Genomic DNA, 144179 nt, shown 5'->3' on the forward strand with positions numbered 1-144179 from the left:
AGCATCTTCAATATCCTCGACCCGCACCGATCGTCCTGTGCAAATTCTGCCCACGACTCTTTCACCACTGACTTGGACTCCAAAGTCACATTTGGCACAAACGTCTGCTGAGGAAACTGCATGGAGACTGACGAACCCAATGCTCGGATACGTGCTGGAGCTGAAGGAAAACCAGTCAGAAGGCAGTTTCTGCTAACATATATAAATACACCTGTAATACTGCTCTTATGGTTGTAATCACCAGAGGAAAGATGAGGGTTCAACAGTCAAAGGATAGTGTCTTCAACTTACTTGGGTCTGATTTAACTTCAGTTTATTCAGAACCACATTGCGTTCTCTAAATATTAAAAAAATACTTAACAGGCAATATTTTTTTATTTGTGCCAATTTATGTGGAACAACTTTAGTTTGCATTCCCTTTATTATTATTTCCTCAGGTCCTATACACCAGGAAGGTATAAAAATAGGTCTAATACACAATAAATGTTTAGCTTTTATTAATTACTCCTCAAATAAACTTGAGTATTTTTCGTAGGATTCAAAATGGTTAAATAATTATTGTATCCAAATCATTTGATAATCAGTATAAATATATAAAATCATACTGAACTGAAGATAATTAATATGTAATATGTATTTTAATGAATCAGAGGTGCACCATGTACATATACATATACTCTAGTCATCATAGAATCAGGTGAATGGAAAACAAATTTCTACTAGTAGATCATTGCAACTAAATTTCCTTGGAAAGCTTACTACATATTTTTAGCCTTTAAATTAACTTAAGTAATATATGAATTAAGAATTCTCAAAAACAACAAAACACCAGCAAGAAATTTGAATTCATGGCCATTCTACTGATAGTCCAATATCCTATCAGCTTAAACAGTTTGCTTTCTACATTTTAATAACAGTCTCATACCATGTTGAAACAGTCTGTCAGCAAATATAAAGTAATTAAATGTTGAAGCCAAAATGAAATGCAGGAAGAAATGTTTTTCTTTGTTTTTTTTGGGGGGGGGGGGTTAAATTTACTCTGAGAAGAGAGAAGAGACATTCCATAAAGCTTCTCTCCTAAGTAATTGTAAAATGAACAGCCAATAGAAAATGTGCTTACAGAGTAAATAAGTTTTAAACAAAAGTTAACAAAAATGAGATGCTTTTTTTTAAAGACAAGAACATTTATTTGAATACTGAATACATGAAAATTTGAAAGAGGAATTAAATTATTTCTTCACTTTTTTTGGGGGTACACTGGCTTGTTTAACTTTTGTGACTTTTGGAGTATTTGAAGTTTGCTTGGGTGCTGCTTGCTTCAGTGCTGCTTGTTTAAGTGCTGTTTGCTTGGATGCTGTTTGCTTGGATGCTGTTTGCTTGGATGCTGTTTGTTTGGGTGTTTCTTTGTGTGGAGGTTGAACAGCTTTCACTTTTTTTGATTTGTTGGACTTCTTTTGAACGTTAAAAGGCTTTTTAGCCTGTTCCATCATTTGACGGGCTCTGGCAATATTTGACAACCGTTTTGCATTTGCAAGTATGTTCTTAACATTGTTTTGTAAAGCATTCTGAGCAATTTTCTTGGTAAGAAATTTCAAAAGCATTATTTGGTTGTTATTCGGTGACTGATTTATCATAAGAGATGATGAAATTCTATTGCTTAATTTGTTGAGTCCCAATCTTCGCACATTTAAAGTTTGTATTGCAGACATAGATACATTGCCAGCAAGTTTATTATTCGTTGGTAACCAAGATTTGGGAACATCTTTTCCAACAGATCTGATGTTGCCAATACTTCTGGCAGTTTCTCTGAGATTCAATTCTCTTTCATATGCATTATTTCCAATGTTTCTTTTGACATTGCCATATGTATTTCCAAACCCATGTGCTAAATCCATTCTGTTTACATTAACATTTTTATTGTCAATTTGGTTAAAAGACATATCGAGTGAGTTTTGGCGAATTGGTTTATTTTGAAAACTAGGTGTTTCATTGAATTCTCTTCCAGACATTGGATGAAAATCTCTATCAAACATTTCTTCTCTTCTTTCCATTTGAAAATTTTTTTCATTTCCTGATGCATACATATATGGCTTGTTATATTGGTCAGGTAAACGGGAGAATTCCCTGTCATAATTTGGAACTGGGTTTCCCGCACAATATTCTTGATTAAAACCAGTATGCTCTTTTGGTGCAGCAGTGATATCACGAGAATTATACATTGATGAAGGATTAAAACCAGCTCTGTTTTGAACATTATCGTATTCATAAACAGTTCTTGAATGATAATTATCATTAGACTCAGTTAAATCAAAACCTCTATTATTACGACTATAAGTAAAATCATCCATTTTCTCACCTGTCGCTGGGTCAAAATTTTTTCTGAAATACCTTGAGTCATAAGTGTTTGTATCTGTTGAAAGCATGCGATCCCTTGCAGGGTTACAATCCAAATCATAAGATCTCTGACTATAACCAGGCTTTGACTGATGAAAACTGCTATCTTGGTCATCCATAGAATTATATCTACCATCATCATTCATTGAAGATCTTTGATTGTGAGAATACAATCCTCTTTCATTATGATTAACATCAGAATTAATCCGATTACAAACATTTATTTCTCTTTCATAATCATCTGGAACATAGCTCCTATCATAATAGCTGGAATTTGAATTTATGTGCTTAGCACCCATGTTTGAAATCTGTTTAGATTCCACCAAACTTACACTTGACTTGGAAAAATTAGGAGGATTGGAAAAATGACGATCATAGTCTCTTTTGTTGTCAGAATGTTTACCATAATTGTAGCCTTTATAATCATAAGGATCTTGGCTCATATTTGTGCAGGAATCACTAAGATTTTTACGAACATTCTCACTATGTGATAATTGGTCATCTCTCCTTACAAAATTGCCATCATTATAATTTCTATAATAATCTGACATTTCATTCATATTTCCTGTCATTTGGTTAGAACTCTTAACTCCTTTCTGATAATATTGCCATTTTGCAGATTTTAATTCAGGTATATCTGATTTTGGAACAATGCGATATTTACCACCACGTCCACCATTCTTTAGAAGATATTTTACAATATCAGAATAGTCTTCACCAGTATGTAAAGAGAAGTAATGTCCATCTTTGTATCTTTTTTTCCGCATGAGTAAATTTCTCTTCTCACCAATTTTTTTAATCAATACAACTTGGTCACCAAAAAACCCAGGGCCAAATAAGAGTTCATTATTCAATACACTCCATGAATAGCTGTCAATCAGGTTTTCTATTACTGTAGCAAAGGGACCATCATCTGCATATTCATCACCGGAATAAGAATTCCCTCTTCTTTTAACTTCACCAACAAGATACATTACATTTGAATAGGGAATACAGATTTCACTTTCAACTTCTGAAGCAACCTGATGTATAAAAAATATAATATACACACATATAAGTAGCATAGAAAAATGGACATTAAAATAATAATAATAATGACGATGATGATGAGGATATGAATATTTGAAAGGTAACCTCTTTTGTCCTAATGATCGTAGAAAATTTTCTGTATTCCTATTTAGTTTAATATCTTAGGGAAAAATTACATGCTGCAAAAATGCTTTATATGGTGAAATCTATATAAGACAACACAATTTTCTGTAACATTATTATAGGCATTTAAACTCATCATTAAAAACCAGCTGCCATCCAACATATGGCCAGGGAAAACTGGGAAGCAGTTCTTGTGTATACATAAGGCCTCATAATTTATAGACTTAAAATCTAGAAAAGTGTTCATTATACATTACACACATATAAAAACTGTATACATCAAGTATAGGAACACTGCATAGAGTTGAAAGAGAGCATCACTACATGCAGAAGAATGTTGCAAATTGTAGACAAATCAAATGACACTGTAGATGGAGTGGTTATTTCAAAGGTTCCTAAAGATGAAAGGACAAGTTTTCAAGGAACTGCATAATCTCCCCAACAGATTTGACAAAACAATTGTCTTTTGGTTTGTTCTTAAGCTCATGTATACATTAACCCTGCAGCTAAGATAACAAAAAGCACTCCTCAATCAAAAGACATACCAGTGTCAAGAAATCATAAAGAGTTTGATGAGGCATTCTTGATACACTTCATTAAGAAATTAAAGTAAACTTTTTAACTGTAGAAGAGAGCTGAAATTATATAGACATATATTTGCTTTCATTTCTCAAACCAATAAAGATGTATCATTAAATTAAAGAATATCCTGAAAGCATCCATTGCTTTGCATTCCAATAATAAAATGTTTTTGCATAATAGTAAAGCTTTATTGACTATTTGCATTCTTTAAAACTGCAACCACTTCAGTTTATTTATCTCCAATTATGTCATGAGATACACCAACAATTCTATTCAAACATATCAAGAAATGAAATAGTTATCTGACAATGAATTCTGAGGGAGGAAATTAATGTACTTTATATAAATCTTATGTTAGAAGTCCCAAATTGTACAGAAATCAAATATAGAAAAAATTAAGCTTTCTATCATATCAATAATGTATAGTAACATCTACACCACTCAACATTTAAAACATCATTTGAAAATGTACACAATGTATGTATATACAATGACTGATTTGATGTTTAACTAAGTCATTGACATAAAAAAATTTATCCTTATAAAGAGTATAAATATGTTTAAAAGGAAAATACACATTAAAATATAAATTACTTGTCAGTGTAAATGAATAACACATGCTAGAACATAGACTAAGCAAACTGGAGAGCTACAAACCAGACAGAATGCAATGAAAGAGTGTTAAGTGTAAGTAACAGTAAGAGATATGCAACAAACTTGGAAAGGATTGCAAAAATGGAATGAGCAAATGTGTACCCTTTTAATTCCAGCCGATTGGTGATACAGAAATTTAAATATCTAAAGAAAACAAAGTTCCAAGTCATATTGATGAGAGAGTATAAAGTATTATAAATTATGAGCTATTAGAGAGAAGTTTGAAAATTATACAGATGGAATAGTTTTCAGTGGCAATGATAATTACAGAATGGAATAGAGAGAGTCTAACACAGTGTAATTAACAGGTGCTAGCTGTAAAAATCAATCAAGAGTTAAGCAAAGCAATTAAGGATATGAAAACAAAGAAAGCTTTAACCCTTCATGAGTGGTCAGTGAGATACCAAAGAGAATAAATTGACATATATCACATCTATCACTCCAAGATTGAATGCATCAAGTTATGAAGGTATAAGAAATGTAGCAAAATTAACACAAGATAATTAATGGGGTTGGATTAGATGAAATAAAACTCAGTTAAGAGCAAACAGTTTTGCATTTAGTGCTCTAAAGTTGAGTGTAGTAGAATGATTTTTAAAGTCATTTAGTCTATTTTAATGATTATACTGAAAGCCAAATTAAGGAACACTTAGACACTCAGTAATAATAAAGGATTTGAACAGATCTAAACTAAATATCAAGTTCTTATTGCATAACTATCGTCATTTTTATGCTTGTCTTTTCCATGCTGACACAGGTTGGACAAAGCTTCAAGAGATATTCTATGGCCAAATGCCATTCCTGACATTCGCCACTAGTGGACAAACATGCATATATGAGCTTTTGTACAGTTTCTCCACTACCTAATTTCACTTACAAAGCATGGCCAACATGATGATAGAAGATACTTGCCCAAGGGACCTTACAATGGGATTGCCCCTAAAACCACATGGCTTTGAAGTGTTAACTACATGGCCATGCTTGCTCCTTTAATAAATTTACAAAAATGTTTAAAGCTTGGAAGAGCAAAAAGTGTTCTTCAATCTAACTAAGCAGGAACGAAGAAATCAGTGTAAACAACAGGTATAATAAAGAGACAATGGAAAACTGACAGGGTACTATAAAATTATGAGCAGATATGCATTCAATTAGCAGAAGAATCAACTCCAGACTTTTCAGAAGACTAGTTGCCAAAGAAAATAGACTGACACTCAAGTGAAATAAAAGTATGCTGGTGATGGATGTAAGTACAATAGCTCGAAAAAAAATAGAGCTCTGAACTTCTTCACAAAAGTGATCTTGTACTGCAAACTTACATGCTAGCACAGGGAGATGTTAAATTATGAAATTACTACAAAGCACAAAAATGCAACAGCTCATTATAGATATCCATTGGCACATATAATGAGCAGCATTAATTTGAGTATTTGATGAAAAGAGATGATGATTTGGTAGGTTGAACTGAAATAGTATCTATTTCAAGTGAATTTCTCTGATTAGAAAAATGAATATTATAAACTAGTAATAACAGAATTTATTACCTGAAGGATGACATTATTTTTGTAAAAATACTTGAAGAGTGCATCACAAGCAGCATGTTTCTTAGCTTCAGGTTTTGTAGTACCACGTCCAGTTCCCACAAGTTTATCCTGTACATATACACTCATCCTAAAAATGAAATAAATAATACATGTAGAAATAAATATAATATGGAGTATGTGATATAATCAATAAATTATTTTTATAGTAACACACCAAAACTATTAAAGAAAATATTTTTCAAGAAGAGTATGCAATAGTTGGGTAAAATTTAGGCAGACATAGATGCTATGAAAACTTTAGACACTAGACAGACTATGTTACTGGATGAATAAATATTACCATAGCTATGAAGAATTAGTGAAAAGCAGAGTTAAATAAGTAATAACCTATGACATGGAGGGTTATATATAAGGCTTGCAAACTGCATTAAAATTTATAGGCCTTGTCTTGAAATGTGGGTTGAGTGAACTCAGAGACAATAAGTAAAGGAAGTTTATTAATTAAAGTTAAAAATAGGACAACGGGTATAGAGTAGCTTGTATAAAAGCAGCTTTCTTTTCACAAATATCCATTCTATATGCATATAGAACTAGATCCTGATGGCGACTATTGTGGAGTTAGACAAGGTGAACTCAGTCACTTTATGATATTCCTGATTCTTTGAAATTCATTAGAAGTAATTAGGTATATAGTACATAACTTTGGCATTGCATAACAAATAGTATTACATCACTATCATCATTAATTTCAATTTTCCTTTCCAAGCTTGCATGGGCTGGACCGGTCATCATGATCCATGTCTATTCATTTGGAGTTAATCCTCTCCTAGACAGATTGAGGACCACCTCACACTTGGACATTCCATTTTTGGCATAGCTCGTACACTGGATGTCCTTCCTAAATTCAACCACTTTACAGACTATACTGGATGCACAGCAATAGAGATTTATCTTGTCTTTGGCAAGACTAAGTCATCTCTACCCTATGTTGCTTCTGTTCATTCAAAGTAACAATTTAGAGGATGAATAGAAGAGTGTTAAAGGAGAGAGCCATGGCAAGAGAGTAAAGAAAATCAGAGTAATAGGAATAAGGTGATAAAAAAAAGGGAATAATGGAGGAGATAATGATACAATATCTCTATACATCAGTTTTTGGTACAGAGACTGAATAGAAAAACAGTATTTGTAGCTAAACAGGGAGAAAGAGAGAATGATAGGAAGAATACACGATGGTGACAGAAGTAATAGAAGTGAGAATAATGTATTGCTATATAATGTGTAGTACAGTGTTAGAATGTCAGCACACTGTACATATTCTCTGTTATATAGCCTGATGAAGTTTTATTATGCTTGATATCATAAGAATAATCAAGACTTTGATTTAAAACAAAAGCGAGGAGTGTGTGTGTGTGTGTGTGTGGTTAAGAAGCTTACTCCCCAACCATGTGGTCATGGGTTCAGTCCTACTGCTCAGCACTTTGGGCAAGTGCCTTCTACTATAACCCAAAGCTTTGTTAAAGGATTAATTCATGGAAACTGAAAGAAGCCCATCATGTATGTATGTGTGTATTTTATATATATATATATCATCATCATCATCATCATCGTTTAACGTCCGCTTTCCATGCTAGCATGGGTTGGACGATTTGACTGAGGACTGGTGAAACCGGATGGCAACACCAGGCTCCAGTCTGATTTGGCAGAGTTTCTACAGCTGGATGCCCTTCCTAACGCCAACCACTCAGAGAGTGTAGTGGGTGCTTTTACGTGTCACCTGCACGAAAACGGCCACGCTCGAAATGGTGTCTTTTATGTGCCACCCGCACAAGCCAGTCCAGGGGCACTGGCAACGATCTCGCTCGAAAATCCTACAGGAGCCAGTCAGGCGGTACTGGCAACGGCCACGCTCAAAATGGTCCATCTCATGTGCCACCCGCACAAGAACCAGTCCAGGGGCACTGGCAACGATCTTACTTGGCTTGCCGGGTCTTCTCACGCACAGCCCATTTCCAAAGGTCTCGGTCCGTAGTCATCGCCTCGGTGAGGCCCAATGTACGAAGGTCTTGCCTCACCACCTCAGCCCAGGTCTTCCTGGGCCTACCTCTTCCACGGGTTCCCTCAACTGTTAGGGTGTGGCACTTTTTCACGCAGCTATCCTCCTCCATTCTCACCACATGTCCATACCAGCGCAATCGTCTCTCTTGCACGCCACAACTGATGCTTCTAATGTTCAGCTTTTCTCTCAAGATACTTACACTCTGACGGGTATTCACATTGACATTACACATCCAACGGAGCATACTGGCTTCATTCCTTGCGAGCTTACGTATGTCCTCAGCAGTTACAGCCCATGTTTCACTGCCATGTAGCATGGTTGTTCGTACGCATGCGTCATACAGTCTGCCTTTTACTCTGAGTGAGAGTCCCTTTGTCGCCAGCAGGGGTAAGAGCTCTCTAAACTTTGCCCAGGCTATTCTTATTCTAGCAGCTACACTTTCAGCGCACCCACCCCCACTACTAACTTGGTCGCCCAGATAGCGGAAGCTATCGACTACCTCTAGTTTTTCACCCTGGAATGAGATAGAAGTTGTTTCCTGTTTGTTTGCAGTCTTTATTGCACCTGAACATCTGCCACAAACAAAAACTAACTTGCTAGTTAACCTGCCTTTGATGTTGCTGCACCTCTTATGTGTCCATAGCTTGCACCGGGTACATCTTATAGAGTTACTACCTACTCCTTTTCTACATACTGAGCAGGGCCATCTACCTGAAGGGGTTTGTGTTTTATCTACCTTCCTACTTATTAGGATTTTGGTTTTAGCTAGGTTGACTCTAAGGCCCTTCAATTCTAGACCTTGCTTCCACACCTGAAACTTCTCCTCTAGTTCTGATAGTGACTCCGCAATTAGGGCAAGGTCATCAGCATAGAGGAGCTCCCAGGGGCAACCTGTCTTGAACTCCTCTGTGATTGCCTGGAGGACTATGGTAAATAATAGGGGGCTGAGGACGGAACCTTGGTGGACCCCTACCTCTACCCGGAATTCATTGCTGTACTCATTTCCAACCCTCACCTTACTGGCCGCATCTCTGTACATGGCTCGCACAGCTCTCACTAGCCATTCTTCTATCCCAAGTTTCCTCATTGACCACCAGATAAGGGATCGGGGGACCCTGTCAAAGGCTTTCTCCATGTCAACGAAAGCCAGGTACAGAGGTTTATCCTTGGCTAGGTATTTCTCTTGCAACTGTCTCACTAGAAATAAGGCATCAGTAGTGCTTTTACCTGGCACGAACCCAAACTGCATCTCATCTAAATTGATTCGCTCCCTAATTAGTTGGGCTATGACCCTCTCTGTAACTTTCATAACCTGATCTAACAGCTTGATGCCTCTGTAATTATTTGTATCTAAAGCGTCCCCTTTACCTTTGTAGCAGTTGACTATGATGCTGCTACACCAGTCATAGGGTATATATATATATATATACATATATATATATATATATATATATATATATATATACATGTTCATATGTATGTACCCTTGCCTAGGCATCATGTGATGTTGTATATGATTATCATACAAGCAAGATGGTTCATTTCCATTTTCTCAAGAAAAACATATCTAACTATGGGAAAATATTACTTTGCTTGAAAGCATGTGAGGGTAGGTGACAAGAAAGGCATCTGAACATAGAAAACTGGTCTCAATAAATTACGTCTGCCAAATGCAAGCATGGAAAAGTGAACATTAGGTGACAATGATGATCATAATATATACATATATCAAAATTAATTGACCAATGCCACAGGATGTAATGTACAAGTCAAAATGTTTTCTTTCCATGAACAAAGGATCTTTAAAGCTACATTCTGTCAATATTTGAGTTTTATTTTTTACCCCTTCAGCATTCACATTATTCTGTCAAAAAGTAATGCTTTTTCATTCACATTGTTTTAAATTAATTACACATTATCTTGTAGCCTTTGAGATTTTGATGAGGTAACTTAATTTTTAGAATGATATTGTAGGGGTGGTATGGGAAACCAGATCTGGCCAGTTTGAACATAAAACAGGTAGAATATTTCAGCCAGATATGGCTGGTTTAAATGCTAAAGGGTTAAGATTATAATTTTATTTGTACATTTTTACTGTTTGATGCAAAAAAAAAAAAAACATGAAAATTGAATAAAACAGAAAATCATAAAAGCATGCTCTTTCACAACCTCTCTCATTCAAATTTGACGCACGCAAACAACACACTGTAATCAAGTGGCAACATGCTATGTCAAAGAAGACCTGTCCAACACATGGGAGTATGGAATAACTGATGTAGAAATAATGGGCGATGGAAGTTGGAATGTACATTTATTTGATCTACCATCACCTTTTATCATATCACACCACTAATGTAATGAGGGAAAACACTGGGTTTGACTATATTCAATCTCCCCAACCATAACTCTTTTTTATATCGACAGTCATCACTCACTCTCTCTTTATCACCACCCATCTTTACTACTATAAACCTGGGATTTTATTTTTTTTTTTTTACTTGCTGGATGTGGAGGAAGGAACAGTACTCAAAACTTTTACAAACACTCCTAGACTAGTAACACTGATACTACTAATGCTCCTCTTGAACTTTTTGAAAGTGAACAACTACAGGAAAAATTTGATTAAGGAAGGAGTTGCTAGAGGGCTAACATTTTGAGATGGAAGGACTGGAGATAGTGATTTGTGCAGGATCTATCCCATGACAATTATTTTGGATGTATATCATCATCATCATCATCATCGCTTAACGTCCGCTTTCCATGCTAGCATGGGTTGGACAATTTGACTGAGGACTGGTGAAACCGGATGGCGACACCAGGCTCCAATCTAAATTTGGCAGAGTTTCTACAGCTGGATGCCCTTCCTAACGCCAACCACTCAGAGAGTGTAGTGGGTGCTTTTACGTGTCACCCGCACGAAAACGGCCACGCTCGAAATGGTGTCTTTTATGTGCCACCCGCACAAGAGCCAGTCCAGGGGCACTGGCAACGATCTCGCTCGAAAATCCTACGAAGGCCAGTCAGGCGGTACTGGCAACGGCCACGCTCAAAATGGTGCATCTTATGTGCCACCCGCACAAGAGCCAGTCCAGGGGCACTAGCAACGATCTCGCTCGAAAATCCTACGAAGGCCAGTCAGGCGGTACTGGCAACGGCCACGCTCAAAATGGTGCATCTTATGTGCCACCCGCACAAGAACCAGTCCAGGGGCACTGGCAACGATCTTACTTGGCTTGCCGGGTCTTCTCAAGCACAGCACATTTCCAAAGGTCTTGGTCGGTAGTCATCGCCTCGGTGAGGCCCAATGTACGAAGGTCTTGCCTCACCACCTCAGCCCAGGTCTTCCTGGGCCTACCTCTTCCACGGGTTCCCTCAACTGTTAGAGTGTGGTACTTTTTCACGCAGCTTTCCTCATCCATTCTCACATGTCCATACCAGCGCATTCGTCTCTCTTGCACACCACAACTGATGCTTCTAATGTTCAGTTTTTCTCTCAAGATAATTACACTCTGACGGGTATTCACATTGACATTATACATCCAACGTAGCATACTGGCTTCATTCCTTGCGAGCTTACGCATGTCCTCAGCAGTTACAGCCCATGTTTCACTGCCATGTAGCATGGCTGTTCGTACACATGCGTCATACAGTCTGCCTTTTACTCTGAGTGAGAGTCCCTTTGTTGCCAGCAGAGGTAAGAGCTCTCTAAACTTTGCCCAGGCTATTCTTATTCTAGCAGCTACACTTTCAGCGCACCCACCCCCACTACTAACTTGGTCGCCCAGATAGCGGAAGCTATCGACTACCTCTAGTTTTTTTACCCTGGAATGAGATAGAAGTTGTTTCCTGTTTGTTTGCAGTCTTTATTGCACCTGAACATCTGCCACATACAAAAACTAACTTCCTAGTTAACCTGCCTTTGATGCTGCTGCACCTCTTATGTGTCCATAGCTTGCACCGGGTACATCTTATAGAGTTACTAACTACTCCTTTTCTACATACTGAGCAGGGCCATCTACCTGAAGGGGTTTGTGTTTTATCTACCTTCCTACTTATTAGGATTTTGGTTTTAGCTATGTTGACTCTAAGGCCCTTCAATTCTAGACCTTGCTTCCACACCTGAACTTCTCCTCTAGTTCTGATAGTGACTCCGCAATTAGGGCAAGGTCATCAGCATAGAGGAGCTCCCAGGGGCAACCTGTCTTGAACTCCTCTGTGATCGCCTGGAGGACTATGATAAATAAGAGGGGGCTGAGGACGGAACCTTAGTGGACCCCTACCTCTACCCGGAATTCATTACTGTATTCATTCCCAACCCTCACCTTACTGGCAGCATCTCTGTACATGGCTCGCACAGCTCTCACTAACCATTCTTCTATCCCAAGTTTCCTCATTGACCACCAGATAAGGGATCGGGGGACCCTGTCAAAGGCTTTCTCCATGTCAACGAAAGCCAGGTACAGAGGTTTATCCTTGGCTAGGTATTTCTCCTGCAGCTGTCTTACTAGAAATATGGCATCAGTAGTGCTTTTACCTGGCACGAACCCAAACTGCATCTCATCTAAATTGATTCGCTCCCTAATTAGTTGGGCTATGACCCTCTCTGTAACTTTCATAACCTGATCTAACAGCTTGATGCCTCTGTAATTATTTGTATCTAAAGCGTCACCTTTACCTTTGGAGCAGTTGACTATGGTGCTGCTACACCAGTCATTGGGTATGACTCCTTCGTGTAACACCTGGTTCGTAATACGGGTGACTAGGCTGTAGCCAACACTGCCAGATATTTTGAGCATCTCTGCAGTGATTCCTGATGGGCCGGGGGCTTTCCCGGTCTTCATACTCTTAATTGCTTTATCTACCCTGGTACTATCAACTCGGATAGCTGGTCCCTCTATTGGGTCGACATATGGCAGGCTCTCTTCCTCTCATTCATTCTCTTTATTAAGCAATCTATCGTAGTGGCATCTCCAGACCTCTTTCTTTGCAGCCTCATTTAGTGCAAGCGTACCATCATCTATGTGAACACATTTCTCTCCTACGACATCACTATTCTCTCTCCTACACTGTCTTGCAACACGAAATACCTCGAGTCTTTGGTCCTCACGGCACAGAACATTGGCAAATCTTTTCTTATCTGCTTCCCCTCTGGCTAAATAAACCTGTCGCCTAGCCTCCCTTCTGGCACATTGGTACAATTCCCTGCTACCACCGTTCTTCCAGTCCTTCCAAGCCTGTTTCTTTTGTCTAATAGCCCTGTCTACCTCCTTGTTCCACCACCACGTTACTCTGGGTCAAGAGGGGACCTTACACCAGCCACAGATCTGGTCGGTGGCTTTCAACAGGTTGTCCCGCAGAAATCTCCAATTGTCTTTCACCCTGGAACTTCTATCTCATTCCAGGGTGAAAAACTAGAGGTATTCGATAGCTTCCGCTATCTGGGCGACCAAGTTAGTAGTGGGGGTGGGTGCGCTGAAAGTGTAGCTGCTAGAATAAGAATAGCCTGGGCAAAGTTTAGAGAGCTCTTACCCCTGCTGGCGACAAAGGGACTCTCACTCAGAGTAAAAGGCAGACTGCATGACGCATGCGTACGAACAGCCATGCTACATGGCAGTGAAACATGGGCTGTAACTGCTGAGGACATACGTAAGCTCGCAAGGAATGAAGCCAGTATGCTCCGTTGGATGTGTAATGTCAATGTGAATACCCGTCAGAGTGTAAGTATCTTGAGAGAAAAGCTGAACATTAGGAGCATCAGTTGTGGTGTGCAAGAGAGACGATTGCGCTGGTATGGACATGTGGTGAGAATGGATGAGGATAGCTGCGTGAAAAAGTGCCACACCCTAACAGTTGAGGGAACCCGTGGAAGAGGTAGACCCAGGAAGACCTGGGCTGAGGTGGTGAGGCAAGACCTTCGGACATTGGGCCTCACCGAGGCGATGACTACTGACCGAGATCTTTGGAAATGTGCTGTGCGTGAGAAGACCCGGCAAGCCAAGTAAGATCGTTGCCAGTGCCCCTGGACTGGTTCTTGTGCGGGTGGCACATGAGATGCACCATTTTGAGCGTGGCCGTTGCCAGTACCGCCTGACTGGCTCCCGTAGGATTTTCAAGCGAGATCGTTGCCAGTGCCCCTGGACTGGCTTGTGCGGGTGGCACATAAAAGACACCATTTCGAGCGTGGCCGTTTTTGTGCGGGTGACACGTAAAAGCACCCACTACACTCTCTGAGTGGTTGGCGTTAGGAAGGGCATCCAGCTGTAGAAACTCTGCCAAATTAGACTGGAGCCTGGTGTTGCCATCCGGTTTCACCAGTCCTCAGTCAAATCGTCCAACCCATGCTAGCATGGAAAGCGGACATTAAACGATGATGATGATGATGATGTTGTATGATGCTATATCCCTTTCTATTTCGTCAAATGCTTCAAGTAACTTGTCTCTAAGTCTCTGTCCATTTGCAGGGTCTTTAAGCTTCCACACCCTTCTCCTCCAAGCCGGTCTAATTCTGGGCACCCATTTTGCCTTGATCCCAAAGTCGCTAACTACTAATCTATGTTGTGGGGTACATTCTTCGCCAGGGTAGGTTTTGGCATTTATAAGCCGCCCTTTTTCCCTATTTCTGGCGAGGATGTAGTCGATTTGGCTAGAGTGTCTGCCGGAGCGGTAGGTGACTAGGTGACTGGCAGGTTTCCTGAAGTTGGTATTGCAGACCATAAGATCGGTTGCATCACAGAACTCCAGCAGTCTGGTTCCCTCCTCATTGCAGGAACCGAAGCCATAGCCTCCATGTATGCCATGGAAGCCTCCAGCACGACGTCCGACATGACCATTGAAGTCTCCAGCCACAAAGAGAAGGTCCCTGTCACTCGTCGACGAGGTAGTTTGCAAGAGGGTGTCATAGAATTGGTCTTTCAGACCATCTGGTAGCCCCGGTTGAGGTGCATAGGCTGAGATGACAGTAGCTAATCTATGATGAAGCGCTAGTCTAATCTTTAGTACTCTGTCACTTACTCTAGCTACCTCGATTACCTTATCCACCCATTTCTCTGCTAGAAGTATTCCTATGCCCCCAACCCCGTCAGTGTTCCCTGCCCAGAAAATCTTGTACCTGTGTTCTTTGCCTGTGAGGAACCTCGCAGAACCTCCTCTCCATCTTACTTCCTGGATGCAGCACATATCTACGCGTCTCCGTTCAAGCATTTCAACAATTTCACCAGATCTACCTTTCAGCGTGCCGACGTTGAGAGTGCCAATCCTAACAGTATGGGTGTTGGGGGTGTGGGCCTGTAGCCTGGGAAGGGGAAAAGCAGTGTCGTGTACCTGAAAAGAAAGCTTGCAATTGGAAGAATTCATAAGCAAAACAGTACCTACAACCTGCAAACATTACTCAAACTTTATGCGCTACCCAAAGGTAGGGGAGGGGATGGCCAAGGCTTCTAGATGGGTTCCGGAAGACAGCCGAGGATGACAGGATGACAGAGGAATGAACTTCCGGTGGAGGGGATGACAGAGGGATGAACTTCCGGTGGAGGGGGTGTACCACCAGCCAGGAGATAGGCCTCTTAATCGTAGATTCTAAATATTTGAGAGACAACAATGCATAAATCGTAATTTTTAAAAGAGCAATGAAACCTAGGTAAATAGAATAGATAAGTAGCATGAATTTAGGAAGCCTTTGTACAAGGAAAGATGGCTAAGCTTAGAAAATGAATAAGTATGAATTTAAGACAAAAAACTGAATTCAATTGAATTTCATGGAGAGAAACAAGATAAATAATAGAGGACAGACTAAAGCGCAAAAAGGTATGAGAAAAATGTTGAGGCCGTAAATAAATAAAAATCTCTATCTTATCTGCAGCATAATCTTGGAGACTTCGTCGTAGTATGTCAGCGGAGAAGAGATTGAGATAATTTAGAAGGGATTTCTTATTTATATACCCGGAACCTGAAACCTTAAGGAAACTATGATAGAGAGAGAGAGAGAGGGACTGATTTAGAGAGAGAGAAATAGACGGAGGCATGGCGAGAGAAAGATATATATATATAAAGAGAGAGAGGGGGGGGACCAGTCAAGCAGCAAGAAAAGAGTACATAAGTCATTCTCTGGAAAAGTGAAAGTATGATTGTCCAGTTGTTGACTATGTGCTTGCATTAGCTTAGATTTTAACATAAAGCAATCTTCAAAGAGGGAAAGAGAGAGATCATGTTCAGTTTAAACTGAATGATGTGATAGTCCAGTGGCTGACCACATTCTCTTTCTAACTTGAGCTTTTAACACAAAGCGATACTATATATATATACAGGGTGCATAAGGTATTGAGAACATACCTTTTTCAGGTCATTGCTGCATTCTTTGCTAACTCTGTATAATCTTTGTCTCAGAAAATAATAATGGCAGACCCTCAGCTTACTCAAGAAATGAAGTGGCATGCTGTTATTGTGGTTATAAAGGCTGAGGTTAGTGATTTAGAAATATCTCAATTTTTAAAAGTTGCCAGCTCTTTCATCTACAAAGTTTGTAAGGTGCTAGATACTGAAGATGGAAATGTATCACCAGTATCAAAGCATAAACACTCTGAAACCATCAAAACACCTGAATTTATCCAGCAAGTTCAACAGACCAGAAAGTCCATGAGGTCAATTGCAAAAAATTTCCATGTGTCAGAAGGAACAATCAGAAATGTTGTCCACGTAGACAATCAGTTCTATATGACGAGGAAAGGTCAATTAGTCAGAAAAAGCAAAAGAAAATCGCTACATCAGATCTAAAAGGCTCTTAAACAAACTGAAAAATCCAGTAGAACTTTGACTAAGATCAAAAAGTTAATAGAAGAAATGACAGATGGCTATGTGCAGACTCTTCTGAAGTTCCAAGGGTTATGCATACCAAATTTCCATGCTAGCATGGGTTGGACGATTTGACTGAGGACTGGTGAAACCGGATGGCAACACCAGCCTCCAATCTGATCTGGCAGAGTTTCTACAGCTGGATGCCCTTCCTAACGCCAACCACTCAGAGAGTGTAGTGGGTGCTTTTACGTGTCACCCGCATGAAAGCCAGTCAGGCGGTACTGGCAACATATATATATATATATATATATATATATATATATATATATATATATATATATTTACAAATACCAAATCCCATTTCGTCAACATAATGTAATGTTTATCATTATTTATGGCTTTGAATTATAGTAAATGTTTCTCCAAACTGACATTTCTCTATTTCTATCATCTGCAATTTAATTCCATTTTTACTAATTGGAAACCTTAATTCCACCACTTCCTTTATTAGCTTTGTTGTTGTTATTTCTCAAAAATGTATTAAAAATAATGTACATTTCTCTGTTGTACAAACAAAATATGTCATTTTAGCATCTTTTCAATGCTGGCATGGACTGAACTGGTTTTCACTACCCATTATGATTCTAAATAATCTCATCCACGAGTCAGGTCATTAATCACAGATCTGGCATCATTACTTCCTTCTACATCTACTGAATATGCCTTACCCTGTCAACATGTAACATATTTTCACTCAACACTCATTATACATTTACAACACATGTGCACACCAGCATAGTAATTTCTCTCTTACATACATGAGTTATAATAGAAAGTGCCTTACTTGTGTGTACCCAGTTCAACAGCATGATCCCATTTTATTTTCATTTTGTTAGCTACCACACTGTTGTGAAGAATAGAAACTGAGAATTTGAAACGATCTGATGCAAACAAATCTGATTCTATAATAACAAGTTCAGAAATAGATTTGTTTTTAGTTAACAATATGACTGGTTTATTTGGTTCTTGATAATATTTTGTTTCATTGCGATCACTTAAATTTAAGATTTCTTCAATTCTTTTATACTTTAAGGATCTCAAAGCATCAATATATGCCATCTTCTGAGTTTCTTCTTCAGAAACAGATTTTCCAAAACCAATGGCTAAACTTCCAAGTTTAAGTATTCCTTCTTTTTCAATGTAGCCCTTCCTAACATTATAATCCAAAAAGAAAGGGCAATGTGTAGCATGAAGAGCTCGATCAAGACACATAATGGCTGAATTGTATGTAAATTCTTTGTCACTTAAGTAATGTTGTAACTTTCTGAGAGAGACTCTCAAAGATGCCATTTCTAGATTGGAGTTGACTTCAGAAGAGTCCCTCTTCATTGGAGGATATTCAATAGGGTAACTATACTTGTCATTCAAGTGATCGCTTGGATATAATGAGTCACGCTGCTCAATTTTTAAATATTTATTTTCAGGTGGCAGATTATAAGAAGATCGTACAATTCTGGTATCAAGTGGTCTTTTCATCCCATCATCTCTAGACTGGAGATAACTGGACCGCATATCTACAAATAAATAAATAAATAAATAAAAATAAGAGGATGAATTTTATCTTATCACAAATAATACAGCAAAAATTAGAATAAGTTATTTGTTTATTCTTAGCATGAACAAAATATTTTCTAACATGGACAATTGCAATTGGCTGACTTACCAAGGTACTTCAAAAAAGTGCCTGGCTAAGGACAAATAATACAGTAAATTAATTGGAATAGTGATACCGCATCTTAATATTCTTATTTGATGATGTTGCTGGAATTGCATAAATGTGAATTTAGGGTTTACATTCCAGCATTTACATTACTTGTCATTTTTACATTCTAACTTTTAAGAGCATCTTGTCAAATACTGTTGTTGGTTGATATAACTGACACTCAACCAAGCTGTAAATAAATGTAGGGCTCCCAAATGTATGGGCATAGTTCATAATCAATAAATGTGCTAATTTGCAGAGTTAGCATAACTTCTAGGAACTGCGCAAAGTAAGAGAAGGCTATCAGTTGATCCCAGATCTGTACCCTTAATTGTTTTAGTCATCTGACCACCGGATCTGGGATACCCTATTGGTACTTTCAATACCAACACAACCAAAACCACCCAAAAATTATTTTGGCTTCTTTTACCAACCTGTCCCAAAATGCTCAAAATAACTTATGCAAACTCAAATGAGAATTTCAATACAAATCTAATTACTATGTTCATGAAAATCCAATGTTTCATTAGATAAACAATTGATAGAGGATTTTCTGAAGCAGTACAAAAATTAGCAAAATATGCAACAAGCATAACTACGTGTGTGATAGGGATTTGGATTTTTTAATATCCAACAGTGGAAGCAGTGACTCCAACAACAGATCTGATAATGATAATGAAAGCAATTACAAGCAGGCTATTCAGCAAAAATAAACAGCCTTTGAGAGAGAGAGAGAGAGCTAAAAGCTTGCCAACAGGATAATCCTTCAGCTAACCTCTATAAATAGGTTAAAAAAAAAAAAAAGAAAAAAGAATGGATGCCAACATCAAAAGGAAAGTTCCCAGTGGGTGGTCAGCTGGAATGCCTTCCCAATGAGCATTTTACAAGAGTTGCTCTATAAAAAGAGGCATGCTTTACAAGTTTCCAGGCAGGAGCACTGACTAATTTTTGTGCGTGTTGAGAGAGAGAGAGAGAGAGAGAGAGAGAGAGAATTTAATTTTTATAAAATACTTTTTTCAAATTTACCTCATTATATATATTTTATTCACCAGTAATTTTAATTTATTAGTAAGGTGAGTGACAAAGTTTTCTTCAGACAAATTCCAGTAGCTTGTTTTATTCTACCTTTATGACAGACTTGTTTTATGTGCATTTAAACTCAATAGTCTGCATTATTGTTTCCTTTTAGTCGTCTACCACTCAGCTGAACTTTAGCTAATAACTTATTTTCGATAGTGATTTTAAAACAAAATTTAATAAGGTCAAGTGTGAGAGAAAAATTATGCAATAGATTTATTTAAGAACTATTTTCGTGTTCCAACACCCATATTTATATAAAAGAAGTTATAGTTGTTTTCTGAAACTAGTCTAAGTTATTTTAGAACACAGAGTGTTTAGTTAGAAATATAATAATGGTTTCAAATTTTGGCACAAGGTCAGCAATTCTGGGAGAGAGGGTAAGTCGATTACATTGACCCCAGTGCTCAACTGGTACTTATTTTATCAACCCCAAAAAGATGAAAGGCAAAGTCAACCCCAGGGGCAATTAAACTGAGAACATAATAAAGTCAGAAGAAATGCCACTAAGCATTTTGTCCAATATGGTAACAATTCTGCCAGGACACCACCTTAATTAGAAATAATAATAAATAGGTTAAATAACTATGAAAAGTTTAAGACTGGAAAGATTTAGCATATATTTGTGGGTTAAATTCCCATGCAGATATTGCTTCAACCAACTGTTCCCTCTATAATTTAAGGCTTTGGACTGTGATGGAAATCAACATTAATCACAATCTTCTCCTGTGAATAGAGCAATCAGCAACAAAATCTTGTAGTTCAGTACTATTTTATTTTAGTTTAATATGCTATTAAAAAAAAACAAAAAAAAAACAAGAAACACTTAACTGTGTTCATCAATAATAATGTTCAAATTCTGTCTGTGTGAATAGATCAATAAGATACTTGATTTAAAACAAGAGTCAACATATGCTTATGTAGAGACGCACATGCACTAACAAAAACATGCTTCTAATAAATGTGTGTGCTTATATATATACATACATATATATATATACACACACACATATATACACACACACACACACACGTTTGTGTGAATGTTTACATTCTCTACAAATAGTGAATTCTGTTGACAATTCCTTTTTAACAAATTAGTACACTAGCTCTGCCTTTTTGAAAAAGTATTAAAAAAATTCTTTGCTTGAAAAACTAGTCACAAGAAGGGTTTCCAACTGCAATTTAAGGCTTTGAACTGTGATGGAAATTAACATTAATCACACAATCTTCTCCTGTAAATAGAGCGATCAGCAACAAAATCTTATAGTTCAGTACTATTTTGTTTTAGTTTAATATGCTATTAAAAAAAAAAAAAAAAAAAATCAGAAACACTTAACTGTGTTCATCAATATAATGTTCAAATTCTGTGCCTGTGTGTATTTTTCTACCCATGCTGCACAGAAAAACATGCAAAATTAATGACTGTATGCATGTATGTATAGATGTCTGAGGACATTATCCTCATGACCCTCCCATGACTAGTGAGTAAAGATGGGTGAATGGGTATTTATGTATATATAATAATGAAAAAGATGGCACAGAAGGACAAAGAAATTTACAAGAAAACAGAACTGCATAAACAAATGCAAACATGCTCCAGCCCTGTCAGTTATTGACCAAATATCATAATTTCAACTCTTTCCAACAAAATTCTGCAATTTGAGTGTACCAGCTGGGGGTATTAAACAAGTGGACATGAAGAAAAAAAGGACAGCAACAGAAGATACAGTATTTTGACCAAATGATAAATTAAGAGGAGTTCTGATAATTTTAGCATCCACTTTCCTGCTGGCATGGGTTAGACGGTCTGGCCATAACTGGTAAGCCAGAGAGCTGTACCAAGTACCAGTCTGATCTGGCTTGGTTTCTAACGCCAACCACTCCAATAGTGTAAGGGGTGCGTTTATGTGTCACTGGCATTGGCTATGACAGCAATGAGTCTTCTCAAGCACAGCAAATTGCCAAAGGTCTTGATCATTTATCGCCTCTGTGAGACCCAACATTTGAGGATCATGTTTCAACCATCATGTCCCTTGTCTTACTGGGTCTGCTTCTTCCACAGGCTCCCTTCACAGTCAGAGGCAGGTAAAAAATACAAAATATGTACACGTGTATCAATAAAACATATATGCAAACATGTAAATACACATGTATGTATGTGTGTGTGTGTGTATATATATATATATATATATATATATATATATATATATATACACATACACACATATATAATATACTAGCAGAGCCACCCGGCATTGCCCGGGAATGAAATTGTTGCTTATTGGTACTTGGAAACTTTTACGATAATTAAAATGGGGATTAAATGAAAAAAATTCACACAGCAAATATACCACGTTATTGTTTCACTGTTACAGACACAGATATACATTGACGCATGTCAGTCGAAAAGTGAAAGTGTAATAGTAATACTTACTTTAACACTTAATGGTTTTACACTTTTGTATATGACATGTACATACTATTCATGTAAGTGCTTCTTCATATACTATATGTTTTCTGTCTTGCCATGTTTATCACTGAGAATGTAGAGGTTCTTTTCATCTCCAACTCTAGAACATCCAACATACAGCTGACCATGTGAGAAGCAAGGTTGATGAAGGTTAAGTTCCACTACCTTTAGAGATTGACCTTGTGCTTTGTTGATAGACATTGCAAAGCTAAGTTTGACCGGAAACTGCAGTCTCTTGAACTGAAAGGGGAGATCATTTGAAATGAGAGGTATCCTTGGAATGAAGACATTCTCACCCATCATGTTGCCTGTAATTATTGTTGCTTCCAACACATGGAGCATGGCTGTTTTAACAACCAACCTTGTTTCATTGCAGAGTCTGGGTGCATCAAGGTTTCTTAATAGCATTATGGGAGCACCTATTTTCACGATCAGAATGTGTGGTGGAAATCCTGGTGGCTGAAGTGAATTGAGGAACTCCACTGGGTAATGTGTTGCCTGTTGTTGATCAGGGACAGAGTTAATTGATCTGTATGAACATTCAGGTCCTGGAAGCTGAGTTAACAAATTTAAATTCAGCTTGTCTACAGAATCATTCCTTGGTGCCAGAATTGTTTTTTCACATAGCCACTTGTGACTTTTGTAGTTTGTGGCAATGTTTGGAAACACCTTGCTCTTTAGTTCTTCAAGGGAGGCAGTCATATTGCCACATGGGAGATGATGCAGATTATCTTCTGGATCTTGTGGAAGTTTTCCATTTCCAATGTCAAGTAACTTGTTGGAGAACTGTGCGGCTAACGGGTCACCATGAATGTGAACCCTCATGTTGGTTGTCAGAGTAAGCTGCTTGACATGTTGCCAGATATATGAGGACTTGATGCAAGCTCTCAGCTCATCCACCCTGGTTCCTCTGGGAACGACAGGCAGTGTTTGCCTGAAGTCACCAGCCATGAGGAGGGTGACACCACCCATGATCTTCTTATTGTTTCTGAAGTCTTGTAGTGTTCTATCAAGCGCTTCAAAGGCTGCCTTATGGGACATTGTTGCCTCATCCCAGACAATGAGTTTGGCATCTGTAAGGAGTTTTGCTAACGCTGTATTCTTTGTTATGTTGCATAAAGGAGATTCATTTTGGATGAGGTTCAGAGGCAGCTTGAATGTTGAATGGGCTGTTCTTCCACCTGTTAGGAGTGTGGCTGCAATTCCAGAGGATGCAACAGCCAGAGCAATCTTCTTCTTCTGTCTCACCTTGGCAAGGAGCAGGTTGATCAATAATGTCTTTCCTGTGCCTCCAGGAGCATCTAAGAAGAAAACCCCACCAGTGTTATTGTCCACAGATGTAAGAACTTGCCAGTATACCTCCTTTTGATCCTGTACCAGAATTGGTTCCTTTTCATTGACAACTGCTTGCAAACTTTCCATGTTGTATGATGTTTCCCTGATTAGCTCTTGTGCTAATCTGTGTTGAACATCTCTGACAGGAGGAGCTGGAAGACCATAGATTTCAAGTTTGTTTCCACCCAGTGATTGAACCTTGTCGTCTATTAATCTTAATGTCTCATTGAAGATGTCTTCAGAAAGCAGTATCGAAGGTACCAGAAAAAAAAAAAAACCTCAGCAACAGGGAAACACAAAACCGTACTTCTGTTAGTAAATGATGAAATTACTTACATCAGTAAATGTGAACTTGTTAGCGAATGAAAACGTAAACTTTTATTGAGAACAGTAACGATTGAAGTTGAAGTGAGGTTGAAGCGAAATTTGTCACTCAGTGAACCAAAGAGCCAGTATCGAAGGTACCCGAAAAAAAAAAAAAAACCTCAGCAACAGGAAAACACAAAACCGTACGTCTGTTAGTAAATGATGAAATTACTTACATCAGTAAATGTGAACTTGTTAGCGAATGAAAACGTAAACTTTTATTGAGAACAGTAACGATTGAAGTTAAAGTGATGTTGAATCGAAATTTGTCACTCAGTGGACGAAACAGCAACACAAAACCGTACTTCTGTTAGTAAATGATGAAATTACTTACATCAGTAAATGTGAGTAAACTTTTAGTGCGAACAGTAACGATTGAAGTTAAAGTGAAGAAAAAACTATGGCTACCGGAAGTTGACATTGAGGAACCTTTTTAAAGAAGTGAATCTTCAATATAAAGCAATATTATTTATTTTTAATTAAAAAAATCAAATGAAGAGCCTAAGATTTATCCGAGGTCAAATTATTCACACATCACAAGTATGGAAGCATTTGGTGAAGTCGATTTCACGTGAAAAGCGATTACACACACATCTCTGTTTTATATATAGTATAGATATACGGAGCCGCAAATGCAAAATATAAGTTAGTCCTAGAGCGTACAATGTTCCTGAAGGTCGGCAATGGTCTTCCTCAGTCACGAGTGGACGGCCATCATATATATCATCATCATCATCATCGTTTAACGTCCGCTTTCCATGCTAGCATGGGTTGGACGATTTGACTGAGGACTGGTGAAACCGGATGGCAACACCAGCCTCCAATCTGATTTGGCAGAGTTTCTACAGCTGGATGCCCTTCCTAACGCCAACCACTCAGAGAGTATATATATATACATATATATATACATATATATATATATACATATATATATATATATACATATATATATATACATATATATATATACATATATATATATATATATATATATATATAATTGTAAAAGTTTGTTATAGGTATAAAAATACTATAAACAATTATAAAAATGGAGAAAAGATGTTAAAAAATCAAAATTAAATTTAATAAGTACATATGTGCACACAGGTGTGTGTGTGTGTGTATATATCTACATACATATAAACCCACACATATGCATGCATGTGGGATGTGCAATGTGTGTATCATCATTTTTACATTTATTTTCCTTTCCTTGCTGACATTAGTTGAAAGACATTGCCTGTGTCACTATTCTACGGAGATGCCCTTTCTAATAAAGTCCGTTACTCTGTACTTTGCACATTGAAGCATCACAAGACAAAAGCATGTCATTACAAAAGCAAATGAAAAACAGGTGATCAACGCAGGCACATATGCACACATACCACACATTTATATATACACACACACACACACACACACACACATATAAAATACAAAAATGGGACAAGAACGCAAAACATCCAGACAGTTAGGTGATACAAAAAGGATCAACAAAAATCCAGATAGACGATACAAAGAAAACAAGGACGGGTCATTCGGAGTTTTCTTTCCTCAGTCGAGTTCCACATTATCTTTGCAATTTCGGCTGTCCAGTTAAGGTGAAGTGTTTTAGACTACTTGGCCATTCTGACATCTTCATAAAAACCACCCTGTACACTCTGTGGAGTGGCTGGCATTAGGACAGGCATCCAGCTGTAGAAACCATGCTATAACAGACAATGGCGCCTGATGCAACCCCTTACCAGTTCTGATCAAACCATCTAATGCATGCCAGCATGGAAAACCAGATGGATGATGATGATGAATCAGGGGAACAATATATGGCCCTCTAAATATATGAACTCATATATAAATGAACTTATGTCTATATGTATTAAGTCTCAAAGAAATTAGGCTTATGAGCACCTTTTCAGTAGTCAGATATAACGATTGAACCAACTAATTTCAACGTAATTTAATATATTATGATTTGCTCACATCCCCTTCTCACAGAACTGACTATAGAAGGTGAAAGATACTTATCAATATGTAAACAAGTATGTTCCTTGCAACTAACTCATTTATATAATGATACCAAGTTGAATGCTAGTCAATTATTAAGTCAGCAATCATCATCGTTTAATGTCCGCTTTCCATGCTGGCATGGGTTGGACGGTTTGACTGAGGACTGGCAAGCCAGATAGTTGCACCAGGCTCCAATCTGATCTGGCAGAGTTTCCATAGCTGGATGCCCTTCCTAACGCCAACCACTCTGAGAGTGTAGTGAGTGCTTTTATGTGCCACCGGCACGAGGGCCAGTCAGGCAGTACTGGCAACAGCCACACTCAAATGGTGTTTTTACGTGCCACCTGCACAGGAGCCAGTCCAGCGGCACTGGCAACGACCTCACTCGAATGTTGTTTTTCACGTGCCAGTAAGGCGACGCTGATAACAATCAGGCTCAAATGGTGTGTTTTGTATATTTTCCAATTATATGATGCATTATTTTGGGCTTACTTTTTTTCATTACAGCTCTTATCTAGAAACAGTCTAATGCGATAATTTTGTCAATGAAGACAACTAGCAATTTAGTTTTGATATCAAATAAGTGACAGCTTTCATTGATCTCCAAATGTTCCAAGTGTTCAAAACTCAACACTAAATATTAAATTTCTCTATTGTCACCATTTAAAATGACGAGATTTTCCTGCTCTGCAACATCCATTAACAGCTAGGCGACTTAAGTAAATAGACAAAATACTTTACAAATCAGTCTTGTTAACTGGTTGACCAGTACTCTAACAAGCCATCTATTCAAATTTTGAACTATCCCTTTCTCATACATACATGCACACATATGCATGCATGCAGGCGCACAAAATTACCATGTATAATCTTGTGAAATATATTTGATAGTTGGCTGACTTCCAGGTTAAAAAGAAAAAGATAAATTTATATACTTGGTATACTGCCAACTCAGCAAAATAAATACTGAGTTCTAAAATATTTAACAAAATTTCAATAAAATATCTTTTTTAAACTTTTTCATTCCAATGAAATAAATCTAAATACCTTTAGCTTCTTTAATAATATCCATTAATAAATCATCTGACTTTTTTTTAAACTTCTTATTGCTTTTTAAATTGGTAATATGCATTCTCAAATTGCTATTTGTATTCGGGTAATTCTGATGTTGTCCAAGAGACATCTTTGGCGTTTGAAATCCTCTTTGAAACATTTTCGCCTTATACATTCTTACACAATTGTAAGTTTGCCTGAAAAAACAATCAGTAAATTTTTATTTCCCCCTTTATTAGTACCCTCATAGATCAAAGTCCGTCATACTATTCACAAAAGCATGGTAAAGCTATATAAACTGCCCCCGCTCAAGTTCGTAAAAAGTAGCCTTTACATACTACCAAATTAATTCCTTTCTGTTATATTTCTGTTAAATACACAGCCTTTGTTTAAATTAATTTTGAAAATAATGAAGTATTTTGTAAAATAAGTGTGTCATCATTAAGCGGGTGGTTTGAAAATAGATATGAAAGTCGTTTTCTAACGGTTTGGTATCAAGAATATTCATTAAAGAAAAGTGTATGGATAATGGATATATCCCTTAAAACACACATGATTTTATTTAAATAATAGTGTTACATCTCATAGCCGGACTGGCTCCTGTGCAGGTGGCATGTAAAATACACCATTTTGAGCATGGCCGTTGCCAGTACCGCCTGACTGGCCTTCGTGCTGGTGGCATGCAAAAGCACCCACTACACTCTCAGAGTGGTTGGCGTTGCATCCAGCTGTAGAAACTCTGCCAAATCAGATTGGAGCCTGGTGTAGTCATCTGGTTCACCAGTCCTCAGTCAAATCGTCCAACCCATGCTAGCATGGAAAGCAGACGTTGAACGATGAATCAAAACCACTTAAAATATTTTCTTGCGATTTCTAATTCAAGTTGCTTTTGTTGTTAAAATATTGCTACATTTTACAATTTGGCTTTTACTCCCCAAGGAAAAAAAAAACAAGTCTGTTGAAATTCTTAAATAATTCAACAACATATACTGCAATGAAACATTTATTTCTATATTGCTAGTGCTAAGAAATTGACTTCCTTTGTCATCAAAACAACCTCTGGTAAAATTATCAATGTTGCACAAAGATTCCTTTGCTTTGTGGAGAAAAGCATTAAAAAGAAATACCATATATACTCGAGTAATAGTCAATCTCATGTAAAAGTCGACTTCCTATTTTTGGCCAAAAATGTGGGAATTTTCCATAGACCCCATATAAAAGTTGGCCCTAATATTTCACAAACAACAGGATAACATTTGTGGGTCAAGGTACTCTATCCTGCATGTAGAAATAACACTGTTACAAAATTGTGTGGCTACCTTACTAGCCTGCTCTATAGGTGGAATGCTTATATAACACCATTTAATAACAAGTACTACACATCTGTTGATGGGTGCTACATCACCATTACTAAAATGTATGCACAGGATATGCTGCAAGCCTGCATACATCTACAAGTACAATAAACACATGCATTATACACGCATTGTTTATATGGTGAGAAACATGCTTCACAGACAGCATTATTGGCAAACACCACTGTCTGAATTCACGCAAAGGTATGACTTTGCTAAGTCAAAAAACATTCAATTAATCGCTAGATCAGTGGTTCCCATGCAACCTTTATATTTTATTAGGATGTGTGTTTTGAATTGGTAATATTACTAATTCGTTGTGTTTATGTTTTTATTTGTTTAGAGAACGGTTAGGCTTCTGCTGCTGATATGGTAGATTCTAGCTTGGATTTTAGCCCCTCAAAAATAGTATCCATGTAATAGTCAATCCCATAAATTTGACCTTAAAAATGGTCTAAAAAAAAAAAAAATTTGACTTTTACACAAGTATATTCGGTAACAGACTCAAGAAATACAAGCATCCAGATTATACTTTCTTTTACATACATATAATCACATTTGTACAAACATTTTTGAAAATGTTTGCATATTTATAAACATACAATTTTATGATCCCCCCCCCCAAATTTTATCTTATCACCACTGCTCTCTCTAAAATAAAGACGAAAAGATAGATACATATAACTGCACATACATCAGCAATCATATTACTAACCCACTTCAAAAGCTGAAGCAACACAACCAAGTTAAAGACACCAATCTTGAGACAAAATGGGCCTATAACTCAAAAAATAAAATTCTCATAGTTCAGCATCATCATTTAATGTCCACTCTCCATGCTAGCATGGGGAGGACAATTTGACAGGGAACCAGTGAGCTGCAGGGCTGCATCAAGCTCCAATGTCATCTTTGTCTCAAGTTTCTATGGCAGGATGCCCTTCCTAATGCCAACCACATTACAGAGTGTATTGGGTGCTTCTTCCATGACACTGGCACTAGTAAGGTTGCCATATAACTTGCAAGACAGAAAAGAACAGAGAAAAAGCTCCCACTTCTAAGAGGAAGTATTTGGGAGGGGAAGGTAGAGGTGAGTGGCAGTATGCTAGGAGTTGAAAGGCTAAAATATGATAGAGAGAAAAACACAGGTGTCTTACTATAGAGGAGATACAAGGCTGAAGGAAATAAGAAGGAAGTGACCAGATGCTAGAGCAAACTCTCAAAGAACAAGAAGGTGAGCATAAGAGAGGACACATATGGTAGGTCATCGGAGGGGATGAGAGAATGAATCCTTTCGTAAGAGTTGTGAGGGGGACAAAACAAGTGGAGAGATAATATATTCACTAAACATCAGAAACAAACCAAAATTTAGCTTGGAGACACAAGCCTTGAACAAAAACTTACAGCTGAAAGGCTAAATACATATCAATGAACGATAAATGAAGAAAAAAAAAAAACCTAAATTTGTATGTGGTACCTTCAACATAACAATTCTTATTAAAACCAGTCATTAGGTAAAGAAGTAAATAAGTTGGAAGCTACTAAAAATCTATAAGAAGAATAAAAGATATGTTATCTTTCAATATCTGTACAGAAAAGGCATTAACAAACTCTACTCTTCTCATTAAAAAAAAGGGCCAAACCAGTCAAACTGAAAACCAGTATAGTCACAACTGTTTAACACCTAATTAAAACATTATATCCCACTAAAAAATGAAAACAAACTACTAAAATTTGCAGCAAACTATTAAAAAAGGCATCCTACATGTCAGTATTGTTTTGACTCCTCTTTTAAACCCATTACATACTTATGCATAAAACATATCTTAAATCAAGATACATTTCTCACTGTCTTCTCTGGATGTCCTGAAGCTGAATAGAACTAGTATTAATCATATCAAAAGCAACTAGATCTCATTACCTAATAATCCATAGGCAATTAAATGAAATTTGATGAGTTCAGCAAAAGCATTTCTGCAGCAGATATGAAAAAATTAAACCTTTTGAAGAAAATGTAAAACTGAATGTTCAACAAACAAGCTGTGCAGTTAGATGGGAACCACAAGTCTCATGGATGAAACAACTGTGTCAGATATGAATGATGGACGCATTTTCAAAAAGTCAAAAAAATGAATATTTCAAGAAATGCCTGATCATCCTAACTCTCTGCTTCAATAGGCATTGTCCTTCTCAATGTAAGAACTTGAAAATTCTTGATTTCAACTAAAAACCAACATCAAGATGTTATAATATATGTTATAGCATACACACACATATATATACACATAATATATACATAATATATATATATATATATATATATATACACACACACACACACAATATATATATTCACACACACGTGGTGTGCAAGAGAGACGATTGCGCTGGTATGGACATGTGGTGAGAATGGATGAGGATAGCTGCGTGAAAAAGTGCCACACCCTAACAGTTGAGGGAACCCGTGGAAGAGGTAGGCCCAGGAAGACCTGGGCTTAGGTGGTGAGGCAAGACCTTCGTACATTGGGCCTCACCGGGGCGATGACTACTGACCGAGACCTTTGGAAATGTGCTGTGCGTGAGAAGACCCGGCAAGCCAAGTAAGATCGTTGCCAGTGCCCCTGGACTGGTTCTTGTGCGGGTGACACATGAGATGCACCATTTTGAGCGTGGCCGTTGCCAGTACTGCCTGACTGGCTCCCGTAGGATTTTCGAGCGAGATCGTTGCCAGTGCCCCTGGACTGGCTTGTGCGGGTGGCACATAAAAGACACCATTTCGAGCGTGGCCGTTTTCGTGTGGGTGACACGTAAAAGCACCCACTACACTCTCTGAGTGGTTGGCATTAGGAAGGGCATCCAGCTGTAGAAACTCTGCCAAATTAGACTGGAGCCTGGTGTTGCCATCCGGTTTCACCAGTCCTCAGACAAATCGTCCAACCCATGCTAGCATGGAAAGCGGACGTTAAACGATGATGATGATGATGATGATGATACACATACATAATATAATACACACACACACATATACATACACTTACTGAACATATATATATGGACAAAGGAATTATCTGAATATAAGCTTACAATATACCATGACAATAATTTTTTTATTTTAGTCGTTTTTCTAGCCAACATTGGCCTAACCCTAACCCCAGTTACTGAATATAGTTCTTAATCCCTCTGTATATTCACATCTGCATACATCCATATACACACACAAATATCTACATCTATAAGTATTTGAAGCCCACAAACACATGAATTTAGTATGGAGATAAACACAGAGAAAACAAAAGTTACGACAAACTGCCCAAACAGAATCAGTACCAACATAAGCATCAGTGGAGATGAGCTTGAACAAGTTCAAAATTTCAAATATCTTGGAATGATAGTGAGTGACCAACATTCCGAGCCTGAAGTGATATCCCACATTGCTAAAACAACAGCAGCAATAAGCAAATTCAGAACACTATGAAAAGACAGAAATATCTCACTGAACTCCAAAATAAGGCTAATGAGATCACTAGTGAGCTCAATATTCCTGTATGCCTATGCGACATGGACACTGACAGCAGAAATCAAAAGAAAAATCTAGGCTACAGAGATGAAATATTTCAGGAGACTTTAGGGAATATCATATAGAAATCATGTCACAAATGAGGAAGTAAAAAGAATAAGGCAGACAATAGGGCCCTATGAGGAACTTACCACAGTAAAGAAATGTAAGCTCAAGTGGTTTGGGCATGTCACCCACTCATCAATCCTTCAGGAGACAGTCAAAAGTGGCAGACAGAGAAAGAGGTGGAAAAACAACATCTGTGAGTGGACAGGCCTAAAGATGGGAGATGCAGTGCAAGAGGCAGACAACAAAGACAGGTGGAGGGATCTGGTTGCAAAATCATCAGTGGTGCCCCCATGGTCAGCCAGACTAAGGGATATGTAAAGTAATGTAATACAGGCAAGTGTATTTGACTAAATATGTGCACACACATTAAGGCAGATATATATAAAATGTATAATAAATATACATTGTCAGAGAGAAAACATTAAGAAAAAATGTTGATAGATTACACACACATGAGTATCATTTTCATCACAATATATTCACTTTCCATGCTGGCACAAGTTGGCTGGATTATCAGCCAGTTTTTATTTGGATTAACTACTCTGCAAGATGGGGCAAGGAACCATGTTTCATTTTAGCTTGGTTTCTATGGTTAGATGTCTTTTCTGAAACCAATCACTTTATAAAGTGTACATCGGTGCATTTTATCATGGCAGCTACATAAAAGAGACTGTCATACCCTTGACACAACAAGGCTAAAAAGTACTTTCAACATTACTATTTCTCTGCTCATTTAGTACTAACACTAGTGAGGTTGACTTGTCCCCTACAAAACAAAAGGATTCTTAATGTTGAATGTTGTCAGTTTGTTATGGTAAACATGGTCATCAGAATGAGTAGAAACGAAAGCAATTGCAGCAGATGAGCTGTTAAATGGAAGATGATATGAATGTGTGTGTGTGTAAAATTCAGTGAAAACCATTAACTGTATGAGCACCTCTGAGACTTAGTGATTTGATAACACTTATCCATGATTATAGTAAACTATTTCTAGTGTTTGTTGTCAGTCAGTCTGTTAGGACAACTAACCAAGAAACATCACTTTTGCTTGCCTGAGCTTGGTAAATGAACCAGCTGGTCTGCATTATCTTCCTTTATCATGAGTAGACAGCCATTATATACACATTACACACATATACATATGTATATGTGTGTGCAGATGTATGTATATGTGTACCGAGTTACAACACCCAAACTGGCTTCCATTTTACAATTCTAGATGTCAATACTATCCTTCACCACATCCTAAATTCAATCTGGGCTGCATTCAAAAAACATCAATACCATATATACATATTAGAAACCCAAAATTTCAGCATGAAAGATGGCAGCAGTCCACCTTATCAGGAAAGAATAATGGGATTCTAAACATGAACACAGATCCATAGAACAGAGGATAATAGAAGGTGCAACAGTTTCCATATCATGCAGGTGACTAAAATGAAAGCATTACTAACCAATGCAGATAGTAGAGTGGTTTGACAATATGTGTATTGAAACAGAAGCCCCACACATCAGATTACTGATGATCCCAGAAGAGTGCAGGACTTACTGCCTAATGCTATGTTACCATTTTTACTGTTGAAAATCCAAATGTACCATCTTCACCCTTAAATTCCATAACATCTCCAGCAAGGCTATCTCAAGTATAAGTATAATACTTCCACTTTTCTTGATGGTGTTACTTATCTGCTTCTCAAATGTGGTGAGCTCTTTCTACTGCACCAATACTTGCTATTCTTCCAATTCTGCTTTATTATCAGCATTATTCCTCTGTTCAAAAAGGGCAATTACACATCACCTGTCAATACCTGTCTAGTTAATCTCAGTAGCCATTTTGCTAAATTAATGAACTTCTGGAACCCTAACATCATTCAAGCCTCACAATTTAGCAACCAACTCATCAAATTTCTTGCAGACAGCCAATCACAGATGATGGATAATGCATGGATGTTAGCTACCTCTCTTTCTCTCTCTCTGAGAAACAAAAGTGATTTTCTCATATTCTGGGAATTGGCAGAATAGCCATATTCAGTGGGCTTCCAGATGAGATACGTATTTGGCCATGAGTAATGTACAGATCCATTGGTTTTCTATCATAAATTCAGTTGTCTTCTTATCAGGTAAGTACATAACAATTATTCAACACATTTAAACTGTTGAGTATTTTAATAAAACTAGTGATTATTGCCACCTTACTTTTAGCTGCAAAGCATGCAAATAACTCAATGGTTTGTGTTCAAACTATCCTAAAGGTTTCACATCACATTATTACTTTTCATCTATTACATTGACTTGTTTAAATCTAAGAAATTAAGACCCTTTTCTTTCTTGCTACTAAATATCCTGTAAGTTTGGCATAGATCATATTTAATTTTTATCAAATACTTTATTGGTCACAACATAATATGCCTCCTTCCCCATGTCTGAAAAATAATTTAACCCTTTAGCATTCAAACAGACCATATCAGGCCAAAATATTTCACCTGTTTTATGTTCAAACTGGCCAGATTTGGCCTCTCACACCTTAAATTATAATATAATGCATGATTAATTCAAAACAATATAAACAAACATTACATTTGACAGACTAATCTGAATACTAAAGGGTGAAACGTAGTGTTATATAGTTATGTTTCATATTTAATGTATATACACCATTGTTAGGCTTGTTACTGCTGTATTTGTCCTGAGATAACATCACTTATGGGATGTACTGCATTAAAAATACAATAGTGTTATATATAATTTTGACTGCAGATGTTGGTATTATGCTATCATAAGCAAATATTATATAAAGATCTTTTTTCTTTACTAGTTTATATCCATTTTCCATAACTTAATATATTAGTAAAATCAAAATTGCTGACGTGGCCAATGACAGTACCACCTGATTGGCACTTGTGCCAGTGGAACATTAAAAGCACCATCCGAGTGTGATCGTTGCCAGGGCCACTGACTGGCACGTAAAAAGCACCATTTGAGCATGATCGTTGCCAGCGTCACCTTACTGGCACATGTGCCAGTGGTACATGAAAAACAACATTCGAGTGTAGTTGTTGCCAGTGCCGCCGGACTGGCTCCTGTGCAGGTGGCACGTAAAAAACACCTTTTGAGTATGGTCGTTACCAGTACCACCGGATTGGCCCTCATGCCGGTGGCACGTAGAAGCACCCACTACACTCTCAGAGTGGTTGGCATTAGGAAGGGCATCCAGCTGCAGAAACTTTGCCAGACCAGACTGGAACCTGGTGCAGCCTTCTGGCTCGCCAGTCCTCAGTCAAACCGTCCAACACGTGTCAGCATGGAAAGTGGACGTATGATCAACATCATCATCATCATCATCATCGTTTAACGTCCGCTTTCCATGCTAGCATGGGTTGGACGATTTGACTGAGGACTGGTGAAACCGGATGGCAACACCAGGCTCCAGTCTGATTTGGCAGAGTTTCTACAGCTGGATGCCCTTCCTAACGCCAACCACTCGATGATATATATATATGTGTGTGTGTGTGTGTGTGTGTGTGTGTGTGTGTGTGTGTGTGTGTGTGTGTGTGTGTGTGTGTGTGTGTGTGTGTGTGTGTATAAACACACACAAAATGTTTGTTTTGTTTAATACCACAAATAAAATGACATTTTTATATTGCAAAACTAAAGTGGATTAATGAATTAGCAGCAAAAGACTTTCATTGTTACACATCACACTATTGCCATTGTGCCTGCCTGTCGCTTTTGTGAAGATTTTTTTTTTTTTCATAACACACATACATAGTTCTGTTAACAGTACTAAAGAAAATTACATTTATTTGCAACTGACAATAAAGCAATGGCAAATGAGAGACAGACACAGAAAGAAAGAATATGGGTGTTCAACCTGCAAGAAACTGTAAACAAATCTCAACCTACCATCTTAAAGAACACAAAGGATAACAATAAAAATACTCAAAAATATGGTGAAAGCTCAATAAACATAGACACATTACATATACTAACACACACAATGTATGATAAGCATACACACACACACAAACATATATACACACATACACAAACATATATATATACATACATACACAAACACATTTTCACATACTGGACCAGTAACCACACAGGAACTGTTACGCAGTCTCTTCTCCCTTTGTTGCATCTATTTCACTAACACATCTCTCTCTCTCTCTCTCTCTCTCTCTCTCTCTCTCTCTCTCTATATATATATATATATATATATATATATATATATATATATATATATAGATATATATAGATATATATATGAGATTGCTTTGTGTCATGTGTGCATGTTTGTGTACATCAATAGATACACGTATGGATCTATGTAAAAAGAATGCATATGATAAAATAAAATTTTTAAAAAATGATGAACTGGCTGTTAATTCAGATCAAAGCATAATTATAACCATAAATGTGTTTATATTCACTTCTGTATAGCTAATAAATAAATGCTTTGATGTTAACAACTGCTTATCCATCTATTTTATTATACTTTCATTACCTTGATCAGTACATTAGCCGAAGTTAAATCTTGTTTGTCTGGATTCCATCTACCAAAACACCTGGTCACATTATTGAAAAACCCTCCCATTATATCTGCCCCCAGCACTTTGCAAGGATATGTATCACTGAAGTCTTAAAAAACAGCAACAGTTATGTGCCAATTGACAACCTGTCCACCTCTTGATCACATAATACCAAATGTATACAGGGAAGCTTTTAAAAAGGTGCTAGAAATAGCAGCCAAATTTTCTTCAAACTATTTTCTACTGTTTTGAAAATGGTCATTTTAGATGAAGTACTTATGAAAATAAGATGACTATCAGAGCTTGAATGCTTCTGGTCATAGGTCTGCTTAATCAGGGTCATTTTGGAGATAAATAACAGCCAATTACTAATGTCATAAATTTGTTTGGTCAAGGGTGGCCAAAGTTACCGAGATCGTAACTAAAATATATGAACATCCCCTTTTCTTCCTCATTTTCAGATGAGGTGCAAGAACCCAGCACATTAAATTTTCTACATTCTTTGCAGTAATAATTTCTTTTTAAATCAAAGTTACTTTCACTTTTGTATAGTTGAAATTGCAATCCTGCCATTTAAAACATTTTGAAGTAAATTGTGGTAATCTTTCATTTTTATGGTAAAATAAAAGTGGAAAATTATAAGCTATCCACGTTAAAAAATTGAAATACTGGAAAAAAAAATTTTTTCAGAACCAATTTCTGTATTTTTAAATATGAAATTCAGAAAAAAGTAAATTTTGGAATATGTTAAAAAGACAAACAAAGGGTGGTCTGCAGAAGATAAAAGCTTTGAAGTGGTAAAACTGTAATCCTCATAGTTGAAAATTTAGAAGTCCAAAGAAATTTTTGGAAAAAAAAATGGGGCAGGCATATTCAACATTTTCACCTGGATAGACATTGCCAAAAAGTGTGTCAAGATTTTCACTTCCTTGCAAAATAATTAAATCGACTCTCAGAAGGAAGACTGAGAGTCAAAGCAGAGATCAGATTAATGAGAACTGAAAATGCGAGGATTGGAACAAATACTGCACGGTATTTGATGCTCTAATAACTTTGCCAGTTGATTGTCCTTAATGTAACTGATAATCATGATATATTACTTTAAAATACTTTTTATAACAGTAGTGCTGAGCAAAACCATTGACTCATTGGTCCCTCCTCTTAAGATACAAGGGAGGATGAGGGACAGTTTTGATGCCCATCTCTGTCAAGTAGGTTATCAGGATGGGATTGTGGATTGGTGCATTGTCCTGGTGCAGGTGCCAAGCTGAATGGAAGAGCTCTGGCCTTTTACAATGAAATCTCTTCGTTAACTCCCTCAAAATACCCACAGAGTACTCTTTGATGACTACCTGGCCAGAAGGAACATAGTGGATGTAGATGATGCCTTTGCTGCCAAAAAAGAGGATCATCATGAGCTTCTCAGTGGATTTGAGTTGCATGGCCTTCTTGGGTCTGAGGAAACCAAGATGCTTCCATTAGGCATCTATCTTTTGGTTTCTGGGCCATAACAGTGGATCCGGCTTTCATCACTGGTCACCAAAGACACAAGTACTCTTGGATTGGAAGTAATGAGCTCAACCTTTACCCTGCTATTACCTACATATCTTTTCTTCTGTTCATCATTGAGCACCCTGGGAACAAACTTTGCACATGTTCAGATCTTCATGAACAATTCTGTGTAGTTGCCACACCAACTTCAAATTGCATGCTTATTTTCTTTATAGATATATGATGGTCTTCATCCAAAAAAATTCTCAACACTGACGTTCTAACATCCCTCTCCTTACCATACCTCTCATCACTTATCTACCATTCTTGAACATCTTGTGCCAGCAAAAACCAGATGCTCAGCTCATACAAGTTTAATACATAAGCAGTCTGAAGCATTTCATAAGTGTCTGCTATGTTTTTGCCCAGTTTAACACCAAATTTTATGGCATAGCATGCTCTCAAACTATCAGTACATCCCAACTACACTCTGTAAATTAGTCAACTGTCAGAAGCAGTGCTTAGTAGGGTGTGTTCAAAGTAGCTGTCTTCTTCAACCTGGAATAAAAAATGTTGACAGGTCAAGTTATTAGATGTATAGTAATGATATACTAAAATTACAATAACCTCAGACAACTACAAGGGTTGGTTGAAAAGGTCATAGGCTAACCAAGATATTCTCAAGGAATGTGATCAAATAAGGTTTATTTTTCAACATAGTCCCCCTTGCAGTCCACACACTTCTTTCATCCTGTTGTTCAAAAAAGTCATTAACAGCAGATATGTCATCATCATCACAATACTGATTCCCAGTCAAATGTTTTTTCATGTTAGGGAACAAATGATAGTCAGATGGCGCCAAATTAAGAGAATAGGGAGCATGATCAACTAGTTCAAAGCCCAGTCATGCACAGCAGCCACTGAAACCAAGGACCAATGTTCTGGAGCATTGTCCTGATGAAATAAGGCCCCTTTCATCAGTTTTCCTGAGCACATGGTCTTGATAGCCTTTCGTTCAGCAAGATGGTACAGAACTCTCCATCAATGGTGTAGCCCTTTTGAAGATAGTCAATAAACACAATGCCATTTGCATCCCAAAAAAACTGAGGCTTGCACATGGAAATGACTGGCCTTTTTGCACATGGAATGACTTTGGCCTTTTTGGAGTAGGTGAAGAGGAGTGTTTCCACTCCATGGATTATCTCCTTGTCTCTGAGCTGAAGTGATGAAGCCAACACTCATCTTGGATAAGGAAACATTCAAGGAAACCAGCTGGATCTGCCTCAAACAATGTCAGATTTTCCAATGATGTGATGACCCTGATGAGCTTTTTATCAGGTGTCAGATGTGACACCCACCAAGCAGAAACTTTCCTCATGCCAAGTTCATTCTCAACTCTCTCATGGGATATACTAATAGTATTAGTTATTTGATTTATAGCCAAACGCCTCTCATCTATCACCATGTGGTGAATACGATTAATGTTTTCCTAGACGGTGGCAGTTGCAGGACGTCCAGACCTTGAATCATCTTCAAGACTCTCTCTTCCCCTCCTAAAAGTCAGCTGCCCACTTTTGCGCTGTTGATAAAGCTAGAACGTCATCCTCTGATGTAGCAACATGTCAGCATGAATGTCCTTGGTGGCTATCCTTCTTTCTGCAGTCACTGGATAATACCACGATGCCAAACTTTGTTCTTTTTCAAGAAGAGTAGCAACTAGTTACTTCTGAAGTCTCCTTTGAACACTCAGATGTCAGTTTACCGAGAAAGAAACAATGAAGGACTGGCATTAATGCATACAAGATTTCACAACACTCCTTCATAGTCGACGTATGAACTATTCAGATCAACCTCGTGTAACCGCGTCTCCTTAAAAACAACCAAAACTTCTGGAATGCATGTGTGAATTCGGTTGCTTGTTCTAAAAGCTGAGCGGCAGCGTGGAATCTCCTTCATAGCGTTTAGTGGGGTGTACTTTTCGTACTGAGCTGAGCCGATGGACAGTTAATTTTCGTTAAACTTGAGATTAAATTTATATAAAGCAAAATAAATTTTGATTTTACATTTTAAAAGTTTCAGTTAATGTTAAAATTGCTATTCAATTTTTCAAACTGATTCCTTTCTAACAATTTTTGGCACTGCTATGTAAAAAATTAGAGCTGGAGTGAACAAATATTATATCAACTAAAAACAGCGGGAAAACAAATTTGCAATATACATAGCACCTCGGTTTTCGAACACCTCTTATCACGAATAAATCGTGCTTTATCTCCTGTCTTTCTCATATTCATTTAATACAGTAGTACCTCGGTTTACGAACGCCTCTGATCACGAATAAATCGTGCTTTTGGTCAGAAGTGTTCGAAAACCGAGATACTACTGTATTCCATAATATTATCTTTACAATCAAGTTATCTATTGAAATATTGAAACGATAGGAAATTATGGTTGCTTCGTCTACAATGAAATTACTTGACTAAGTTTCATATCAAATAAGGATATTCTGGAAAAAAAAAACATTATTCGACACAAATATCACACACAATAAAATGAACTCTGGGATAAGATTAAATAGTTAACAGAAGCAAAAACAAATGTTTTTTTTTTTAATTAAGAAAACAACACATTTTGTTAACAGCGCTGTTATTCAGTCTTATGTCCAACCTGACCCAGCAAAAGTAGGAAGGAAAATACGCTCGCAAAAAAATCTTTTCTATATGTCCAATTTTTTTTCAAGTGTGTAAGGTGTAGGCTTGCAGCTATTTCCATCAGATCAAAAGACAGAAAGGTTCCCCGTTTTCTCGAGTCGTTTAGTCATAGGTCAACCAACCCTGATCGAGCACACTTTATGATTAAAGGCATTCCAGTCGTGATCAGCTTTTTCCTATGTGCAAGGAAAGCAGGACAACATTGTCCAACGTGGATGTTTCCAAGAGGGTTAGGATGTGAAAGAAGGGAAATTTGATTGCATTTTCTAGAAGATCGAACAACTGCATATAAGCTACATTGCTGGTTCGAGTTCATCTGTGGGATATAGTTTTACTTAGCACCAGCTCAGTCCTAATAGGTCATCTATGAGCCAACGAGGAAACTTACGTGGTCGCTCAAACCACTAGAAATAGATGCTAAACTTTCCTCGATCACACCCAAGCAGCTTAAAAAGGGAGAAAACATTAAACAATGCTTTATGGTTACTGCTGTGTTGTTTGATTGTTGATTTTATTCTGCTTCCCCCCCTCCTCCCTCAAATCACAATATTCAGTCTGAGAGATATTGAACAATCCTTATTGACATTCTTCCGATGAATCTGATCAAAGATCAGATTGACCTGCTTAACCAGCTAGAAAGCGCAGCCAAATTTTCCTTAAATCACGCTCTACCGAGCTAAGATACACCTAGAGATGGGATGATCAGAGCTGGAATGCTTTTATATTGATCTGCTAAACAACAAATCGGCAATCGACGAATACCGAAAAATTGCCCAACGAATCATTGTATTGCGAAACAGCGACAAACTGAAAAATTGATCACTTCATTACATTTCAGAATTAAAATTTTTTTAATAAGGAATGCTTAACGAAATTTAACTTATGTAAACAGCTTAAATTTCCAAAGCGGAAAATTCTGAAAAAAAAAATTGCAAAATGAAGAAATCTTAGTACTTATATTTGATATTCGTTAGTACCAAAATTTCTTTAAAATAGCCGAGAAAATCCATATCAGAGAGGAAGCAGTTGGCTGCAATGGCGAGTGCAAAGAGATTTTCCTCCTTGAGACGATAATATATCGCCATTACTTACACACAGACATTGTTATATTCAGATTTATTTGATTACATATTATTAATCTCAAAATAAAAAGTGATTATATATATATATATATATGATATACACATACAAACACACGTGTGTGTGCATTTGCATGTGTTTTTGTTTTAATGGCCACATTTCATGACCCCCTGACAAGTACCACTCCGAAGGCCAATAGCTATTTCACAAATAGGGCAAAAGACTGCTTCTTCGAAATTCTGAAAAGTTTATGGCCTAAGCATTAAGATATACAAATTTTATTTCCCAAGCAGTAAAATATACAATTTAAACATACAAACATTGATTGAACTGACATAACAAAAGCAAGTGGAAATAAAGAAATCAGATCTAACGAAACGATTTTTCTCCTTTCTTTTTTTTTCAAAGTTTAACCGATTAAAATAATGTTAAATCCACGATTTATAAAAGCAGAAACTACTTACTGTTATCGTAGACGGACACGATAATTCCAGAGCGTATTTTATCTAATAATTATTGAGGTTTTTCACCATATAATATGATTTTCTGAAATATTGAAAACGACGACCAAAACGAACAAACAATATGGCTAAGAGACATGGAGCCTCATTTTGGGGTCGAGGAAGATGAATGACGTCATTAGAAGCCAATGGTTCAGCTGTGTCGGAAGTTTCTTGTCATGGTGAACATGGCACCACACTCACTTTTCACCATTGGATTAATAATGTGTATATTTGTCACTCAATGTCAATGCTATTCGCAAAGAAATGAAAACCAGATAAATAAAAACCGTTACTTTCATCGTAGAAGTATTTCTGATGTTTTTGTAAGATATCTTAGAAATGTTAGTGTTAAAGATGATGGAGGTACTTTAGATAAAAACAATCAGACTACCATAAAAAATATTAGGTGAGTAAAGTTTCGACATTCAAATATAGTTCAACCTATGTTTATCTAATTATGAAATGTGTAAGTCTATGAAAGTGGGGTTTAGAAAATGATAAAATTTTATCTATAAGATTATATTTATTAAAAATTAAAAGTCTAGGAATTATATTTCTTTATTAACATTTCCAGTTTCTTAAGTTTGATTTAATATATTTGATATTCGTTATTTTTTTTTTTTTCAATGAAATATAATATTGCATGTTTGTAATATTTTGCCTCAGTTTAATTGTTTACAATGTATAAAGATTTCGAAATACAAATGAAGTGAACTGATTGATTTAATACATAATAAATCAGTTTAAATTGAAACTCATTGATTTTATTGTACTGCCGAACCCTTAGCCATTATGTGTATGTATGTATATATATATATATATATATATATATATATACATACATATTTATATACATGAAATAATTTTTTTTTTATTGAGGTATTTTTAACATCTTTATGCACCCCTTTTTTTTTTACAGCAATGTTGTTAAGTTGTCAAAATTCCATGGGTGTGTAAAAGTAACAAGTGCCTTTTTGGCACGAGATGAAACATGTTATATAAACCGTAGCTTTTACAAAGATAAACGTTCGCAACCGAATGAAATGTTTTGGGGTTGTTGTCTATACTATGATGATACAGTGGATTTTTTATTAATATTTATTGTATACGTTTTTGTTTCGATATCAGCTTATGTTGAACAAAACCTCAAATCACTTATTATTTTCAATTTATTATTTGACATAATCTTTTTTGTTTACTTAACGAACAGATTCCGATCCAAGTCGGGAAACTCATTATGTTTGTCGCTCGACCTACAGAAAAAAAACAATTCTGCTTCAAATATACATCTTACTGTCTTAAAAAGAAGAGGTGGGGACATCATTAATAATTTGATCGTAAATATTCCATGTCTGAAATGAAAGACAGAGTGGTCATGACTAGAATACTTTTAATGATCGATTTCTTCTGTCAGGGAATGCCATGGGGCTGATCTACAACAGCAAATCGACAATTTTAATATTCCTTATTCATAGTGCAGTGGTGTTATTTATTGAAATCAAAAACATAGACTGTGTATCTTGAGATTCTTCAAATATCTAGCAATTCATTGTACTGGTTTTATTGTATAGAAAGCAATTAGAGGGAGAGAAAAAGTATTTCATATCTTATTTTAATATTGTATTGAACTTAACACCTGTAATAAATGTAAGCAGCAAATGTTATAACTTCGTTAATGTTGCGAATTTTTAATTAAACTGAATACTGCTGTCTGGGTCCAGTTGACCTAATTTTAAAACTAACCTATGATTTCGTTTTTCCTAAGTTGTGAAGCTAATTGGGGCATAGTGTGTTTGTTGAAATATAAAAATTTCTTTCGTTTGTTAATTGCGACAAAATTTATAAGTTACACCACTGTGCGTCCTTTGGACACTAAAATTGAATCAGTTTTCATTATATTAATTATTATAACCAGTTGTGAACTTTTAATATTATTTTATTTTATAAGATATATTTGTATTGTTTGTTGGATCTTAACGTCTGGTTATATTTATTAGATTTTATGTCTCATCTTGTTATTATTGAATCCATACTACTGTCTTCTTAACGGAATATACACATTGCTTAATAATATTTTCTATTAGGCACAACGTCTGAAATTTGGGACAGGGACCTAGTTGATTATATCGACTCCGAAAAGTCAAAGTCGACCTCGGTGGAATTTGAACTCAAAACATGAAATGACGCTCGGCATTTTGCCCAGCGTTCAAAGTACTTTTATTATTATCACCATCAATTCATCCGCATGTTCTTACGTGCTGAGAGGAACCCTTCTTCATGAGTCTGTTTTCTATGATCTTCTACACCTTCCACGTTCGAACTTAAAGCACTTTCTTAACTAAGAGTCTACTTGAAAGCTGCCTCTTCTGCATACATCTGTGGAGCCACTTTCTCTTTTCCCTGGCCTTTAACCTTACACTAAAGTTGACAGCTAATTAAATGGATAGGCTCAACTAATGTCTCTCAAGTTTCTACATTTCTAGTATGCTTGGAACTTTTACTGCAGCTCTTTGATATGTTCTGCAATGAGAACAGATCGTCAGCTTTGAAAATGTCCAAGGACATTCAATGCTGAACTTCCTTATTATATCTTCAAGAATTATAATGAATAGCATTGGATCGAACAGAGGTTTAGGTAACATCTTGACCGAATTTGTTAATAATGTCTCGGCCTTGCCTCCATTCCTTTCCTTCATTGCCTTTATAACCATGTTTCAAATAACCTCCGTAACTGACTCCGCTGCTTATTACAAGTCTTCATGGCAATATTTCTTAGGACATACACTGCTTACATGTTTCAATTTAAATTTTAAAATAATCAAGAATTTGGACAAATATTGGTAAAAATTTAATTAACCACATTAATGCTTGGAACCTAACGGAAAAGAAAATGGACGATTTTAATTGAAATATGAATAGGTTTTTTTTTTATCACATAGGAACCAGAGGTGCCCTTAAAACGGGTCGTTATTAAAAAGATTAACTTAGATTTTACTATCTTGTTCATTTCTTATTTAACAACCACTTGAACGTACATATTTATGCCTTTTCTTTTCACTTACACTGAAGGTTCTGTCAGTGTTGTTTCTGACACAGCTTTCCCTTTTTGCTTCCTTGTTCGTGCAAACTGCGTTTCAGTTTAGAATCGTTTTATATATAGAAATGATATTTGTTAGCTTAAAATATTGACATATACACATTTATCTTTCAAATAATAATCTCCCGTTTGCTTCTGTTAATTTTGAGACCGATTTTGCCTGTCATTCATAGAATTAAAATATAGCTGAGAAAAGTAATAAAACTCATTTAGTGTTGGTATCACATCAAAATATATGCCTCTTTTTGCTTACAGCATAGAGAACCTTATTGAATCCCTTACTTTCTACTTATTTCTAATAATATAAATTTCTTACTCTTCCCACTTCGTTTTCAATCTTCCTATGTTTAGCTCATGTAACACCATCCACTCAGCTATGCTAATTTAACATCATGTTGATCTGAGAGTGAAGGCAATATAGTCTTAGCATTAAGAGTTGAATTTGTAATTACAATGACAAATTTGACCAAATGTATGATTCTGAATGATGGCACATGATAAAGGAGGCATGAGTAAAATCAATGCTTTCTATAAAGGACACCAGTAGAGAATCTTACACATCTTTTATCTCTGCAAACCTTCAAATGAGGAAAGTGCACGACTGCAATAGTCTGATCCGAATGTCAGTAGCTCAGATGCATTTAGAATGGACCAGGATAGGGTACCAAAATTAGCACTAAGATTAACATCACTTAGGAAATAAACACTTGGACTGCCAAAGGACACTTGGTACAGAATAGGTGAAAGCAAGCTGGGAAGAAATGGATCTTACATGAAATATTCCAATTAATGTTATAGATTTAGAATACCCTTTTTTTGAACACAATTTTTCTAGAATCAAGACCTAAGAGCCTCTTTGCAGTTGTTCAACCTGCTAGAAATCATCATCATCGTTTAACATCCGCTTTCCATACTAGCATGGGTTGGACAATTTGACTGAGGACTGACAAGCCAGAAGGCTGCACCAGGCTCCAATCTGATCTGGCAGAGTTTCTACAGCTGGATGCCCTTCCTAATGCCAACCACTCCAAGAGTGTAGTAGGTGCTTTTACGTGCCACCAGCACGAGGGCCAGTCACACGGTACTGGCAACGGCCACGCTCAAAAAAGTGTTTTTTATGTGCCACCTGCACAGGAGCCAGTCCAGCGGCACTGAGGAGCCAAATTTCTTTTAATCCACACCCTTTCATTTCAAAAGGAGCAGAACACCTGGGATAATGTGGTCCTGCATACAGTTTGTGTTGATCCAAGACTAAATAACAAGCAGCCAGATAGCTTATGATTTCAAAATTAAGAATGTACAAAATAGAAAAGAATTGCTGCAAGAGTGGAATCATCAGAGGAAGAGGATTGATATGGAAGTGAACACTGTTTACATTCTATAGGCAAAAGAGAAGTGGTTGTACCAAAATGTGTGCAGTATCTTTATGAAGAAAATGATGTAAGACAGCCAACTGGTAGCCAGGGATAACACTTATCCTTTAAATATTGTGTTGCCAGTCTAATGTTCTTGAGTACTTATGTTATTACTGCATTCCTTTAGTATTTTTACTGTTATTCCCTTCATCCAGATCCTCTGAAGTCATTGTTTTTGGTAGAAATAAAACCTTTTCCAATAAAGAGAAGTGTTTTAATTTCCATTTTGCTGTAACAACTCTCAAAAGGGCTTAATCCACCTGACTATGAATATCTACCAAGTTCAAATGCTTTTGGAGGAGAAAAAAACTGAATTTCAGAAGTCAATGGGAAACCATCTGTTTTATGTGTTCAGAAACCATGTGGCTTTATAGTTCTGTCCATCCATTTGTATATTTGCATGGTCAGAAATATTTTTGTTTTTATTATACTCTAGTCTGACCATCTCTCTGGTTTGTTATATTCATCTGACTACTAACTGGCTGCCTTGTGCCTTTCCCTTCATACAAATATAAATACTATAGTAAGGCATCACCTAAGATCCAACATTAAATTCCAGCTTTCAGTACATACTTTGGGAACATGCAATATATTTGCATTGCATATATGTCTGAAGAAGATATAATCATTGGTAAACAATTGAGAAAATTTTACAGCTTATAGTTCTTTGAGATTGTTAATTTCATCAAAACTTGATTAATATAGGAATAAATATGGGCAATATGTAATTCAGGAAACTCATATGCACAGAAAATAAAAGATTACACAGATGGATTGGTGAAACTGCCAGACAGATGGGCAAGATGCCAAGTTGTATCGACTCATCAACCTTTCTCTTATATAAGCATCAAGAATGTATGTAGAGAGGGAAGATTTGTACACATGGTCAACTTTGACTGATGGAAACCCTATTAACAGGTGAACATAGTGTTATACATTGAGAAATCAATCAAGGAAGTATAATTATTACATGTGAAGAATTTTTATAGGTTTATCTTTGGTCTTAAAACACTTGAAACAAAAGTTTGACTTCAATTAGAATTCTATTAACCCTTTGTCTGTCCAAAGCATTTTCATAAGTTTGTCCAAAACATCCATGCTTGTTTTCAGACTTTTAGTTAGCCTTTGTTTCATACATTTTGAATAATATAAAATTTTTCCTTTTATAAGTCCCAAGTTACTCGGATAGTTGAAAAAAGTTTCATTTGCAATGGATATCTTACTTTTGTATTTAAAATCATTCTGACATTTAATATAAGGTCAGATAAATTTATGAGTATCGTCATCATATCATCATATATCCATTTTTCATGCTGATATCTGTTGGCTGGGATGTCACAATCACAAACATTTCATTTTGGGAAAATACTGTTCTCATAGACTGGTACTCATACCTGGCAGTTTGGTTTGGTTTGGTTTCAATGGCTGGATGCTATTGCCTATTATCAACCAGTTTACAGAGTGTACTTGGGTCCATTTTCTTATGGTACCAGAAGTGATAAATCATCAAATACACAGGACTAAAAGAACCTCACAACTCTGTGCTTTCTCATTTGCTTCTTTGCCACCTAAAGTGCATACAGGATGAGTTTTTCATGGTAGGAATGTTGTCAAATTCTCAGTAAAACAAGATTAAAATATATATGATGATGACATGTTTGTTTTCATGTTCAGTTATAATAAAAACAACTTTACATTTATCCAATGGGTTACAATTTCACTATTCTTATACAACAATATCATTGACAATGACTCCGAAAAATGTCTAATGCAAGTACAATGCCCTTGAATTTGTGTGGTGGGGTTAGCTTAACTTTATCCTGGTACTTGATTGGTACTGATCTCAGAAGGATGAAATATTGTTAGTCTTAACAAGCTTTGAACCAAAAAAAAAAAAAAATGCCCTAATGTTTTTTCTAATCCACTGCCCTATATATTAGGATTATATTAACAATTTTAATTCAAGTAAATAATCAAGTAAAACTAGTATTTGTTACTTCATAGAACATACCAGAGTTAGAACTTGATTTTCATGTCATGGAATGTTTGAGATAATTTTTCCCTACAGTCACATATGCACATATATACTATTTATAAAGATATATTATATATATGTAAATAGGAGTGGCTGTGTGGTAAGAAGTTTGCTTCCCAAACCATGGTTCCAGGTTGAGTCCCACTGTGTGACTCCTTGAACAAATGTCTTCTATAGCCCTAGGCCAACCAAAGCATTGTGAGTGGAATTGGTACACAGAAACTGAAAGCAGTCCAGTGTGTGTATACACACAAGTGAGTGAACAAATGAAAGAAGGGCACTCAACACATTTATTGGGAGATGTATGGATCAAAACAGTTTGATTCAAATTCCATGCTACTTAAAGTTTCAAAGCTGGATAAGCTTCACGAGCTTTGAAACTTTAAGTATTACAGAATTTGAATCAAACTGTTTTGAGCCATATATGTATGTATGTATATACATATATATACATATATATATATATATATATATATATATATATATATATATATATATATATTATTCTGTAACAAAAATAGTATTGACAGTGACTTTGAAGTTTTGGCCAGACTGTTATGCAGTTGAGTTAATCTTCACTTTATATAGCCAGGTAGGTAAAATTCTATTGAATGGTAATTAGGTTGTGATGGAGAGTTGTTATAGAGAAATTTTTTCTCCATTCAATTTAGGGCTATCTTATTATTCAGAATTTATTTATGCATGCGGAACATTGTAAACAGATTTGTAGGTGTGTCAGCTCCAGGTCATGGGATTGTTTTTTGGGGGTTTCACAAAAGAATGTAGGTAGTTAAAAGGTGTCTTTTGATTAGTGGATGTATCACTAGTTATTACCATTGTTGGTTATTATTCTATTTAATCCTTTGCTTTGAGAATTTACTTTTTTGTATTGGGATTTTCAAGGGTTTGGTGAACAGGTCATCTTCAAAGGATTGTAACAATGAGTTGGGTGATGGACATTTGATCTTCTTAATTCATAGTTGTTGGTGAGCTGTTCTTCCATTCCATCTTCTTCCTTGTGATAAATTTTCTATTGGAGTCTTTCGATGAAACTTTGTTCTTTGTCATAGTGTTTTCAGCTAATCCTTTTTGCTTGATATTGGTATGTTTTTCATAGACAAGTGTTTTGGGTGTTGCTGCACCTTTTCCTGTTTTTCAGTTGTTACAAAAACACTCACATCAGAACAGAGTTATTATATTAATGCTTGTGTTTATATTCAGTTATAGTAAAAACAATTTTACATTAATCTGAAGGATTAGAGTAAAATATTTATTATTATATTTCAGGATGGTTATTTTTTATTTTATTCTTTTACTTGTTTCAGTCATCTGACCGCAGCCATGCTGGAGCATCACCTAAAGTTTTATTTATTTAATTTTTTTGCCAAATAAACACAGGCACTATATATTCATTTTTCACTTCAGATTTATTATCATTCTTATTTTTATGTCCTTTGTCTGGAAATCTTTCATCACACATCCTGTAACCTCTTCAGTGACTCTCCATCCCATGTGTCTCCTCTTGTCCTGTTTAGTCCATTCTGTCTTTCTATGGTGTGTATCCTTATCTACAAATGCTTTTGCGTCTGTATCTATGTATGTGTGTGCATATGTGTACTCATGTCTGTATTTTGTGTGTGTGTGGGTGTGTTTATTATACTGTTTGTATCTGTGTCCTTTATGTAGTTGTTTTTTCATTTATTTACTTATATATCAATTTTTTTTCCCATTTCATCTTAGGTTTGTGTGTCTTTTGTGCTTGTGTGTATATATGGGTTTATGTATTATGCTATTGGCATCTGTCTTTTTTTTTCCTCTCATTCTGTCTTTAGTCGTCATGTTGCCTGGTGTGGTGAAGGTAGGTGCTATTGTTCCATTAGTGTTTTCAGCTGATGCTTGATCTATCTATTACTATGTGTGGTCTCTATAATGTCTAAATGTTGTGTCTCTATTCTTTAACAAGAATAGTATTGTCAGTGGCTTTGAAGTTTCAGGCAGCTAAGCCATCATCAGACTATGATGCATTTGATTTAATACTTCTCTTTGGTGAGTCACTATTGTTTTTTCTTCTATTGTTTGCTTCCCATTGCATCCCCTACTCTAGTCTTGAGCCGACCAAATCCTTATGAGTGAATTAGTTGGTGAAAACTAAAGTCCATCCCTTTTGTTAATTCTTTGGAGATAATTCATACCGAGTTTTCTCTGGCCAGTTTGTCTTAAGTTGGTTTTATTGTACTTTGTGTGAAATTTCTTTCCACGACTATGGCTGTAATAACAGTATCATTCTGTCCACTCTCTGTATTTCTCCCTCTGTCTACACTCAGTGAATAACTATTTATTATTATCTTGTAACTAACATCTAGCAGCTGCTCCTAATGTTATTTAGGCTCCAAGTCAACTCTGACCAAATAGACATTTATGATCAAGGATATTCTAACTATGCTCATCCAGTTTCTTTTACAAATATAGTTTATCTCAGACTAGATTATTCAATATGTCCTTTTTTCCTTCCCTGGCACTTGTGCCAGTGGCATGTGAAAAGACATTCGAGCGAGATCGTTGCCAATGCCGATGGACTGGCTCCTGTGCAGGTGGCACGTAAAACGCACCATTTCGAGCGTGGCCGTCGCCAGTTCTGCCTGACTGGCCCTTGTGCCGGTGGCACATAAAACACCCACTACACTCTCGGAGTGGTTGGCGTTAGGAAGGGCATCCAGCTGTAGAAACTCTGCCAAATCAGATTGGAGCCTGGTGTCGCCTCCTGGTCCACCAGTCCTCAGTCAAATCGTCCAATCCATGCTAGCATGGAAAGCGGACGTTAAACGACGATGATGATGATGATGGTAGTGTAATTTGAGAGAATATAACAGTTCCTTCTCGTATGTTAAACAGCTTCATAGATGCTCTCTTATTGGTTCATTGTCTTTTGCTTTGAAGTTAAGTATCCATTTCAGCTAGAGACTATTTAACTTGCTTGTATCTAGACCAGACCTCATTTATGCACTTTCTATCAAAGTAAAGCCAATGTATGTCTACTTTGGAGTAATGAACTTTTTGCATTATGGTTAACTCCTTTTTTATTCTATCAAATTGTTGAATCTTACTCAATTTTTAGCTGTTTTTTATTGAACTGTACAATTAGAGTAGCAGTTGTATTGATAGCTATGAACTTGCTCTTTGCATTAAACTTAGTGCCTAGAACCTTTTGGATTATCTAATGAAGTTCTTTTCTGATAAGTTTCTACTCCTTGGTGTTCTAATTAGTCCTTCTCCAGTACACCTAGGTGTAGATAAACACCACAGCATTCAAGTTCCTATATTTCTTGTGATAATTGCTGCCCAGCTTACAAAACTGTAGCTAATGCTCACCAATCATGAGGTGGGATCTTACATATTTGCCCACACCAAATGATATCTCTATTTTGTCTCTCAATTTTTTGACTGTTTAATGTTTCTATTTCATTGGCTGTGCTTCATATTTAATGCATGTCATCCATGTACAGTATGTGGCCAATTCACAGGTTTGTTTTCAATTTCTAATAGATGGTACAGTTGAAATCTAACTTTAAGGAGCTAGGGATAAACAGAATAGGTGATAATGAATCCCTTTGGAATAAACCAGTTAATAAATATAACAGTTGTAAAGATTTCAGTGAACAGACAGTCACTGTTGCAAAATTTTTATCATTAAAGTCTATGGGAAATTGGTCTAACTCCTTCATTTCTTTGTAATTTACCTTCAAATATTATGGTGTTTCTACAAGAAATCAAAATTTTTAACTAACTACTTAACAGCATTCAAACATACAGTCAATCCTGCAACCTCATTAATCAAAATACAGTTTTTATGCCAGTGATTTTGGCCAAGTTGGCATCAAGTATTCTGCTATTTTGCACCCTTCTCTTTTGACCCATGCTTTATTCATTATATTTAATTTCAAACTTTTTTTTAATTCTGTAAATATGTTTGAAATTTGGTTAGAACATATTTGCACAATCATTAGCATTCTTTCTATGACTTACAGATTTTTCAAGATCAGTTATAACTGATTTACACATGTTAGAATGCATTTACAACACCTGCATGTTGCATTGTTATTCTTTCACATAAGCCACTTGAACTGACTTTCTCAAACTTTTGTTGTGTCTATTATTGTTTTTCTATTTTCTCATTGTGAGGAGCTGTAAGTAAAATCGGATATACGATTTTAATAGGAGGAAGTCACTATTGCCACAGGGCTTTACAAAAATTAAACAAACATATAAAATAATACAATAGGTTTTTTTGTTTTGTTTTTGTGAGGAAGGGCCATCAGATATTGACAGGCTCCTCCTTTGGTCTCCAAGCCCAGCTTGTTGTTGGTAAACTTGCAAAGGATCTTTCAATGTTTGTCAATTTAATACCAATGGCATCCTGGTGATTAGTTGAAGAGCTCAGTGTTTATAATCTCCATATTTCTTTGTCAGTGCTATTTTAGCCATTACTTGGTTTATATATGTATTCATTCTTTTTTGATTGATTTCATTTTGATATTTCCTTTAATCTTTTCTACCTCTACTTATGTTTTTATAATTTTGTTACTTTCATTTATGTTATTTTCTCTATGATTCCTTGTCTTTTCTATTTGTTGATTTGTTGTTGTTCATGACTATATGATCCAAGTGTTCTTCATTTCTTTCTAAGACAACATTGTGTCTTAAAATTGCTGGTATCACATAAAAAGTACACTCTGTGAAATGGCTGGTGTTAGGAAAGGCATTCAGTCATAGAAACCATGCCAGAACAGACAGTGAAGCTTGGTGCAGTCCTCAGCCTTACCAGCTCTGGTCAAACCCATGCCAGCATTAAAAACCGATGTTAAATAGTAATGATGTTGGTGTGTGAATTTAAGATTTTGCTGCTATTTCTAGCAGGTCGAGTGACAACACAAAGATTCTGTTTGTTAACTTGTCTTTCATTGTTGAAAATATTCTAAGTCACATTGCATTAAAGCTGATCTATTTATAGCTTTAACACAGAGGTTTGAGAACTTTTTGACGCTGATATTGTTGGATGTGTTTTATTCTTCTAATCTGAATGTTTCTTTATTGAAATTGCTACTTAACATATCCAAACTCAAGTTTGTAAAATTAATTATAAACAAACAACTAATTTTCAACATAATAGAATTAAATTTATTTGAAATGTTCAATGAGAAAGTTTAATTTAATTTTTTTCTTGTATGCTTTTAACAAGTGATTTGTTCTAAAGTATATGTTGCCAATATTAAACAGTCAGCTAACATCATAGCAAAGTCTGCTGGTGGAGCTCTCTCTGAACTACACTCTATCACCCTTGGTATGCCCCAAGATTCAGTTTTGCAACTCACACTCTTCTTTATATATATCAATGACCTATTTGCTATCATCCCCAACAACATAAGGTACTATACTTCATTCCTTCCTAACCGTCTTTCTCTAAACATCATCCAAATGTAAACTAAACAACACGCACCAAAATCTGCACTGATTCCATCAGCAGAGACCTTGGAAATATTTTCCAACAATGATTTGCTAATCTTGTCACTTCCGACAGTACAGAGACACAATCACTACAACTGTCAGGAAAACAATAATGCCCCACCCATGAAACATGAACAGCACACAGCCAAAATGCTCAAGGTTGCTACTAATGCTAGATTTCTCCATCTCTAAGAATCTCTCTTAACAAAGGCACATCCTCAACATAACAAAGACTGCATCATAAAGACTAGCTTTCCTCTTCAAAGCCAGAAAAACTCCAATCCCTAATAGTTACTAACTCTCTACAAAGCTCAAGTGAAACATGCAATGAAGTACTGTTCCCATATTTGGGACAGTAATGCTGTCTTACATATGGATGATATCTTAAACCACATCATAAATTAATGTGGTTCGAGATGAAGTTGCTCACCAATATACTCCAGCTTCTTACCCACAGACATGTTGTCTCTTTATACTTTTTCTAACATTACTATTGTAGCCTCTACTCCTTGCAGCTGGCTGGTTTCATGCCTCCTCCACTAAAGCACTTTCAACTCATTTGTCTCCTTCTTCTGTTACCCATATTGTGTCCACCACTACACCTCGAACTTCAACCCTCTGAAATCCACAGACACACTACTGCTGTCACCTTACAACTACTGTAAAAACCCATATAATTTGCGAATCTGTGTAATTTATGCAGGTGATTTTCAAGATAAATTTTGTTAAAAAAAGCTTCAACTCCAGTAAAATTCACACCCCAAAGTTTTCAGAATTGCTGATATAGCCAGGGAAAAAAGGTTTTCAATTTAGTTGTATTTAGCAGAAATTCACTTACTTATGATTAGATTTTATTCAATTTTCATTAAATAAAAATAATTTCTATTTAACGAGTATCACATTGAAAGCTGTTAAATTACAAAGTGTTTGTGTTGTTTATAATAAACTTTATTTTACATTTCTTGCAAGTGATTATGTCCGATCTTTAGCATACTGCTGTATGTCTTCTCAAATCATGATCACAGGAAAAGTTGTTGATAGGAATTACCAACAAAAACAAAGTTGATAAATATGTACAGGTGTAGCAAATTAAGTTTAATTACCAATAAACATCAGCTTGGATGACACTTTACTCAACCTATTTTGTAAACAAAATTCTTTTCCACCTATTCTTGTCGGAACCTTTGATACGGAATATCAAAATTTTAATCCCTTTCACACTTATAAAATGTCAAGCAAACTTAAAAATTTGTCGTGACTGTTATTGTCAGAACTTATGAATCGTTTACTGTGAAGGAAAAATTAAATATGTTGAATATGCATTTGAACATGGCAGTAGAGCTGCTGGAAGGCATTTTAATGTTGATGAAGCTAATGTTCGAAATTAGCGTAAACAGTACGACAAACTTAAAACTGTGCCTAGTAATAAACAAGCAAAAATAAAAAACATACAATCAAGATTATCCATATCATTACATTTTTTTCAGTCAGGAATATCCATATTACTATGTATGTCAATGGTGCTCCATTGCGATAGGTAGAAACTCCAAATAGTGTAAAATATGGCCCAGACTGTATTTACCAGCATGAATGTCAGACTTCAGAAAGTAGTTAACCATTTAATAGTTTTAGTAAATTTATACAGAAAATCTAAGCATTATACCATCCAGCATAAATAAAAGTCAACTTCATTATATTTAAGCTATTATTTTTTTTCTGTAAAAACCTATTCTAATATTAAATGAGTCATCTTCCAGTACGAATGTTTATATTTTGTACGTCTTTTTCCAACAACAAAAAATTTCAGAAAAAATTCTGTAAACAATCTACTCATGTAATTTATGAAACCCCTAAAGCTTATTTTTATTTTTGCGGAAAAAGTGCACAAATTACATGGGTTTTTATGGTATTCAAGAATAATATTAACCTGGGCTGGCTCCTGTGCGGGTGACACATGAGGTTTTTTCGAGCGAGATCGTTGCCGGTGCCCCTGGACTGGCTCATGTGCGGGCGACACATGAATCTTTCGAGCGGGATCGTTACCAGTACCCCTGGACTGGCTCATGTGCGGGCGACACATGAAATCTTTCGAGCGGGATCGTGCCAGAGCCCCTGGACTGGCTCATGTGCGGGCGACACATGATATCTTTCGAGCGAGATCGTTGCCAGTGCCCCTGGACTGACTCTTGTGCGGGTGACACATGAAATGTTTTGAGCGGGTTCGTTGCCAGTGCCCCTGGACTGGCTCATGTGCGAGCGACGCCCCTGGGCCGGCTCTTGTGCGGGTGACACATGAGATTTTTCGAGCGAGATCGTTGCCGGTGCCCCTGGGCCGGCTCTTGTGCGGGTGACACATGAGGTTTTTCGAGCGAGATCGTTGCCGGTGCCCCTGGGCTGGCTCGTGTGCGAGCGATACATGGAATCTTTCGGACGGGATCGTTGCCGGTGCCCCTGGGCTGGCTCATGTGCGGGTGACACGTGAAATGTTTTCAGCGGGACAGGATCGTTGCCAGTGCCCCTGGACTGGCTCATGTGCGGGCGACACATGAATCTTTCGAGCGGGATCGTTACCAGTACCCCTGGACTGGCTCATGTGCGGGCGACACATGAAATCTTTCGAGCGGGATCGTGCCAGAGCCCCTGGACTGGCTCATGTGCGGGCGACACATGATATCTTTCGAGCGAGATCGTTGCCAGTGCCCCTGGACTGACTCTTGTGCGGGTGACACATGAGGTTTTTCGAGCGAGATCGTTGCCAGTGCCCCTGCCCTGAACTGGCTCTTGTGCTGGTGACACATGAAATTTCTCCGAGCGAGATCGTTGCCGGTGCCCCTGAACTGGCTCTTGTGTGGGGTTGTTGTGGGATTTTCGAGCGGGATCGTTGCTGGTGCCCCTGGGCTGGCTCTTGTGCGGGTGACACATGAGGTTTCTCGAGCGAGATGAGCGTGGCCGTTGCCAGTACCGCCTGACTGGCCTTCGTGCGGGTGACACGTAAAAGCACCCACTACACTCTCTGAGTGGTTGGCGTTAGGAAGGGCATCCAGCTCATCCAGCTGTAGAAACACTGCCAAATCAGATTGGAGCCTGGTGCAGCCATCTGGTTTCACCAGTCCTCAGTCAAATCGTCCAACCCATGCTAGCATGGAAAGCGGACGTTAAACGACGATGATGATGATGATGAGCTTGTCATTCTCAAAGATTCAACAAAGTCTATAGCACAACTCTTTCTTTTGAATAAATTTTTGAAAAAATGATGCACACAGTGTTATATATCCTCTAGAAGCATAATGTTGTGACAAGAGACTTTCCGTAATATTCAATAATCACAAAAATTAATGATCTAAATAATGGCATCTTTGTACATTGAGTTATTGATATTTAACATAGACACAAATCCATAAACATTGAAGAAGGAAGCAGTTAATTACGTCATCCTCAGGACCTGTTTGACTGAAACTTACTTTATTGATCTTGTAACCTCAGTGTGATTTGAACTCAGAATATAAAGAGTCATAATTACATGTTACAAGGTATTTTATCCATCATACCAGCTGGTTCTGCCATTCTGGAGATTAATTAAATTACTAGCAACTATAATCTCTACCAAAATAAAAATTTTCTTTATTGTTTTTGCTAGAATTTCATTTATTGATTGCACGTGGGTTTTTAGTATGAAAACAGGCTTAAAATATTAAATCCTTTTTTTTCTTTTTACTGTTTATTTATTTTGTAGCTTGCTAAATGAAACACTGGCACCAAACACAACAACAAGCAAGCCTTCAACCACAAAAGTTATGACACTTGAGGATCTTCCTGTGAAGGGATCTGCTGAAGAAGAACATCATAGCAGCTTAACAATTTTTTTCATCCTATTAGTAATTGGTAAGTTATATATTTTCCAAACTGATTTAAATCTAAAACATTTTTAAATACTTATTTCTACCATTTTATATTGTGTGTGCATATGTTATTAATATGCTACTACATGTTAATGTTAAAAATTTTCTAACTTTTATAGCTATCTGTATCCTCTTGGTGCATAGTTTAATCCAGACTGATTTCCATTATGTTCCTGAAAGTATTGTTATAGTTCTTATAGGTAAGCAAATTATTTTCCTAATAATTTTCACACTGTATTATTTATTAGTTTCAGAATCTTTGATAGTAGATTTGTAGTGGCTGAGCCACCATTCGTAGCGGCTGAAGTGACATGCCATATTACGCTGATATGATGTAGCTGACTGCCAAATGTAGCATGTAGATGTAACACTTGAAGGTTCCCACATCGGAGTAAGCAGTGAAGAACATTGAAGAATCAACACCAAGAAGGAAGAAATATTATTTACATATGTTTATTCGTTTGCCCGGTAGGTAGTTAGAGAGACAGCAGAAACTGTAGTGACAGTGACTACAAGTTCACTCGCTAATTGATAGTTGATAGTAAGAAAGAAACCACAGACATTCAAATAGAAAACATGTAGCGAGAAAAAACAATGTAGTTGAAAGAATCATACAACATGTGTGCCTACATTAAATATGTTCAATATATTTATGTATTAAATGTGCTAACTTATTCTGAAACTATAATAAACTCATAATCGTCACCTCATTTTTATGTCAGCTTTCCATACTGGCATGGATTGGATGTTGCAGTCTGAATCCATTTTTATTTGAAGTTGCTGCCACCTGAAATGAGTCAGAGGTTCATATCTCACTCATACGTTTTATTTTGTTGGCATGGTTTTGTTGGTGGCCCTTTTCTGAATAGCATTAAGGGTGTGTGTGCATGTGTGTAAGTAGCAGTACCATCCTAGATGTGGGAGTTGTTAGTATTCCATTGTGGAACACTAACATCTGAGTTATGTAGTGTGTAATTAAAAGTAGTGGGGGTTTGAAATATTATCTGGTTCAATGATGTACATCATCGAAAGATTATATGATTAGCTTCTACCAAATTCTATAAAACGTAAGTCTATCCAAGGCACAACAAGAAAACACTTCCCAAAATACTGCACAATGGGTTTGAACCTGGAAATCACATGGTTCTGAAGTGAACTTTTTAACCCCACAATAGAACATTCTCCTCAAGTCATCTCCCCAGAGATGACTGTCTGTAGTCATTTTTTAAAGTAAACCCTGACTTAATTTCAGCAATTCTAAGGGATTACTCAGATTTTTATTTACAGTTATGAAGTGTTCAAATTTTGGTTCTTTGTAGATGCTCCAAACCAGCAAAGTCACCAGGCCTGAAAATATCCCTTCCATTACCCTCAAACATTACACTCCAGAGCTAACTCCTGTACTTGCCAAAATCTTCAAGCTCTCTCTCTCTCTCTCTCTCCCCACCAGATCTACTCTTTAGAAACATGTTACAGTGTATCTTATTCCTAACAAAGGCAACCCCTCTGAACCTAATACCATCAGTATGTCTAAGAAAATGGAAACAGCCATTAACAAAAACATTCTGCAAACTCTTCTGTCATTCTCTTTTCTCTGGGGATGTGCCAATTTTGTCTCTTTTGACAGTAAGAAAGCACAAGTGCTATCCATATCATCATGCTACACTCCACTTAAACATGTACAACATGCTATTAGAGCCCTCTCAATTGCTTTAAATGTTGAGCTTTGTTTTTGACTACAATCTCATCAGTTGAAAAAAAACCCATCCTTAACATAGCTAGGATTGCATCCCAGTGAATGTTCCTTCTCTTCAGAGCCAGAAGATACTTCAGCTCTAAACATCATTGACACTCATCATCATCATCATCGTTTAACATCCGTTTTCCATGCTAGCATGGGTTGGACAGTTTCACTGGGGTCTGGGAAGCCAGGAGGCTGCACCAGGCTCCAGTCTGATCTGGCAGTGCTTCTACAGCTGAATGCCCTTCCTAACGCCAACCACTCCATGAGTGTAGTGGGTGCTTTTTACGTGCCACTGGCAAACGTCCCAGGGGAGGCTGTCAACAGCCACAATCGGTTGGTGCTTTTTATGTGCCACTGGCACGGAAGCCAGTCAAGGCAGCGCTGGCATCGGCCACGTTCGGATGGTGCTTTTTACGTGCCACCAGCACAGGTATCACAACTACAATTTCCATTTGATTTTCATTTTGATGTTGATGTACTTGACTCAATAGGTTTCCTCAAGCACAGCAGATCACCCTACGATCCAAGGTACTTTTGAATGGGCTGGGGCTGGTTATGCAAAACTGGTGTAGGATACAGCCGTGAACTCACTTTATTTGCTGGGTCTTCGCAGTCACAGCATATCTCCAGAGGTCGCGGTCTTTCGTCATTGCCTCTGTGAGGCCCAACGTTTGAAGGTCATGCTTCACCACCTCATCCCATGTCTTCCTGGGTCTACCTCTACCCCAGATTCCTCTTTCTATCTTTTCTAACGCTACTATAATGACTTCTGTTCCATAGTGGTAGCTGGGTTCATGCTGCCTCTACTCAGGTATTCCTGATCCTCTCATATTTTTTATCTTTATTGTGTCCAACCAAGCCCTGGCATAACCACTACACCAAGTTCTTCCTTCTTTAGAACATTGGTCCTCTGGAGCTCCCTCCCTGCTCTTGTTGCTTGCAGTGTTGAAGAACATTAACATTTCCAATCTCACCAGTCTTAGAAGGTCTGTGAAGCTCTTGGTCACTGTCTTCCAACCCCAGCAAGTAAAAACAAAAAAGATTGTCGGTATTTTGTTGCAGTTAGTGGGGACTTAATTGCAAATCCTATTGTAGGGTGTTTTGGAGATCTCCATTCAAGGAGGTGAGAGGCATAAAGGTTGCATGTGGACAAAGTTTATATGAAGAAATGTAATAAGGAATGTGTACACCAAATTATTCAGTGAGCAATTGTATTGTTGAAATATCCCATTTCAAAACACAGGAAACTTACCAAAAAATATCTTAAAAAACTAAGTTTTCAAATAATGTTCATCTTGAAGTTATTATTTATTATAAAAAATTTCTTTCAGATTTTTATGTACTTTTCTATTTTATTTTTTATTTTAAGGAGCTTTAATTGGATTAACTTTAAAAATATTCAAATTTGGCAACTGGAGGGTATGTATGTTTTTTTAATTTTGATTCATTCATAATTTAACATAAGTAAAAATTGATTCCTAAAACTATTATCTAATTAAATTTTTATCAATATTCTTTATTTTTGATGTGTTGACATCAAACATTGATAAATCATTTTTGTCTACACATGTATGCTTATGCTATAATATAATTTACTCTAGATTTATATTGATTTCTAATACTGGAAGATATGTGTTCAAAGAATGTCAATTAATGATTTAACTCATTGGTACATAAACACAAAGTTTTAGAGGAATATAGTTGATTGCATTAACTAAGTACATATTTGGTACTGAATTTTTTTCACTCTGGAGGGATGAAAGAAAAATTAACTTTGGTTGTATCTTAATTTACTATAGAGAAATATTGCAAACCAACGTGACCCAGCCCTCTGCTTATTGTCATTTAATAAGAAAATGGTAAATATAAGCATAAGTGAATTCAGATTTTAGTGTTACTAATTGATATTTCATTTTTGATTTAATTTATTGAATAAAAAAATATAAAAAATTTTTTTTGAAGTATTCTTATTGTAATATTAATGTATAACTTTTTTTATTCCATAGAATGAAGAAGCTTTTAGTCCAACTATATTTTTTATTGTACTCCTTCCACCAATTATATTTGAATCCGGATACAATTTACATAAGGTAAAGATACATTTTTCAAATATTATTTTGATTTGAAATCTCTTTCTCATGTTGAACATTATTATAATTGAGGAAAATTATCATTAGAGTGATGAATTGGTAGCTAGCCTTCAATTTCTATTAGAATGTTAGTACTGCATAGCAGATTTTACTATAAAATGTTCATCTGTTAAGTATTGAAAACTATTATATAATAAAAAAATAAGCATATTCTTTTAATATTTACATCTTTTCATCTACTTTACATAATATTTTTATTAAAGTATTTGTGTCTGATATGTAGCATATCAGATAATCAATGTGCATGGCTTTCTGATCAAGTTCTGTGTTTAACTTATAGTAAATGCAAGTTTAACTCCAGTTCTTGTGAGCCACTAGTCTATCAGACATTTTTGCTATTTTCATTCATAAGGCTTGTATAATCAATCAGTAGAATTTTGATATCAGAACATGGTATAAGATGGTGTTGATAGCCCAAATTATCTTTTGTACTATGATTGCTTACTTATTATTGTTATTATTATTTTGGGAGGGGATTTTCATTTTGTTTTAATGAATAAATATCCATGCACTCTTTTAGAAACCTAAGCTAAATTTAAAGTACTTAATTACAATTTTTAAAAATATTTGTTGTGAAACTTTAAACAGATGTAAATAGTCTTTGTTCACTATTCACCATAAGACAAGTATTCATCTAGGTATATTTACATCATCATCATCATCATCGTTTAACATCCGCTTGAACGATGATGATGATGATGATATCTATTTAAAAGTTTCACTGCAAAACTTAAGCAGGTATTAATACACTTTGATGAATACTTGTCTTCTGGTGAATGGTCAACAAATAATGAAACTTAAGGCAATCTTTTTTTCTATATGTGAAGAGAATAACTATATTTTTACATTTGTTTAAAGCTTTGCAGTAAAGGTTACATAAACTTATTATTTTTACATTTTCATATTTCAGGGGAATTTTTTCCAGAATATTGGCTCTATTATGGTATTTGCTATTTTTGGAACTGTTATTTCTGCAATGTTTGTTGGTGGTGGAGTATACCTTCTTGGACAAGTAAATATGATTTCCTAATAGTATCCACTTGCACTAAGAATAAGATAAAATTACTACCTGTTTTTATAGCAAGTTTATCCCGCCACCTCCAATTTTTAGTTCATGCAATTGAAAAAGACCACGTTATTTATGGGATGACCCAATATATATATATATATATATATATATATATATATATATATATACACACACATACACACTGTTCTTGCTTCATGGAGTTGGGGGTCATCTTAGGTTAGTGGTCTCAGACACGACATCATATGTAGAGCCAACCAGGTCCATCACTGTCAGTCCCATGCCAGTCCCTCTGCATCCTCCAAGGTGATGTCAAGCTTCTGAAGATTTTCCTTAATCTAGTCCAGCCATCTGATACAGGTCCTGCCATGAGGCCTCTTCCAACCCACAACTGTTGTATGAAATGTGAGTAAAACCCTGGTAGAATTATCTAGCAGGAGACAGAGGACATATCCAAACCAGCGCATGCAACAGATAGCTACGAGGTGGGAGGCTGTGAGCTGATGCATGCGCACACACAGTTCTTTGTTAGAAACATGATAGTACCATCTGATGTTCTCAATGACATACATACACACACATATAGGAAAAATAATTGCACTTATAGGATTATTCAGTCATTCTAATTTTGTCATGACTAATTTGGAAGTTATAATATATTTGCCTTTCATTTCTCCTAGATCAGGCTTGGCCAACTCAAATTACATTGCAGGCCACTTTGATCGCAGAAAGTTTTTTGAGGGCCACTTGTATACTGAAAGAATTAAAAGCATTTTGCTTTCTCACGCTATTATTACAATAATGAATGAATGTTGATTCAACATGAAATATTATCGTTACAAAAAATAGTATCTTTCTTTTTTTACTTTCCATTACAATCTTTAATTTTTGATAAAATTTTTTAAATGTTTGTTTAAATAAGCCCATTTTTAAGAAAGTATCAAGTGGGCTGCAAAATAAAAGTCTGTGGGCCACATGCGGCCCACAGGCCTCAGGTTGGTCAGCCTTGTCCTAGATTATTATCTTTTGTTAACTTCTTTATATTTTCATCTCATTGTATTAAGTGTGTTCTGCTTTAGAATATATAAAATTAGAATAGAAGTATTATGGTAATATGTTTTTCCTGATACCGACTATATATCTTATACAAACTTTGCTATACTTTAATTCATGATTTCTCCTAACTTCAGTGTAGTTTGAAAATTTTAAATGCTCATGAAAAAAATTCTTTTAAAATATTTGATTGTACAGTTCTGAGTGAGAATTATTTTAAATTCAAGATTTTTATTTCATTTTCAGGCTGAAATAGCATATAAATTGGATATTGTAGAAAGCCTTGCATTTGGATCCTTAATTTCAGCTGTAGATCCTGTTGCAACACTTGCTATTTTTCATGCTTTAGATGTTGACCCAGTCCTGTATATGCTTGTGTTTGGTGAAAGTGTTCTTAATGATGCTGTGTCTATTGTGTTGACCACGTAAGTAATCTTTATTAATATGTATTACTATAAAAATTAAAAGAAACTATAATGGTTTACTAATTTTTGTTATTCAGTACTTGTGTCAGTTGTATTTAATCTCATATAAATCCAACGGCTGGTCAGCATTTTCTAGCTATAAAAATAAGACTAACCTTTATGGAGCAGTGTTATCTTTGTGAACAATGTGTATTTCTGAAAAGTTATTTCAAAGCCCAAGATTTATTACAAGTTTAATGGGGTTTTTTTCTGTGTTGTTTATGAGTGTTAGATGCAGCGTTGATTGTTTGCTCTTTTGAGATATATTCTTCCTGTAAATTGGTGTTTATGCTTAAGGATAGAATTGAGATTACTAACATATGAAATATCTGTGCTTCAAAGAAAGTTGTAATGGATTTTTGTCTGTGAAATAAAAAAGTAAAGGTGACTATTTGTTAATGCAGAGAAGAATGAATGCAGTTAGGATAACTGAACCCAAGGGTACCTTAAGTTTAACATAATCGGATTCATCAGCATGCTGAAATAGTGCAATTTAGAATTATACCTGCGTCTGTCAGTGATGTTGCCATCGTCATCATCATCATAATTTGTTTAACCTCTGGTCAGCCCTGAATGAATAAACTTCAAAGTATGTTCAAACCATGACTATCACTTCTATTTATTGGGCATTACAGATCTTGAACTACATTATCTAACTCTTCATTTTCAAGATACTTAGGTGTAATTTAATGAAGATTTGGCTGTTATTTGAAGCTGGCCAAGCACCCTAAAAGAGGCTCCCTTGTTAACTTTTTTTTTTAGTAAAAGGTTTAAATAGTGGGTTGATAGACTTTCAGACCAGTTATGGTTGAAACCTTTACTAATGTTACATCATTTTCAACTGTTCCTTTCTAGAAGTAATAGAAATAAGAATGATTGGATATGCATTTATGTATTTTTATATCTCAAGTTAAGTGCCAACAGAAAAAGATTTGTTATGGCATAGGGTTAACTTTTATCATAAACATCATTTGGAAGTGTGGTACCTTGTTTCTATCTTTTACTTACAAGCCAACAAAGAGTGAATCTCTGCTAGGCTGCTTTTCTAGCAAGACATGTGTAGTTGTGTTTGAAGAATTAAAATGGAAGTAGTATGAAGTCAGTTTTGACTCCTTTAATGTACTTCCAACAAAAGTTAATAATTCATTTAAACTTATATGGGAGAGGGATCATATCTTGCTTACAATAACTAAAATGTTTTCTCTTTTCAGAACTGTCTTAGAGTTTGCTTCACCTAATGCTGTGTTTACAAGTGGTGCAGCAACTTTTTTCTATGCCTTAAAAAGATTTTGCCTGATGTTTTTTGCTTCTGCTGCTATTGGTATTGTAATTGGACTTTTAAGTGCTATTGTATCCTTTCATATTGGAAATATTTTTGTAAAATATAATTTGGTAAAATTTCTCATCACAAACAAATATGCTTACAAGCAATTTTTCAAACATAAAACATCTCGAGTGACAAGCAGTGTCTCAAGTAATAAACAGACAAACTGGAAACAATGGTTGGCATCAAACTGAGAGTATCCGCAGGTGAGTGTCAGTTGCTGTCTAGCTTTCACTCAGTGCACATCCCTGCTTGAATTTGCCATGCCTTCTCTTGAATTTCTTATTCTTTTACTTGTTGCAGTCATGTGACTGGAGCCATGCTGGAGTACCAACATAAAGGGTTTTAGTTGAAGAAATTGACCCCAGAACTTATTCTTTGTAAGCCTTGTACTTATTCTATCAATGTTTTTTGCCAAACTGCTAAGTTACACGGACATAAACACACCAACATCAGTTGTCAAGTGATGGTGGGGGACAAACACTGACACACAAATACATACATACACGACAGGCATTTTTTAATTTCTGTCTACCAAATCCACTCAAGGCTTTGGTCAGCCCGAGGCTATAGTTGAAGACACTTGCCCAAGGTTTCATACAATGGTACTGGGAAGCAGGTTTCTTATCACACAGCTACACGTGCCTATAGGGATAATAGTTTCAGTCTTTGAACATTTCAGGTGATGAATGGCCTTCAAGAACAATTAAATTTGTAAGCTAAGGTTCCACTATATATTATAATTAAAACTAGTATCTGCATATTCATTTTTTATTAATGCTATTCAACTGTGGACCATTACTGGATCACTGCTGTCAATGGTTTTAGTTGGTTATAATGACACCCCCTGCTCTACTTGTTTCAGTCTGTTATTTTATCTATATTTATTGAGTATATCAATTTATATTTATCAAATCACTAAATTATAAGCTTTAACACAACAACAAGTGGTTTACGTGGGCTTCAGTGGAGCTGGCTACTGGCTGAAAAGAGTGATACTATTGTAGTAGTAGTAAACAAAATAAGGAAATTTCACATCTGAAAGCTAATGATTGCAGTATTTTGGTGATTAACTCATTGCCATTCAGTCAAGTGTCCTTCTTCTGGATGAAGTCTAGGGTGGGTGGGTGTATATGCAGCTGCACCACCATCCAATATGTATGAGTGATACTTCAATGTGAGACTTAATTGCACTTTATAGAGGAATTGAGTTACCTAAGAGGAAATAGTCTGATTTAAAAATTAGTGTCATAGCAAAGTTTATAAAAGAGTTTCATTGGATAGAATACAGTTTGGATTTCAGCAGTGTATGGAGTCTTAGATTCTGTCTTTGTTTTAACAAAGAATAAATAAAAACACTATGCTCTGCATTCATCAAGCTAGAAAAGGCTTTTCACTGCTTATGCTCTTTAATTTGATTAATGCTGTTAAAGATAGATCTAAAGGAACAGCTAATGATAACTCTTTGATTTGAGTTTTGTGTTTCTTTTCATAATCTCACTGGGACTCGGAATTGAATACTCTTGGTAACCTTGTTTTTAATGCAAAATGCAAAAAATGTTTTAAACTTCCAAGAATGGTTTCATGTCAAACTGTTGAAAACTCATTGAGTAATAAGACACCGAATAGCAACAGATGCTACAGCCTGGTAGCATTTGGGAATTGTCTTTACTCATAGTGTAAGGAGAGAGTTAATCTATTCTCAAACTCCAGGAGTCTAAAGACTTATATTTAGCACTGATGTCAATAATGTTAAGCATATAAGAAAATACCTTTTAGCTGGACACTCAGTCCTGTTACATGTAAATATGCTGAAAGACCTGATGTCTGTTCCCAAAAGGCAGATGAAATGAGGTATGTACTCAGGGGTATAGCAAAAGGTTACAATGGATTTGAACTCACAAGCCATAAATTAGTCTGAGGAAAGAGCTTAATATTGGGTCTGTAGACTGAAGGGAATTAGAAATTTAGTTGCACTTGATTTCATTGTGATTTAGACTAACCAGAAAAATTATCTCTAAATAAATCATTTATTTCCATTTTATGAAAATGGTAATTAGTATTATCTAAAAGAAGTGTTGTGACATTTCATGAATATCAACATTGATACAAGAAATGTAATATATATACTAGCTGTAAAGAAATTATTACTAATTTACTGATTGTTTAATGCAAATTTTGAGTTTTATCATCACCAGCACCTTTTCATAAATCCTGATTTATTTACTGTCATTTATGCAAATATTAATCGAGATAATAAACAGTAGCATTAAATTATTGTATCATTGCTTTACATTAAATATAAAAAGAAACAGTGGTTGTATTCTTGTAGTTTCCTTAATAAGCTTCAGTTACTGAAATCTATTGATTTGAGAAAAACTCCCTCCCTTGAATTTGGTATGATGCTTGTGTTCTCCTACTTGCCATATGGCCTTGCTGAAGGAATCCATTTATCAGGTATTTTACATTTATTTATTTATTTAGTGTTTGTAAAAGATAGAAAGTACTGTTGCATATATCGTTTCTTGTTACATATTTATTTGTAAGATTGTAGTTATGGTGGGTGTATGTTGTAAACTGAAAAAAGTAATTACATTAATTGGTGCAAAAATACAAAATATCACTGTTGCTTCATTATAAATGGAAGTGATCATCATCATCATTTAATATCTATGTTCCATGGTAGCATGATCTGGACAGTTTGTCAAGGACTCAATGAGTCTAAGGACTACATCATGCTCCAGTGTCCGCTTTGGCAAGGTTTCTTTGACTGGATGCCCTTCTGATGTCAACCACTTTATAATGTGCTTTTGACACATGAAATCTTTCGAGCGGGATCGTTGCCAGTGCCCCTGGACTGGCTCATGTGCAGGCGACACATGAAATCTTTTGAGCAAGATCGTTGCCAGTGCCCCTGAACTGGCTCTTGTGCGGGGCCGTCGTAGGATTTTCGAGCGAGATCGTTGCCGGTGCCCCTGGACTGGCTCTTGTGCGGGTGACACGAGGTTTTTCGAGCGAGATGAGCGTGGCCGTTGCCAGTACCACCTGACTGGCCTTCGTGCGGGTGACACATAAAAGCACCCACTACACTCTCTGAGTGGTTGGCGTTAGGAAGGGCATCCAGCTGTAGAAACTCTGCCAAATCAGATTGGAGCCTGGTGTGGCCATCTGGTTTCACCAGTCCTCAGTCAAATCGTCCAACCCATGCTAGCATGGAAAGCGGACATTAAACGACGACGACGACTAGCACTACTGAGGTTGCCATGCAGCTCACAAATCAACAAACCTATGGGATGGAGTGTTCCCTTCTATTAAATGGGTGATTAAGATATGAGAGAAGTTATTGGAGTACAGCAGGTTCTTGTTGTAAAGAAGTTGCATGGTTTCTCACATTTAGGAAAGAGAGAGAGTGAGAAGGAATTGGTGGTGGTGGTAATGAGATGTTAGTAGTAAGGACACAAACTAGGAGTGTGCCTGGATGGGGATATGCAAGAATGTATGGATGTGGGAAACTTGTTACCAATGATGCAATTACTCACTGACTGCAATATAAAATAAATAAAAGGTAAATGTTATCAAATAAGAATTAATTTTGTATCTGTATAAGAAGGTCATTATACCAATAATAAACACACACACACACACTGGTTGTTTCACTTCTTTATTATTTATCAATTGGTTAACCATTCAACCAATTAATTGATTGATTGATCGATTAGTCATATCGTTCATCAGTAAGTTATGTTTGTCAAAACCTTTTCACCACCATTCACAGCTTCATCAGTGACATGCCCTAAGCTGAATTGAAGTAGAGTGCAAGTCATAAATTGGGTTGGGGATGGTGATGAAAAGACTTTGACTAACATACCTGATTAATTGATTGATTAACCAAATGATTAATCACACAATCAATTATTTAACTGCTTAAATAGTTAACCAATTGGCAAATTATAAAACAGTTAAATAGAATCAGTGCATGTGTTTATTATTAGCCAAATAACTCCCCCAAGATCCAGCAAAATCTGTTTCAACACATGATTTCACATCAAGTACAAAAAGGAATTAATCAAATCAAATGCCAAAAAATGAAATGAATGAATTCGTTTTTCTTTTTAATTGCTTATCAGCTATATTATTGATGAGAACTTTATTGAATTCTTCATTTCTTTTAAATTTGGAAATACTCTTTTGATATTGCAGGGATTATGGCTATTCTGTTTTGTGCTATTGTCATGTCTCACTATACACATTTAAACTTATCACCCGTGACACAGATAACAGTTCAGCAAACTTTTCGAACTGTTGCCTTCATTGCAGGTAATTTCCTTTTATGTTATTAACTTTATTTAATGCTTTTGATCTGATATCAGAAAATACATGAATACCATATAGGAAATCATGAATACTATATAGGAAGTTGCTTGAGTTTTTTTCTTTTCATATAATTATTTCCCTATCTCAAAAAATCTATATAGTGTTTGTTAGATGTAATGTCATATGTAACAAGAAAATCAAAATACTTATAGTTTGTAATATAAATTTGAATGAATAATAACAATACAATTTGAATTGAACGTATAAAGTGTTGTTTGCTGGATTGATGTGAAAATAAAGGGTGAATATTATTTGTTGACATTTGCTGCTAACAAAAACAGACATAATAGAGCAAAACCTGTAAAATTCAAACTTGTGTGCATATTATGAGTAAATTATATAATAGATTACACATGTATCTAGTCCAATATTCCTTTCTTTGATTTAACTATACTTATTCTCATGATATAACACTTTGCACAAATAATTAATTTTATTTTACAGAAACTTGTGTGTTTGCATATCTGGGAATGGCTCTCTTCAGTTTCCACTTAAATGTGAAGCCTTCTTTTGTAATATGGAGCATTGTAAGTTATTTTAGCATATATTTCATTGTCCTGCTTGAAATCTTTTATGTTAATACATTTGGGCACAAATAGGCAGAATGAAGATATACCTAAACATGAAATGAAACTACTGCATGACCTGTAACAGTTTCTTAAAACACCACCAATTGTTTTAAATTTCATGTAGTGTACCAATGGTAAGTCAGTGGTGGAGCCCATGCCATTCCTAGCTATTGATTATAGTCAGAAATCACAATTACAAAGGATATGGCTGGTACAACTGGGAATCAATCCAGTATCATGGTCTCAGCTAGCTCAAAGTTTAAAACATTCACACACATATACTCCTACAGCATTTTTATTTCTTACATAATTTTATTTTATTTTATTACTATATTGACCTAAGAACTAATACTTTCCTAAAAGAAATCATTGTTATATAAGTAAGCCTTTTAATAATATACTCCAAATTTTACTGTTTTATTTATCATGGTTCTGTCTTATTAATCATCCGGTGTTCCATTTTAGATACTTGCAATTTTCATTGTTGTGAGCTTCTTTTGCTTCATTGTACAATTACATTTTCAAGGAGATATCCAGTCCACTGCTACTCAATGGTAAATCTAAATTATTGCTTAATGATTGCCTTATGGTAGTTCATCACAAATGCATTTTATGTTTACTAATATTTGCATGTGGTCTCAGTTGTTTAGATCACAACTCACTGCTCCATGGTGTGTATGGAAGTCAAGTATCAATGAGATTCAAATGTAACCATTCAGCATGCACTGTAGATAGTGAAAGACTCTATATACCTTGAGTACCCTATAAATTTAGGTGGTAAGATGGGGGTTTTTGAATTCATATGTTCATATAATCATCATTTTCATAGTGTATATAACTGTCTGGCTACATCTTACTTAGCCAGTATAAACATCCCAGTCTCAAATAAAAATTCACTTCTGAATATCTCTTTTCATTTATCAATTCTTACTTATTTATTGCCTTTTATATTTAACTTAATCATTACTAATCTAATTTGTATGAATATTTTTAAATGTTTAAGAAGCTTCTTTATATTTTATTATAGGGTCTATGTCTTGGTGGAAGGGCTTTCAATATATTTCCTCTGAGCTTTTTGGTTAATTTTTTTAGAGAACACAAAATAACAAAAAGTATGCAATTTATTATGTGGTTTAGTGGTGAGTGTTAACATTACATTTTCATTTGTATTCCATAATTTTGCTATTTCCCAAAATCTTGAATTGAAATTAATACAGATTTTTATCATCATCTCTTTCTTCAAACTACTACGCTGTCTAATTTACTTTCTCAAATCATTTGTACTTAACTTTTCTTCTTAGTAAACACTGCACATCCAACAAATACTCAATCTATTTTCCCCTCATCACTAATAATCCTGTATATTTGAAACCCTTGTTTCATTGCCAAGCATTTCTTGCATATGCTCCAAAATATTTGCCTTCTTGCTTAGAGAGAGAAATTCTTTGTTTCCAACAGAATGAAAAAAAGTGCCTTCATTTCTAACTCAAGCCATTTTCCATGAATAGTTCAACTGCCAATGATCCCACTACAACTTTTGTGTAGGACTTCTGGTGGGGGTCTGAGCTATCAGAGCTAACTTATCACCATGTTGTGTATCTTAGTGAGATGTTCAAATGTGGGCTTGCAAGTGACCTGCAACCTTCTAATATTGAAATGGTTTCTTTTAGGTTGGAACTTTATAGTAATATTACCTTCTTTTATATCCTACTGCACAGCAATGTGGCCATGCACATGAGGAAACTGTTAAACATTACAGAAGTGGTAAAGACTGAACTCAAGGTATTGAGCCTCATAAAAGGGATAACAAAAGGCTATAATGGTTAGTGACATGCACTGCTGGAGAAGTTCACCCTTCTAAGCAAGCATGGTAAAAAGAACACTAAAATGATCATAGTAGTGACAGCTAGGAAGACCTTTCATTCTCATTCACCATACCATACTGCTTGTATTGTTTGGGATAGCAGTAGATTTCTTCCTATTCAAATATCTTCCTCCCCCCTTCATCCCTCTTGCTATGCTTCTCTCTACCCCTCATCGTAGTACATGTGAAATGTTAGGTCTTTCCTCTTACACTTCTGACAGCCATCACTCCTTCTCCCTAGAATGTTTGGCAGCAGTGCCATCCCCTGCAATGACTTCAGTATGAAGAAATACTTTTTTGAAAATTATATAACAACAGTTTCTATTCTGTTTATCTTTGTTTTGTTTTTTTTTCTTCTTTTTTTGTATAGGATTACGTGGTGCAATTGCATTTGCCTTATGTCTTCATTTAGAATTCTCCCCTGAGAAACGATATGTTCTTGTCACAGCTACATTATTTATGGTTTTGTTCACTATCTTATTCTTAGGAGGTGCAACCATGCCAATCATGAAGGTAACAACATTGTTTTCTTTTTTGTTTAATAGCAGTAATTTGTTGGGTTTTTTTTCATATATCCTTTAACAAAATGTCCATTGGTTAACCACAAAGTAAAAAGATAATCATCATCAATATCACTACTCACAATATTGACCTTCTTCATCAATTGCATAATAGTGTTATCTACAATTACATCTTGAAATTATCATTTATATTTCATATATTCTTGATATGATTCCTTCATACTTTACTGAATTTTGCACTATGTAATGATTCTCTCACTACTAAATTGTCTCAGTTAATCATGGAAAAGGCGTATTACTTTTCAAATTAGATGCTCAAACCTCTGTAAATTATAAACGTGACAATTTTAAGTTTCCAAGCTTAGTGTTTAATTTGAAATATCTTATTTCAACTTTCAGATTGCCTTCTGTATAATTTGTATATTTCAGTTTTTTCATAAAAGTTTTCCTTATGATCACAACTTAGCCTTAGAAATGTCACAGCAATAGCCAAAAGGTTATAACATACATGCATTACACACATACATACATACCACATCTGTCTGTCTTGTGCATGCATGCATGCACACAGACAGACAGATGTTCATGTGTGTGTGCCAATGTATGAAACTTTCAGACCGTGAGTCACCCTGTAACTTCTGCCAATTTTTAATAAGAAAAAGATACATATTCAAGTTTTGAGTTCTATTTTCATATTTGCATGAAAATGTATATATGAAGTAAAGTTATTCGCTTTAATTAGGGCATGAAATATTTTCTTTTCACCAATAAATATTAAGTGCTTCTTCTATTCAGTCCAGAACAAACTTGTTTTAAGTATGTACCATATTAATCTTTTTTACTTTACATTTATTTACAATATTTAAACATTTTATCTTCAGTTATTAAAAGCAGATAAACGGAAAAAAACAAAATCTGAAATATCATTAAGTAAAACAAAAGAAATGGTAAGTTAATGCTTAAAATAAATTAAATAAAATTCTGTATGTGTTCTGTGGTTCAAAAATAATTATTGCAATTAAAGCTGTACTTTCTTCATTGATCTTATTTCAATTTTTTCTTCATTTTCTCACTGTTTACTTTTGTCAATTTTTTTTCCACTAAAAGTCATATATTTTTGCACTAATTATCTATTATTGTGCTGTTGTTACAATAACTACCTTTTAACTATATGTCTAGCTTGGTTTGTATCTTATGTCTATACCATAAAAACAAGAACATACTCTAACCACTACATTGCACTCTACACAGCATATTGTATAAGCTTGCTGTGTGGCTTAGAGACACTGATCTATATCATGTCTATCATGATGTACTTGCAGGTTGCTCTCATCCAATTATTCTGACATAAGTTTACTCAAACCACATTTAAAGTAGAACAAATAATTATTTAGGTTACTAATTAAAAATAAGAAAATTAAACAGATCACATTACTCTTTTGCCAGTACATAATATGCCTTTATCCAACAAGTTATGTTCTAGTTTGAACATACTATTGACTGTTGATTTTTATACGAAATATGAAATTATGTTATACCATTTGACTGTGAAACCACATGACATTACCAGGCAGCAAAGCACTTCATTTCAAATTGCTCCAATCTACTCATCTGAAAATGAACAGCAGCACAGCACTAAAAGAGTCCTTTCTGTTCCTTCAGCTTTGTTATTTGCTTGGTCAAGTGGTTGTGTATTTCAAAGTACATGTATCCTTAAAGTAATTTTTTGACAGAATCAGATTGTTACAATGTGTGACAAAGCTGGACGTTCACAGGTACACTCTAAATAGCCCTCATCTACTCAATTTTATTCACGAGGTTTGGATCAAATCAAACCTGTAGTTAATGACACTTGCTCAAGATACCATAGAGGAACTTCTTAAGCTTTTGGTCATATTGTGTTCATTAGGAATTATATAGTTCTATAGATTAAGTGTTTACATGGTTTTAATTTGTTTTAACTGATAGTTTTATTTTACAGGGAGATACTGTGGATTCTGAACACCTGTCTGAACTAACTGAAGAAGAATATGAAATCAATTTTGTAAAAACACATTTACGAGGCTTTTTACGTTTTGATGTAAAATATTTAATACCTTTCTTTACAAGGCGTTTTACAAAGCAGGTTAGTCTATTTGTTTTATGGTTACATTTAAACAGTTTTTAAATTGCTTAAAGGTAACCATAAAACTTTCTTGCCATTATAAATAGATTGAATAAGTAATTACTTCTGGTTGCCATGATGCTGCAGAGGTAACAGAGATTTCCTCAAAGTGGCTCCAGATCAGGAGATGCAAGCCATGGAAGGGGCAGTGCTTCCAGTGGTAGTGCTAACTGCTAAACTCCATCTAAGACTTGATTAACCTCAACTGAGTCACCTGAGTGAGGGTGCCTGATGTTGAAAGATTCAAACACTTAATGACCCCAGGAAGCATCACTATTGATGTGTCCAGGTGCATCACAGGATGATGTATGGAAAAACTTGTGCACAAAATGTGCTATAATATAAAATATGATAGCACAAAGAAGACAAAACCTTTAAAAAATCATACATATGGACTGTCTCTTTAAATCAGTGTTTCTCAACCTTTTGGTGAAAGGGCAAGCCCTTTCACCAAATGGCATTTTACAAATGCCCTCCCCATATACAAAAAAAAATAAATAAATAAAATAAAAAGCAGACGATTATTTTTATCAAACAGAACTAATTTTGTTCATAGTTTTTTGTGCTATCCTATCTCGCATGTGTTTCTTTTTAAATATTTGTGTGGATTTGTGATTCCTATGTTAAATTTTTATAGAAATTACTAAAGAAAGGGAAATTTGTATTTTTAGTGGTTTAAAAATACAAAAACTATTTCTTAGAATTAACCTTCAAAATAATTGTTCTATATTACAGGAAGTACGTGAAGGTCGCACACAAATGGACAATTTAACAAACAAGTGGTACAAAGAAGTGCGGGCTGTTCCATCAGATTCCAATTCTGAAGAGGACACAGCTTTCACACAAGAAACTATTTATCATTAAACAAGTTAATCTTTGGAATTCATGATACTTTTTTTTCTAAAGTAACAATCACTGTGATAAACAAAGCATCTGATTTTAATTTTTATTCATGAACATAACACAAACTAATTTATTGTTGATCTTTTACAAAATATTTTACGTGGTATTTGTTTTGTAATCTTGAATTAATTTTACTGTGGGCTGTTGATATTTTTTATAAAATGTAATTTGTAAATTGATTATAAATATTTAAAACTAATTCTAATAAAAGGATGTTCTTTTGCAAGGTTAGTTTTATCAATTTATCTCATTTGGAATCTGGATATCAACTTTTTTTTATGTATTTTTTTATATCTGTAAGATGGAAGAATATTGTTAGTAGAGCTGGTATAAAGCCAGATGGTTATTGTCTTTGTACAGACATAATGTCAAGAGCCAAATTCCAACAGTCAAACTGCTGAAAGTCAAAATGTCAACAGTCAAAATGTTGATGGTCAAATGCCAACAAGACCAAATTTTGATGGTCAAATTGTTGCTATTCAAAATGCAAACAGATTTTGTTTGCTTTTTTTTTATTTAGTAAAAATAATTAAAAATAACTCATTTTAAAATTGGGGTAATATATTAAATAGAAGGATGTCAATGATTTGCATTTAATGAAAAAGCAAAATACCATATATGTCAGCATATAAGACAACTGGGTGTTGTAAAAACATATCAGTAATTACTAAAGCAGTGGTTAACTACCATCAACCGTTATACATTGCTAACAACTCACCATACACTTTAGGAATTAAGGTTCAAATTTTATACATATATGTATAAGATGTTCCCATTCCTCCTATTTTGGAGGGGTACATTTTAAGGTTAAATTGTCAATTTATTTACACTGGCATATATGGTGAATATATTTTAAAACTAAACATAATAATAAGAAGGTTGCTAAAAATAATTTGTTTTAAAATTAAAGCAATTTATTGAATTGAATCAATAGATTGTGAACCATTGACTTTAAGAAAAACATGAGGGTTGATCAAATTATGAATTACAAGTTCCTTTTTAATACAATTGTTAATCTTGGTATATTTTTTTATTTATTCATATCACATTATCCCTAAGAGAATGTTAGCTTGCTAAAAGTTTGTGTAGCATTATATCTGTTTCTTCATTATTAACATTGTACACATCTTGTCAGGGAACAAATACTAATATTCCAAGCCACCTGATGAAGGAACCATTTTCTACGTTGAAATAATCTGTTGATCTCAAATGCTGAATTTTGTGCTATAAACACTGGCTCAAGTGAAAATAGCAACTTATTACTGTTACTGTGGTAAATTTATTTATTGTGGTTTATTGCTGTTTGTTGCAGCTATTTCAAAGTCCACTGTAAATGATTATGGATAAATATATCTCTCTTTTTAAAAAAAATTTAAAATTACATTATCTTTTTGTATTTATCCATGATAATGTAGAAAGCCATGAGTAATATTTTAGTTTCAGAAACAATAGCATGAAGAGTATAAAACTGTATTCTGTGAGACTCAAGAAAATGTTCCATCACTTATCTACTTCTTTTCCATTACTACAACTTTTAAATTTTCCATTCATTGTTAAATAAATATAAACATCCTCACTTTCTAATAAAAAATTTATCAACTCTTGTTATTAGTGTTCAATATTTTGTTTCATTATTGCGCCTTCTTGTTCACCATTCACTACATGATAATAAGTCTTTATGTGATAATGTACCACCTCATACACTTTAATGTAGTTTGCTCATACAATTGTTACTTACAGAAAGCAGGCATAGGTATGGCTTATGTTATTAAGAAGTTTGATTCCATTGTGTGGAACCCTGGACAAATGTTTTGTACTACAGCCAACCAAAGCCTTGTGAATGGGTTTGGTTGACTGAAACTGGAAGAAGTTCATCAGATGTATAATTTTGTTTACATTTGCACTTCTCCAAAAATCACTGAGCAAGAAACACTGACATTGTTATAAGGGTGGGCTGAAAAGTTCAGAGGCCAACTATGAAGGAGAAATGCTAGAGCTGTGAAATCTTACATGCATTAATTTCAACCCTTCTTATTAATAACTGCATTGTTTCTTTCCATGTAAATTGATAGCTCTCTGTTCAAAGAACTCTTCAAAAGTAACTAGTAGTAACTTTTTTTGAAAATGGATGAAATTTGGCATCATTGTGTTATCAGGTACTTGTAGAAAAAGTGTTTAGCCCCCAAAGACATTCATGCTGACATGGTTGCTACATTAGGGGATGATGCTCCAGCTTTATTAACAGTACAAGTGGACAGCTGAATTTTGGAGGTAAAGGGAGAGTCTTGAACATAACCCTAGGTCTGGTCGTCCTGCACTCTGCCATCATCAACACAAACATTGATCGTGCTCACCATATGGTGATGGAATACAGGCATTTGACCATAAGTCAATGCTATTAACATATGTCATGAGTGAGTTGAGAATATTCTACACAATTCCATGAGTGAGTTGAGAATATTCTGCACAATGAACTTGGCATGACTAAAGTTTCTGCTCAGTGGGAACCATATCTTCTAACACCTGATCAAAAGCACACCAGGCTGATCACATCATGGGAAAATCTGACTTTGTTTATAGCAGATCCAGCTGGTTTCTTTGAACATTTCCTAACCCAAGATGAGTGTTGGCTTCCTTTGAGCCAGAGACAAAGAGACAATCCATGCAGTGGATACAACACTCCTTACTTGATCCAAAGAAGTCCAAGGTCATTTCCTCTGCAGTGTTTATTGACTATCTTCAGAATGGTCGCAGTATCAATGGAGAATACTATGCCAACTTGCTGAAGCAGTTACAAAAGGCTATCAAGACCAAGCACCAAAGAAAGGAGTCTTGTTTCATTAGGACAGTGTTGTAGGACACAAGTCCTTGGTTTCAATGACTGTTGTGCATAACTAGCTTTGAACCAGTTGATCACCCTCCCTATTCTGATTTCACCCCATCTGACTTTTATCTGTTCTCCAACATGAAAAAACACTTGTCTGGGAACCAGTATTGCAGTGATGATGACAACCTATCTGCTATTGATGACTTTTTTGACCAGCAAGATGAAAGTTTCTTCACCAATGGGATCCAAGCACTGCAACAGTGATGGAAGAAGTGTGTGAACTACAAGGGGGACTGTTGAAAAATGAACCACATTTGGTCACATTCCATGAGAAGATCTTGGTCAGCCTACAGACTTTTCAGCTGACCTTCATATTTCCCTTGTTAACAAATCATCCACCTTCAAAGAAAGATTTGTGGAATAAGAGATCTTTTCGTTAAAAAAAACCTATAAGAGTTAACACCAGGTAGGGCATCCAGCTGTGAAACTGCTTCCATAATAGATCTAACCCATGGGTGTAAAAATAAACAAAGATGTTGCTTCATCTGATTGCACTATGCATTGCTTCATGTTCTCCACTGCTTTTAAAATATATATGACTTGGACTGGTAAATGTGAATGATTATGAGAAATCTTTTGTATAATATCAGCACAAGTTACAATCTTAGCTTTGCAATGTGATCATTTCTCACTGAATATATTAGTTTTTCATTTTCTGTTGACAAAAACATTTCCTATATACAAATATTTTCAGCCACCTTTAGCACCAGTTACAAATTGTGAAGTAGTAATAGTGGGTTGGGTACATGGAATATAAGGATATACATTAGACAGCTAAGTAAAATCACAGCCAGCCACCCATTCAGGCATGTCATTTATGACCATGCCCCCACTCCTTCTCCCAGCCAAGAGGTCTCTGCTTTGCATGTGCCGATGCCATGTAAAATGCACTTGTACCAGTGCCACATGATGTGCATTTGTGTTGGTGTCATGTAAAATGCACACATTCCAGTGCCACATAAAGGCACCTAGCACACTTTGTAAAGCGTTTGGCATTAGGAAGGAGATCCAACTGTAGAAACTATACAAAATAGACAACTGGAACCTGGCCAGCTCCTGTTAAACTGTCCAACCTATGCCAGCATGGAAAATGAACTTTAAACAATAATGATGACATCTGCTTCATGGCTAATTACTACATTCAAATACATGCTTCTACAATTCCAGCTCATCTAGTTTAGGAAGAACTTCACATATTGTATATTGTATGAAATATACTTCCTTACATGGTTAGTGTTTTGCAAAATTGGCCTAAAAGGAGTAGAAAAGCAAAACCACCATGACAAAGTAATGTTGTGAATACACTGGTTGTTATGCAGGAACTATATGCTAGAATGTTCGAACAAGTGGTATGAGTAGCAACCTTTGCCAGTGCTAGAGAGTGATCAGATGAGACTCATGGGATCTGCCATACTACACACATAAGCTGCAACATAACCAACCAAATATCACTCTCCATCAACATAGCTATACCTGCAGAGCTGAAATTTAGTGAAGACAAAGAACAAGAAAGTTAAAAAATACCAAGACCTAGCATTGGAAATAAAATGCATCCATAGAGCCTCAAAAGTGAGTGCGATACCCATTGTGATTGGTGCACTTTGGACCATCTCAAAGAATACAATGTTCTGGCATGTGAAAAAGTTAAGGATTTAATCAACAATGAATAAATTATTCTATGTCAATAAATAGTTACATGGAGAGAGAGAGAGAGTGAAAGGCTAAAAGATAGCAATAAATGTGGGTGATAGTAAGACAGTGAATGAATGATAAAGATAGAGACAGGCCAGCATAAGAGATATTGGAGATGATGCAGTGATGTACACATGATGGTAGAGAGATGGAGTAATAAAGATTGATGGTAAGGTAGAGTGAATACAAACAAATCTAATGCTATCCATCATTACAGAGAGAGCATGGTACAGTGAATGATAGTTAACTGGGTTTTGAAGAGGGCAGTAAGTAGAGAGCTGACAAGTTTTTTCATTATCTTCTTTTTTTTATTTCAGAGTAAGTATCATAGAAAAAAAAGTGAGAGATTGAAGTTCATTATATTTCTTATCTAATATATTTAGTAGAAAATAGGCTGTTCCAGTGACATTTTCAGGGCCTCCTAGACAGGTGATATTGATGTAAATGATGATCTTGAGCAGTTGTAAGAAAAATCTGAACAGTTCTGAGAATGATGATTGGATGAAAAGTCAGTGTAAGTCTGGGAGATGAAACATATCAACAGTGATTTGATAGAATAATGGACAGGGTATGTAGTAAGTCAATTTTAGAAGAATATATGACATTATAATAGTAATACAACAGGTGATGTGAAAAAACAACTCATCTATGGATTGTTGATGAATTAATTTTTAAGCACTGGTGTTGGTTGCCACATAAAAAGCACGTAGTGCACACTGTAAAGTGGTTAGCATTAGGAAGGGTATCCAGCTGTAGAAACTGTGCCAAAACAGACTATGGAACCTGGTGTAGTCCCTGACCTTGCCAGTTCCTGTCAAGCTGTCCAACACATGCCAGCATGAAAAACTTATTAAATGTTGATAAGGATTCAAATGATTTTCTTCTTGTTGCAGTCTGATATATTTTGTGTATGAAGCAGTAAGGCTGTTGTGCAGTTGTGTAAAGTAACTCAGTGTGGTTCTTATTGTGCTATGATATTGGCAACATAAAATATGTAGGGTTGCAATGAGGGATCAGCAGAGGTTGTGAGGTTTAGCATTTGCAGTAACTTCGAGAGTTTCAATTGCAAACTATTCATGATTGGAATGTGAGGCACAAAATTCCTTAATATATGTAGTAAAGGTGGCAAACTGGCAGAATCATTAGCACACCAAGCAAAATGCTTAGCAGCATTTCATCCATCTTTACATTGTGAGTCCAAATTCTTTTGTGATCAACTCTGCCTTTCATTCCTTTTGGGATTGATAAAATAAGTACCAGTTGAGCACTGAGGTTGATCTAATCAACTTACACCCTCTCCTGAAATTGCTGTCCTTGGGCCAAAATTTGAAACCAATATGTGTAGTAGTTGAGTTTTTGTACTCTTAAAAGACACAAGGCCTTTGTGTATCATTGATGATGATTCTCAAGACTCCTATTCAAACATATTGAGTCGTGTTAGAAGTAAAAGCAACTGGTAGTGGGAAAAATAGGAAAAGATGTCCTAATGAAAACGCCACGTTTTTTGGGTTAAAGCAGTGGTTCCCAAACTTTTTGGGGCTGCTGCACCCTTGATACCCAGGTCACATTCCTAGCACTCCCACTCCAACTAACCATAAACCTCTTTCTGAAGCAAATTCAAAGCAATTGTATTTCACAAATAAAACTTAACCTAATGAACCCATTATTTTGTTGTTTTTACATCAATCGCGACCCCATTATCGCCCCACTTGGAACTTTCCATCACCCCCATAGAGGCAATACCGCCCACTTTGGGAACCACTGGTTTAAAGTAAGAGATGAGCATTTACAACCATAATCAGTCAGTAAAGAATTTATGAAGAGCTGACCAATTAAATAACTTGTCTGATCACAACCAGTGATAATGTATATTCTGAGTTACATTTCAATGTAAGATTAGCTATAATAACGAAGTGGTAGTCAGGGGATGAGGTTGACATTCATTTTAGTTTTTCAGGTGTACTTGCCAGGCAAGTGATTCGATCTGAGGCTATGTGTTGAAACTAAAACAATTGCAGTGGGAAAAACACATATTAGACATTCAAAAACACAAAACTATTAACTTCATTTTAAACATTTATTGTTATATGGTGTCGAAATTTTCCTCGTGTGAACTGCAACCTGGTTGCTGACGAAGCTATATTGCATTATTTTAGATGTACACTTCAAATTTACCATTCAGAAAGCTCATAAAGAGCTGAGTAATTCTAAAAACAAAAAAGAAACCAAACAGCCTTTCGTTTTTAACTCGTAAATAAAGCTAATCCTCAATGGTTTGTTTTTCAATGACTGACTGGAAATGCAGTTTTAATTAATATACAAGAGTTACCTTTCTTCTCTTTCTCTTTCTCTCACCGCCCAAATTTGATCTTAATTAGCTCCCTTAGAGAACCTGTCATAACGGTGTAGCGTTTGCTACCTTAAAACGTCTTCTTTATCTCATCTGTGATGAAATCATGGCTGTTCATGAATCTCTCCGATTGTAAGTTGTTCATTTATTTACAAGTGTTATAATTTTAGACTTATTTTTTTTTAAATTGTATCTTAATTTTCATATTGGACAAATAATTATAATTTTCTTTGAGAGTGAAATAATTTAATCTCTCATTATCAACATCATGCGATTAGTAGAAAAATAAATTAATTAAATATTTGTTAATCAGAATATTTTTCGTTTACTAGTTAATTTCTTACTTACAAAAACGTACTTCTTATCCTGTTAAAAATGCTGACACTGTTTATTTGTGTAAAATCCCTTCTCTGATTTTATTGCATCTTCACTATATTTTGCATATTACGTCGATGTTCATTTACTTCATTTTCATCTAAATTAGTTGTCAAACCTTATTTCCTTACCTCTGTAAACATTAATATTCCAATACTGTGAAGGAACCTTTCTATCTTATTTACTCACATAGTTAAAGTTAATTTTATATAAATTCAAGTTAATATCGTTTATTTTCTACTGCATTGAATTAATAATTCTATATTTTCAACATATTTTACATTAATTTTTGTTTAATAGACAACTTTTTTTTTATTTTATGATATTATAAAATGATAGATGTTTTTGTTTTTTACTTTTGATTGACCTAACTATGTTAAGAGTGGGCGTTATTCCTTTATTGATGTATTTCAGTATTTAGTTGTTACTAAATATACGACCCTATATTTTAGACAAGGTGAATAGGATATTGTGACGTGCATATCTTTACTGGGTGGTATCAGTTGCGTAAGTGAATTGGTTTTCAATAAGAAATCGAAACCATGCTGCAGAATCGACCTGGGAGTTTATCTCGATATCCACGTCTACTGTATGACAATCGACACATGCTTTAGTCAGTTTAGTCTGAATTTATTCCTGCATTAAAACAAATAGATTTATACTTTTGAGTGACTCAGAAAATCTGCTAACGACAATTTTTAAAATAATAATGTTGAATATCTTGTCGCACTATGATTCCCAAACTTTTAATTTTTTTTGTTTTCATATTTTTGTCTATCTGTCAGAGCTATTCGAAAGTGTGGGTCACCCACACACATAACTATGGAAGATCGTGATTGATAGAATTTTAAATTGCACAAGAATAATTTTTAATTTTGTTAATTTAATAAAGTTTGGTAAACTTGATCAACTGATTTCTTTCTGAAACTTGTGTCATTTAAAAATTCTCTTTGATACTTCATGTACACTACTTAGCTGTTCCTTCAATAATTTCAGTGTCTGGTTCAAAAACATATAGTAGGAATCTCAAATAAATATTCTAATTATTGTCTTTGTGGAGGGAAGTTGTATTGCCACACTAATGATGGTTAATTAGACCTGATTGAGAAAACCTCTGACTAAAGATACAATAACCAGTATAATGCTGCTGCCTTTTTGTATGTTAGAGACTATTTTATTCAATGTATCCGATCTTTAAAATGATAGGGAGAGTCATGAGAGATTTAACTGCTACTTGTAGCAATTTTAATGATCTCTTAGAAACACCCTTGTAAGCTTGTCCAATATGTTTGAAGTTACTTGTCAGTAGTGTCGATTGATGATCATACTTCCTATCTGCTATCTTGGGCTTACATCATCTCATCTGTGATTCCTAATTTCTTTATTAGTTTGTTTACACTACTTATCTGTCAACTTGTGACACTTTCACCAAGCAGATATTACCTATTGTTTTACTTAATCAGTATGTAATCAACAGAGAAATCAGCAATCTGAATGAGTTATTATTAGTACAGTTAGAATGATTATTAATTGTTAACTTGATCAATTGAATTTTACATTTTGATATTGATACACAAACTCTAGCTAAATTACAATTCCCACCACTCAGGCCATCAGGTATTTTCAGATGCCAACTGCATCAGACTAAATAATGTTCCAGTAACAAAGTTTATAAACACGAAGTATTCCACTTTAAAATATACATTCCTTAGAAATGTATATGCACTTAACTACGTATTACAGAATAAAGTTTCAACTAGAGCTTCAACTAAACCTCACAATAACTCTTTCCTATTGTGTCTGGGAAGACAAGATAAAACTGTAATTAATATATGATAACAGTGCTCAGAAATAGCATGATACTCCAAAGATGCCTCACCAGAAACAGAAGAATTGAAACTCCCTGAAAATTAGAATCACAGAACATTGAAAAGTTCTAAACCAATGCAAGATAACAAGAATCAGGAATAGCAGAATATGTGATATGGTGTGAAGATGAGAATCATATTCTGTTATGGATTAATGTTTTTGTTATAGACAAAGTGGAAAATATAGAAAGTAAGATCCAGTTCAAATAGTGCTAAATGAGACCATAAATGATTTACTAAATTTATTTCCAAATTAAAAGGGAAAAAGGAGAGATTTGTCAAACTTCAATTTTATGAATTTCATGCATTGAAAATTATTACTCCTTGCTGCCCACTATTTTTATTTTTTAATCCAGGTGGTTTTGCAAACTACACTTGTAAAGAAAGTCACCATATAGTCTGTCCACTTGAAAATCCCTTCTCTTCCATGTGTTTTTTTTTCTACTTATTCATAAGAACAACAACTACCACTCTAACAACTACCTACCTGTCACCCTATCTTCCAATATCCCAAAAGTAATGAAAGAACAATTGTAAACAACCACCACCTACCTCACCTCACTTTCATCCATTTCATAAACCAGCAGTATGGTCCCTGTAAATCCAGATTTTATGGAGATTTGCTCTCCTGTCATACTGCCTTGAAAACTTCAAACTATATCTGGTATGACAATTTCCTAGCTAAATGGGCTAAATCCATCTCTGTTCACTAGGATCAGTATTCTTATTCACTAATGATGATCTCTCTAATTCCTATTTCATTAATTTTGGTGTAGGTTAAACAATGGCTATATCTTGTAAACTGTTCATTAATGATCTATTTGATATCATTAATGTTTTAATTGTTGTTTTAATACCACTCACTTTTATATGTATGATACTATTTAATCCTCTTAACCATCTGCACTCTGGATTCATTTATATGCAACCTGGATACCTTACACTAAGCATTCACTGCTTCCAAGGACAATGACCTTGACAATATCCACCAATGGAGATTTGGTAACCAAGTCAAACTCAACCAACATTACACACATATTACACATATATGAGGTGGTATCAAAAAGTTCCCAGACTAGTTCTGTAGTGCGCCAACTGATGGCAGCACATGATTGCGTGCACAGTGACAGCTGGCAGTGACCTTCATGAGACAGTGACCTTCATGAGACAGTGACCTTCATGAGACAGTGACCTTCATGAGACAGTGACCTTCATGAGACAGTGTGCCAAGTATCATCACTGTGTTTATTTTGCAAATTGTGAAGTTTGTGTTTTTGTGATCTGTGATTTTGTCATGGACTGGAACAAAGAGCTAACATGAAAATTTTGTGCTAAACTTGGGAAGTCTGCTACAGAGACATTAAGCATGCTTTGGCAAGCTTGCAGTGATGAGGCAATGGATTGTATGCAATGTTTTGGGAGGCACAGGCATTTCAAAAGTGGAAGAACATCCCTGGAAGACAATGAGTGATCTGGAAGACCTGCCACAAGCGTCACCCCCAGAAATGTGGTATTGTGCATTGGGAATTCATCCCCCAGAGCCAGACCATCAATTGAGAGTTCTATTGCAATGTTTTGAAGCATTTAAGGGAGGACTTTCAATGAAAGCGACCTGATTTATTGGGTGCAAAGAATTGGATTCTTCACGACGCCAAAGCACTCTGTCACAGAGCTCTCCTCACACATGTGTGTCTTGCCAAAAGTAACATGGTATTGCTTCTGAACTCGCCCTATTTGCCAGATTTAGCACCTGCGGACTTCCCTCTCTTCCTAAAGATGAAAATGCCATTTTAACACTGTTGTCAAAGTCTAGTGCGAATCACAGAAGGTCCTCAACTTGCTTATCGAAAATGACTTCCAGGCCAGATTTCAAAAGTGCCAGGAATGCTGGAACCAGTGTATTGCTGCACAAGGTGACTATTTTGAAGGAGATGATGCTAAAACTTAGGTAAATAAGTTATTTTTTATTAGACATAACTAGTCTGGGAACTTTTTGATTCCACAATGTATCTGGGAGAGTGCTGCTGCTACACACATGGAAACCTAAAAACCACTGTCTTCTGTGCCTTTCTATTTCTCTGAATTAACACACTACATTTTAACAAAGACCTACTCAACATATCTTTCTTCCATTTGTTATTCTTACTTTACCTCATCAACCCATACTCCATACTAAACATTTTACCAGTTTGTTTATGTATTGGTTTTGCAAGATTCCTGATGTGAAATCATGTGTTGAAACAGGTATTGTTATATTTCAGGAGGATTTTTTTTTCTTTTTCAAATAAACACACGCACTGTTAGATGAGATACAGTTCAGTTTTGTGCCAGGTAGAAGCACCACTGATGCTATATTCCTGGTACGGCAACTGCAGGAGAAATACCTAGCCAAAGATAAACCCCCTATACTTGGCTTTTGTGGACTTGGAGACGATCCCTTATCTGGTGGGCAATGCGGAAACTGGGGAGTGACGAATGGTTAATAAGGGCAGTACAGGCCCTATACATAGATGCCGTTAGTAGGGTTAGGATTGGAAATTAATGTAGTGAAGAATTCCGGGTAGAAGTAGGGGTTCACCAAGGATCAGCCCTCAGGCCCCTCTTATTCATCATAGTCCTCCAGGCAATAACAGAGGAATTCAAAACAGGTTGCCCCTGGGAGCTCCTATATGCTGATGACCTGGACCTCATAGCAGAATCACTACCAGAACTAGAGAAGAAATTTCAGGTGTGGAAGCAAGGTTTAGAATCAAAGGGCCTTAGAGTCAGTGTTGCAAAGACCAAAGTTCTAGTAAGTAGGAAAACGAACACAGCACACACCCCTTCAGGTAAGTGGCCCTGCTTGATCTGTAGAAAAGGTGTAGGTAGAAAGAAATGAAGCTAGCATGATTCGCTGGATGTATTATGTCAGTGTGCACACATTGCAGAGTGTAAGCACCCTGAGAGAAATGATAGACATAAGAAGCATTGGGTGTGGCATGCAAGAGAGATGTTTGCATTGGTATGGTCATGTACTACAGATGGATGAGGAGAGCTGTGTGAAGAAGTGCCACTCCCAATCAGTGGAAGGAATCTGGGGTAGAGGGAGACCCAGGAAGACATGGGACGAGGTGGTGAAGTGTGACCTTCGAACGTTGGGCCCCACAGAAGCAATGACAAAAGACCAAAACCTCTGGAGGTATGCTGTGAGGGAGAAGGCCCAGCAAATAAAGTGAGTTCACAGCTGTAACCTACACCAGATTCGCATAACCAGCCCACTCAAAAGTACCTTGGATCGTAGGGCAACATGCTGTGCTTGAGGAGACCTGTTGAGTCAAGTACATCAATATCAAAACCAAATCAAATGGAAATTGTAGTTGTGACCCCTGTGGTGGTAACACGTAAAAAGCACCGTCCAATCGTGGTCGATGCCAGCTCCTCTGGCCCCTGTCTCGGTGACACGTAAAAAGCACCCACTACACTCTCGGAGTGGTTGGCATTAGGAAGGGCATTCAGCTGTAGAAACACTGCCAGATCAGATTGGAGCCTAGTGCAGCCTCCTAGCTTCCCAGACCCCAGTCGAACTGTCCAACCCATTCCAGCATGGAAAACGGACGTTAAACGACGACGATAATGATGATAATGTCACATTTTCTATATGAGTGTGTTCGCATTTTCGTTACCTATGTTAGGCCGATAACTGACAAGTGTATGTGTGTGACGGTGTATGTGTCTGTCAGTATACAATTTTGTGATGACTGACACACACACATCTAAAGACAACCCACACAAGGATAGAGATAGGCTTCACATGTGCATTAATGTATGTGTGTGTGTGTGTGTCTCTTAGTTTACGTATGTAAACTCCCCCCCCCCCCCCCACAACAGTGAAACGCTCTGATATTGAAACTTTACTTGCGGCCTGGACTTCAAACAAGCAACAACGTTCACTTTCAAGTACTACCAACATGATTTGCCTGATTTAACACCACTCACAATACTCGCAAATATATCTGAAAAACAAAATATTATTCTGGTTATTATAACAAATTCGGAAACTTGGCGAAGTTGAAAGCCTCAGCGGCTCTTTCAGTATAATTACAGAAATTTTATTCCACTCCTTCTAACCAGTTTCAAGATAATGTTTTTTAACAGTCTTTGTATTCTTCATCAATGTATCAACGTCACACAACCTTTTTACTGCGTTACTCAGTATTTATTCTACAGCCTATAATGTTACACAGTTCAAAAACAGCATCTTCCTTTTTATACACTTGGTTCAGTACTCGTTTCAAAATTGTAAAAAAGTTACAAATTAAGAAATTGCGGTGTAGATAGAGGGAAATTAAAATTTTGAAAATGTGATTTCTGGAGAAAATCGTATTAACCCCCTTTTATATGATGAAACAATACATAGTTTCTGATCCTTCTTAAGAACAGAAAGCACTTTCATGCAGACCCATGCAAATTGTACCCTTGCCCTTCACTATTAAACAAAAAGTAACTTCCATTAACTATATATCAGCTGTGCCGATTCTGCCCATAAGAAAGGAGCAAATAATACAATGTGCTTGAAGGGCATAACACCCTGGCAATGCTGGAATGCATTGCTAGTTTATATCATAAAAAGCACCTAAAAGAGGTTGAGTTAGGATTTGCACTCTGACCTCATAAAACCTCTCACCAGCCATGACTACTCAAAACAGACCCATGGGTTAGAGGGTTGTTGTCTTAGTGGTCCATGAAGAGTAAGGAAGCACCAACAAATGGTGAATGCAGTGACACACTGTTACTGTGCATGCCCTCATACTACTACAACTACTCTTTATATTGTTGGGTGGACAGGGTTAGAAAAGCAGACTCTGTGAATTCTAATTGAAAGTGTTCGTTAAAATAAAAAATTATGAATTACTAAAATTTTTTCTTAGGCATAATTAAAAATAGAATCTCATTTGATATCTCTTAGACACAGACATGACTGTGTGGTTAAGAAGTTTGCTTTGCAACCACATTGTTTCAGGTTCCATCCTATTGCGCAGCACTTTGAGCAAGTATCTTTTACTATAGCCCCAGGCTGAACAATATCATCTGAATGAAATTGATGGAGAGAGACTGTATGGAAGTTTGTTGTGTGTGTGTGTGCGTGCGCGCGTGTGTGTGCATTTGTGTCCACTCGCCCTGACTGTTTTGCAATGTGAATTGGTTTGTTTACATCCCTGTAACATAGCAGTTTGGCAAAAGCACCAACAGAATAAGTATCAGGCTTAAAATAAGTTGATTTGTTACATTAGTCTTACAAGGCAGTGCTCCCTCATGGCCACAGTATAATAACTAAAACAAGTAAAAGTGTAAGAAACTGAAGTGCATGCATATTTCTCCAAAATTATTTCATTTACTTTAAACTTTATTAGTTTTTAAAGCATAACTTTGATATTTAGTCTTTTCAAATTCAAACCAAAATTGAACATTTTCCCTAATTTTAAAATATTAAATTTTCTAGGCATATTACATCAGAAAAATTCATTATTGAAGCTAAAGATTCAGTAACTAATGAGTTATTGGTTATTGATCGGGTGACTCAAGAGATAAATCTGCAAGGTGAGTTTTTTTACTGATTCCTTTATTCATTTGTTTACAATATTTGAAGAAATTATTCATATATAGACTTTACATTTAGATGTAATATACTAATATCCTTATATAGATTGAAAGTGTAGATCTTTACGTATGCAGGGTGAAAACTTTGTCAAATAAAGGACTGCTTGTAATAAAGTTGACTCTATTGTGGACACTGAAATCAGACCTGGGCTGACTCCTCAGGAACTATTCTAAGTGTTGTTGTATAACATTGTGTTCTTTTACTGTTAGTGATTGGTGACCTTTTTGAATGGCCTCTATGTGGGTCAAAACAACTAGAATGTCGTTTGGGCACACATGGTTCCTCCAAGGGTGCTTTTCACTAAGAATTCAAGGCAATCAGTATGTTCATTGTAAAAACATTGAAGTACTCTGAGCAAGTCCCACTGGCTTGCAAACACTGTCAATCTTTCCCTTATACATATATATAACTTCACATAACAACAAACACACACAGAATAAAATAAGGATTCAGATAGAACCAGGTATTTGTAAAGATATGCACCAGGTAGAGTTGGATAAACCTGTGGTTCCAGCCTATGGTTGGTAAGTATCAGATAGGATATTCCGGTTGTGTACACAGAGAAAACCAACCCTATGGGTATTTTGCTGGTCCAAAGCATGTGTTACATTGAATTGTACATTATTGGTATACTCTAGAGTGTCTGACAAGTTGCAAATCCCCTTAGTGTATTATAATCAAGTTATCCCTCTCAAAATTCCTTGTCTTGCAAATTACTTGGTGCTGGTACCATGTAAAAAAGCATCCAGTGCACATTGTAAAGTGGTTGGTATTTGGAATGGCATCCAACTGTAAAAATCATGCTAAAACTGACCTTGTCTGTGTTTGTGCCATGTAAAAAGCACTGAGTCCACTCTGCATAGTGGTTGGTGTTAGGAAGGGTACCCAGCCATAAAAACCCTGCCAAAACATACACAGTAGCCTGGGGTAGTCTTTTACCTGTGGCCAGTTCCTGTCAACCATCCTACCTATGTATGTATGGAAGACAGAAGTTAAATGATGATGATGAGGAATAATAACAAACGATGGATTATTGTGAGCTGACAATTATCCATCATCTCTGTTATTATTCATTTGATTATATATATATATATATATATATATATATATACATATATATAGTTGTATTCTGTTTGGAATGTGGTAAAGTACAGTATAAATCTCATTTACCTTCAGAATTACCCAGTACTATTAGTAGTGTTATATACTTCCAAGTTTAAGTTTGAATATTCATTGTGTGGATGTAAAATTGAAGAAATTGGAGTTAAGAAGGAATATGGGACATTTATTTATTATTTGCTACAATTGTTTCACTGCAATGTAGTTCTCCAAGAATACAGATATTTGATTATGCAACTGTTTGCATAATCAAATATCTGTATTCTTGGAGAACTATGTTGCGTTGAAACAATTGTAGCAAATAATAAATAAATGTTCAACCATACTCCTTCTTTTTGACTCTAATTTCTTCAATATATATATATATATATATATATATATATATTTGTAGTGTAATATATGTATTCATATAATTATGTGGCTATCACAGGAAGCTCCCCTAGCAGACCTGGCTAGCAAACCACATTGTAAACTAGAATAGAGGAGTGTAATGCAGAGTTCTATGCAGGTGAAATTGAGGAAATCTGATTGATGAAATTATTTCATGAGTAGTATATAAACTAAAAAAGTCAGGAAGTATGAGAGGTGAATACATTTATTTAATCACTTGTCATCCTTAAGGTTACAGCTGTTTCGCCAGCCTTCATCATGTAAAAATAATTTCAGTGTATAATGAATTATTTTACAGGGTGGTTTGCTCTGCTTGAGTGGACATGTAGGCTAAGTAAAATTATGACTGTTCATGCATACAGGCTAATCTTCTACATCTCTCCCTCAACCAAGTAATCCAAATCTTGTGGCTCATGGGTGTTGGTGCCATGTAAAATAGCCAGTACAGTCTGTAAAGTGGTTGGCATTAGGAAGGGCAGACAACTGGAGACATATCTGTCCTACTGTTGACATCATGTCAAAACAAACAAATGGAGCCCGGGGAACTCTTCAGCTGGTCAGCTCCTGTCAAACCATCCGACCCATGTCAGTATGGAAAACTGACATTAAATGATGATGATGTCTGCACTAATATGCATGCTATGCATTATACAATGCAGTTGTATATTTACAAATCAGTGCAGATAAAGAAAGCTAGAGCATCAGATCACTAGAACATCATCATGGCCATACTAATGTTTCAACTCTCAAGTATCCATGCAAAATTTACTCTTTATAAATACAATGTATGGAAGACCCATACTTAATAAAATTAGCTTGGTATGATCATTAAAAATATAAATAATAAATATATTTTGTTTCATATCGAGGTGCTGTATCTAAGTTCAGGAAACCAACCGTCCTTAATGTTAACAGGAAGGGCTAGGAAAGGAAGTAAAGTAGTTAAATTAAATTTTTAAAATATTGAAAGTATGTAGAAGTACATATAAAAATATAACAAAACTTAACACGAATGAATTCAATAGGAAACAGACAACTGGAGACATAAAAATTAAACTAAGAGATAATACTGAAGAACAGTTATTTTCAAATAGGGTCAAAAGGTCTCAAAATATTTTCTGTCTAAATAAACTGTGTAACCATGATATTCTAGTGATCTGATGAGCTAGCTTTCTTTACTTGTTCTAATTTGTAAGTATACAGTTGTATCATTCATAGCATACATGTTAATGCAGACATGTAAAATGATTTATTATACACTGAAATTATTATTATATGATGAAAGCTGCAAAACGGCTGTAATCTTAAGGATGACAAGTGGTTAAATAAATATATTACCTTCTCATACCTCAGCTCACCCTGTGTTACCTAAACTGTAAAGTATCAATATGCAAGTGCTTTATCATACATTGTGTTACTGCTCTAAAGGTTAAAAAAGAAAATCAGCCTATAAAATCTTGAAATCACAGAGGATCTTTACTAATGTAAATGCAGTTTTTGTAAGCGGATGTTCAGAGAGTAATAAATATGTGAAATGTATATAGCCTGCAGTCTTTTGACTAATTGTATCTGTATGATTTGGCCGTAACTGAATGCTTATCTATAGCAAGTATAATGCAAAAAAATGTGTGTGTGGGTAAAATATAAGCACCAGTGTGGTTAAGAAGCTTGTTTTGCAACCATGTGTGCTTGAATTCAGCCCCATTGTGTGGTACATTGGGTCAGTGAAACCTTGTGAGTTGATTTGGTTGACAGAATTTGAATGATGCTTGTTGTGTGTGTGAGAAAGAGAGAGGGAGAGGTGAGTGCATATATGTTTGTCTCTTCCTGTTTTGACATTGCATAACTGTTGTAAATGAATAGCATTCATTTTTAATAATCTGCAAAAAAAAAAAAATGTCTGGACATGAAGATCTTGCTTGAAAATGGGTCAGGAGTGATGACAGGAAGGATATCTGACCATAGGAAATTTGCCTCATTAAACTATCTGACCCATGTAATTATGGAAAAGGAGACATTAAAATGATGTTGGTGATATATATAAAGTCATTCTCATTATTAAGATCATTTTCCATTTGCTTTCCATATGGCATGAGTTGAACAGACTTTAACAGTCCAAGTCAGTTTTTATTTGGAGCCACTCTCCATTTAGACAGTTTGGGTGGCCATGTTTCAGTCATATATTTTGATTTGGATGTGATTTCTACAGTTAATATTAACCAGTTTACAGATTGTATCGTGTGCATTTTATCATGGTACCAGCATTAGAGAGGTTGTCATATTCTCAAAAAAGGGTCCTTTTTGACCTTATATTGTCTCCATATGTTCACCAAGCACTTTACAAAGTGTATTAAGTGCATTATACTGTAGTACCAGCACTAACGTTGCCTTGCACCCTCAAAACAAAAGGGCTCCTCATTGTTCCTTTCATTCCTACAGGCCAGTGTGATAAACAAAGTGGGTTTAAAGAGAGGGCAAAGGATGAACTAGGGTAACAGGAGGAAAGAAATAAGAGCATGAAGAAAGAAGCAGTGAGAGAAAGAGTTCTAGAAGGAGTTATAAAAGAGACAGTAATGGTAGAGTGTATTGAGAGTGACAGTAGTAGCAGAGTGTATTGAGGGTGACAATAATGGCAAGGGATAAATAAGAGAAAGGAATGGATAGTTTTAAAAAGGGGGTGATGGCAAGATTGTAAAAGATGTGGTTAGCAGTATAGAAGGGCAATGCTAGCTGGTAAGAGGAGTGGAGTATGTAATGAGTAGTGCTGGTGCTGCAATGTAACAGTAGATAACTGAGGGAGATAAAGCTGGTAGAAGGGTAGAATGAATTTGATGCAAGACCTCATTATTCCAGCATGATCATGAAGGAAAGAGATAATGGCAGCTACATATTTGCTTCAGATATGAGAGCAGGGTTGGGTATATCAGATACCAACAGATGTGATGCAATCACTTAATTACTCGAGTATTGAGATGAGAGGGAAGCAGTAAATGCTGATACAAAGGTGGGGAGAGAGAGAGACTCTGTGTGTGTGTGTGTGTGTGTGTAAGTATGTTTGATGGATGTCAATGAAAGCAGCTAAGTAATATTATCTGGTAAGGAAGTAAAGGATATCAATAGAACACTAACCTAAAAGAGGAGGAGTGTTGGCTAGAAGTACTCGGGTAAAAGAAACGGATGTTCAGAAACCAACAGATCTTTGCTCAAATAAGCAAAAGATACCTGCTCAACACCATCATCCATTTCTCCTGATAAAAGAGTATTAACCCTGAAATATAGAAATATAAAGTAAAGTTTCTGCATTGCATTGGCTTTTGAACAATTTTCAATCTTCAAATGTCACACAATGCTTCACTTAAACTATACTATGCATGCATATATATATACTTATTTATATATATATATGTATACATACTTGTATGTTTGTTGTATATGAGTAGGTTAACATTTATTTATAATTCTGTATTGTAACACTTCAACTACTTATGTGCTTCTAATTTGAAGACTAAGTGAAAAATCAAGAAGTTTGTCCTTTGGGTTATTGAATATCAGAAAAAGTCAGGAAATGCTAATCACCTGTTTGTTGTGATGAAATCATATTTTACTTCTCCAGTAAAATATGGTGCAACCAAATTATGATATAATGTAGTTTATAATGAAAAGAAATCTGTGATGATGCAGCTGCTGGAATGCTGACCATGAAAGTTGATACCACAAACATTAAAGTTCATCTTGATATGTCACAATTACTATAAACCGATATACACCATCATAAATTTCATCTGACCTGTTTTTTGTTTTTTTTTTCACCATTTATATGACTATATTCACTAGTTGATGAAAATAAAGCTAGCTAGCTCATCTAGCACTTTAACTTACTTGCAATATATTTTTACTTTTACTGACCAAATCAATCTAATTTTGTGTAATTTCAGCCTTCCATACATTGTATATATAATGTCATTCTAAAAATATACAAACACACCATTGAAATCTTGCAACTACAAGATAGAGTGTGATTAATTCAAAGCAAAGTGAATAAATATGCACTACATTTGACAAAGAAATCTGAATGCTAAAGGCTAAATTACAAATTTATTTTGTGCATCCTATTCACTGATATGATCAAATATTGCAGGTGAAACATAGTTAATTAATAAAAATAGTTTCTGAGAATCAGTAGTGTCTATATTAGCTGTATCTGAAACATTGGAAAAAGTTCCAAACCAAAACAGCCATTCTTTAGTTACTACTATTAAGATTGCAAACAAGCCTTTCTGATCCTAAAAATCTCTCCATTAAAATTTTGACTGACCTATGCAAGCATGGCAAAGTACCTTAAATGATGATGACGAAATTGTAATAAAGTAATTTATAGAAAATAAGCTCTTTTCAGAGCGATTGAAGTTTAACCTCAAAGAGAGAAATTAATCTTAATATATAAAACAGATTATCACACTAAAAATTATTTTGGGTTTCACTTAATATTTTTAGTAATCACTGCATTTGTAAATTAAATTTCCTCTTTTACTTGTTTCTGTCATTAGACTGCAGCTATGCTGTGGAACTGCCTTGAAAGGGTTAGTTGAACAAATCACTACCCTACCTTCCATACTTATTTAAGTCCGGTGCTTATTCTATCAACATCTTTTGCCTAACTGCCAAGTTGCAAGGGAATAAACAAATGCATGCACACACACACATGATGGGCTTCCAGTTTCCATCTGCCAAAGTCAGTCACAAGGCATTGGTCAGCCCAGGCCTATCTTTCGAGCGACATCGTTGCCAGTGCCCCTGGACTGGCTCATGTGCGGGCGACACATGAAAACATGAAATCTTTCGAGCGGGATCGCTGCCAGTGCCCCTGGACTGGCTCATGTGCGGGCGACACATGAAAACATGAAATCTTTCGAGCGGGATCGCTGCCAGTGCCCCTGGACTGGCTCATGTGCGGGCGACACATGAAAACATGAAATCTTTCGAGCGGGATCGCTGCCAGTGCCCCTGGACTGGCTCATGTGCGGGCGACACATGAAAACATGAAATCTTTCGAGCGGGATCGCTGCCAGTGCCCCTGGACTGGCTCATGTGCGGGCGACACATGAAAACATGAAATCTTTCGAGCGGGATCGCTGCCAGTGCCCCTGGACTGGCTCATGTGCGGGCGACACGTGATATCTTTCGAGCGAGACTGTTGCCAGTGCCCCTGGACTGGCTCTTGTGCGGGCGACACATGAAGTCTTTCGAGCAGGATCGTTGCCGGTGCCCCTGAACTGGCTCTTGTGTGGGGTTCTGGGATTTTTCGAGCGGGATCGTTGCTGGTGCCCCTGGGCTGGCTCTTGTGCGGGTGACACATGAGGTTTCTCGAGCGAGATGAGCGTGGCCTTTGCCAGTACCGCCTGATTGGCCTTCGTGCGGGTGACACGTAAAAGCACCCACTACACTCTCTGAGTGGTTGGCTTTAGGAAGGGCATCCAGCTGTAGAAACACTGCCAAATCAGATTGGAGCCTGGTGTAGCCATCTGGTTTCACCAGTCCTCAGTCAAATCGTCCAACCCATGCTAGCATGGAAAGCGGACGTTAAACGACGACGACAATACGTACAGACATATATATATATATATATATATATATACCGCCTGACTGGCCTTTGTAGGGTTTTCGAGCGAGATCGTTGCCAGTGCCCCTGGACTGCCTCTTGTGCGGGTGGCACATAAAAGACACCATTTCGAGCGTGGCCGTTTTCATGCGGGTGACACGTAAAAGCACCCACTACACTCTCTGAGTGGTTGGCGTTAGGAAGGGCATCCAGCTGTAGAAACTCTGCCAAATTAGATTGGAGCCTGGTGTTGCCATTCGGTTTCACCAGTCCTCAGTCAAATCGTCCAACCCATGCTAGCATGGAAGGCGGACGTTAAACGATGATGATGATGATGATGATGACTTGTCCAAGTGGACCTGAACCTAAAACTATGTGGTTACAAAGCAAACTTCTTAACTACACAACCATTAAATTTACTTGATACATGAAACAGCTGTAAAGGTCTGTCATATTTGTTTAACAATCTTGCTGTGGACAGTAAAAGAAGGACTAATTGGACACTGCCATTTATAGTTTACTAGCAAAGATACCCGGCATTGCTCAGGATTAAAATGGCATAATTTGTATCCATTGTAGTTACGTTGAAACAGATGACACGGGAAAGTGCAGCATTGACAACTCATTTGTGGAGTAAATGGTGGGCTAAGTCAACTAAGCAACATGTCATGCATCTGTGTAGCACCCGAAAAATAGTAAAATGTAGTTGGCAAAAATGTTAATCAAACAGACCGAATTAAGGATTTTTAATTTTGGGTAAGAGTTTTGAAGTGGCTAGTTTAAGTTGGAATAATTATATGAAAAAGAGCGCTCATGTGAAAACAGAGGTAAACTGTAACTCGCAAATGAATACTGCTGGCAGTACTGTGCAAGCAGTCATTAAGAACTTGCCACAGCTGACAAAGTAAAGTATTGATTTTTTCCAGCTGAGTTTGTGTCACGTTTTTTCGCTGGCTCAAGCCAAATCCTAGGCGAATTTCGAGGAAAAAATTATAAGAAAAAGCGTCCTAAGTCAAAGAGAGCACACGTGTCAAATTTGGTGAAATTCGGTTGAAAATTGTAGGAGCAGAAGTGGTTCACACAACACCCACACAGACAGGCAACTTGCCTTTTAATATGTAAGATAGATTCACTTCCATCAGTAATAGGATACGGTACATTATAAAACTTCTGTTATTTATAATTACGGTTGTTAGTCTTATAACTAAACCTGGTGGATTGGTTTGAATATTAGACACAATTTTGACTGTTTAGTTCTGTTACATAAAATACTGACATACTAGCAGTCTTTATATCTCATTTATGGAATTAATTTGTGAATGCAGTGATGATTAAAATCTTTAGATACAACCCAAAGTAATCTTTGATGTGAGAAATAAACACTGCTGGCATGTCAGTAATTTATGTAACACACACACACACACACATCAATGGAAATATAAAATAATAACACAGATTAATATAGAATGTAACGTCTATTCATTTCATGACAATATTAAATCTTTTAAATCATTTGAAACTCTCTCAGTGTCATTTATTACACATCAAAACTAGGACACAACCTATAATTTCTATGAACATAGTTTTCACCTTTTGTACATTGTGATACATCATCATCATCATCATTGTTTTAACTTTCCATGCTGGCATGGCTTGGATGGTTTGACTGGGGACTGGCAAGCCAGGAGACTGCACCAGGCTCCAATCAGATCTGGCAGTGTTTCTACAGCTGGATGCCCTTCCTAACGCCAACCACTCTGAGAGTGTAGTGGGTGCTTTTTACGTACCACCGGTACAGGAGCCAGTCATGCGGCAGTGGTATCGGCCACATTCAGATGGTGTTTTTTTACGTGCTACGGGCACAGGAGCCAATCGGGGTGGGAGAGCTGGCATTGACCACGTTCGGATGGTGCTTTTTACATGTCACCAACACGAGGAGCCAGTCAGGCAGCACTGGCATCGGCAACAACTACAATTTCCATTTGTTATTTGATTTGAATTTTGATTTTACTTGACTCAATAGGTCTCCTCAAGCACAGAATGTTGCCCAACAATTCCAAGGTACTTTTTAAATGGGCTGGTCATGCGACACCAGTGTAGGCTATGGCTGTGATCTCACTTTACTTGCTGGGTCTTCGCAGTCACAGCATTTCTCCAGAGGTCTCGGTCTTTTGTCATTGCCTCTGTGAGGCCCAACATTTGAAGGTCATGCTTCACCACCTCATCCCATATCTTCCTGGGTCTCCCTCTAACATGGGTTCCTTCCACTGTTAAGGAGTGACACTTCTTCACACAGCTCTCCTCATCCATACGCAGCACATGACCATGCCAGCGCAGTCGTCTCTCTTGCACACCACATCCAATGCTTCTTGTGTCCAACATTTCTCTCAGGGCGCTTACACTCTGTAGTGTGTGCACACTGACATTACACATCCAGCAGATCATACTAGCTTCATTTCTTTCAAGCCTACGCATGTCTTCAGCAGTCATGGCCCATGTTTCACTGCTGTGTAGCATGGCATTTCACACACATGCATCATACAATCTACCTTTCACTCTGAGCGAGAGGTCCTTTTTCACCAGTAGAGGTAGAAACTTTCTGAACTTTACCCAGGCTACTCTTATTCTAGTGATAACACTCTCTGAGCATCCACCCCCACTACAGACTTGGTCATCTAGGTAGCGGAAGCTGTCAACTACTTCTAGTTTCTCCCCCTGGCATATGATGAAATCAGTTTTCTGAGCATCTGTGGTGTTTATTGCCACTGTGCATCTGCAGCACACACAAGCTATCTTCCCGGTTAACCTTCCTTTGATGTTGCTGCACCTCTTATGCATCCATAGCTTACACTGGATACATCTTATGGAGTTTCTACCCACGTCTTTTCTACAGATCGAGCAGGGCCATCTACATGAAGGGATATGTGATGTGTTCGCCTTCTACTTACTAGGACTTTGGTTTTTACAACATTGACTCTAAGGCCCTTCGATTCTGAAATTTCTTAGCAAAGTCATCAGCATAGAGGGGCTCCCAGGGGAAACCTGTCTTGAATTCCTCTTTTATTGCCTGGAGGACTATGATGAATAAGAGGGGGCTTAGGGCTGATCCTTGGTGAACCCCTACTTCTACCCAGAATTCTTCACTATGCTCATTGCCGACCCTTACCTTACTAATGGCATCCTTGTACAGGGTCTGTACAGCTCTTATTAACCACTCGTCAATCCCCAGTTTTCACATCGCCCACCAGATAAGGGATCGGGGGACCCTGCCATACCAGGAATATAGCATCAGTGGTGCTTCTACCTAGCACAAAACCGAACTGCATCTCATCTAGGCTAACTCTCTCCCTAATTAGTTGGGCTATGACCCTCGCTGTAACCTTCATGACCTGATCCAGCAGTTTGATACCTCTGTAGTTATTTCTGTCCAAAGCATCACCTTTACCTTTATAGCAGTTGACTATGGTGCTGCTGCGCTAGTCATTGGGTATGACTCCTTCATGAACTACCTGGTTTACAATACGGGTGACTAGGCCATAACCCATACCACCAGATATTTTAAGCATCTCGGCAGTGATTCCTGATGGGCTGGGGGGGGGGGCTTTACCTGACCTCATATCCTTAATTGCTTTATCTACATCACAATTTTTTCTCACATACTGTCTTGCAATCTGAAACACTTCAGTTCTTTGGTCCTCATATCGCTGAACATTGGCAAACTTCTTTTTTTCTGCTTCTCCCTTGGCTATGTATACCTGTCGCCCAGCCTCCCTTCTGGCTATCTGATACAGTTCCCTGCTACCCTCACTCTTCCAGGGTTTTTTTTGCTCCAATGGCCTTGTCTACTGTATTATTCCACCACCACATTACTCTAAGCCTGGAAGGGACTTTGCACCAGCTGCAGATTTGGTCTGTGACGCTCAGTAAGCTGTCCTGTAGGAATTTCCAGTTACCCTCTATGTCCGAAGTCTGTAGCTCCTCTTCCCTCTCATCAAATTTCTCAATGAGCATGTCCCTAAATCTCTGACCATGTGAAGGGTTCTTTAGCTTCCAAATCCTTCTTTTTTGGATTGGTCTGTTTCTTGGCACCCTTCTGGCCTCGAGTCTAAAGTCACTAATAACTAGTCTATGCTGGGGGATACATTCTTCACCAGCGAGGGTCTTTGTATTTAAGAGCAACCTTGCATCCCGCTATCTGGTGAGGATGAAATCAATCTGGTTAGCAGAGTCACCTGATTGATAGGTTATCAGGTGGCTGTCTGACTTCCTGAAGTTAATGTTGCAGATTAATAGGTTCCATGCATCACAGAACTCCAGTGGCCTAGTTCCCTCTTTGTTTCTGGAACCAACTCCATGGCCCCCATGAACACCATGGAAGATACTAGATTGCTGTCTGACATGCCCATTAAAATCTCCAGCCACAAAGATGAGGTCATTGTCACTCGCGTTTGAGGTAGCCTGTAGAAGGGTATCATAAAAGTGACCCTTCTGATCATTTGGTAGGCCCGCTTGTGGGACGTAGGCAGAGATAATTGTAGCTATACTATTCTGCAGGACTAGCCTGAGCTTAAGCACTCTATTGCATACTCTGACTACCTCTATGACCTTATCCACCCATTTCTCCACAAGGAGTATGCCTACACCCCTACTCCATCTATGTTACCTTCCCAGAAGATTTTATACCTATGTGCTTTGCCTGTGAGGACCCTGGCTGAAGCTCCTCTCCACCTTACCTCTTGTTTGCAGCATACATCAACACGTCTCCGTTTAAGCATCTCTACAATTTCACTAGATCTACCTTTCAGTGTGTCTACATTGACAGTGCCAACTCTTAGAAACTGGGAAAGGAATGTGGGGGAAGAAATGAGGAGGGGAGATGTTATTCAGTGTCTGAATAACATGTCTATCGTTTGATAGACATGCTACACCTGTTCTTACTTTCGACCTGTCATCATTCAAACATTCAAGCGTGTTCAGTAGTCACAAAATCTATGTAACTAGACACAAGAAATTTTGCATAGTACTTCAAAGCCTATTTCATTCTACTCAACCTTAAACTCTGAAAACTGGAATTATTGGTATTTTGTACAATTTACCTTCAATAATTAAGATACATGTTTTAGAAAATATTTCTATATTAGAATGCTTCCAATAAGTGGTCAAATCAAGTGATAAGTCAAAGTTTAGATAATTGATAAACCACTTAAGATAGTAATATATCTGATTATTGGCTAATAAGAAAATCTAACCATTGTTAAGCTAAACATTATTAGAAACCTAGGTTTAACATTATCCAGATATTCTGGAAAACAGCAAGAAAATATCTTTACTATATTAAAGTACTAATTCCAATAGAAGCTGTATATAGGTATGTCAGATTGGTATCACATCTTAAGACAGTATTAAATAGTGTGCAAATGTGTAAAGATAAAAAAGAGAAAATATTCCTTCATCATCATCCAGTCATGCTGATTGTATGGATTCCTGTGACTCTCTGTCATCATCCAATTCTATTATTCATGAATGTCCTCAATCACTCTACTATCAACTTGAATTGTTGGTCCCTCTATGCGATCGGCATGAAGTAGTCACTCTTCATCCCATGCATTCTTTCCATTCAACAGCTTCTCATAATATCACTTCCAAACCATCTTATCTTCTGTACCAATGGTCTTAATGATTATGAATACCTATGACATCCCAGTTCTCTCTAACACATTGTCTTGCAATCCTGAACACTTCTTGCTTCTGATCCTCACATTGCAGGATGTGTATGAATCTCTTCCTTTCTGTTTCACCCTTAGTCAAGTATACCTGTTGCCTCACTGCTCTTTTAGCAATTTGGTAATACTCCCTCCAACTAGCTTCCTTGTTCTGTGATTTAATTTGAAAACACAGTCTGGTAATAAATGAAGTTATTAAAATTGTTTTCTTAATGCTTTTCTTTATCATTTTTGTTTTGATAATAGATTATATATTTCTTTTCTTCAGTTGGAAGCCAAATCCCAGAAGCAGCTTCTGTAAAACCCATTTATGGTATTTTAGGTATCATCAGATTGGTAGCAGGTAAGTTAAAAATTTTTTACCTTACAAATTAGATTAAAGTGTGAAGGTTTTGGAGCTCACTGCAAGCAAGTTATAAGTCTGGTATAATATTCTTTGCTCATTCTCTAGCATCAGAAAAAATTATTGTACTTTTAGTTACAAGTCTTTTACAAAACTTTCACAGACAGTAACTAGTGCATTTGGTAGTTTTGTTGAATGTGGAGAGAAACTAGTCAACATCTTTTTTGTATGCAAGCCATACTGTTATAAGTTTTCTATGGTGTTTTTAGACATAAGATAGTACAGCTTTATTAATTAAAAGTTGTCCAGTATACATGCACACTGTCTTTTTACCACCTACTGCTTATCTGTTCTTATCTTGTTGGATTCACAGCAGTTTTGGAAGCCTTACTTTAAACATCTTATACCTCGTGTTTAAGCAAGCAATTTGTCTGTGCCATGGTAAGTTAATTTGGTATGTATTAGCATAGTTCTTTTAAAGATACATGTGTGTGACCTTCTGTACACTATCAATGTTTTATACCGGTATCCAAGTATTAATTCTTTTCTTGATACCTTGATACTATGCAACTTTACAACAACTTTAGTGAGTTTTGAAGTCAGTAATATATGCTTTATTATCTGTGGTACAGTATTCTTTCCTGATACATTATGGTTGAAATTCTTGTGTTCATTCCAAATCCGAAACCAAATTGATAAAAAATTTTCATGAGAATGAGCTCTTTCTACAGAGATGGTCTTTTCTTTCATCTTCCATTATTCAGATTGTGGGTTAGAGCCAACTTGTGACTAATGAGAGTTTGAATTTGTTGTCAGTTTTGGTAATTTTTAATTTTATACACATTGGACTTCAGAACATTATTGTTGATTCTGTCTTCAGGACCTTATCTCATTGTGATATCCCAAAAAAGTAAAGTTGGTGAAATTAATGGACATTCAATATGGAAGATTACAGACACAGAGATTTATTCTTACAAACGAACTATGCTTCACCTCACAGAAAAACAGGTTTGTATTAAGAAATTTCCTATGGAAGGTTTCAAGAATATTTTTAGTTTTTAAAATATATATTTTGTTCATTAATCAATGTTTCATAGTCAGTGTATCATCACCTCACTAATATGGCCACATATTTCATATTACAAATTGGGCTGTATCATGGTCTTGTTGCACTCTTCTTTCACTGGACAGGCAAAATTTTTTGATCACAACCCACAGAAGGACAGTATTTAATTTCATCAACCAATGAGCAATTAGCATTTCTTTACTTCCCTAGCTTTCCTAATGAGTGGCACCAAGTTCAGCACTTTTTAGTTCGTCTTTAAATAAAAGACGCATATTTAGTTGTATTATAACAACATACATAGAAAGCAGATGTGAAATAATTATGATGGTAGGGGTGGCTGGAGGCAATGCAACTTCCACCACCATCATCAAGCCTGATGCATTTTCAGACCAAGAGTTAATGGCTTGTGTCCAATCTTAATAACTCAAATCTTCTGACAATGAGAGTAGAACAACCTGGAAAGGAGAGCAGGTTTTGACAACTGGGTTCATCATTTTCTTCTCTATCTCCTAGCCTCACAATGTTTTGGAGCACCAAAACTGTATCATAAACACAGTCTGCTAGAATTTATTCTATGGTGATTCAGACAATGGCTCAATGATTTTAAACACCTACTTTAAACAAGTATTGTAATGAATGGATAAAATTCATAAACATTTAATATTGTTTTAACATTTTTCAAATAATTTTTTTTGTAAGACCTGCCTACAGTACTTGTTAATATTTTTTTGTCTCACTTATTGCCAAAAGTAATGGTTTAGCAGAATCCTTCATGTTAGGCACAATCCCTTGTGGTATTTAGTTACAGCTCTACATTATGTGGTAAAGTTCGCTTTTCATTCTTCTGGTGGTAGGGGGAAGTTCAATAAAAAATAAAATATAAGCCAAGTACTGAAGTCAATTTAATTGATTATACTCTCCCTCAAAACTTCAGGCTTTCTGTGAATGTTAAAAAAAAAATTAGTATTATTTTATATCATACATAAAAGATCAAAGTTAGTTGTTTAATTCAAATTTTGAGTTCGAATGGTAGGATAATTCTCATATGAATGTTTTTTTTTTCATCTGATTCCATATTACACATCATCATTATTTAATGTTCATGCTCCATACTGGCATGGATTGGACTGTTTGACAGGATCTGATGTGACCAAGGATTGCATCATGCTCCAATGTCTGCTTTGGCATGGTTTCTAAGGTTTGATGCTCTTCCTTGCATCAACCAATCTACAGCAGGGACTTGGTGCCTTTTTCATGCCACCTGCATTAGAGGAGATGACATGGTTGGATGGTCTAGGATCCAGCGGGGAAGGTGAGCATAATACATGAGAGGTTGGGGGAATCATTTGTAATATGGGTGCAGAGTATGAATCATAGCATTTCTAAAAGTCAGTTTTGCTGAAGAGAACAAGTCTTTTCAAGAAGCTCATATCACTAGAGATTCCTGTTTTTAATCATCTTATCTCTTATATCATGTGTAGAGTAATAGTTCTCCAATATTGTTTTATTTAATTTTCAGATCACCGACAACAGAGTCTATTTAACGATGGTTGAAAGTTTCCTTAAAACAGATGGTTTTTACTTTTCTTCGACTTTTGATTTAAGCCATTCCCTACAGCGGTTAGCAAACACTAGCCCAGATTTTATGAACATTCCGCTTTTTGATAGGGTAAGCAGTTTTAATAAATTCTTTTAACCAAAACAGCTTTCTTTTTATATTACAGAGTCCATGGAAGAAATGTAAAACCTAAGTCAGTATAGTTGATAATTTTTTAAGTTTATGTAGATTGATGCTTGTATTTAAAATGTGGGCAGGAAGGGAATTCCAATAAAAGTAAGTTATAAGAAGAAAAGAACATGTTTAGTATGGGCTTTGAAGAATGAGACATGGTGCAGATTAGGAGAGGAGTGTGCATTTGGTCATCTGGTTCAAGCTAGTAAAATGTACACTTATTTAGAGAAGCGGGAATTGTTGTAACATTAGAAGATACAGGAAGAGAACACTCCACATAAGAAGTTGTCGTGTGTATGGGTGATAGTTTACTAATCAATCAGATGGCCATTTTAAGATACAATCTAAAATATTTTTGTGTGCAACAGCTGCTCTGTTTCAGAAATACAAGTAGTACTTTACTATATAATATATGAGAGTGGAGTCTTTACTTCGTTGGTGAATAGTTTATTGTGAACCTACTTATTTAGGCCTTGTTATAAAGTATTTAAATGCTTTCATTTATGTAGCAGATGTTTTAGCATGTTTTAACTGCCAGCATTGTAACATCATCATCATCATCATCATCATCGTTTAACGTCCGCTTTCCATGCTAGCATGGGTTGGACGATTTGACTGAGGACTGGTGAAACCGGATGGCAACACCAGGCTCCAATCTAATTTGGCAGAGTTTCTACAGCTGGATGCCCTTCCTAACGCCAACCACTCAGAGAGTGTAGTGGGTGCTTTTACGTGTCACCCACACGAAAACGGCCACGCTCGAAATGGTGTCTTTTATGTGCCACCCGCACAAGCCAGTCCAGGGGCACTGGCAACGATCTCACTCGAAAATCCTACGGGAGCCAGTCAGGCGGTACTGGCAACGGCCACGCTCAAAATGGTGCATCTCATGTGCCACCCGCACAAGAGCCAGTCCAGGGGCACTGGCAACGATCTTACTTGGCTTGCCGGGTCTTCTCACGCACAGCACATTTCCAAAGGTCTCGGTCAGTAGTCATCGCCTCGGTGAGGCCCAATGTACGAAGGTCTTGCCTCACCACCTCAGCCCAGGTCTTCCTGGGTCTACCTCTTCCACGGGTTCCCTCAACTATTAGGGTGTGGCACATTTTCACGCAGCTATCCTCATCCATTCTCACCACATGTCCATACCAGCGCAATCGTCTCTCTTGCACACCACAACTGATGCTTCTAATGTTCAGCTTTTCTCTCAAGATACTTACACTCTGACGGGTATTCACATTGACATTACACATCCAACGGAGCATACTGGCTTCATTCCTTGCGAGCTTACGTATGTCCTCAGCAGTTACAGCCCATGTTTCACTGCCATGTAGCATGGCTGTTCGTACGCATGCGTCATACAGTCTGCCTTTTACTCTGAGTGAGAGTCCCTTTGTCGCCAGCAGGGGTAAGAGCTCTCTAAACTTTGCCCAGGCTATTCTTATTCTAGCAGCTACACTTTCAGCGCACCCACCCCCACTACTAACTTGGTCGCCCAGATAGCGGAAGCTATCGACTACCTCTAGTTTTTCACCCTGGAATGAGATAGAAGTTGTTTCCTGTTTGTTTACAGTCTTTATTGCACCTGAACATCTGCCACAAACAAAAACTAACTTGCTAGTTAACCTGCCTTTGATGTTGCTGCACCTCTTATGTGTCCATAGCTTGCACCGGGTACATCTTATAGAGTTACTAACTACTCCTTTTCTACATACTGAGCAGGGCCATCTACCTGAAGGGGTTTGTGTTTTATCTACCTTCCTACTTATTAGGATTTTGGTTTTAGCTGGGTTGACTCTAAGGCCCTTCAATTCTAGACCTTGCTTCCACACCTGAAACTTCTCCTCTAGTTCTGATAGTGACTCCGCAATTAGGGCAAGGTCATCAGCATAGAGGAGCTCCCAGGGGCAACCTGTCTTGAACTCCTCTGTGATTGCCTGGAGGACTATGATAAATAAGAGGGGGCTGAGGACGGAACCTTGGTGGACCCCTACCTCTACCCGGAATTCATTGCTGTACTCATTTCCAACCCTCACCTTACTGGCAGCATCTCTGTACATGGCTCGCACAGCTCTCACTAACCATTCTTCTATCCCAAGTTTCCTCATTGACCACCAGATAAGGGATCGGGGGACCCTGTCAAAGGCTTTCTCCATGTCAACAAAAGCCAGGTACAGAGGTTTATCCTTAGCTAGGTATTTCTCCTGCAGCTGTCTCACTAGAAATAAGGCATCAGTAGTGCTTTTACCTGGCACGAACCCAAACTGCATCTCATCTAAATTGATTCGCTCCCTAATTAGTTGGGCTATGACCCTCTCTGTAACTTTCATAACCTGATCTAACAGCTTGATGCCTCTGTAATTATTTGTATCTAAAGCGTCACCTTTACCTTTGTAGCAGTTGACTATGATGCTGCTACACCAGTCATTGGGTATGACTCCTTCGTGTATCACCTGGTTCGTAATACGGGTGACTAGGCTATAGCCAACACTGCCAGATATTTTGAGCATTTCTGCAGTGATTCCTGATGGGCCGGGGGCTTTCCCGGTCTTCATACTCTTAATTGCTTTATCTACCCCGGTACTATCAACTCGGATAGCTGGTCCCTCTATTGGGTCGACATACGGCAGGCTCTCTTCCTCCCATTCATTTCCATTCATTCAAAAGAAATAAGACTTTTTCTCCTGTGTGTATTTGAAAACTTTTAAAACATTTTCAAATTTATGCGTACCAGAAATATAGTTTATTAACTGTAGAGTAAGCAAATTCATCATCATCATCTTCATAATCATCAATGATAACAAATTGTGTGAAAAAGTAAAATCATTGTATAAATTCATGAGTGTTAATAATCAGTGACCATCCTAATTTTATTTTTTTGTATTGCTGAGAACCTTTGATCCATTTTTCTTGTTTCAGTTTTTCTTGAGTTACTTTGCTCTATTCTTTCATTTCATTCACTTTTACTCCTCAATTTTCACTTTAAGGCTGTGATGAGTTTTGATTGTCATCTATTCTATATTTATGTAACAGGGTGATCCACAATTTATTTGGAATGGTCATATCACCAGAGAGTTAGCCCAACAACCAGAACTTGGAAAATTTTGTCTACCAGTAGTTCATGGATGTATCTTTTTACCAAATTTTTATTTTTGTATTTATTGTTTTGAAACTACTTTTATTCATAATTTGAGTTAAATGTAATTTTTGAACACTGAACTGTTGTAGGAGACAGGAACAAAACTGAAAATCTTAAGAATGGTACCACTAACTAACAATTTATCTTGACCAATTGTTATAGGAGAAAGTGTATAGTTGATTGAGCCAATAGGAATTATTACTGGTATTTATTTTATCTAGAAGACAAAGTCACTCTAGTAGGAATTGAAGTCATAACTGTGAAGTAAACTAGTTGCTATAAATCAGTGGTTTTTAACCAGGTTCAATATGACCCTTGGGGATCCATATAAGATTTTGTCGTTAAAATTTATGCACAATAAACTGGTCATATTTCTGCAATGCACAATAATTAAACATTTTTTAATACTATTCTTAATAATTTTCAATCCTAAAATTATAATAGTTTTTAGACATCAAATGGCTATGAAGGTCCCACCCACTGAGTAAAATAAGGATCAAAGGGGTCTATAGGCAAAAAATGGTTGAGAACTACTGGGATGGATAATCATTTCCAGCTCTTTGCTATTTCTGCCATCATTTAATCCTAATATCAACATCAGAAAAAACCTCCAATCTTTGTTGTTACATACAACATTAGTCGTGGCTGGAAAACTTTCTTATCACCAAGCACTTCACAGCATGAACTGGATGCATTTTACTGCACCACCATAACTAGAGTTTAAATTACTGCCTTCCTACACGACTTGCTTTCATTATGGCTGAAAGCTACATCTCTCCATGATGCTACCAAAGAGGTGCAATGTCAAGACGAACATGACTTCTTTTAAGTTTCCATATACTTAATTCACTCAAAAGGATGTGGTTAGTTTAGGACTATAGTAGAAGACACTTTTGCTCATGGTGATGTGTTGTGGGATTGAACCTGAAAACAAGTGGTTGTGAACCTCTTAACATTACCATTCTTGTGTCTATAGCCATCCCCTGTGACCGTTAGAGCAAAAACAGATGTTTGTTTTTAAGTTGTAATGCGAAAAAGACATTATGCATTGTAGATGTCACTTTCAAGAGAATATACTCTGACAAAGAGCTTTTCTAAATTCAAGGAAGTAATGTGAAAATGCATTAGTATATTGCTTTACAATATCCAATTTGTGTAAATTTGATTTCCATTTTATATAATCTACCTGTGGGCTTAAGACTTTGAATCAATAATGTACAGTTTCAAATTCAACCACATGTATTGCATTAATTTTAGGTAGAGCACCTTTCACTCTTAAAGTTAGTCATTTTTGTTTTCCATGAGGTATGGATGCCAACACATAATCATTAGTACTAAGAAGAAGCCAACTATTCTGTTAACACTTGGTTATTTTGCATCTGAAACAATCCAGCTCATACTAACATGACTTCATGTTCATAAAAGAATCACTTTTAATAATAATTACATTTTCTAGCGTCGTTTATACTTTTTCCTTGACATTTTCATCAGTTGTATCTATACGCTCTTGTACAGTCAACAATAAGGCCATAGACTATATTTTAATTTCCAGAAGATCAGTTTACAGAGCTGGTACTAGATTTTATATGCGAGGCTTAGATTCAGAGGGACAGGCAGCTAATTTTGTGGAAACTGAACAAATGCTTCTCCATGATGGCCATAAATGTTCTTTGGTGCAGGTAAATATTTTTTTATATCTCAAATTACCAATTAAACGTTTGTTTTTTTTTTGTACATTACAAGCAATTTTATTCCATTTTTATAACTTAGCAAAAATTGATGACTTGCTATTTTCAATGGAAAGAAAAGCATTTTAAAAAATTTCATTAAGTTTCTCTGTTTTGTAAGGTTTAAGGGAGTAGAAACAGAAAAGGAATTTTGAAGGAATGGGTTATCTTTATAATATTAAACTAACTTTGAAAATTATAAACCTGCAATTTTAGATTGGTAAAGAGAGGGAGCAATGAGAGTAATGTTCCATATTTTATAGGATTTTCTAACTCAAGTAATCTTATTTACTCACTTCTGATTTTCAAATATACTAAGTACTAGCATTGTTTCTGATTATTGTTCAGTTTCTATGCTTCAGTTTAAGTGAATCTTTGACAATTCTTTGCTTTTTGTCACTTTGCTAGCAGTAAGAAAAATCATCTTATGTCTTACCCAAGTCTACTTTCAACTAAGCCTATGCCCTATAGCTAACTTCTATACTTGCTATGGAGCATAGGTTAGGCCAAATAGAGGAGCTAAAAGTTTTTAAACCAGTCTAATTTCTATTTTTTAATAATTTAACATTTAGATATCATTTAAACTCAAGTTCTTTACTTGCTGAGTAAAAAATTATATGGTCTTGAGCTCTATATTTTAGGATATCTATAGCAGTTAATCAGAAGTTTAAAAAATATATTTCTAATGAAATTAATTTTTGCATGACTGGAGCAATAATCTAAATGATAGAAATATGTAAATTATCTTTTTTTAATTTCTTATTTACAGAGTCGTGGTTCAATACCATTGTACTGGTCACAGCGACCCAATCTTAAATATAAACCAACACCCGTTATCAGCAGTACAGCTAATCACGTAAGTCTTTACAATTTTAATTGTCTGAAATATAATTATCATCTCATTAGAAAGACATTTTTCATTCATTCGTTCATCCTTGTCACTAATTCTAAGATAAGGAAGTTTTAAAGCCCCGACCGGCTCCCGTTTCAGTGGCACGCAAAAAGAACCCACTGCACTCTCATAGTGGTTGGTGTTAGGAAGGCATCCAGCTGTAGAAACATTACCAGGTTAGATTGAAGCCTGGTCCTGCCTCCTGACATCCAGTCCCCAGACAAACCGTCCAACCCATGCCAGCATGGAAAACAGACGTTATACGATAATGATGATGATGAGAGTAGCTGGAAAGATGATGAAGATGGTGGTGATGAGGTGCCATACTGAAGTTCAAGGCACAAGTTGCTGTAAAAGTATAAGAGCGAATGTGGAAAGTGGATTGGAGGAGAGGGTAGGTAATTTCATAAGAGTGTGAATTTAGGGTGACAGACGGTTATAAATGGGGTAAAAGTGAATAGAGTGAGTGATGAACAAGGGTGGAGGTGTGATTGAAGGGAAATACTGGTATGGAGAGGGATGAGGTGAAATAGATAGAAGTGGCTTGGGTAAGAAGAGATGACAAGTGGAAGCACTGGGAGGAAGGGATGTAGCAGTGTCATAAAACTGTAGATAAATGAAAAAGTAGGGAGATGATGTACAGAAGCAGGATGAGGAGATGTACAATGACAGAGATGGATGTTAGCGGTACATTAAGGTGACTACAGTGAGTGGGGGGAAATGGTGAGGTATTAATGTCAGATGTGAGTGGGTGTTGAGAATGATAGCTGATATGAGGTGTTAAAGATGAGATATGACAGACCTAAGATGTAACTCAGAGGGGAGAGAGAAATAACTGAAGGCATAGAAAGAGGGTTGTCTGTGGAAAATAGGTATGAAGGGATAAGAATTAGGGATGGATGTTAATAAAATGTGGTTTCTGGGGGGAAGTTTTGAAATATGTGCCAATTCTACCCTCAAATGATTACAACAGCTGAGAAGTACCATAGTTAGAAGAGTGTTGGAAAAATGAAATGTGGGCAATGCTTGATGGTGGCAGATTGGGTTTGGGTCCCAACATATACAAACATAAACATAATGGTTTTAGGACATCACTTTCACTGTGACAGATGGGTTTTATCAAGCATAGCAAATCAACTATCGTCTCTTCTCTGAGGCACAACTACTTTGTCCTGTAGTATGAATGCAATAGAAAGGGTTTATGAACTCTATAGAATACTGTATTATGATTGTAAAATTAGTGTCTATACTTCTGAATTATGCTAGTATGATGGGCAGTCTCACATAGTGTTATGTGATGTGCAATATCTAAAGCCTGACTCAGATTAAAAAGATTTTTTTTACTTTCTGTTACACTTCACAAAAATGTGTATTACAATTTTATGACTAAATTTTCTTTTCTTGCAGATGGATGCCTTTAATCGACACTTTGATGCTCAGATTTATTCCTATGGGAAACAAGTGCTTATCAATTTGGTATGACACTATGGAATCAATTTAATCTTGATATTAACCACACCTAACTAAATGAATAATATATACTAAGTGATAAGGTATTGTTGTTAATAGTATAATTTTGTTATTAGATAAATTAATGTTTATAATTTAATTAAATAGTTAAAAACAACCAAATTGAACAAGGATTTTCTTCTAATTTGAAGAGACTGATTGCAATGTAGATATGATAGAGAACTTTTCAGATGTCAGCCAGTCTGATTGATCAAGGAAAAATATAACATTTTAGAGGTTCTGGTTTGGTATTAATTATGATGTAGCAAGTTATAATAAACCTTTATCAGCAATTCCCCATATCCTTGATTTTGCAGCTTCATTGAGTGGTTGCAATGTCTTTTCGAAGATAGATTTAATTAGAGCATACAATCAAATTCCTGTTGAAGAGAGTGATATACCAAAAACTGCAATTACAACTCCATTTGGGTTGTATGAATTCCTTCGTATGCCTTTCAGATTGAGGAACACAGCAAATACTTTTCAGAGATTCATCGACGAAGTAACAAGAGATTTACCTTTTGTATTTGCTTATATAGACGATATTCTCATTGCTAGTCCATCAAAAGAAGTTCATGAAAATCACTTAATACAAATTTTCGAAAGACTGACTAAATATGATATATTGATAAATCCATCAGTATGTTTTCAGTGAATGCACTATATCTTTTTTAGGTCATCTCATTGATAGAGATGGAATTCGTCCACTGCCTGACAAAGTTGAAACTATTAACAAATTTCCAGTAACAAATTCTTTATGAAAGCTTCGAGAATTTTTAGGATTCATTAATTTTTACAGATGATTCATTCCACATTGCACAGGAAGTCTATTTCCTTTAACTGAATTATTAAAGAATAGGAAAAAGAAAAATGAAGCTATAACTTTAAAAGCTAGATAATGACAGGCTTTTCATTGCATAAAAGAAAAACTTTGTTAGCAACACTCTTAAACCATCTAGTTCCTGAAGCAAAATTATTGTTGGTAGTTGATGCTTCCGATGTTGGAATCGGTGGAGCTTTACAACAATTTCATTGTGGTTCGTGGCAACCATTATCCTTCTTTCCAAAGAAATTCAAGGCACCAAAAACGAAATACAGCGTTTACGCAGCCTGAGTTAAGATTTATGAATGGTGATAAATACTTATGATTAAGTTATCGAGTAGAATTCAGAATCACGTTGGGGTCACCAATTTATAACGGTTTTGACTTGGAAGAGATAATAAATATAATTATTTCTTGAGTAGGAAACTATGGTGATAAATCTGTCACTTATAACTTAATTATAAGTATTTATCACCATGCATAAATCCTAGCTCAGACTACATAAACTCTGTGGTGAGTTATACACATCAAGATGCTGAACGTGCATGTATGTTGAAGATAATAAAGCTCACTCTTTTTCACCGCTATAATAACAGTTTCATAGTTAAAGAAATAAATTTCATAAACAGGTTGAAGAAAATGAAGAAAAAAAAAATTATTTACTAAATTAGTTTATTTACGTACATTTAATATTTACAGTACATTTTTATAGGTCAAAAGAAGACTGTCAGAGATTTACAACATAAAATTTATATTAACTAATTCTTCTGTAACTAAGCTACTAGAGTTTTAAACAACAATTCAAAATAGCCTTGTTGGATTAGATAAAAGACTTGGCATGACAATGACCAATATCTCAAGAAAGTGAGTGTCATAGAATCGAGTGACAACCAATGAACACTGATTAATTTCCCAGAAATCAGGATTTTTATAACTGCTCATACCTGAATTCTAAGACCCGTATTTCGTAAAGATTTCTCTTTGACGCAAGTTAGAATTCAAATATGGGCAGTAATTTTAACCAATGGGAAACTAACAATTATACCTATTCGGCCAACATGACCATGACGTCATATTACTACCGATAAATGTTTATGATAACTTGCTACAATGGAAATAGGAGATTAATTATACTCTTGGGAGAGAAAAATCCATATTAGCCCTGATCATGCTCACCTATGATTGAAAGTATTCCTGCTTTAACCTGCGCATCTTTTCCTTGGGACAGTGGCCCCAAGACCATTTAATCCACTTTGTCATTTTTTTTTAAAGACACTAGGATGCAATGTGAGGAAGATTTACCTGCTATGTATGACAGGTCAAGCAACAATAGGAACTTCCTCATCAGTTTTATAATAGAGAAGTTGATTTGTAATATGACTAATGCTTGGGTTATTTATGCAAAATATGACAGCCATTGTTTTCACAGCAATCAATATTCTGAAAGAAAAACACCTTTGAAAGAAAGCAGGAGATTTCAATGATTAGTGTAAAACCATTGTATCTGTAATGCAGAAGACATAAGATTCCTCATGTGAATATAATCTTCTGTAACATTAATTTCAGGAAGGTTACAAGCTAATTGTTTTCATATGACTTGAGGAAGACTGCTAGATAAATTAGGATTGTCCTAGATCAAGAACAAAATAAAAATTATTACCACCATTGCTCTTTGTGAAGAACTGAGCTTTATAATAAATTTTGTTATAGAAGATGAAAAATGACTTTGTAATGATCGACTGACATGCATTATGAGCAAGTGGTTAATCTGTTTTGTGAGAAAGCAAACTTATAAAGGAAAGGTGGGTGCTTCTGTTGAATAACCTATTATGGATCAAGCTAATCAAGCTAGCCAACAGTGAAGAATACATTAGTGGAACAGTAACTATTAAAAATTACTGGGAAATGTAGAAGAATTGGAAGAAGAGAGTAAATCAAAAGTAGAATAGGATTTAGCCAATATTTAAAAATTTGAGGATGAGGGACATGAAATGTTTCAATTTATAAGATACCATGTGGAAATTTGAGAGGATCAATGATAAAGAAAGCATTCATTTTGTTACAAGTAAATGGATGAGAAATTGTGCATGCTTTGATAAGCCAAAGAGGAGAACACTTGTAAGGCAATAGAACAGGCAAGAAAATAATGACTTTTCTATTACAGTTTGGTAGTTGGATAAATGCCAATTATGAGAAGTTAAGAGTATACAGAGGGTTATTTTTAGAAAATATTTTGCTATCTTGTGAAATTTTTTTTATATTTCCTGATTAGATTGGAATAGAGAAATCTGTTATGCTGGGTAATTTTTTTGTGGTAGATGAGAGGAAATATGTTGGATATACAACACTAACTTTGAATAAAGTTTGATCTTTGGTCAATTAAACACAATTAGCTTAAAGGCTGTGATTGACATTTATAAGATAATCAGCAGATTAATGATAAAAATGGTTAATGTATGTATCATGAAAAGTGTTGTGGATTAATTGTAGAAGATACATGCATTAAAGAGCAGTAAAGTCATGAGCAAAATGGCTGCATCAGTCTGTATCTCACACTGATATCACAGACCTGAGACACCTGGAAAGGTAATCTAATGCATACTTTCAAATACAGCTAGGTAATGTCTATATAAAAGTCTCTTGATAAGATTTTAAAGTGATCCAGAAGTGCTGAGTGATCCTAGTGGAGGGAATCTTTAAAAAAGAAAATGGAAAAAGTAATGAGGTCTGATTTCAGATTAGTGAAACTCACAAAAGAGATGATGCTGGGCCACAAAAGGCAAGATGCTTTTCTAGAGAAGATTTGTCCAGCCTATTCAATTGTGGATAAAACAGATGTATGTAGTGACAGTGTCTATTGTTGTTTAAACTACAATGGGAAATTATCAAATTAGTTCTTCTGTTCAGGTGGATTGTTAATTCAAATATCCTACAATGCTAATATTTTCTTTCTTCAACTCTAGAAAAATTATCCTAAATATTACATTTCCTTATTATAACTTAATAAGAACAAAAACTTTATGAAATGATAAAATATATAATAAAAATTTAACCACATGTATTTTGAAATCTCATGATTAATATTTATCCAAATATTAATTATCAGATTCTCATTGTTGTGCATATTAGTAATAAGTTCTGCAGAATAAAGTTACTATAGCTTTTTGTCTTAGCTTACTCCTCTAGAGAAACATAGCCAACATGTATGATTAGAGTAAAATGTGATATTTATTTAATGTAATCTTTTCAATATTTTAGATTGATCATAAAAAACCTGAGGGTTACTTGGAAAAGGCCTTTGCTCAGATGATAGTAAATGCTGCAAACAAAGATATCAGGTTGTAAAATTACATCTCTTCCAAACTAAAATAACTGAATATTTAAGACATTTTGTCATTTTCTTTTACACTTTGATATTGAAGAACATAAAGTAGATAATGCTTATCATATAACTGAATGAAATTTATTCATGCTATAAGACAATTGATAGGCTTGTGTTATTTTCTGGTTGCTACCTAGACCATCATGTAGCTTTTGTATTCATGAACATTTCACAGTTACTATTGTTGTATTCCCTATCAATGTTCAACTTTACAACATCAAATATCCTTTCAAGGTAACTACACATTCTTCATTTAGTTGGATTTTGTCTTTCAGAGACAAAAAATACTTCAGCCTTGAACATCAGATTATCCTATACAAAGCATAATATATGCTAGATTAGAATATTGCTGTACATTTGGGATAATATATCCTCCAAACACACTGTAGATTACAACCCCTCAAAAATTTAGAGATAATCAAGCTTTAACTCCTCATATTTCATAATCCACTATTAAGATGTGCCCTTCCTCCTATTTTTCTAATGTCCTTAAAATCATTTCTACTCCTCTCCACCTAGTGACTGAAACATATATGATACACCCATTTGTGCTGCTCCTGTCTCCACCACCTCCACTGTGTTTTGTCCTTCTCAGAATTCATCTTTTAAATTGAAAATTCCTCACACTAATCTCATTCAGTTATGCTTACACCTCAGTCTAGAATGGCATAAAAAGGCTATGGGCACTACCCCTTTTCCTCAGAACAATTAATAAAAAAGGTAAATGAACATACTTATTTCTTTTCATGTGACACAAGAGTCTTTTTGCAAGGAGAGAGTGTGAGGCAATAAAATTAACTTTAGTCTCTTATAGGTATCTATTTTATCAAGTCTAGAGAGAGTGTACTGAACATGTATGTGGCTCTCTACTGCTTGTGCTGTCTCCTCCATAATATATATGAACATACTAGTTTTTCCAATTTCATATTTGTAAATAAATTTTGTTTCAGTTTCTAGTGTAAGATTTTAAGAGTACATTATGAACTAAAAAGCTGGTTCTCAATATTGATTATCAGTCTTTCTAGGCTTTGATAAATAAAGCCATTTTGAATTAGTATGCAACACCTATGCTATTCAAATATGTTGAGTTTGTGGTAACCACTAAGTATTCATCAGCTAATTCAGTATTACATTGAGAGCTAATGATGGTTAACCCAAAACCCTTTTCAGTTGCAAGAGAAACATTAGATCAAGATTTTAAAATTGCATTTTTTTTTTTAACCAGATGGAATTAGTTTGTACCTGTAACAGTCAAAGCCCTCCAACACTGGTGAAATAGTTGCAGTTTGTGTTCAGCTTGAACAGCTGTAAGTCAACAACTGTAAAAAGACATGGCAGAAAAAGAATTTCAGAGAGTTGACTTTCTGGGGATAAAAGATTGGATATAATGGTTAGTGTGTGTCTGAGGAGACAGTATAAGTGTATTGAGTGGTCTCGGGTGAGGGAAGCATGCAGCTAGCTAATTCTGAGAAGCAATTATCTTTGAAGCAATGATAGGAAAAACAGTAGTATTCTCTTTTTTGCTTCTTAAATGGCTTGGTGGAGGCAGGCCAGAGTCATGATTCTTTGCAGAGCTTCCGTTACTTCAAAATTAGGTCTGGATGAGGAAAAAATTTAAACAGTTAGAAAGATATTGGCTGATCTATATATGAGTTCAGAAGTTTAAACAGAGAACAGATTAGTTTGGGGCAAAAATGGAAATGGCTATTGGCCAGATGATAGTGTAGAAATAATTCAAGAAAATAAATGGAATTTTTGTACTTTGTAACATTGTTCAATTTACTGTATGAAGTAGCTGCATCACAAAGAATAGTTTTGATAGGCACACCTCATTACAAAATATTTAGTTTTCAAGCTTTACTCACAAGAAAATCATCAGTAGAGCTATGCACAGCATATATGTTCTCATTTTTTCCTTCTTACTGCTGCATATTCTGGCCAAGAGGGTTTAATCCTGCTTGATTCTATCTGCAGTTTTTTTTATATCTCAGCAACTAAAACTACTAAATTTGTTATCCACCTTACTTCCAACTCCACATTGTACATGTAGCAAACATCCTCCTTTTGAGCTTCCTTTTAATTATCATCACCTGCTAAACAACTGCTTCTGACAATATGCATATCCATCACCTTGTAAAACTACTTCTACCATATTTACTATCCTCAGTCATTATTATCATCATCATCGTCATCGTTATTTAACGTCCGCTTTCCATGCTGGCATGGGTTGGATGGTTTGACCAAGGACTGGTGAGCCAGAAGGCTGCACCAGGCTCAATCTGATCTGGCAAAGTTTCTACAGCTGGATGCCCTGGAAAACTTCTACAATTACTTACTTTCTGTGGGTATTCATCTTAAGATATGGAAATATGCAATTAAGTACCCTAAAGGTAGCTTTAACTTTTCAAACCACAAATCCAATATTTCTAAACTTTATGGGAATAATCAATTCTTACACTGTCTGGAATTTCTGTCTTTCTTTAGAAATTATCAATACAAGTTACTTATAACCTGGTTCACTAGATAAATTACCGAAACCTTAAAAGTATTTTATTTCAATGGGTCACTATTACAGAAAATATCCATGAATTTTAGTTAATATTATCTTTGTTAGACAGATGTAAACTCCATAACTTTGTATTCAGTAAGTTCATGAATGGTGAAAAGGAATCAGCCAGACCAGTTTCAATCTTAGACACATATAGACAATATTTTATTTCATATATTATCCTCAAGCATACTAGGATACCATCTAAGCAAATAGATATTGGATAACAAATTAAAAAAAAAAAAGAAACAAAAAGCAGCTCCTACCAAGTCTACAAACACACATGCACACTGTACACCTAGCAAACTTTACAAGATTTCTGTTCACATATGTAATGAATTTCTGCATGAAGTATCTTCGTTATTACATATGGATAGAATAGCCTATCTTGTGTACAAACAGGTGGTTCTGAAGGCTGCCACTCTATAATTCTATCCTTCTATATGTTCCCTTCCAAAATACATTAATCACCAAGCACCCATGCATTAGCCAACCTCATTTACCTGTATGAACAAAGCTACCACACAATCTCTCTCTCTCTCTCTCTCTCTCTCTCTCTCTCTCTAGCTTGACAAAGTGACTGCTTTTGACAGTATTCCTGCTGTCATCTTCAAATATTGTACACATGTTGACTGCTGATAGGCAGGCCTTCATTCAACAGTCTGTTACACTTCCTAACATGTCTTTTCTTAAGCTACATTTTCTACTCTTCTGAATTAACAATCTGTAGGCGATAAGACTTTCCTCATTTTATCAGCTTTACTGCCAGACCCTATACTGCATGCTTTCCCTAATTTTTCCTTCTCAGAATTACAATCCCTTGGAATGTTCTCTCTCAGCTTAAAGTTTTCCTACTAACAGCAAATTGCATGAGTTCAAGCTGAACATCAGTCTCCAACTTCACCAGTGTGGGAGAAGCTACAAGTATTATGGGATCTACCTTTTTCCTTGTGCTAAATAGTAACATTCTTCCACCAGACATACACACCTCTACACATATATACTTATAATTTCATATGTAACAGCACAAAATATAGTAAATTAATTTTGCAGATGAGGATTTATATACACATTTTAAAGTAAAGATTTTATTAACTTTTGCAGGTATGAAGCATATGATTTTCATCACGAATGTCGAAATATGCGATGGGAGAGGCTTTCAATTCTAATAGATTTGGTACGTGAAGAAAGAAAAGAATTAGGGTGAGTATTCCTTTTATCTCTCGTCAGTGTAATATAATTTCAATTTTTTTGTACATTTGAAATTATTTTTGTGCCACATTTCTCCTCATCGTCATCATCATCATTTAACATCCTCCTTTCATGCTGACATGGGTTGGATGGTTTAACAAGAGCTGACCAAGCAGGAACCTGTGCCATGCTTCTGAATGTGTTTTGGCACGGTGTTTACAGCTGGATGCCCTTCCTAACACCAACCACTCTGTAGAGTGGGCTGAGTGTTTTTTTATGTGGCATGTCATTTTTGGCATGGTTTTATACTTGGATGCCTTTCTGAATGCCTACCACTTTACAGTGTGGACTGAGTGCTTTTTAAGTGGCACCTGCACTGGCTTTGCAAGATAAAGAATCTTTGAGAGGGGAGAGGGCATTGGAGTAGGTGATCTCGTGTCAGATGATGAAAAATAGAGTTTGACAGAGAGGCAGAAACAGATATTTTGCTGTAGAGGAGGTTCATGGTTACCCAGCCAGAGAGAGGGAGAGAAAGAGACCAAGAGTTAACAAGAATAAGGGTAGAAACAGGTTTTTTGCTGTAGAGGAGATACATGATTACTCAGCCAGAGGGGAGAGCAAGGGAAAGTGAGAGCGAGCAGGTGAGGGATGGCAGCAAGTGCCAGGGTATACTTGCAAGGAACGAGGACCAGGGCATAGATGGAATGGTAGAGTAAGGAAGAGGGAGATGAATTGTGGCAGGGTATCGCTAAGGAGTCGGGAGTGGGAGAATGCAGTGACTGGAAAGAATCTGGGTATATACAGGGGGAGGAGATGGAAGGAAGTGGTGATGCAGTGAGCAGGGTAATGAGGACTGGGTTTGGGAGTCGGGGTGGGGACCACTGTGACTAGTAAGAATCTAGGTATATAGAGGGGGGTTGCACCAATACAGGGAGCAGGGTAGCAAGGACTGAATTGAGAAGGAAGAGAAGAGAAACACTTTGGGAAGGGAAGGAGTGTGGATTAGGGCGGAGTGAAAAAGGCAAATTTCAAAATTGGTAACCAAGAATCGATATGTTGTTGGGAATTAGGGTTAAAAGAAAGGTGTATAAAGAACTTTGTGGTTAAAAATTTTTTTCAGGCTCCACAATGCAGTTGGAAATTTTTTAAATCGCTATTTTTGGTCAAATTTTGGAGTTCATCATCATTTAATGTCCGTTTTCCATGCTGACAAGGGTTGGACAGTTTGACTAGGGTCTGGAAAGCCAGCGGCCACACCAGGCTCCAATCTGCTCTGGCAATGTTTCTACAGCTGGATGCCCTTCCTAACGCCAACCACTCCAAGACTGTAGTGGGTGCTTTTTACGTGCCACCAGCACAGGAGCCAGTCAGGCAGGCCTGGCATCGATCATGTTTGGATAGTGCTTTTTACGTGCCACCAGTACGGGAGCCAGTCATGGATTATAAGTCGTAAGGAAAACATATTTCTATGTAGCAGAATGCTAAACAGTGATTATAGTATCCTTAAGAGGTTACATACCAAGTTTCAATTTCAGTTGACTAATATCTTGGTTTTGTTCAATATGTATCCCATGTAAAAAATAGCTACATAAAAAAATGAAGTGGGATCTCTGACAGAAAGAGAACTAGGGTTACAGGCTTCATAGATACCTACTCAAAGTAAGTAGTATGAACATCCATTAAATAAAGTTCACAAACTGTACAAATGGATCTCCAGAAGTAGATAATTTCATTAAATCTAAGTGATCTAATCAGTGTTAGATGTGGTTTTAATGCTAATATAGTAACTAGAGTAAGAAACATAAAAATTTAGGACTATGTTGTCATTATTGGTTATGAAAAATGTATCTTTATGTAAGTTAGAATATACAAATGTGACGTTAGATTGAAATAAGACATGACACTTGAATGCAGAAAATCTACGTAACTTGAAAATAAATGAGTTTGAACCATTTGCTGTTAAAAATGAAGTTAAAAATATAGGTTTCAAATGACAAATTATTAAATGTTTATCACTCAACATTTGTTTTATTCTTTTAATGTATAATGGAGAAACTTATATATTTATAGCTTTTTCTCTTCATCGCGAGATGGCATTACCTTAACACAACAGAATGGTGTCTTCCGGACAAACTGCATTGATTGCCTAGATCGTACCAATGTTGTACAAAGTATGATAGCCAAAGAGTCATTACAAGATCAGTTATTTGTAAGTATGCAAATTTCATTCATTTTGTCTTTAAGCAAGTATACAAATGTCTTCAATTTTCTTAAAAACATTTCATTCATGTTGAAGAATGAAATTAAATATACAAGCCCAATTGACAGGATGTTAAAACTATCCATCCTTCATGCACCAAGAACACTGGATAGGAAATTCTTTATTAAATTACTCTCTTACCTCATTACATAATATTAACGAAATCATTCCCTTGCAACATGAAATAAGAAGAAAAGTTGCTAGAATAAGGGATTAGAGATTTATTATTACCATTGATTACAAAGATTTTATCTCTTTTTAGGAAATGTGATACTTGTGCACATGACAAAGTTGGTGTTAATTATAACCATCCTCAAGCATCATTTGATATTAGTCTACACAGTTAACGCTTTTAGCTTGTTGTATATTTTTTTGCCACTGCTATGTTCTTTTACATTTTATGCACTTTATATTTATAGTATCTTCAGGTTTTACCCCCAGGAAAAGATGTAATGGATTCTCAAAACTTTTCATACATCTTTAAAAATGGTGAGTAGATTTTATAATTAAATATCTTGTATTTTGGATTAACATTTTCTTAGAGATAATATAGTTAAAAAAATTTCATTTTATATAGGTGCAGGAGTGGCTGTGTGGTAAGAAGTTTGCTTCCGAATCACGTAGTTCTGAGTTCAGTCCCACTGCATGGCACCTTGGACAAATATCTTCTACTATAGCCCTAGGGCCAACCGAAGCCTTGTGAGTAGATTTGGTAGGCAGAAACTGAAAGAAGCCCGTCGTATATATATATCTGTATGTAACATGTGTGGAAAATAGACTCCATCAACTGCCGGGGGTGGGGGCAAGCTAGAGGTAGTAGACAGCTTCCTGTATCTAGGTGACAAGGTTATTAGTGGAAGTGGTTGTTCCAAGAGCATAACTATGATTAGGCTGGGCAAAGTTCAGAGAGCTCCTACCCCTTCTAGCAACAAAGAGCCTTTCTCTCAGAGTGAAAGGCAGATTGTTTGATGCTTGTGTTTGAACAGCTATGCTGCATGGCAGTGAAACATGGACTATAATAGCCAAGAACATGTGTAGGCTTGAGAGAAATGAAGCCAGTATGCTTCGCTGGATGTGCAATGTCAGTGTGCATGTTCAACAGAGTGTAAGCATCTTGAGAGAAAAGTTAGGCATAAGAGGAATCAGATGTGGTGTGCAAGAGAGATGACTGTGCTGGTATGGTCATGTGATGCATATGGATGAGGACAGCTGTGTAAAGAAGTGCCGATCTCTAACTGTGGAGGGAACCTGTGGTAGAGGTAGACCCAGGAAGACATGGGATGAGGTGGTGAAGCATGACTTTCGAACTTTGAACCTCACAAAGGCAATGACTTGTGACTGTGACCTTTGGCTATGTGCTCTGCTTAAGAGGATCCGTCAAGCCAAGTGCACCCATGCTGGTGGCACGTAAAAAAATCAATCTTTGAATGTTGGGCTTCACGGAGGCAAAGTGGCTGAGTACCTTTTGAGTGTTGGGCCTCATGGAGGCATAGTGACTGAGTACCTTTTGAGCATTGGGCCTGTTGGAGGCAAATTGGCTGAGTTCCTTTCAAGTGTTGGGCCTCACAGAGGCGGGGTGACTGAGTTCCTTTCTAATGGGCCTCATGGAGGTGAAGTGGCTGAGTTCCTTTCAAGCATTGGGCCTCATGGACGCAAAGTGTCTGAGCTCCTTTCGAATGTTGGGCTCCACAGAGGCAATGACCAAGACCTTTTGCATTATGTCGTGCTTGAGAAGATCCATCAAGCCAAGCAAAATCGGAGTCGTGGCAGATACCGGTGTCACACAACTGGCACCTGTGCCAGTGGCATGTAGAAGCACCCATTACATTCTCAAAATGGTTGGCATTAGGAAGAGCACCCAACCACAGAAAACTATGTCAAATCAGACTGGAGCCTGGCACAGCCTTCCAGTGTGCCAGCCCAGTCAAACTGTCCAACCCATACCAGCATGGGCAATGGACGTTAAATGATGATGATAACTTTTTGAATGAGAAGTGCATATTAATTAAGTTTTGATATAATTTCTTATTTTAGTGTGGGCTGACAATGCAGATATTTTATCAAAGCAGTATGCTAGCACAGGTGCATTAAAAACAGACTTTACTCGGTATGTAAAATTCAGTTCTTCTATTATCCAAACTAACTATTCCTTAATATGTTCACTATAAATATTTTTAACACACTTACCACATTCACTACTCACACTTGATTTCTATAGACTAAGTATGATGATATGACCAACTATTTTTCTAAGTTTTCTTTTACCATATACTTATTCAAACTCCTGATCAATACTTTCTATTACTTTTATTTAAACTGATCTTATTGCGATTTATTTTATATTTTATTTATTACTAGGACTGGTAAACGAACTAAATATGGCTTAATGATGGATGGTTTAAATTCACTAATCCGTTATTTCAAAAACAATTTTAAAGATGGATTCCGACAGGTAATTAATAATCTTTTATTAAAGTACTAAATATAGTACTGTAGTTTATTTGAAGCACTATTGTTTAAGTCTAGGATTAGTTGTACTGAAACCCACATCTTCTCTAGACATGACAGGAAATGTAGTAAGAATAAATGGATGGAGAAATTCAAAAAATCGCTTTGGTTCTATGGTGTGCATGTGTGTGTATGTTAAAGCTTGTTTTTATTTCAAGTTATATATCAAAACAATTTAACACTATACTGAAGGATTCCACACTACTTTTTAGTTGAGTACATATAACTTTTGCAAGGAAAAGGTTGATAGTAACTTTGAAGCTTTGGTTTTTGTTTGCATTCATCAGACTGATGAAGGCAAACAAGCCAAAACTTCAAAGTCACTGTAAAACTTCCCCTGAAAAGCGTGTATATGTGTGTGTTTGGGTTTGTGTATGTGTAAATATATATGTAACTACACACAACTGTTGGTGATTTCTTTCTTTCTTTGAACTTTTCCCTTTCTCCATTCCAACAAAGAGCAATCCTCAAAACATTAAAGACTCTCTCTTTTTACTGAGCTTCAAACTAATGCATTCCTTGTGCATGACCTTTTGTTGTCTGTTACTCTTATTTTTATTGTTTATTTATTTTGAAATGACTCTGTGTGTGTGTGTGGCTCTAGTAAGAAGTTTGCTTCTCAACTACATGGTTCTGGATTCAGTCAGCTGCGTGTCTTCTATTATAGCCCTATTGTAAGTGGATTTGGTAGGCAAAAACTAAGAAAAAACAGTTGTGTGTATGTGTGTGTCTCCTTGACTTGACACCACATGATAGTTGTAAGTGGGTATACAAATGGTATACATTGACTCAGGTGTAGCAGGCAGCCGGGGACCTGAAAGATGGCGATCCACGCCCGGTCGGGACAAAGCCAGAGGAAACTCTGGTGGAAGTCCAAAGCGCCTCTGACGTACAAATCGATCGTCGGAACCGGGTGTAGGGGCAAAAGACCAATCGAGCCGTCTAGTAGCTGGTTCCCTCCGAAGTTTCCCTCAGGATAGCTGGCGCCAGCGGGAGAACAACACACAATTCCGTCCGGTAAAGCGAACGACTGGAGGCCTCGGGGACGTTGACGGCCTCGATCTACTCTCGAACTCGGAACGGGCGAAATGGGCCGCTCCTCTCCTGATCGGAGGCGGCTGTTACGAATTGTCTTTTGCGATTCTTGCGACGAATGCACGGTGCCAAGTGGGCCGCTTTTGGTAAGCAGAACTGGTGATGTGGGATGAACCAAACGTCCGGCTAAGGTGCCCTACGCTTCACCCATTAGATCCCCGAAAGGGTGTTGGTCAATATAGACAGCAGGACGGTGGCCACGGAAGTCGGAATCCGCTCAGGAGTGTGTAACAACTTACCTGCCGAATCGACCGGCCCCGAAAATGGATGGCACTGGAGTGAGCGACCGATGCCCGACTTGAAAACCAGTGGGGCTTGATGACATGTAGGGTATCCAGCCATAGAAAAATCTACTTCAAATAGACACTGTCTCACTAATGCAAGTACGGAAAAATGGACATTAAATAATAATGGTGATGTGTGTGTGTGTGTATACATGCACACACACACACACATTTACTCTAATTAGTTTCAGCCCGTTAGTTGTGGCCCTGCTGGGGTACTATTATTACCTTTCCTGCAACCCTCCTTTCTTTCTATATGATGATTTTTGGTGAATGATGTAACTGAATATTACTGCTCTTATTTGCTTTCTTGCCTTAAGTTTGCAGTTAGATACATGGAATGGATACAGATCCATTCCATGTATATCTCACAGGTGAATATTAAAGAGTTGTGGGCCTTCAAATGCTAAGCTGTTGCAGTATATAATGCTAACTTTTGATGAGGAAGGTAGGACCCTTGGCCACTTTAGCAAATGGCATAGCTCTCTATGCTAGAGTTTTGTGCCGTCCCTTCAAGGGTCTGCCATCAATATATCACTGCATATATTTCTCATCTTTCCTTCAGGGAATAGAGTCTTTCTTCTTTCAGCCTCTCCTCAACTATTGTACTGAGCAATCTTCTTGGTGTAGCAGCATTGAATTGCTACAAATTCCTTTATGTATTCAGTGTTTTTTTGTGTTTCTTTTTTGTTCTAACACAGAACATAAAAAACACCTACCACAGCCTGTTAAATGGTTGGCTTTAGGAAGGGAACCCAGCCTTAGAAACTATACCACAAGAGACAGTTGGAATCTGGACAGCTCCCTGCTAGCTAGCACATGTTGAATGCCTAGCAGCTGAAACATTGCTGCCAGTATAACCAGTTTTTTATCATTCTGTAGAGATCATTACCCTTGAGAGTTTCTATCATTCTAACACCTTCCGTTCTTGTGTCTTGGGGAAATTTTCCATTCTTTATGCATTAAAATTTTTAATAATTGTAATATTTACTTTTAAATTTCAGGATTCTATTGATTTATTTCTTGGAAATTATCTTGTTGAAGAACAAGAAGGTATTACAAGACCCTCTCCTTTAGTGAATGATCGAGATTGGAAATTCTATGCAGTAAGTTTTTTTTTTTTTTTTTTTTTTAAATCACTGATTTTTTTCATCTCAAATCATCATACAAGCAGGGTTGTCATTTTCAGTCTTCCATGAAAAACATTACTGATCGTGGGGAAATATTATCTTGCCTGTAAACAGGTGAGGGTTGACAATAAGTAGGGCATCCCACTGTAGAAACACTGTTTCAACAAATCCCGCTTGAGCCTTGCAAGCACAGAAAAGTAGCTGTTAATTGATGATGATGATTATAGATATTCTTTCAGTTTCCATCTATCAAATCCACTTGCAAAGCTTTGATCAGCCTCAGGCTATAGTAGACACCTACCTAAGGTACCACACGGTGGGACTGAACCCAAGGCCATGTAGTTGGGAAGCAAGCTTATTAACCATACAGCCAAGTCTGTGCTTAATTTATTTGTTGATGCAGGCACAGTTCATTTCTTAACATGGTTAGGGCCTCAGTCCCACTATATGAACATCGTTGGTTGGTGTTCTATACTATAGCTGCATATATAATACTAACTTTCCTATAATATTCCAAAATATTGAAGAAGGAGTTTTAAATAGATTTATTATACTTGCTATATGAAATGAATTGAAAAAGCTTTCACGTATCTGAGACAAAACGAAAGAGTAGATTCAAATGTGACCTTTGAACTTTATCCCTGTAAAGCCAGTGTTAAGGCTTGTATTATCTAGAAAATCAGTTTGATTTTGATGTGACTGTACTTAAATAAGTTTACCCTTAATTTTGCTATTCAGTTTCTACAGTGTTACATGCATAGTCATGATGATGGAGAACAAAGAATTTATTTAAATCTGGATTTTTTATTATTAATATTTTTCATATAGTTTTCAGGTTTTATTTTGAGCAGTCGACGCTTAGGTTTTGGGAAAAAAAATAACTTTAATTAAAAGTTTCTTTTTTAAATCATAATCTTAATAAACTCAAATGCAGCATTTTAAATTTCCAGAAAGTAAAAAAATAAAATTTAAACCAATCCATCATGTTTTGTATGCAAGTTTGAAGGACATGAATTGTGTTGTCATTCTGCATGCATGTATCGTTAATATCTATTTATATATAGAATTTCTGTCTAGATGAAAATAAAAACAGTGTTTTATTGCTACAAGTGTAAGCTTTATTTATTTTTTTTTTTTTGATCACTTCATATCAACAATTATGAGCAAAAATTAGCTAATTTTTTAAACTGTATTTAGTTAAATATTGACTCAGGTTGTTTCTTGTTTTACTTAATAATTCAAAAGTAGAATGTAAAACTGAAACGGAAGTGGCAAAACAACAAAATGTACTTAGTTTCTGTTTATACACTGCCATGTACATAATTAGTGCATACGTGCTGACACAAAAACATATACATGTTAAAGTTTCACCTGTATTTTGGTGTGTTCCAGGCATGACCGTTCAGTGTGTATACTGTTTAATATATATCAAAAAAAGTTTTTTTAATTAACAGCCTAATTACAACAATGTTTAAATCAGTTTTCAATGGAATTTTATCATCATTGTCATGCATCTACTGTCTATGCTGGCATGGGTTGTCAGGTCATTGCTGATCTCCTAGATGGATTGGAGGACTAGATCTCACTCATAAGTTTCATTTTTGGCTTGGTTTCTATGTTTGGATGTCCATCCTATCGCTAACCACTTTACAGAGTGTGTTGGGTGCATTTTTCACAGTATCAGCATCAGAAAAGTTGTCATGTCGTTGACAAGACTAAAAGGATTACTCAACCTCACACTTAATTAACGAAGTGCAGCAGGTGCTTATTTCTGAAAAACATAGTGATATTTCTAAACCCCATAACTAACTTCTGTTTTGAAAAGAAAGGAAAAAGAAAGTGTGATCTGATTATAGGCATGGCTGTGTTGTAAGACGGTTGCTTCCCAATCACATGGTCCTGAATTCATAGCACCTTGGGCAAGTGTCTTCTTCTATAACCTTGGGCCGACCAAAACCTTGTGAATGGATATGGTACACGTAAACTGAAAGAAACCTGTCATCATCATCATCATCATCATCTTCATCGTTGTCGTTTAACATCCGCTTTCCATGCTGGCATGAGTTGGACGGTTTTACTAATCTGGCAAAGTTTCTACAGCTGGATGCCCTTCCTCACACCAACCACTCCGAGAGTGTAGTGGGTGCTTTTTATGTGCCACCGGGACAAAGGTCAGTCAGGCGGTACTGGCATTGACCACGTCATATATGTTCTTTTATTCTTTTACTGGTTTCAGTCATTTAACTGCGGCCATGCTGGAGTATCACCTTTAGTCAAAGAAATCAACCCCAGGACTTAGTCTTTGTAAGCCTAATACTTATTCTATCGGTCTCTTTTGCTGAACCACTAAGTTACAGGAAGTAAACGTACCAACATCGGTTGTTTAGCGATGGTGGGGAGACAAACACAGATACACAAACATACATATATATTTATGTATGCGACAGGCTTCTTTCAGTTTCTATCTACCAAATCAATTCACAAGGCTTTGGTCGGCCTGAGGCTATAGCAGAAGACTCTTCCCCAAGGTGCCACGCAGTGGGACTGAACCCAGAACCATCTTGCCACAGCTATGCCTGTACCTATGTGTATATTATATGTGTGTCTTTGTGCCTGTGCTTGCCCCACCACCACTGCTTGACACCAACTGTCACTGGTGTTTTTATGTCCCCATGACTTAGCAGTTCAGCAAAAAGTGCCCAATAGAATAAATACAAGGCTTATAAAGCAAATAAGTAGTGGAGTTGATGCATTTGACTAAAATTTCTTCAAGGCACTGCCCCAGCATGGCCACAGTCTAATGACTAAAACAAGTGAAAGGTAAAAGATATAAAGGCTAGAACTGACTGAACCTACATCTTGTAATTTTCTTCTTAGCAGAACGATTATATCTGGAGAAATATAATTTTGATTCTGTTTAAATAGAAAGGTGGAATGTAATCCAATAATAATAATAATATCCTGGAAAAGGGGTATATTAAAAGTTAAAGGATGTTTGGTTAAATTATAAAAGTGTATTAAACAAAATACTTCAAGATATGTTGAGAAGAAAAATATTCAGTTTCTTTTTCTGTATATAGAAAAAGCAAATTTTAGATGTCAGTTTTATCATACTACAACAAAACATCTTCAAGTGTAATTAGGCAGACATCTATAACCAGCTTTCATAATGGAACCTGGTATATCTTATACAAATAAACCTAGAGTTTTTAATTTGTCAAATATAGGATTATATGCTTTGTTCATTTAAATTTTAAGCCCTTCTTTAGTATATATTTAAGAGGAAACAACTCATCCATTTCAAGGTTCATAAATCCATAGTTTTGAGTTCTGGAAATTAATCAATGCTTCTATCTTAAGTTAGATTAGGCATATTTGGTTTTATATACTGCACAGCTAGTTTTGGTTAATTATATACTTGCATTAGTATACATCAGGAGGTATAAATTAAAGTTTGGTAAGATTTATGTTTTCAGAGTTTTCCAGAAATAGTTTAACAAAGTTTGTCATCAAAGTATGTATCCGGATTCTATAAATCTCAAGATTATCTGGAAAGTATCATGAGATTTTTTTTTTATACTGAAAGAAATTACTTCTAAGAAGAAAATAATTTTTATCTATCAGGGTTGCTGAGCCAAGTTTTGTTCTTTCAGAAAGTAGTGTCTGTCTAAAAAGTCACTTGTTATCATAAATTTAATTTGACCTTTCCAGTTGATGTAATCTTTTAGTGAAGGAATCAAAGAATGCATAACAAATTGCACCCTCACATCTGACTTTAGGAGAATTAGTTTAAATGTTTGTATGTGTATGTTAATGTGTTTATGTTTATATACTTGCCACAATCATTGCAACCTTTTAGTATCTATTTTTAAGCCATGGATAACTTGTTACTATCCTTGTCTCCACACTGTCACTCTTGCCTTCTTTTTCATACTCTTTTCACTTGGATACTTGTCCTTGCCTTATTCTTCTCTCATATTTTCCTTCTACTACACATTCTTTATACTTATATACTTAGTGCTATCACAAACATTTGTGTTTGGAGGTGGGGAGTTCTCTCTAGCAAAGGATTTTACTCAACACATCAGTACTATTATCTCACCACAGCTTATATTAACTTACATAAATTTGTGACCTCAGCCAATGACAATCCTCCTTTATCAGTGTTAAATTTGGTGCCTCACTAGATCCCTGTCCATATTCCCCAGTTGATGATGCTCTGCTCAGTTGCTCTGAATGGCTCTGATTGTTCATTGGTGATAGTCATGATGACCTTTATCCAGGTTGACCCAACAAGGAAGATGGCTGCTACTAACTAGAAACTGTCTGAGACATTTAGAATTATCCACCAGTTAAAATCATCATCAATAAGGTGGCAGAATCATTAGCATGCCAAGCAAAATGCTAAGTGACATTTTGTCTGTCTTTATGTTCTCAGTTCAAATTCCGCCAAGGTCGACTTTGCTTTTCTTCCTTTCAGGGTCGATGAAATAAGTACCAGTTACATACTAATACTTATTAGTAACTTATTATTATCATTATTATTGTTCTATTTATTTAGCCAAAGGAAAGCTATGCCCTGGTACTTTGCAGGCCTTCCTAGACAAGTAAGATCAATTGTCAGGGATGATTGCATATTGTTCAGTTTGAAATTTTGTTGGTCAATATTTGTAATGAAAGGAAAGGAAAGTATTATAAAATGTATTATCTTGAGAGGAAAGTTTCTCAAAGTATTTATTGTAGTGTTTGAGATAATAAGAGAGGACAAGTGAGTGCTTTAGGTCATCTTGAGAAGATATAATTTGAAGCTTGATAATTTAAAGTAGTAATAGAATGTTCAGAGAAAGAGGAAACAAGGCGTCTGTAAGCTGTAGCATACCAGTGAGTGAGGCTACACAGTCAGTTTGGTTGACCTTTTCTTAAATGTTGGTGTATCTAATAACTCTCATCATCTCAATAAATATTGGTCGACACATTAATGTGGACTTTATTTGATTTTGAGATTAAGTGTTTTCTGGTCTTGAAGAGGAAACTTAGTATTTAATAAATTTCTACATTTGTAGTGATCAAGAAAGATCATCAAATGATGAGTTGCTTAACATTTGTAGTAACTTTAAGGTTTTAGATGTACATTTTGGATGAGTCCAGAGGTGTGTAATTGGAAGACTGCCCCATTGATTATATATAGTGATTGTTTGTATTTATATATTTGTTTAGACAGAGGAGAGATATGTTCTGTTAACAGGAACTTGGAATACTAGGTTGTAATGTCCCCATCGGAAAATGTTTTTGAAGTTTATGTTCATTGAAGCAATGAAAACCTGGCAAATAAGATTCTTCTCCTTTATTTCTTGTTTTAAGCAGTTCAAGCACTGCAATATCCTTTTCTTTAGCAAAAAATCTTTACCTTGTAATTTTTCAATTCTCTCAGTTCACCTCTCTAAAAACTGCTATTATTTCACAAAACAAATATCTCTTGTAATGAATGCAAGATTAGGTACTACTATTGCCGTTTAACATATAGCAATGTCAATCAGATACAGATAAGTAGATTTAACCCTTTAGAACTTAAATTGGTCATATATTTGCTTTATCCTGAAAATGACCAGATTCAGCTTCTCACACTTACCCTACAACATCATTCTAAAAATAAGTAATCATACCATTGAAATCTTGAAGATCTGAGATAATGCATGAATAATTCAAAACTGTGTAAATAAATAAAAATTATACTGGACAGAGTAATCTGAATACTGAAGGGTTAAGAAACAGTTCATCTAATTTCTTTCATATAATCTTTTGTTTTTTAAATGTTTAATTGCAATGAAAATGGTATGGTACTAATGTGCATAGCTACGTCTTAGAATTTTGATTCTTTTAACCTTAATTCACCTGTCATCTTTGTAGAATGGTGTAGAACAAGTACTAATGTAGACTGATTTAATGGACAATATGAAATTCTATATGCTTGATTTAAATAAATTACTGTATTGTAGTTTACAGTTGCTTCATTTCTAATGATACCATTTTTAATTGAAAACTTGATTTTAGTCTATCTTCATCAATGAATGTAAAAAATGATTTATAAAATTTTATGCAACATCTTTTAATACATTTTTTTTTTTCAGTTGCCAGCTGTATTTTTTGTTTCCTTCGCAATGCTTGTTATTTGTTTACTTTTGCCTGACGGTAAGTTTTTACAAATATCAAATTCTTAAATGTCAAATAGTAAGATTCTTATGTGTTGGTTATTTTCATTCTTTCACTTTTAATTTTTAAAATATCCATAATTTGCTATTTAAATGTTACAATGATAGGATTTTTTTTACTATTGAACTATGGGTCATGAGTTTAAATTCTGATTTAAATGTATTATGTTCTTGTGAAACCACTTTACCCTCCAGCTCAGTCTTTCATTCTTGAAAACAGGCATCAATTATACTTCATAATTGAGTAACTGATGCTAAGAACTGCTTCTAGTTGTTAAAATACCTATTTTAAAAACTTTATTGTAACTCCTGCTGAAATTTGTTTCTTGTGCATCTTTAATATCTAAAGTCATTATCTGTCAGTCTGCCAGAGATCCTACTGCATCTTTTGTGTATCTATTACTTACATTTAAGTACAGTGTGTACCAGTCCCTATCTACTTCCTTCCTACATATCAAATAAAACCACTTCCATGTGGTTCCAAGGTTTGTCCATTACTAACGAGATCTAGACTTCAGAACATTCTTCCAGGTTTTAAACTTTTTCTGCAACTCTTTAATGGATTCTGCTCTTAAAACAATCACCAACACATTGAAATTCTGAAGAGCACTTAGTCTTGATCTCCATCAGAGAGATAACAGTGAACACTTTACCATACACTTCACTAAACTCACTACCAATTGTATCGTTAGTTTTAGTGCCCTTGTCCGTAGCTTAACACTCACAAATCTTTCCATTGAGAGTAAGAAAGGAAAGAAAGTGATGTTAAAGTCAACAAGAATAAGCTCGTTAAAAAAATAGCTTATTTCAAAATTTAGTTTGTGTAGTCATACAAATGAATAAGAAAAATGAATATATAACATGAGAAGCCATGTTTCATTGGGAGATAAGCATTTTAAATTTTAACCCTATCACAGACAGATGCCTTTAATTTTTTTATAGTAGAGAAATTAAAATAATGAGGTATATTTATTACCTTCTGATGTTGAACAATATTCTTCTAGGTTACCAGTGGTCCTACTCAAAACTGGTGTTCACATCATTAGAATATTTCATTACACAAAGTTGATACACGTGATATGAGGCGGTATTGAAGAAATTTTTTGTTTTGTATGATGTTGCAACACTTGGTGTAATTGTATGTAGTGCAATAGCCTCCATTTCAGCATTGGTTTCAAAGTAAATAATACAATACACGACTGTTCATTCAGCTATTTCTGCTTTACAGTATTCTTGATCATGAAACATTATTCTGTATCTATCTTCATTTACTACTACTGTAATTGTCTGTAATATGAAAAGTTGTTCTTTGTTTTGTTTTGTTTTTTTGGCGCCATTTAATTGAGCTAGTATTCTTGTGTTAGTATATTTATTAGATCAAATATCATTTTAGATTGTTTAAAAACTTCTGTTGAATTTGAGTTTACTTATGTCAGAATGTATACTTTGAATTGTTTTCCCTTACGTAATCAAGTGAGTACATTCACACATTTTATATTTAAAAGTTCTTACACATTTTCATCAAAATAAAATCAAGTTATCTGTTTGTGTATATAATGATGTCTACTCCTTCTTCAGTGTTTGTTATAGGAATGATCACTAAAAAAACAAAAGCAATAAATAAGCCAAATTTGTGTGCAATTTTACACTTTATTTAACTTATTTGCAACTTAATGTCTTTTATACTTGTTTATTTTTTATATTTTCAGAACATGCCACTGAACAAATATTATACATATTTTTCTGGGGTGGCTTTTGCATTTCATCAGTCTTGGCCATCTATATGTTTGGAGAGGTATTTGTTGATGCACCTCGTCTGGCACAGGCAAAAGTACAAATAGACTAACAGTGATGGTACTAATTACATTTATATGATGAAGATGACAATGGGCAAGATGATGATGATGACGACGATTTTTTCCCCCTCCAGTCCATTGTTATTTCAGATGCTGTAAGAATACTTAAAGACAATTTTAAAAAAAAATCTATTTCTAGATAAAAGTTTTTACAAAACTATTATATTCATTTATGAAATCGAAATCAAATTACCCCTTAATTATTTCCCCTTTCATAGTTATTTAGACTTATACCACATTTGAGAATATATATACAGACATACACACACGCACGTGTGCGGTATTATACTTCGATAGCAGGAATCAGTGGTTAAAAAATTCTGTTGTCCCTTTCTTGTTATCACCCTTTTGAAGCATTATACAGAATTATCATTATGTAATGTAATACTCAGTAATGTTTGTGTCACATGAAATTTTTTAAAATGTCCTTAGCATAAAGGTTTTAGGTCTCAGAATCTAGAAAAGCTAGTTTCAGATAAGCTCTGTAGTAAAGATATTTGAATTTAATTCCAAAAATTCATACATATGCATTCCGTTCATTGACATCATTGCTAATCTTGTTAGAAATATTTTGTCACTTGATTATAAATAAAAAAAATATCTTTGTTATTTATTGATGCTTATTTGTTAATCTTTATTCGTACCTCAGTTTGAAATGCATTAATAAAATGAAGGATTTATAATTATATTTAATATCCAATTATAACCAATTTAATTATCTCTATAAACAATGTGCACTGAAACTTGAACATTGTGTTAGAAAGCAGTTTGCTTTTGCTATCATTGGTGCTAACCCCCTAAACCTAAATCACAATGTCTTTAAGACAATATTGAAGAGTTATATACCATAATTGAATTTTTTTTTTTTAAATTCTAACTCCAACAAGTATCCAATGAAAAATAACACTGGAAAAGTACTTTCTATGATTCAACATAATTTAGATTTTCAATGACAGCCTTTTGTTCTAAACTGAAATAATTTGATTATCAAATCATATTTTAGTTCTGTATATTTTCTCAATTGGATAAATTATTAATTAAAATTTGCTCTCTTATCACACACAAAAATAAATTGCACTTTCTGCAGTGTAGATCAAACTATATTTTTAATTATGTCTTCATTATATTTTGGTTAGCACTTTGAACTCTAAATCCAGTGATCTGAGTTCAAGTCTTTGTATAACCTAGAAACTTAAATTTCTCCGTCCAACCCATACAGTATGGAAAAGTGGACATGAAATAAAGGTGATGATTTTGTGTGTGTGTGTGTGTGTATGTGTATACACACACACACTCACACGAAGAATTGAAAACATAGTAAGACTTTTAGAATGTAAAGGCTGTATTTTAAAATTGGTCTAAAAATATTTATAGATGATGAATGTTATTTACATAAGTCATTGGTACAAGATTAATTACTTTAGTTAACATCTGTTAAACTATTGTAATGCACATTTTTGCACTGAATATTGTTAATATCAGCTGATGTTTATATGTATGTATTATAACATTGAAAAATTGCTTCTACTTAATCTACATTTTATAGAATAAAGATTTCTATTTGGGCTTCAACAAAATCAGAATCATTCTTTTGTTCATCATGTGTTTTAAATTTATCTAACTCAAAAATAGACAATTGTTTTCCTAAAAAGTTAGAGATCTAGGTAAGTTATCAAAAATTGAAATCAATAAGATAATATTGTTCTGTAAAAGCAAGAAATTTGGGAAATAGTTATCTTCATTTACCAAACAACAATCATCAGTTAATACTATATATATTTGTCATCAATAAAATGTGTTAAATTGATATAAGTGACATTCAGAAAAACAATAAACTAGCATAGCTGTGTTGTAAGAAGTTTGCTTCTCAACCACCTGATTCTGGGTTCAGTTCCACTGTATGGCACCTTGGGCAGGTGTCTTCTGTTGTTGCCCAGGGTCAACCAAAGCCTTGTAAATAGTTTTTATAGACAAAAACTGAAAGAAGCCCATCGTATATATGTATATATATTTATGCATGTGTGTATTCGTGTTTGTTATCTGGCTTGTTTACATCCCTGTAAATTAACAGACCAGCAAAAGGGACTGTTAAAATAAGTGCCAGCCTTTAATTAAAAAGTGAGTACTGGGTTTGATTTATTCAAGTAAATCCATCAAGGCAGTACCACAATCAAAGTAAAAGATATTCAAAGGTTGTTCACAAACATCTATAAAAGTTGTAAAAATATCAGTTTCATAGATTTATTGATTTTTAAATAAAACACTTGTTTGCATATTGTCAAATTTTATGTCAAATGTGTTACCTGTCAAGTTAAAGCTGGTTAGTCACTTGTACTGACATTATGATATTAAGATAAGCAGTTAGATTATAGCACAGATCAAATACTGAGATGGACACATGGGTTAGAATGACATTTGGGTAACACCTGGCACTAGTTGTTATTTTAATGTAATGATGAAAATTTTTTAAACAGGTTAAGGTGTTGTGTTTCACATTATTTGTAACAATTATTTCACCATTTAAACACATTATAAAATAATAAAATGGTATTACAGTTATAAAGTTTTAATCTCAATGTTAGAAGAATTGCATCAAACAAAATGTATTTTGAATATAAAAAAATCTGAAACTGAATTGGTTATCAATATATGTAATGATTGCTTGAAATTTTTCTCCAGAGCTTAAACATAAGCTTCAGATATATCAGTTTACTATCAAGATACTTGAGCTGTGGTTTCAGTCATTACTTAGAATGAAGGGTTGTGTACAGCCTAAAGTGAATTAAACATCAGAGATGCTTTGCCCATGTAGAAACTGCAGGAACTACACAGAAGTTTTGCAAGCTCTTATAAACCCAATGCAATACTGGAAACCCTTCCATATCATTAGCAGGTATCTCAGGGTCACAAGCATTTCACCCCTTAGCTTGTATGCAACACCTGAGTAGGGCAGCAAGGACTTAACTTCGCTTGCAGAAAGGTTTCAGTTGTGGTCTCTTATCAACTATATAGCCACCTATCTCTCTTAGTAACGAAGGGCCTTTCCCTCAGAATGAAAGGCAGATTATACAATGCCTGTGTATGAACAGCTGTGCTATGTGGCAGTGAGACATGGGCTTCGACTACTGGGGATATGCAAAGACTTGAAAGAAATGAAGCCAGTATGCTTCATTGGATGGGTAATGGCAGTTGTACATGTACAACAGAGTGATCTGAGAGAAAAACTGGGTATACGTAACATCAGATGTAATGTGCAAGAGAGAAGACTGCACTGGTATAGTCATGTAATGCCTATGAATGAGAAACAGTTGCATCAAGAGGTGCCAATTTCTAATTGTTGAGGGAACATGTTGAAGGGGTAGGTGTAGGAAGATGTAGGACAAAGTGGTGAGAAAGGATCTACAGATGTTGGGACTCACAGAAAGGATGATAGGGGACCAAGATGCCTGGCGGTTTTCTGTGCTTGAAAAAACATGTCAAGCTAAGTAAAAGCATGGTTGTCCATACATACAGGCTCATCCCCTGCAACCTTCTCCAGTTGAGCATCCCTAATCTTGTGGGCTCAGGTGCTGGGGCCACGTAAAAAGTACCTATGCCAGTGCTGCATAAATGCACCCAGTACATTCTGTAAAGTGGTCAGCATTAGGAATGGCAACCAGCCATAGAAACCATACCAAAACGGACAAGAAGTCTGAACAGCCTGTCAGCTGGTCAGCTCCTGTCAAACCGTCCAACCCTTGCCAGCATGGAGAACAGATGTTAAATGATGATGATGAATGTGAATGTAAAAGGGTTAAAGAAATCAACTATCCTGTAATTTTCAAATCTGCAAGCTAAATGTAAATTCTTACTTTATGCTCTCTCTCTCTCTCTCCCATTCTCTCCCCCTCTCTCCCCCTCCCACTCTCTCTTTTACACACACATTCACACATATTTGATGTGTGTTTGAATAATGTAAATTGAAGAATAGTAATGGAACATTTCCTGATGGGGATGACTCTATATTGAAAGGAGAATCAATTCATTATAAAGATCAAGTTAATTAGGACTTCAAATTTCACCTACCAGCTTGTTCAACCAGCCATGGTATATATTTGCTTTCATAGCTCTGTTTCACCTTGGGTAGATAATTCTGTCCTCTCCTTAAAGAGCCAGATGTATTTTGACAGCAAGATAAAATTTTAATTATTCCTGTGTCTAAATTTGTCCACATGTTGTGTGAATTGTGCCTTAAAAGTGTTGTCCATGAGCCCATTACAGCAAAAATTTTATCCATGCTTTCTAGTTGTCCATGTCTGAGGAAGGAACTGCATGTCAAGGAAACTCTACAACAACAGGCTACTTTCTAGGTCAGCCAAAAGAGATTTTTTTTTCAGACATAAAGCTAGTTTCTCTAAATATTGAGCCTAAAATTAAATAATCTGAAGTTTATGTAAAGGAATTTGTATATGAACATCCATGTGTATTTAACTCCCATGATTCAGAGTATCAAAGTAATGGTTCTATAAAAAAGAACTGAAAAAACGACATAAAACTTACTAAAAAAAAGTGGTGATTGGTAAGTCATTAGCATATTGAATTGAATGCCTCTCATATTTATTCTCTTGGCTTTTGGAATTCAAATCTTGCCAAGATCAACTTTGCTTTCATCCTTTCAAGGCTGATGAAAACGGTATTAATTCAGAGTGGCGGGTAAGTGAAATTCTTAGATGTTAAATGCTGGATAGGATGCCTCACAGTATGTTCCAGTTCTGTGCATTCTGAGTTCAAATTTTGCCTCATCACCATAAAACGGAAACTTCAGCAATTTGAAATATCAAAAGAAACACAGTTTCTTTTGTTTGATCAGAAAAATCAACTGTTGCTACCATCACCGTTACAGTTACTTATGAAAAAAAAAGGTCTCCTTCTGAATCACAGGAGCTGAATGTATGAAGATATTCATTGTGATTCATAAATATCTAACTAGTTGAGCAAATTCACCAATTCTGTTTTTTTTTTGTTTTTTGTTACACCATCTGGAGTAATTAATATAGTGGGATATATGCTCCATGTTGGAGCAATTGATCCTTAATTGTTAATGTTTGTCATCCTTAATTGGATTATGAAGTGTTGTTTTTCTGAGTGTTTAAATGTGGAGTGGCTGTGTGGGAAGTAGCTTGCTTACCAACCACACGGTTCCAGGTTCATTCCCACTGCATGGCACCTTGGGCAAGTGTCTTCTACTATAGCCTCGGGCCAACCGAAGCCTTGTGAGTGGATTTGGTAGACGGAAACTGAAAGAGGCCTGTTGTATATATGTATGTATGTGTACATGTTTGTGTGTCTGTGTTTGTCCCCCCTCCCCAACATTGCTTGACAACCGATGGTGGTGTGTTTATGTTCCTGTAACTTAGCAGTTTGGCAAAAGAGACCGGTAGAATAAGTACTAGGCTTCCAAAGAATAAGTCCTGGGATCGATTTGCTCGACTAAAAGCGGTGCTCCAGCATGGCTGCAGTCAAATGACTGAAACAAGTAAAAGAATATATGCTGCAAAAATGTTATTTTAAAAGGGTTATCAGTAAACCCTACACCACTTTCTGTGTCATTATCATCTACAAGATACTTTCCTAATAGTATCCATTGTATCTCCACTCATACAACTCAAAATAAATAGTGCATTGAAGCAGTAAAGACCAAACACTAAAATTTTATTAACAAACAAGTGCAAACTACCAAACACCTGCCATCATCGACCTGTCTACCTATTATATCAGTCTTTATAAAAGTGTTGTAAAAATGGAATTTAAAGTTAATGATAATGACCAAGACAAATTTTAGGCAATCTTGATGTGTCCAATGATTCAGATAAACATGAACAACTTGTTGCATCACATTGGAGTGGTGATTTGGATCTTCTAAAAGCAAAAAAGATAGTCTACACATCCACCAGGTCCACATCCATCAAGTTCACAACCAGCTACAGCTAGTGTTACTTAAACATATTTACAACAATCTTTAATGTTTTAACAAGCATTTCTGCTACATTGTATTCAACAGAGTACTCCTTCGGTAAACTGAGATGAATGTAGAATTATCTGGAGTGTACAATGGGCCAAATATGATTAAACAATGTAGTAATGCTAAATATTGTGTGAAAATATGTCAACATGACTGCTGGCAAAAACGTTGGCCAAATTGGCACATGATTTTTTGCAAT

General features: G+C 36.0%; 3 protein-coding genes across 5 annotated transcripts; 2 read left to right on the top strand and 1 right to left on the bottom strand.

Moving 5' to 3' along the window:
- Positions 1 to 1163: 1163 nt before the first annotated feature.
- On the bottom strand, positions 1164 to 42649 carry LOC106878930 (uncharacterized). 2 transcript variants are annotated; one of them, XM_014928293.3, is made up of 5 exons: positions 42501 to 42649; positions 27237 to 27439; positions 18014 to 18743; positions 6324 to 6450; positions 1164 to 3416 (listed from the first exon to the last, which is right to left on the bottom strand). In XM_014928293.3, the coding sequence occupies exons 2-5, from the start codon at positions 27415 to 27417 to the stop codon at positions 1230 to 1232; spliced, it is 3225 nt and encodes a 1074-aa protein (XP_014783779.2). In that variant the 5' UTR covers positions 27418 to 27439; positions 42501 to 42649; the 3' UTR covers positions 1164 to 1229. The 2 variants fall into 2 exon arrangements, with proteins under 2 accessions (XP_014783779.2, XP_014783780.2); XM_014928294.3 differs by lacking the exon at positions 27237 to 27439.
- Positions 42650 to 42671: 22 nt separating this feature from the next.
- Positions 42672 to 78248, top strand: LOC106878931 (sodium/hydrogen exchanger 8). Of its 2 annotated transcripts, none has more exons than XR_016241447.1 (16): positions 42672 to 42945; positions 58322 to 58470; positions 58607 to 58687; positions 61601 to 61650; positions 62238 to 62321; positions 63292 to 63393; positions 64708 to 64886; positions 66137 to 66275; positions 68601 to 68706; positions 70450 to 70566; positions 71068 to 71150; positions 72220 to 72331; positions 73427 to 73569; positions 74459 to 74524; positions 75546 to 75702; positions 76477 to 78248. XR_016241447.1 is itself a non-coding variant. In XM_014928295.3 (16 exons), exons 1-16 carry the CDS (start codon positions 42686 to 42688, stop codon positions 76603 to 76605), a joined length of 1944 nt encoding a protein of 647 aa, XP_014783781.1. In that variant the 5' UTR covers positions 42672 to 42685; the 3' UTR covers positions 76606 to 78248. The 2 variants fall into 2 exon arrangements, 1 of the variants encoding a protein (XP_014783781.1); XM_014928295.3 differs by having other exon boundaries at positions 75559 to 75702.
- Positions 78249 to 83620: 5372 nt separating this feature from the next.
- On the top strand, positions 83621 to 139556 carry LOC106878932 (phosphatidylinositol-3-phosphatase SAC1). Its single transcript, XM_014928297.3, has 18 exons — positions 83621 to 83705; positions 91296 to 91393; positions 104554 to 104628; positions 105509 to 105636; positions 107214 to 107363; positions 110460 to 110553; positions 112057 to 112244; positions 113062 to 113148; positions 114592 to 114660; positions 118775 to 118854; positions 122551 to 122649; positions 124708 to 124846; positions 125317 to 125386; positions 126932 to 127004; positions 127256 to 127349; positions 129789 to 129890; positions 136043 to 136103; positions 137833 to 139556. The coding sequence occupies exons 1-18, from the start codon at positions 83680 to 83682 to the stop codon at positions 137967 to 137969; spliced, it is 1770 nt and encodes a 589-aa protein (XP_014783783.1). The 5' UTR covers positions 83621 to 83679; the 3' UTR covers positions 137970 to 139556.
- Positions 139557 to 144179: the final 4623 nt, after the last annotated feature.

Source organism: Octopus bimaculoides, chromosome 1, assembly GCF_046866305.1.
Source record: "Octopus bimaculoides isolate indiv1 chromosome 1, ASM4686630v1, whole genome shotgun sequence".
Classification (NCBI taxonomy): domain Eukaryota; kingdom Metazoa; phylum Mollusca; class Cephalopoda; order Octopoda; family Octopodidae; genus Octopus; species Octopus bimaculoides.

Excerpts from the sequence above, each read along its gene's own strand:
- LOC106878931 (XM_014928295.3), top strand. The coding sequence starts at position 42,686 with ATGGTTCAGCTGTGTCGGAAGTTTCTTGTCATGGTGAACATGGCACCA. Across the intron at positions 58,471-58,606 it reads TTTCATCCTATTAGTAATTG|CTATCTGTATCCTCTTGGTG; the intron begins GTAAGTTATATA and ends TAACTTTTATAG. Across the intron at positions 73,570-74,458 it reads CAACCATGCCAATCATGAAG|TTATTAAAAGCAGATAAACG; the intron begins GTAACAACATTG and ends TTTTATCTTCAG.
- LOC106878930 (XM_014928293.3), bottom strand. The coding sequence starts at position 27,417 with ATGTATAAGGCGAAAATGTTTCAAAGAGGATTTCAAACGCCAAAGATG. Across the intron at positions 18,744-27,236 it reads TATTATTAAAGAAGCTAAAG|ATATGCGGTCCAGTTATCTC; the intron begins GTATTTAGATTT and ends ATTTATTTGTAG. Across the intron at positions 6,451-18,013 it reads GTTGAACTGGGTACACACAA|GATGAGTGTATATGTACAGG; the intron begins GTAAGGCACTTT and ends TTTCATTTTTAG.
- LOC106878932 (XM_014928297.3), top strand. The coding sequence starts at position 83,680 with ATGGCTGTTCATGAATCTCTCCGATT. Across the intron at positions 107,364-110,459 it reads ACATTCCGCTTTTTGATAGG|GGTGATCCACAATTTATTTG; the intron begins GTAAGCAGTTTT and ends TTTATGTAACAG. Across the intron at positions 127,005-127,255 it reads TTAAAAACAGACTTTACTCG|GACTGGTAAACGAACTAAAT; the intron begins GTATGTAAAATT and ends ATTTATTACTAG.